This window comes from Hippopotamus amphibius, chromosome 4, assembly GCF_030028045.1.
Source record: "Hippopotamus amphibius kiboko isolate mHipAmp2 chromosome 4, mHipAmp2.hap2, whole genome shotgun sequence".
NCBI lineage: Eukaryota > Metazoa > Chordata > Mammalia > Artiodactyla > Hippopotamidae > Hippopotamus > Hippopotamus amphibius.
This window is the reverse complement of record NC_080189.1, coordinates 52919678-53052189: the sequence shown is the minus strand read 5'-3', so window position 1 is coordinate 53052189 and position 132512 is coordinate 52919678. Positions and strand designations below refer to the sequence as shown.

Sequence of the window (132512 nt, the reverse complement as noted above, 5' to 3'; positions counted from 1 at the left end):
TTGAATGTGAAAGGACCCAATCAAGACATTCACCTGAAATGAAGGTGAACTTTTCCATGGAACTAGCTGCTTGCCGTGGCTTCTCTTGTTGTGGAGCACGGGCTCTAGACACGCGGGCTTCAGTAGTTGCAGCTCTCAGGCTGCAGAGCACAGGCTTAGTAGTTGTGGCACACGGGCTTAGTTGCTCCACAGCATGTGGGATCTCCCTGGAACAGGGAGCGAACCCATGTCTCCTGCATTGGCAGGCGGATTCTTAACCACTGCACTATAGGGAAGTCCCGAAAATCCTCTTATAAGTTTATAGTCGGCCCTCTGTATCCACAGTTCCTCCACATCTGGGGATTCAACCAACCCAGAATCAGGAGTACTGTAGTAGGTACTTATTGAAAAAAATCTCAGTATCAGTGGATCCACACAGTTCAAACCCATGTTGTTTAAGGGTCAACTGTACTTAGATTTTTTTTTTTCCTTAGTAGGTACAAGTAGTCAAGTTTCTTCCTTAAGGAAATCTGAAGAGGACGATATGGCTTTCTTTGAAAGACGATACCAGGAAAGGGTAAGTCTGTAGGGAAATCTGCTTAAGCATTTAATCATTTACTTATAACAAAGACACTGTAGAACAATTATATATGGATTGTGGATCATTGTTAAAAATAATTTATGAAGTCTTTACTTATAGTTAGTGTTAGGCCTTGAGGCTTATTTAGAACAATTCAGAGAGAAACAGGACTAATGAATATGATATATAGTATACTGGTTAATTTATGGAGGTTGTAAAGATTGACTAAATATATACATAAAATTGTCAATAATAAACATCAACCGTGAGCAGATTTGTAAATTATATGTATGTCGAATTTTTAATGTATAGTATTTCTTCTCTTAGTGGCTTCTAGATATAAGCAGACTCAAGTTAGAATTACCCAGTAGCCTTTAAGAAGCAGAACACTAAACATAAACATATTTTAACAATTTCCAGGGCTCCACAGCTACAGTGTTGATGTGTTCCCCTGCTTTCAGTAATGATCATTTTCATCAGTTCACCACCACACCATAAACTCCTTGGGCATAACTATGGTATATTTTATTATCTGAATTTTCCTCAGAACGAAGTACAGTGCTTTATACATAATATATTTTCAATAAATATTTATGGAAAATTGAAGAGATAAATATTGATATTTGCTTTCACACATATCATCTACTTACACATGTGATGTGTTTCATGTCAGTGTTCACATCTGAAAGTTTTGTTTTGTTTTTTTTTTTATTGCCAGGTGAGAGGATGCTGGCTTGAGGAGGCATGGGGATTGTATCCAGCCATATGGTACATTCCCCAAAGTGCTTTCCTTATGATTATTTTATAGTTACTTTGTGGGAGTTCATTATCTCTCTGACTAGGTAGTAAGTGCCATGAAAGTAAAGACACTCATCACTTTTTGTTGTATTCTCTATAGCTCTTAAACAAGAGCTTGTTGACTAACTGAAGGTGTGGAAAAAGGAGACCATTAAATAAATTCACCATCCAGGAGCAGAGGAAGTGAATAAGGGGCAGAGAGATTAGCATGTCTTTCCTAATGAAGAATATTGAAGTAAAGGGGGAAGAGTCCTGGATGTGACTTAAGGCAGAGCTAGAATAGGACTTTCTACAGTGATTTGGGTATGATTTAAGGCAGAACTAGAAAACTGAGCTGTCTGCATGATAAATATTGTCTGTGCTATAGCCATTCATTATATGTAGCTATATATGTCTAAAATTAAATACAGTAAAATTTATTTCCTCAGTCACACTAGCCACATCTCAGGGGCTCAGTAGTCATATGTGGTTAGTGGCTACCTTATTGGGCAGTGCAGAAAGTTCTTTTGGAAAGCTCTGATCTAAGAGAAAGAGGTGGTGGTAGACTCTCAGGGGGAAGGATAAAGTGGTTAGAGGGAGCAAGGAAGAGGCTATTTTTTACAGCATCATCAAGGATAGAATTTTAATCAAATCAATCTGTGTTCTTGGAACACACATTCACAGCTGAACTTTAGTTTTTCCTCGTAGGCTTATGAGGGACAGGGTAGTAGAACTCCTTCCTGCCCTCCTCCAAGAGCTTGGGTAGTGTTAACTGCCTTGAAAACATGCTAATGGTATTTACTTGTGGCAAGGTAAGGGGGGTGGTTCTTATCTGTAAATATTTTAGGAGATATACCTGGCCCATCCAGACTGCTTATTATAAATAGACCTAGAATTTACAGATTTATGGGATGTAGTTTATAACTCTCCAGCCTGTGTGATTTATGGATTTATGAGCTACAGCTTATAAACTCTCCAGCCTATGTGATGAATGGAGTATAAAAACTAAGAAACTCAAACCTAAACAACTTACTCTGAGCTGACATGTACCGTACACATTGTTAGTACATCTTTTACTCCAAAAAACTAAGACAAGCACCATTGAGGGAAAAAGGATGAGTCAGAAGCTGAATCTGATGGGTTCAGGGCCCCTTTACAAAGCAGTGCTACATCTGAATCTAGTTTTGCTAGTATCCTTTGCTAATCATGCGGGGAAGAATCTAAGATTAGTGTGAGATGGTTTTGATAATTAAAGCCTTTGTGGTCACATAGTTTACTATTTTTACATATTATTGAGGAGTTGCTTCTTAGCTTCTTTTAAATATCAGGTCAAATTATATTCTTCAGATGTGGATGACCTTTAGTCTCTTTTCCCCAAGAAAGGACAATTTTATTAAGGAAACAATTATTAAAGGCCAGCTAGGTACAAGGCACTGTGTTAATGCCAGGAAATTAAAAAAAAAAAAGCAGGAGCAAGAAGAGGTACTTTTGCTGTTCGGACACTATATTAGGTGGATATATTTGCTAAGTAGTATTTGAAATGAGGAAACACTGCTTTGGCTTTTGTTTGTTTGTTTAGCATTTTTGATCTTTTTTGATGTTACTACAAATCTAATACCTGGCCCTAAATTAGAGGGGTAACTGGACTCGCATTTACTGAGTACTTATTAAGTACCTAGATCTTTTATATATATGATCTTATTTACACCTTTAGAACAACCTTATTACATAGTACCTATTACTATGACCTTTTCCACAAACGACAAAACTGTTGGTTAAATAACTTGCTTCAGATGGTTGATAAATAGTAGAGGTAGGATTCAGGTACTCTTCTGTCTGACTCCATGGCCTATAATCTTTGCCTTAGAACAGTATCCTTTGGGGGGTCCTTCAGATGGCCTGTTAACTGGTACAGTGTACAAGAGTGATGCGAGTGTATGATTTTTTTTAATTAATTAATTTTTAAAGAACTTTTATTGAGATATAATTGACATACAATAAACTGCATATATTCAAAGTGTACAATTGGATTTTTTTTATTAGTATTATGTATATGGCAATCCCAATCTCCCAATTCATCCCACCCTAACCCCCCCTCCCAATCTCCCAATCAACTCAAAGAGGAGAGAGAGAGGGAAAAAAATGGGGAAGAGATAGGGGTGGGATTCATTCAGTTTTACTATTGGGAAGTTATTATTTGCAATTTGATGAGCTTTGGTAGACTGGTTTTAGCAGGTCCCTTCTGGGTTTGGTATTATTCCTGTCACATTAGAAAGTAAGAGGCCCTTCCTCCACCCACCATAGCCCATATTTTCTCTCCACCCCTGGGAATTGTGAGTGTGAGTGGCAGCGTGAGGAAGGTGGGGTTTGTGTTCTCCGGAGTCTTTTTTTTTTTTTTCCTGTAGAAAGGGTTTATATGTTTCTAAAAGGTTAGAAGGCTTCTGCTTAGGGTATGCAAGCTTCTTCTTTGCTTCAGTTGCAATGGAGAAGGACAACCTTTAGGAAAGTAACTGTTGAAATGTAGAAATCAGAATTACAGGAAACTATCCTTTAAGCAGTGTCTGTTCCAGAGATAATACAACTGGATTAGATGTATCCTGTAACCCTGTAGGGAATATGCATAGTCTGGATGTAAGGTTAGGCATTTAAGCTTTGCTTTTTTTTTCCCCTAAACTTTAGTGGCAGTTAAAATTAGTCGTTTTTCCAAAGCAATATTCATTATATGTTATTTTTGTTAAAATGCTTTGGTAAAGTTTAAATCAAACCATACTTGATTATAGTTTTAACTAAAAAATTTTATCATTCTTTGACCATGTGTGAGACACACACGCACACAGACACACAGATGGAGATAGATAGAGCCCTTGACAAGACCGCTTTCTGTAGGGTTCTTGGTTTTGTGCTCATTCTGTGAGTCTTGTGTTCAGTCAGCACCCCTCAGATCTCTCCCATGTGCTGGGCTGTGGGTGTGTGTGTGTGCGTATGTGTGTGTATAAGTGAGATTCTGCCTCTTCTCCCTTCCTCTGGCCCACTCTCTCTCTGTTTCAAGGCATTGCTGAAGTCTGCCCTGGCTCTGAGAGAAGAGAGGAAAAAAAGGAGGGAGATGAGTTGGGAGCTTGCATACCCCAAGAAACCATATTTTTAAAATGCAGTTAGGTCCCTTCAATAATCAGATTGTGGCTTCAGTATTTAACAGCTTAATAACTGATAAATAACTGTGTAAAATGGCTGTGATAAATAAGATATGAACCCAAATGAGGTATGTGCAACCTTTTTTTCTTTAGCATGTTTTACAAACATGTATTATTGATATGTTTATATCAGTAAATATTTTAAATTTTCAGATAAAAATGGAAAAGGCTGCTAAGCAGAAAGGAAAAGCACTATTGCCATCAACTACGAAACCTTCATGAAGACTACTGGGGAAATTAAAACCAGCATCCAAATGTGTCTTTTGTGTGTTAATTATTTAAATATAATAATAGTTTATTTTTCCTCAAATTATTTACTTCTTTTTCTGTGTAAAAATGTCTTTTTGAATATTTCCTCAATTTATTTAAATAAGTGAAAATACCTTATGTTACTTTTGTCAAAATTCATGATTTATTACTTTATATAAACTTTTTTATCTCTCCTAACAAATGAAGTTATTTGCATGTTAGTCAAAACCTTAAAGTACAGTAAATATTTTTAGTTTATAATAATTTAATTTTTTCAGGCTATTTAAAAAATTAAAGATGCTATTGAGGGTTTTGAACAATTATTTCATTCAAAAATAAATTAAAATCCTTAATTTTTTTATTTTTCAAACTTTGTAATGTTGATTTATGTTTTAAAATAAACTGTATTTTAAAATTATATAATCATTTTCTAGAAGTATCTAACGATTTTTAAGTTGTTAACTCTGCATTGTTTACAACTATATTGATGCCTCCTGTGTGCCACTTCAAATTCTCTTGGTCCACCTCTAACTCCATTTGATGGCAGTTTGTCTTGGGACCATGCCATTACTCTCTTGCTGTCTTCTCTAAAGATCCTCTGCCACTGGCTCAGGATGCCCACTGGAACCCCTCTGCAGCATACATGTGTAAAATATATGGGTGGGTTAATGACCTTGGGAGCAAACTTGACTAATGGGAGGTGGGAGCCAATAGATAAATAGTCCCCCTTCCTTCTGCTGGGAAGACAGTTATGAGATACCTTTCATAAGCTTTCTCAGAAAATACTGTAGGATTGAGCACTAGTCACGCATAGCAATGGTCAACCTCATAATATATCCTTACGTTACCTTTCTCTTTTTCCCTTTTCCACTCTCTGACCCTTCCCTCTGATTCCCTCAGATCACTTTCCAAATATACTTACCTGCATTTGAACATCTGTCTTAGGCTTTGCTTTTGAGTGAGGGGTAAACACAGGCTATGATGGGTATCAGGAATGGCCTTAGAGAGCAAACCCTCAGGATGGGATTCTGTGACTGCAATATTCATTGGATGGATGACAATAAAGACCCCATAGCTGGTGATAAGTGGGGTAGTGATAACTGCTGGCATGTAGATGCTTCACAGTTACTGTAGTTGATTTGCGTGAATAGCAGGTAGAAAGTGAAGTGTTAGGTTATATAGTAGCAGTGACATTACCGTGGAATGAGACTCATGGAAATTATAAAGATGGAGGTGTTGTTTAGCTATTGTTAACTGCTGTGGAATCCTTGAAAAAAGAAAATGGCGTAGGTTCATGTTAGCTACTTTTAAGGCATGCTGTGAAAACCAGATTGCCTCAATAGCACTTTTTAAGGAAAATCTCATCTCATGTGGATGTTGGCTGTCTGTGCTGACATTCCAGCTCACATTTGACAGTAAAGGTGGCAGGCTGCAAAGGAAACTGAAGGCACAGCCTTGATCATTTCCTCCACCAAAGTTAGCATGCCTACAGGAAAGACTGGAACCGTGAAACACGCAATGGGGACATTTGTGTTGGTGAGCCTGAGAAATCTTGAACCTTCAGGTCTTCTTGAAACTTTGAGCTGGCTGAAGCAGTCTTCTCCACATTGCTAGAGGAGAGCAGCCTGCACTTGCCTGGAAATCCTGCAAAGACTATTTGAGGCACTTGCATTGCAAGATAATACTTGTTCTCCTCAAGACCCATTCCTGCTACATCTCATTAACTCTAAACTAATAACTAGATTCAGATCTCAGAATACTCTTAGAGCAGATATACAGTCCTTCCCATAGGAGGATAGGTTACAGTCTGAATGAACTGCAGGTTCTGGACTAAATGTATTGGAACCTGGGAACCTGGGAAACATGTCTGGGAGTAGATATTGAGGGTCTTGGATCTGGGGGTGGATTATAAGGCTTGACAGGAGAAAGTGACATGGTAGCACTTACTCATGACTCAGGCTTTAATGTCCTGGGCAAGGGTATCTGGAGTTGGTCCTAACACATTGCTAGGATGGCATATGGAAGATATGGTAGAAATGTCAGAAGTTATTTGGCACAGTAGTGAAGAAGGGATCAGAAAGCTCAGGGAAATAGCAATGTTAGAATGGATTTGTTTGAAACTGGAGAAACTACCACTTGATTATTTTCTTTGGGAAAACTGAGATGAAGCTCCTAAGGCAATAAAAAATGTAATGGTGAAGAATATACTGGCAACTTTGAGAAGCCTGGCAGTGGCTAACCTCTACAGGCTAGAATTGATGGTAGAAGATGCTGCCATGATACTGGGCTCCTTTATATCAGTGTAGATGATGGGATGCAGACATGTCAAAGGCCAGGTTGTGGAACTTCACTGTTAGAGGCCCAATGGACATAATTAATAGATACCAAGGCATGGATCTGTGAAGAAGGTTAAGATCATGATGTTCTAAAGGTCAAGATGAAAGGACAGCTGATTAGGATGTTATTTGACTTGTATAACCATGGTTCCTTATTGAGTTTCTGGATCTAAGGCAGTTCAGGTCTAGAGCCCATTGATGGAAGGGAAAGCCCAGATCCCTTTGAGGAAGGATTCTCAAGTATATATGATAAATATCCCCTTGATGCTTCCCCAAAGGATCAGTCATTTAACGTCATTTACCAGGGTAACTATGCAGTGGAGAAAGTGGGATACTAAGAGTTTTAAACCAAGGACTGTTGGACAGGGTCTGAGCTGATATGGATGCCAAAGGACCCCAAACACCATTATGGTCCTCTGGTTTTATGGAAGCCCACTGATAAATGAAGTCTTGGCCAAAGTCCATCTCAGTGGGTACAATGGGTCTAGCTCCACTCTTTGTTTATTCCTAAAGTCCTTAAATATATATAATTCGGATAGATAAACTTAGAAGCTGATAGTTCTTGCTTCTTGCCCTAGATGCTTCTCAGGTGCTGCAGGCTTATGTCAGAGTTAATGACCTAAGGACCTCCCTTTACCAATGGGTTATGCAGATATAAAGTCAGTAGGGATATAGAAGACCTCAACAACTATTAACCAACTTGACCTAAATGACATTTATAGAACACTCAGCGAAATAACAGCAGAATACAGTAGTCTCCGCTTATCCATGGGTATATTCCAAGACCCCTAGTGGATACTTGAAACCATAAGTGGTACCAAACCCTATAAATATTATGTTTTTTCTATGCATACACACCTATGATAAAATTTAATGTATAAATTAGGCACAGTAAGATTAACAATAACAGTTAATAAAATAGAACAATTATAACAATATACTGTAAAAAAATCATGTGATAAAAATTATCTTGTACTGTAATTCTTTTTGTACTGTACTCATTCTTTTTGTGATGATGTGAGATGATACAATGGCTACATGATGAGATGAAGTGAGTTGAATGGCATAAGCATTGTGGTGTAATATTGAACTACTATTGACAGTCTAAAGATATGTCAGAAGGAAGATCATCTGCTTTGGGTGATCCTGGGTCGACAAGGCATGATGACGTCAGTGGTTGGATGCTAGGAGAAGACACTGTCAGTGACTGGGGATCTGGGGCAGGATGGAGCAGGGCAGTGTAAGATTTAATCATGCTTACTCAGAAGGGTGCACAATTTAATACTTATAATTTTTTATTTTTGGTGTTTTCCATTTAATATTTTCAAACCCTAGTTGACCATGGGTAACTGAAACTGTGGAAAGTGAAACCATGGATAAGGGGGAACTACTGTACACATTTTTTTTTTTAAATGCACATTGAACATTTACTAAGATTGACTATATCCTAGAGTGTAAAACAAGTCTAAATACTTTAAAAGTGATTCAGATCATAAATTATGTCCTCTGACCACAATGGAATTAAATTAGAAATTAATAACAAAGATGTCCCAATATCTGGGACATCTCCAAATATTTGAAAGTTATATAACATTTATCTAAATAATCCATGGATCAAAAAAAAATCAGAAGAGAAATCAAAGTATTTTAATGGAATGAGAATGAAAACATAATATGTGTGTGATTCAGCTAAAGCAGTACTTAGAGGGACATTTATAGTGCCAAATGCCTAAACCAGGAAATAATATTTCAAATCAGTGATGTCAGCTTTCACCTTAAGGAACTAGAGAAAGAAGAGAAAATTAAAATTAAATAGGAAAAAGAAAATAATAAAGATCAGAACGGAAATAGAAATAGAAAACAGAAAAGTAACAGAGAAAATAAATAAAACCAAAGCAGGGTATTTTTTTTAAGACAAAATTGATAAACTTCTATCTAGCTAAATTGATCAGTAAAAGAGAGAGAGCGAGCACACAATTCACCAATGTTAGGAACAAGAGTGGTGACATCACTATAGATTCTACAGATATTAAGAGGATAATAACGGACTGTTATAAACAACTTTATGCCAATGAATTTGACAGCTTGGATGAAATGGATAAATTCCTTGAGAGACACAAACTATGAAGCTCATTCAGTAATAAATAGATAATAGATGATTAGTCCTATATCGATTATATTCTGATTAGCCTGTATATCAATTAAAGAAACTGAATTTGTAGTTAATGATGTTCCCACAAAGAAGATTCCAGGCTCAGATGGCTACACTGTGAATTTTCCCGAATATTGAAGGAACAAAGATTACAATTCTATATAGACTTTTCCAGAAAATTGAAGTTAGGAATTCTTTACAACTCATTCCATGTGGCCAGTATTGCTCTGATATTAAAACCAGACAAAGACATTACGAGAAAGGAAAATTTCAGACCAATATCCCTCTTGAACATAGATGCAAAAGTTCTTAACGTTTTAGCAAATCTAATATAAGAATACATAAAAAGGATAATACATCATGATCAACTGGGTTTTTACCCAAGGGATGCAAGACTGGTGTAACATTTAAAATTTAGCCAATATAATTCATCACATTAACAAACTAAAAAAGAACCACATGATCATCACCACAGATGTAGAAGTATTTGATAAAACTGAACACACATTCATGACAAAAATTCTCAGCGAACTAAGAAGGCAACTTCTTCAATCTGATAAAGGGTATCTACTAAAACCCCACAGCTAGTATCAATGGAATAGTAGTTAATGTCGTGAAAAACGCTGCAGCACAATACGGAGATCTGACACTAGGGTTGGACGGAGAAATCTTGTAAAGCTACTAATCTAAAAACCACATTTTCATTTACCAAAGTCATTTAAGAATGCCGGGATTCTTCTAACTGGGCTATTTAAAAACTGTAATTAGCAAAGTACAAATTAGGAAAAGCCACAAAACCCACGCCACTATCTTCTGTCATGATTTGAAGCCTCGTTAAAGGAAGCAGCCATTAGCCCGCAGGTGCTGGGGAATACCCGCCATAAATCTCGCTAGCGCAGCCTCTCTGTGCCGCCCTCCAGGTGCGTGGCCTCAGCCAGCACGCCCCGCCCTGGGCCCCTAGGCCTTGGTGGTCACGTGAGCGAGGCAGCGGCGGGCGCCAAGCCAGGATGTTGGCGCAGCGACGAGCGCGCAAGCGCAGTGTGGAGCCCGAGTGGCCGAGGTGCGTTAGGTAAGTCTCTGCATGTGCGCGACGGTGGGCTGACGGCGGGCTGACGGCGAGGCGCGGTGGGGGTGGCGGTGGCGGTGGCGGGGTGGAGGGCTGCGGGCCGGCATGTGGGGCCCGGGGCACCTTTCTGGAACTTCTGTGGCGGAAAGTGCGAGGTCAGTAGTAGTCCTTTTGGTAAGTTCGATGGTGGCTGCTTCAGGGACCGTATTTTTGCCCCCGGTTGTCTTTAGGTCTACAAATATTGGCGCGGCCTGTTTCCTGGCCATCTTGGTTTCCGAGCCGCCAGCCCCTTCTGAGGGTGATAGGCACTCCAGTTGCTGATTTGTGGTGCCAGGAGGCGACCCCGGCCTGCAAATAACTGGGGCCTGCAGGCCTGCTGTGGGGTGGAATTCTCTCTTCTCGCAAATTATGTGCCATTTAAACTTCGAGATCCCCCCTAAAATAGGTGTTAAGGAGCGACCTGGACCCCTTGTTTCAGATTCTCCATGTGAATTGGAAGTGCCATTTGGTAATCCAGGTTTGCAGTTATATAACCATTGCGGAAAAGTTTTTTTGATTCTTTTAAGAGTAGGATTTAAACATTATTCTAGGAGTGGCTTTTTAGATTGTGTGGTATGATTTCCAAAGTAGACATTTTCATTTTACTATGTTGAAGCCCCTGTCTTCCAGCGAAATACAGTGTCCCTGAACGAATTCCAACTTGGTTTTATAACTTTTTGCTCAATTTAAAAATTACTTTTGGCCAGTATTTGAGGAAGAATACTTCGTTTCAAAATGTGTTGATGCTACTTAGTGTATAGGAAAACAACATTTTTCAGTTCTAACAAAAATAAGAATATAGTTTAAAAATTCTTGATGACACTGCCTCCCCCTACCCTCCACCCTCCAATAGAGTTAACTTCTTTTCCCATAGTTGGGAGTGTGTTTGGAGCTTTGGTGTAGTGATGTTCTTAGTTAACTCTTAAAGTTCTTTAAAAAAAATCAATTTTCCATTTCTTTCAAAAAAACTAACATTTATGCATGTAAAGTGCAATATTCTAGTGTTTTAAGGATAAAATTATAAATTAGTAGACATTGATCTTGAAACATTTTGCAGTTGGGAAACCAAATTTTTTGATGAAAATTATTTTTGAAGGTATGGGCAAAATTTGATTCATTTTGCAGTTTTTAAATGCAGGGTATCTTCAAAAGCAGAAACAACTATGCCTTTTAAATAAAATGTATATGTTTATTTAAAAATTAAATACAACTCGAGCATTTGTTTTATATATATTGGTAGTGTTTGTTTTTGCTTAAATTGTGTAAGTCCTACTCTTGTTTGGGGAGGGCATCAATTATTTTAAAAGAATATACACATTGTTCTGAAGTATTTATGTAACTGATCAAAGTGCATGAATTATACACTTCAGTGTAATTTGTAAAGTTTGGCTAAAGAGAAAATTTCAAAGATAGAAACTGCATATGATGAAATTGCAAAATACAGTATACTCAAAACAAATAATTATTGAAGAAAATATCTTTGAGGTTGTTTTTAATAGAGTTTGAATTTTGATAACTTTATTTAGGACAAAACGTACTTGGAGGAATTTGGACATTATATGGTTTAGTCTTTATTCACTGTTATGAACAGATTAATAGAACCTAATTCAAAGTATTGAATTGTTTTAGTTTTTCAGGAATTGTCGAAATGGATGAAGACATGCATCACAATAAAGGTACTGACATTAAAAATTATTTTTGGATGTAAGAGCTAGATGATCTTGATTAATTTCTAATTTTCTTTGCATTGTGATTTGGTTTTAGTTGAAGATGTGGTTGGAAGTCATGTGGAAGATGCAGTAACATTTTGGGCACAGGTAAATAGTAGCCTGGTTGATTTCCTCTCCCACCCCTTCCTCCACCAATCCAGGTCTTCCCTAACAAAAACAAAAATAAAAACCTGTAATGTATGTATATCATTGTTATTCTCAATGCTTAATTTTTAATGAACATTATTTAACACAGGGCACTATTAGAAGACAGAAGGCTACAGCAGGAACTTAATACCAGAATTATGAGTAGTATGCTTTTAATACACTGAGTTAAAAAAGAAAACAGCAAAATTGTAATTGTGGTTTTAGAATTACACTCAATTTAACACCAACAATCTAGGCTGCATAAATTTCTGAAAATGCTGAAAAATTGTTGTATTTGTGAAATTACAGCCCCATCTAGAGGTCTCTGATAAGATAGTTTCTTAAGTGATACTAAGTTTTAAAATTTCAGTCGTTTTTTTTCTATTGGTTTAATTTTGAATTTGAGATACAATATTTTTCTTATTATATAATTGGAAGTACTAATGTAACATTTATAATTTTACATTGTCAGGCTTCAAAACAGATAAGTTTACTCAGTTTTAAATACAAAGCACAGCACCAAAGTGCTTATGTTCCAGAATTTAAAAGGTGAATCCCTCTAATGTACACAATTACTCACTAATTTTTAATTTTGTGAACTACATGATATGGGAGGAAAGGGAATAACATTTCTCTGTACTTCTACAGCCTGAGAACTCCTTTTTGTGGGAGCAGAGTGAACTGGCAATGTGGGAAATAGGATTTATGAGAAGAACAGTTATAGAAGAAATACGATTAACTCAGGATTCTTAAATTTATATAAGAAACGTAGTTTAGAAGGGTTATATTCATTGAAAACTTTTGGCAAATTTGTATCTGCTTATGAACATATTTTCTGAAGGGTGCCCACAGTATTCTGGTTTGATGCCCATTGTCTCTGCATTAATAGCACCTGTGTCTCTCTCAGCAGTGTCCTAGGTTGGATGATAAATGGTATTTTTAAGCTCATTATGTAGGAACAACCTATGTTATCTTAAGATTTTTTAGACCAGCACTGTCTGGTAGAAATATAATGTGAGCCATATAAGTAATTTAAAACTTAGCAGGAATGTAAGAAAGTAAAAAGAAACAGGCAAAATCAATTTTAATGAATATGTTTTATGTAACTCAGCATATCCAAAATATCATTTCAAAATATAATCAACACAAATATGTTAAGGAGATATTTTATTTTCCTTTTTTATCAAATTAAGTTTTCAAAATCCAGTGTATATTTTAGACTTACAGCACAACTCAAATCAGACTAGCAATATTTCAAGTAAGAATTGGCTATTGTATTTGTCAGTGCAGCTCTAGGCTTTAATTTTTATTGACCTTTATGTAAAGCTGTTGCTTGAATTTGGAACTATGATTTAAACCAGGAGTCAGCAAACTTTTTCTGTGAAATATTAGATAGTAAATACTTTAAGCTTTGTGGGCCATATAGTCTCTTTTGCAACTGTTCAGCTCTGCAAATGCTGCCGCTGTAGTGCAGAGGCAGCCATAGACAATACATAACTAAATAGGTATAGCTGTGATCTATTAAAATTTTGTTTACAAAAACAGGTAGCAGAGCCCATAATTTGCCAACCTCTGATTTCAACCATGAAGTTGAGGCCCCTGTAAAAATTTAAATTAAACACATTTCAAAAAGTGAGGAAAAATGTCTTAATTGGATGAAAAGATTGAGTTAAAACTACTAAAGCATTCATATGAGTGAAATGATTTTTCTTTGGAGAAGTAAATTGTTGTGCACATGTGCGAATTCATACCGAAGACAGGCCCTGTGTGTGCCCCTGAGACAGTTATTAAAAGATGTTTGCTCAGTCGGCTGACCTGCAATCTCACATTAACACATGGTAAGGCCAAAGACAACCAGTGAGAAAAAGAGAGAGAAGACCCTTTTCAACCTTGGGAAGCATCTTCCAGGAGCGTGGTTGGGAATAAATATGCCCCTCCTTTGTATATTTATTCTAGGAAAGAATTTTAAAAATGAATATACATCTAAGGGACATCTTTTGATGTTTGATTAAGTTTTGATATTTTGATAAAGTAGTAAAAATTAAAGAAAAAAACTTTAGTAAGATGACATTACTAAGATGCTCTATCTTGCTCTGTAATCTCATTTCAGAAGTACAGTATTTTTGTAAAGTGTGGTCCCAACAGGAGGACATTTCATGAATTTCACATCAAAAGACAGTTCTTTATACAATGTGTTAAAAATGGGAGGATTTCTTTTCACATTCTTATAAATATGAAACTCGCCTGTTGGTTACAGTTTTAATTTTGTATTTTTCAAGTGTGCATTTTGTACACTTTGTGGGGATAGGCTTAGTATGTGTGGTTTTCTGGGTGTTGATAATTTTGCAGTAGGTTTTCTTTAGAAGACTGGGTAGTTACATGCACGCTTCAACTGTATTTTTTAAAAAATATTTATTATTTATTTTCATTTTTTTGGCTATGTTGAGTCCTTGTTGCGCACCGGCTTTCTCTAGTTGCGGCGGGGGGAGGGGGTGCTACTCATTTTGGTGGCTCCTCATTGCTAAGCACGGGCTCTAGGCTCGTGGACTTAAGTAGTTGTGCTACATGGGCTCAGTAGTTGCAGCTCGCGGGCTCTAGAGCACAGGCTCAGTAGTTATGGCACAGGAGCTTAGTTGCTTGTGGCATGTGGGTTCGTCCCAGACCAGGGATCAAACCCACATCCCCTGCGTTGGCAGGCGGATTCTCAATCACTGTACCACCAGGGAAGTCCCAAGAGTATTTTATGTTTAAAAAAAAGTTACTTAGGCTTTGTTTGCTATCTTAATTTTGGTTATATTGTTTGATGTTTTGTATAATTGTATTGTATAGCTGTATTGAATCATATAATATCAAATGTTAGAAGTGATTTAATAGTGTTAATCAATTTAAACCCAGTTTAGTCACTCTTTTTTTCCTGAAAAATGATGATATTCAGTGTAATTGCTTTGCCTGTTCAGTTACAGAAAGTGGTGCTCAGTTGTAGAATGTATTGTTAGCTTTTAACACCTGATATGTACATCCTGTGTAACAGAAATGGCAACAATAAAATAGTAATCCTGTAGAAAGAATATGGCAGAAACCTCTGTTTTTTACCACTGTGGATTTCTGCCATTTAAGCCACTTACATGAGAACTCTTCAGAATTTTTGGTAGCCCTAGTGTGAGGAGTGGTAGTTGAAGGAATCTTTTAAGTATTTGACCTTTGGAAAAAAGAGCTTCCGTTTATGCTAGTCCATATACCTACACAATCTAATTATGTAAAACATCTTGGTGTGTTTTGAACTTGGTGTATTTCATTCCAGGAATTTATTTACAAAGGCTGCTTCAAGTGTGTTTTGGGGTCAGTTTAAATTCACTTCCAGTTTTTACTGTACATCGATACTGATATTCTTCATGATGTTTGAACTGCTCTTTCAGAGTTTATTTTCAGTTATTAGAGATAATCATGTTGAATATGTTATTGAATGTTATTGATATTTTTTTCATTTTATTTTATTTTTTAAATTATTTTTTGGAGGTACACCAAGTTCAATCATCTGTTTTTATACACATATCCCCGTATTCCCTCCCTCCCTTGACTCCCCCCCACCCTTCCTGTCCCAGTCCTCTAAGGCTTCATCCATCCTTGAGTTGAACTCCCTTTGTTATACAGCAACTTCCCACTGGCTATCTATTTTACAGTTGGTAGTATACATATGTCTATGCTACTCTCTCACTTCATCTCAGCTTCCCCTTCACCCCCCGCCCCCCCCAAACCTTGAGTTCTCCAGTCCATTCTCTGCATCTGCGTCCATGTTCTTGTCTTGTCACTGAGTTGATATATTTTTAAAGAACGTATATATTTAGCAGTTTACTTTGAAATAACTTCAGACTTAACGTTGTAAAATTACTTTCCTTATACCCTTCACCTAGCTTTCCTTGTTGCTAACATTTTACATAACCAAAGTACAATGGTCAAAGTCAGGAAATTAACATTGTTATGGTGCTATTAACTCTTAATTACAGCCCTTATTCAGATTCTACCAGTTCCCCCCCTCCCACCTTTTTTTGTTTCTATTCCAGGATCTAATTCAGGATCCCACATTATATTCAGTTGTCATGTATCCTTAGTCTCTTCCAACCTTTGGTAGATCCTTTATTTATACTTATTTTTCATGATTTTGACATTTTTAATGAGTTCTGGTCAGTTTGTATCTGTTTGTGATTTCTCATAAATAGATTAGCAGTAATACTGCAGAAGTGATGTGTACTGAAAGTATGTCATATTGGGGATTTATGATGTTGATATATTTCATTATTGATGATGTTAACCTTGATCCACTTGGTTAAGGTGGTGACTGCTGGGTTTCTTAACCATGAAGTTACTGCTTTTCCTTTTGTAAGTAATGTTTTAGAGATGCATTGAGACTGTCTGATATTGTTTCTCTTAAACTTTTTACCCACAAGTCTTGTATTTATTGCTATGGCCTTTGCCTAATAATTGTTTTCTATTTTCCTCATTCCTTCTACATTTATTAATTAGAATTCCTCTTTAAGGAAGAGCTGTCTCCTCTCCACCATTTATTTATTTATTCAATTATTTATGTTAATATAAATCCATGGGTATTTACTCCATGGATTTTAATCCCATACTATCATTTATTTTGTTGTTTAAATTGTTCCAGCTTTGGCCAATAAGAGATTGTTCACATTAGCTACTGTATCCTTTAAAATACACCCATTCTTTTTTTGAATATTTCTTTACTTTCTGGCATCACCAGATGTTCCAGGATCATCTTCTATTTACCTGTCCTAGCTCTGGATTCAACTACTCTCCAAAGAACTCTTGTTCCTTTTATTGGAGAACGGTGTTTAGAAATGGAGATCTGGATACTAGATGTGCTTATTGCTAATTCAGTGTCATTGCTTCTAGCCCCTCTCAGTGGACAGAACTAGGAAATACATATATATTTTATAAGTATAATATATAAACATAAATATATATAACACATATACTCACCTATATCTCTGTATGTCTCTTTCATATATGCATATATTCACATACAAACATCTATATACACATACATGCACACACATATATGTGTGTTTGTGTATATGTATGTATGTATACATATACATGAGTTCATACTGATACTTTCCATTTGAAATCTAACACTGGAGATTCATTCTAGCCTTCCTTGCTTTTTTGTAATTTCTTTCTCCCTGCTTTCATTATCTGCAGCATGTTTACTTACTTGTTCAGTCCTAGTATGCACCTAAAGTAGTTTCAAAACTGTTAACCCATACCCCTGTGAGAAATAAATTTACTAACTAGATTACAGTATTTATGTACAGAGGAACTTAAACATTTTGAAATTGTTTTTAAATCTGTTTCCTTTACACAACAATAAATATGTGAGAAGACCGATGTCATTTGACCAAAATATGGTATCTATTTTGAGCAATTAGATCTAAAGTAAAATCCAATGACAATTGTTTAAAGTTACTTCTTCATATAATATTAATTACATTTGGTATCTTAGTTTGAATTCCAAGTAGTTTGAACTCATTGGGAGGTAGAAATTTTCTATAGCCTAGTTCCATTTCTTATAAAGAAATCATTTGAATTATGAAAAAATAATGACATAAGAATTGATTTAATTTCTAATGCTCCAAAACCTTTTAAGTATTGTGTATAGTAGAACCCTCATTTGCATAACACTGTCAAATAATATTTTACTGAATCTTATTCTATATCTGTTCTTCCTTCTAGAGTATCAGTAGAAACAAGGATATCATGAAGATTGGTTATTCACTGTCTGAACTCTGTCCCCATGCCAATTCAATTTTTGGGCGTCTTGATCCAAAGAAGGTGAGCCATATTCTTGGATATAATTATTCTTTGTTTCCTATTAGCTTTCCTGTGTCTTAGATTTTATAGTTTTGGAATTTTTGGTAATTTGAAAGGAAGAGGCAAGTTTTTAGAATTTGTGTAAACTATAGTTATAATAAATTTATTTTTTCAAAAAGACTTATGAACTGTCTGCTGTGTACCAGGAACTGTGTTAAGCACTGAGTATACAATGATGAACAAAATAGAATCCTTGCCCTTGACACTGATTCACAAAAATTTGTAAGAGATGTATTTATGGAGAACAGCTGGACAATACATACATGTACATATATTTTAAATTGACATATAACTCACAGTGACGTGTGTATCTCTTTAATTCATTTCTTGATGAATTTTTCATATATCTGCATCTGTGTGATCACCACCTCCATCAAGATACAATTCTGTTGCCCTAGAAAATTCCCTCAGGCCCCTTCTCAGTCAGTTCTTGGTCAGTAGTCCCCTAACAGAGGTGGTTATTTTTTTGAGTTCTATCACTACAGGTTCATTTGCTTGTTCTTAAATTATACTATATGTACTCTTTTGTATATGTCTGGCTTCTTTTTTTCAACATAATTTCTGAGATTTATCCATATTATTGTGTGTATCCATATTATTGTGTGTTTGCTCTTTGTCAAGCTGGGCAGTATTTCTCTGTATAAATATACCAAAATTTATCTGTTCTCCTTTGATGGGCGTTTGCATTTTGTAGTTTTGGGCTACTGTGAATGAAACTGCTATGAAATCCTTATACAAGCTTTCTAATGGATATTTTAACTTACTTCTTTTGTGTATATACCTCGAAGTAAAATTGCCAAGTTGTAGGGTAGGCATGTTTCGCTTTAGTAGGTACTCCCAATCAGTTTGGCAGAAGTAATGAACCAGTTTGCATCCTTACCGGCCAAGTATGAGAGTTTCAGTTTCTCTGTGACAATGTCCTTTGCATTGTCAGTCTTTTAATTTTAGCCATTTTGGTGGGTATGTTTTGTTATTTGTTTATTTTTTATTTTTTTGGCTGTGTTGGGTCTTCCCTTTCTGCACATGGGCTCTCTCTAGTTGCAGCCAGTGGGGGCCACTCTTTGTTGTGGTGTGTGGGCCTCTCATGGCGGTGGCATCTCCCGTCTCAGAGCACAGGCTCTAGGCGTGCGGGCCCCTTAGCAGTTGTGGTGCACAGGCCTAGTTGCTCCACAGCATGTGGGATCCTCCTGGACCAGGGCTCAGATCCATGTCCCCTGCATTGGCAGGTGGATTCCCCACCACTGTGCCAAATAAGTTCCGTTGTTTGTGATTTTAATTTCATTTTCCTGATGAATACTGAGCTTAAGCATGCTTTTCAAGTTTTATTAGCCATTTGGGTATTCTCTTTTGTGAAGTACCTATTTAGATCTTTTCCCAGTTTTCAAGGTGGTTTGTCTCTGTTGACTTGTAGGAAGTTATATACAGTTGGCCCACCATATCCATGGGTTTCACATTCACGATTCATCCAAGTGCAGATCAAAAACTTTCCAAAAAATTTTTAGGAAGTTCCAAAAAGCAAAACTTGAATTTGCCATGTACTGGCAACTATTTACATAGCATTTGCATTGTATTTACAACTATTTACATAGTATTTACATTGTATTTAGTATTACAAGTAATCTAGAGATGATTTAAATTTTATGAAAGGATGTGTGTAAGTTATATGCAAATACTGTGCCATTTTATATAATGGACTTCAGTATCTGAGGGGGTCCTGGGACCAATCCCCTGTGGATACCAAAGGACAACTGCCTGTGTTCTTTATATATTCTGGATATGAGTCCTTTGTCTTATATGTGTGTTGCCAGTGTCTTCTAGTCTGTGCCTTCCCTATTTGAAATCTATTAATTTTTTCTTTTTTGATTTATGCTTTCTGTTTCCTATAAGACTTCTTTACTTATCCCAAGGTCATCACTATATTCTCCAATTCTGTTTTCCCCCAGAAGTTTTTGCCTTTTGCATTTAGGACTATGGTTTACCTGCAGTAAATTTTTGGTTATGATATGAAGTAGAGGTTACATTTAATTTTTTTCCATATGGATATCCAGTTATGTCAGCACCATTAATTGAACTAATAATCCTTTCTTTGTTGAATTGTCTTGGAATCTTTGCTTTAAATCAGATGACTATATGTGAGTGTTAACCATCTTTTCCAAAATAGTAAATGCCTGTAGTCTTGGATGTATCAATTTCTCCGCCAAGAATTTACCTTTGGACATTTAAGTACAGGAATTACTCAGAGATGTTTGTACAAAAATATTCACTGTACCGTTATTTGTAATAGGCAGAAGTGGAGATTAAATATCCTTTAATATGTCAATATTACAGTAGTAATAATAATAATGATAGCTAGAATTTGAATCTTACCCTTTGTGACAGAGGCAATGTCATAAGCCCTTTGCTACTAACTTATTTAATCCTCATAACAACCCTGTGAGGCAGATGTTATTATTTTATACTCTTTATTTTGGAAATTGAGATACAGCTAGGATACCTTTATGAAAGTCTACAGCTAGTTAATGGTGGATTAAATACTTAAACTCACAGAGCCCACCTTCTTAACTGTTACTCTGTATTGGAATAATGATTGAATTGGGGTAGTTCCTTATTTTGGAATACTAAGTAATCGTTTTGGGGGCTGATAGCTAGGGTAAGATAAGCACAGAATTTAAGGAGGCACTTTTGCAAGTGCAGGGTTGATACCTCAGAGTGAATTCCCCTTTAAATTTTGTGCCCTGGGTACCTTGCTTGCCTCACCCAGCTCCAAGCCCTGGTTATTTAAATGAGGGAGCTAGAGCTCTGAATTTTGATATGGAATTAGGTGCAAAATAGTATATTTAAAATGAGCCCATTTATGTAAATAAAAAAGCATAAACGTAGTGTACATGTGAAATTAGTGTAAGTGTAAAATTATTTTCAGGAGGTGCATGTTGAAGAGTGTTGGGAAGGAGGTACTCTTTACCTCTTTGGGTATACTTTGATTTTCTTTTAATAATGTACTTTTATTTAGTTTTATTTAAAAATAATTTAAAACCCCAATGACATATATAAAAAAGGTATAAAAAGAAATTCAGAAGGAAGGAAGGATTGTAGCTTGGAGCTGAGCATCAGAATGGATAAGGTAATGCAATTTGTAAAGATTTCAGTTTTTTTTTTAAACGTCCTTGTAGTGTATAACTGTGTTTAATAGTGTTATAAATTAGGACATATCCATTTTTCCTCTGTTGAATGCAAAATAAATTACTTGCTTTACAAAAAATTCAACCTGTTTTTCAGTAGTAGGCTTCCATTATAAATGACTACTTAAAAAAAAAAAAGACTGGCTACCTCTGATTATCTGTGAGTGGGTTATGCTGTGTAAATTTTCTTTAGTGATTGAGGAGTTCTCTTCCTCTTACCATATAGGCAGGACATGGGGTGTGAATTGTGGAGTCATGAGGGAAGATGGGGACTAGGCACAATGGGAGTGACTAGTTCTGACTGTGCTCTCAAGGCAAACTGTATGGGATAGATTTGTATTTATGATGGTGGTTGTGATTATTCACACTAATAGAATCAATAACTTTAGATTGGTTGGGTTTGAGCTGTATTCCTACAGGTATCCCCACCCCTACCTAGACTGGGTTACAGTGATACACCATTTCTGTCACTCTTCTTATATGGAATTGTTAATTATATTGGTATATATTACAAAATCTTAACTAACAGTAATGTGACCATTTGCAAGGTTTGAAATTGGATAGGACGGTTGATTATCAGGTATTTCTGCTACTAAATCAGTTTGCTTGCTGAAAAATGAAGTAAGATGGTTGGGAGATGGTACAATGCCGTTTGTGCTCTCTCTTGCCCTTCAGTTGTTGAGTGTTAGCTGAGGGAACCAGAGTTAAGAGCTAATTGAACACACCTGTCCTTTGTAGCATTTGCTTTCTTAGCTATCCATTTGTGTGTCTAAGTGGATTTGTACTTTGTTGCTTTGGGGAGTTGAGGATTTTTACATTTAACCCTCTGCATTCCTTTTGCTTTAAAATCTGTGAATTTGTCCTAGTTCAGAGTGATTTTAGTTTGTTTAAACTTAAGTTAAAACTTAAACTAGTTTAAGTGGATATACTTAAAATTAATTTTATACTCTGTCAGGTAAAGCCATGCTCCTCAACCTTTTTTTCATTATGCCCTTCTAAAGCATTTTTCCGCCTAATTGGTGTCCTCTCTGAGAGACATTTTAACATCGCAGATACACTGTATACCTATTTATGTTGTCAGGTAAGGTTGAACTTCCGAGGACTGTAAACCACTGTAATCTAAGACTCTCCTCTATGTTTCAAGAGCCAGTTTTTACTCCCTTGGGAATAATATTTCTCCCACTGAGAATGTATGATTTAAAGTGGTTATCAACCTGGGTGACTTTGTATCTCCCACTCCCACCCCCAGGAGACATTTGGCAATGTGTAGAGACATTTTTGGTTGTCACAACTGGAGGGAGTGCTATTGGCAACTTGTAGGTAGAGGCCAGGGGTATGCTGCTAAACATCCTACAACACATAGGACAGAGGACGGCCCATCTCCCCGCCAAAGAATTATCCTGTCTCAAATGTCAGTAGTGCTGAGGTTGAGACACTGACTTAAAGTGTGTAAATTTTTCTCTTTGTTCTTTTATTAAACATAATTAAATTAAAACAATTTAAAATAAAGGAAGGTTCAGTATTTAGGATATTACCTTATGTAATTTATTTACTTATAATAACACTGAAGTCCTCTATATAAAGTAAAAGGTATAAGAATCTTTCATGGCTGGTTGGACGTAGGGATCCTACCATGGTTGAGAATGTCTTGTGGCGTGAACTTGGCATGTTTGTGTTTTAAAAGCAATTAATTATGCCAGTTGTGTCTTCAGACATCAAAACAGCATGATTTTAAGTCTTTGATGCCTGGGCCTTTTTTTTTAGTTTTCTGGTTTTATGTCTTTTGTCTTCTCTGTCCTTTTTTTTTGGAGAGGCAGAATAACATAATGGACTCTGAAGTCAGTTGCCTGAATTTGAATCCTGGTTCTGCTGCTTATTAGCTTATGACTTTGGGCATATAATGGTGAAAACAAAGTACCTGCCTCATACGGTTGTTCTGAGAATAAAATAAGTTATTATATATGAAGTGCTTATTGATGTATAGTAAGTACTTAATAAATGCTAATTATTCTGACCTACTTAGCATTAAGTTCATTAAAATGCCAAATAATTTTACTTTCTCTCTTTGTAGATTTATGGAGGATTATTTTCTGAAGATAAATGTTGGTACAGATGCAAAGTACTGAAAATCATCAGTGATGAAAAGGCAAGAACTAGTATTCAATTCTTTTTGCTCTGAGGAATATTTATTTTGGTTCCAAAATTTGATGCTTATTTATCCCTTCATTGCTTATTCATAATAGTAATAAAATATGGTTGAACTTATAAATTGATTAAAACATACATTTTCCCCCCCTAGAGAACACAAAAGAAATGAATTGCTTAAAAAAATCCAGGTCAGATTCAGGAATATTATTTTGATTTTAAGTTGTATAATCACCCCCGATTATCCAAGAATAGATTACATAATTTGTGGATTATTTTTGGTGACCAGTTGGTTCTTTGTACTTCAGTTCTTAATAATTGTGTTTGATTCTTGCTGAGTAACTTGAAAGTTCATTCTATTAAGATGGAGTAGGAAAAGAACACCTGGTTGATCCTGAAGTTACGTTTATCTTTTACTTAGCCGAATACTTAATAATGAAGATTGGCTTGCCGCTTTCTCATGCCTTGGTTAAATGTGATGAATTTTCTTTGCATTTTGCTATTTTGTTTTTTACATTGTGAAATTGTGGGAGATTTTTAAGGGAATTTGTGGAGATAGAATTCTGAATAGCTGTTTGGTGGCAAGTGCACATTACAGGCTGTGTAAAAGCATCTCTATAGGGTTTCTTTTACTGTTTTTTTCTGTCTGCTTTCTTGGTCTTAAAATATTTTATAATATATATTTTGTAAATATTGTTCTTGGTGTAATAAGAAGGTAAGATGAAACACTTTGAGTAATGTTCCAAATATCTTTTTAAAAAATCTTGTGATTTATTACTGTCATGGGTGATGGTTTATCTTGGGGAAGTAGTCCTTTTTCCCACAGTTTGACAACTGGAGATAATATTTTGTGTTTGCTTTTGGTTTGGCTTTAACTTTTTTAAATTAAAGGGCAAGATGGCTTTTGACCTTGTAATAAACTATTTTTCTTTTTTACCTTTTACACAGATATAGAGCTAGAGGTAAGGGTGAATCTGATTCATTTCCAGGGTCTAATAATAGTTGGAGTAGATTTAAGTTTATCAAAGAAAGTTTCATAACTTTGCCTTTCTTTTCAGATTTTATTGTTTCCAACTTGAATTTGAGAATGTTGATTGATTTTAACATTTGAGATAAGAGAGTCGTAAGTTTCATAGATTTATGTTCATTTAAATACCATTGTTTAAAAAAAATCAAAATGAAAAATGGTACTGTTGGAAATAGTACTGTTTGGTACTGGTTGAACTAGTACCGAGTATAGAAATCCCTGGGATCTCGTGGAATGTGGATTTTCTATATTTTGAGAATATTGCTGGAACTCTCATTTCTGAATGCATTTTGTCGGTTTCAGGTGAAATGCTATCATGATTTACAGGTAATTAACAGAAAGCAAATGGGTGGTTTCTTTGAAGATATTTAAGTTCTGTATTAGCATTTCTCTCATTTTTTTCCAGTGTCTGGTGAGATATATTGACTATGGAAATACTGAAATTCTAAATCGATCTGATATAGTTGAGATTCCTTTGAATCTGCAATTTTCTAGTGTTGCCAAAAAGTATAGACTTTGGGGACTACAGATTCCTTCTGGCCAAGAAGTTACTCAGTTTGATCAGGTGAGTCACAGATTTTAAGTATTTTTGTTACTGGAAGTAAAACTATATGCTTGAAACACAATACAGCTGTGGTTAAAATCCATTAATTTTCTTTAATATAAAGCTTGTATAAATTAATGAAAAATGAAATTATAGAATAATTCACAACCAATTATATAATAATATATTTGTGCTCATCTTTGCTAGGTAAGCATTCTTGATCAGATAAGACTGATATGGTATATATGTGTATGCATATACATACACATACAGACACACGTACACATGTACAAGGGTGAGTCAAAAATTATCCACACTCTGGTTATATTAAAACTTTTCTAAATTCTACAGCCAGAGTGTGGGTAATTTTTGACTCACCTTCGTAATAAATGTAAATAGTTTCTTCTGATGTGAAAGCTTCAAGGAATAGTCTCTTCTATGATGGAGAGAATGGTGAATCTAATTATTCTGTTGTCTTTTGCTTTTGAGAAAGTATTTATTAAATAAAAGCGCTCTTTAATCTAGCCCTGGCCATAAATATCACAAATTTAAAATTAGTGGCGTTGTAAATTAATTAGATTTTATCATTTTGGCAGAGGCTCATACTGTTCTATATAGTAATTGGCAGTGATGTTCTGCTAATCTAGATTCCAGTTTGTATTTGTTTCCATTAAATTTGGGGTTAGCAACATAATTCTGAAAGACCTCTGATAAATTCAAGGTTAGGGAACCTTGAACTGAGGGAATATCACATTGAAAGCAATCAGATTTGTTTTGTATATTTAGCAGCTCAAATGACTTATTTGAAAATAATTTAATCAGTACTAGAAGGAGCAGTAAAATTGGAAAATCTTCTCTCCATCTCCTTTTCTTATTTTTAGAATCTTTTAGGTCGTTGAGTGTAGTTTTGTCTGCACTATAGTTACTTATAAGAAATGTTTCTGTACTTAGGTTCTCATAGACTAAAGCATAGATATTATTGTAAAATTACACCCTAAATTTTCAGTTTAAAATCTAAAATTTATACTTTTTTTTAATATAAATGTTTTGACCAAAGTAGAGGCTTGTTTTGAATTTTTTGCATGCCTAAAGCCTTGGAATCTTAAATTTACAGACCTTAAGAGTTCATCTGCTCTCACCTTATTGTTTTGCAAATAAAGAAATTGGGTCTATAACAATTAAATGATGTATTTAAAGTCATAAAGCTAATTAGGGCTGAACTAGGGCTAGAACTCAAGTCCATTGCTGTTCTCATAGTAAGATAATACAAAATATGTGTAGATTGAAACAAACGTGAATCAAAGAAAATGTCATTTTTAAAAGTTATTTTTGGAACTGAAGAAATAAACTTCAGTTATTGAGAATGTTTTACATGCTTCATAGATTCTTAATAGATGGTAATAAGCAAACTGAATGTTTTCTGGAAAAAAATAGTTATTCTTGAGTGCCTCTGCTTAGAAAGTCCATGTTTAGCTATAAATTCTCAGCTCAAGGCTCAAATGTAATTTCTTATAAGAAGTCTTTGTTGATACCCATCATTCATTCTCCTGCAGCTGTTTTAGTCATTGTATAGGCATGTAGAGGTATAATTGTTTCCTCCTCATACAAGATGGTGAGCTTGGTGGAGACAAGACTGTCTTGGTAGAGACAAGTATTTTATTCATTTTTCTATGTGTAATCTCCCTGCTCCTGCCTGTTAGGTGTTAGATGAGCATCCAGTGTATCTAGCATTTGAATGGATGAATGGATAAGTAGGGATTCAGTTAAAAAAAAAAAAAAGACACTTCCAGAGGGTGTCCTGGGCATTGAAATACCTTCAACACATTTTTATTTGTTATTTTATTTTTAAATTTATTTATTTATTGGCTGCATTGGGTCTTTGTTGCTGCACACGGGCTTTCTCTAGTTGAGGTGAGTGGGGGCTACTCTTCGTTGCGGTGCGTGGGCTTCTCAGTGCAGTGGCTTCTTTTGTTGTGGAGCACAGGCTCTAGGCACAGGGGCTTCAGTAGTTGTGGCACATGGGCTCAATAGTTATGGCACATGGGCTCAATAGTTATGGCACATGGGCTCAATAGTTATGGCACATGGGCTCAATAGTTATGGCACATGGGCTTAGTTGCTCCGTGGCATGTGGAATCTTCCTGGAGCAGGGATCAAACCCATGTTCCCTGCATTGGCAGGCAGATTCTTAACCACTGCACCACCTAGGAAGTCCTTCAGCACATTTTTAAACCAACACTGTCACACCCATGCTGTAGCACAGTTGAAACTGAAACTCAGAATGGTGGTTATAAATTGCTGAAGATCAAAGAAAATTAACTTATGTCCTAAATGCCTTTCTTACTTTGAAAATTTTTATGTGGAATCAGGGAATGAGAGCTAGAGATTGGAATATGGGTTTAACAGTTTAAATGTCTTTTAACCTATTTTTTCTAATATATCCAGACAAGCTTGGGTAGACTAAGAAAGCAAGTGATGCTTGCTTATTTCTGAATAAAGCTTTTTGTTGGAATTTAGAACTCAGATTTTATTCCAAATTCATGGTTCTGTCTGTGATTATATATGATTCAGAGAGAATGTGGTTGAACAATTTTGTACTAATTGTGATTAGTGAACATGACTAAAAAGAATTTGACTTCAGAGAGAAGTCTTAAAAATCATATATCTGTGTAAAAATTTCTAAGTGAGCAGTATACCTTTAGTACATTCAGCTTTATGGAATTGGAACTTTTGTAAAAAAGTAGATTTATTTCCACTTAAATTCATATGTTGCCCAAAGACAGAGCTATTTGAAGTGTTAAGTATTAAGAATTTTGTGTATTGCAGCAATAATTTTCAGACACTGTACTTCCATTAAGATTGGTTAGGGGTGGAAGTTATACTTGAATTTTAGATAGACTTTCAGCATTAAGGGTTGAAATTAAAGATTTTTGTATGAAAGAGGTTAACTAAAAGTTGTATTCTGATTGATCAAAATCTTAGTTATATTTCACTGAATTATATTTTGAATTTGTTAACTTTGCCTGCTTGATCTTATTTTTTGGTGATGCATCCTGGACCATCTTTGCTTTCTATATTGGTGTTCGTGGTGAATTCAGATATCTCAATATGTGTGTATTTAAAATTTTTATGATCTGAAAAATTTATTAAATCTGTGTTTTTGGTAATTTAAAATACTTTGTCATTTTGGCTTGTGGATTGAAAACATTGTTTCTTTTTTCTTTTTGGTAGTGATGGTTGGTGATCCTTGAGCCTATGTAGTTTGAATCTCCTATACCCTTTCAGGTGCATTCTTCTAGGCTCAGGAGTTCTTAACCTGGGCTTAGAATATATCATGGTGAAATAATTTTCTTTGTAGTTCTCATTATGTTTATTTTATGCATTTTAAAACATTTTTCTGAGAATTACAAAGCGTTCCCCAGATCAATAGAGGAGCCCATGGCATGGAAAAAAGTTAACTCCCACACAGATCTTACTTCTACCCACCATACTATCATATAGTTAAAAAGGAAATAGTTACTCCCTATCAATATTATTTAGTTTCTTGTACTTTGAAAATTTTCTTTTGCTTTCTTTTATTTTTAATATGACTAGCTTGTATTTTCTAGTTTTTAATTTGTTCTCTATGCTCTTGTCTAGTTTTTAATTTGTTGTTTATATTCTTGTTGCCTGGATTATTATTGGTGTGATTACCTATTTGGTTTTCTTTATTTGCATAAGCTGTATTGTTTGTCATATTTACCTAGTGGGAATACAGCTAAAAATAAAGCTTCTCCCTGTAAGAGAGATACGGCCCATGAGATTAATTACATCAGGTCCCTTTTCCAAGGAAGATATTTTTGTCTCAACTTTATACTTTATATGTTCTGAGAAATGATTCATTTTTTCTATAGAATGAAAGTTAGGTAAGGAACTTAAAGAAATTTGGGAAGAGAGGAATAATTATCAAATTAGGTCATATCAAAGTAATTTTAGGAGTTCAGATTTCTGGAAATGTAAACAAGTTCTTATTAAAGTTAAATGTCAAGATATCTTCCAATTCTACATATGTTTTAGGTGTATCTTTGCTTAGTGCCGTGGATCAATAATCAATAATAAAATGTTATTAAGTACCTATTGACTCATATGTCTTCTCATATGCCAGTTGTACAGGTATTGCTCCCTTGGAGAAAATTCTATTTAAGAGAGTGTTAATTAGGAATTTCTAACACCTTATATTTAATAATTGCAGTTTGTTGATTTTTTAAAAAATTGTTGATGTTTTATGCTTTGAGTTTCTGTTTTCTGCTTCTGCCCTTGTCTTGCTTTGAAACAAGAGTACCTGATTAGGCCTTTAAAATGATTTTTAAAGTTTTGTTGAATTTGAGCATTCTTTCTAGATACCAAAATTCATTTTTATGTGCTGTAGCTCCTCAGGACACCATTATATTTAGTTAAGGCCAAAATGTCAACAGAATCTGCTTGGTTTAAAAAAATTATTCTAGGGTATTTAATTGGTACATATTCAAAAATGTATAAATATGGCTGCCTGTTACCGGTCTTAGCTCTGCTACTGGAAAGGGTTTTAGCAAGTATATAATTGGCATATAGTCATGCACATGCAGAGGTATATTTGTATTTAGCCAACAACAACGTAAGACCACTTTTATAGAGATTTCAGAATGATGAAGTGTGATTGTTGGAAAAACTAGATAGAAACAGAGTAAGTGGAGAAAAACATGTTGGTGTAGCTGGTTTATGTCATCTTTTTTTTTTTTTTGGTCTCTCTTAGGGCAGAACCTTTTTGGGGAGTTTGATTTTTGAAAAGGAAATAAAAATGAGAATTAAAGCAACCTATCAAGATGGAACAGTTATTGCTCAGGCTGAGTATGGCAGCGTGGATATAGGGGAAGAGGTGGCTAAGAAAGGATTTGCAGAAAAATGCAAACTCACTTCCAGCACTAAAACCTGTGAGGAGAAAACATCGGATCCTGGTCAGCTTGTCCTCAGGAACCTCAAAAACCCCATTCCTTTGTGGGGACATAGATCAAACCAGTCAAGCTTCAGTAGGCCAAAGGGCCGCTTAAGTGGGAGGCTGTCTCTTGACTTGAAGAATGAATATGGTGCAGGAGATCATGTGACATTCCCAAAGTAAGACTGTGGTGGGATTTTGAGTCTTAGCTAATTCCTGACTTATGGTATAAGCCCTTGTCATAGTAGAAGTCAAGACATGTTTTTGGAGTCCTCAACTATGTCAGTGATTTTGAGGGATAATAGTGATTATTTCTATTTTTCTCAAACAGGTATTCCTCTCCTCTTTAGCAGGAATATTTTAAATAAAAGCCATTTTGAAAGAAAAATCATTCCTGAATTGTTTGAAGTTCACATACCAACTTTTCATTCCAAGCCTTTTGAATACATTTATCAAAAATAAAAATCTACCCCTAAATCTAAATGATTCAGGCAAGAGCCAGAATTTCAGATAAACTTTGAAGTTTTTCTTATGGCTGTAAGAATATTTTAGTGAGTTTTAGGAAATTGTCTTTCCTTTTTAACAAAAGAGAGGCTCTTTGTTCTTCCTGTGAAAATTTACTGTGATAGAATTTATTAGAAAAAATGTTCACGTTTTAGATAATTTTGAATTATAAACTTGAAGCAAAAAGCCAGATTTGATGCTTAAAAGTACCAGATCATTCTTATACTTCTATATCATGATCCAGGCCACAATGCCATGTCTTGGGTAATATGGTTGTTTTTTGGGACCTTATCAGTGCTCTAGGAAGTAAACTGTCAAATAGAGTGGGGATGATGGGGAGGAGGGATTAGAAGAAACTGATAATAGAAATGCTTTTTACTGTATTTGCTGGAGTTGATATTGCTATGAAGAAGTTGGAACGTGTATTCTTTGAGATTTGGAGGCATTGTTTTTGAAGTATGACTTCAGGTGTATAATCCAGTTTGCATTACAATATTTTTTGATGTTGAACCAGGCAAAGGCTTTAGGTTAGTTTCCAAAATTAACTTTAAGATATATTATGGTATAAAAAGTCCAAGATAATTTTAGGTTTTGATCTCTGTAACAGTTATATAATTTGGTTTTTAAAATGAGTGAATTTGTTTTTAATAGGGAAAATGTGGCTGTTGCTGACTTTAATTTAGGGTCTAATGTCAGCCTGGCAAAAATTAAGCAGGACCAGAAACTGATTGAAGAAAATGAAAAGCTTAAAACAGAGAAGGAGGTTCTTCTTGAAAGGTATAAGGCATTAGAATTGAAACTAGAACACACTGCCCAGGAGCTGCAGGTATGATATGTTCAACGGCTTAAGGTAAAGAATGACCAACTGGGAAATCTGTATATTCATTTGCTCTTACTTGTTTAATTTTCTGTCTCCTTTCCTTCCCTTCCCTTCCCTTCCTCTCCCCACTTTTTATTCTCTCTTTCTTTCTTTATATTTGTTTATAGATTAAATTTTTTCTTACGCTACAAATAATCATTTTTGGATTTCATCGGATGTTTGAAAGATTAATAATTTCTAATTTACATTTCCTTTTATGTTCTTTAAAAATTTTTAACTATGGAAATGTTCAGACATTTTAAAAAGAGAGAATTGAATAATTAATACTTAAGTATCCATCACCTAGTTTTTACAATTACTAAATAAATGGGCAGTCTTTTAAAAAATCTGTACCTCCTGAGTAATTTAAAAACAAATCCCATTCATAATATTTTAATGTATATGCTTTTGTATGTACTTCTAATAGAAAAGGACTTCAAAATAGACATAACCATAGTATTATTGTATTTAAAAATTAACAATAATTCCTTAATATTATTTAATATCCAGTCAGTGTTCAGATTTCCCATATTGTCCCATGAATGTCTTTTACGGTTGGTTTCTTCTAATCAGAATTCCATTTAGGCCCATACGTTGCATTTTGTTTGATAAATCTCTTAAATTGCTTAAACTACATCCTTATATTGCTTAACAAGCTCCTGTATCTCCATGTATTTCCTTTTATGGTAATTAGGTCTCAAAGTTTGCTCAGATTCGGGGCAGTTTTTTTCCCCCCAAGAATACTGTGTGGTTTTCAAATGTGTAGCTTTTTCTGATATTAAATATATTATCTCAACACTATTTTCCAATTCTCTAACACCAACTGGATGTGCTGCCGTTCATTTTTGATGCTAAATACCAGGAGTTATCTCAGACTCCACAAGGTGAGGATTCAGTCTCTCAAGACAGCCCGCCTCTGGCACCAGCCACAAATCAGATCTGAGGCTACCCACACTTCTGTCTGGCTGACTATAAATTTGAGGATTCCTATGACCTCCCCCTCCCCACCCCCTGCCCTCAATTCAGGGATTCACTAAAACAGCTCACAGTACTCAGGAAAGTGCTATACTTGCGGTTACAGTTTTATTATAAAGGTTATAACTCAGGAACAGCCAAATAAAAGGAAGAGATGCATAGGGGAAGTTAATGGGGGTGGAGATGGGATAAGGGGTAGGGGGAGTCTCTGGGCCTGCCCCTTTCCCAGCACTTGAATTTGTTCATCAGTCTGGAAGCTCCCCCAAATCTCATCATTCTGAGGTTTTTTTTTTTCTTTTTTTTTAAATCAAGGTTGTATTACATAGGCCTGGTTAAGTCATTGACCATTGGTAATTGAACTCAGTCTCCAGCCCTTAAATTCATATGTGACATTCTTCAGGGAACTCTGCCTCATAAATCCATAAATCTTGGGTTTTATCTATTATAACTAATCCTTTAGCCAGGAACCTCTTGCTAAGGGCATTTCAGAGATAAGGTCTCTTCCTCTTAGAAAACAGTCTGTGTGTTTTTTTTTTTTTTTTTTAAGAGGTCTAGTTGACAAGAAGATTAGTCTAGTCACCTGCCTTTTATTTTCTCTGTGGGTGTCCTGGTCCCCTTCTGTGAAGAGAGTGAATGAATTATAGGCTATCTGCTTTACCTATTGAAGATATAAAGCCTTTCCTTCAACCCCAGAAAGTTCCTGGTATCTCTTTCTGGCCTATCTTCTCTTCCTTCGGCTCAGGGCAACCACTCTTCTGATTTATATAACCATAGTTCATTTTCCTGGTCCTGTACTTCATATAAATGGAATAATTCTCTGATATGTATTCTATTATGTTTGGCTTTATTCACTTAAAGCATAATGTCTGTGAGATTTATTGAGGTTGTATTTATCAGTAGTTTGTTCTTTTTTATTGCAAAGTAGTATTCCATTCTATCAATATACCACTGTTTATTTACGCATTCTCCTGTTCATGGGCATTTAGGTTGTTTTCAGTTTGGGGCCATTATGAATAAAATTACTGTGAATATTCTTCTACGAGTCTTTTTGTGGATATATGGATTCATGTATTTTGGATTATATTCTTTCTTCAGACGTATCTAGTCTACTGATAAGCCCATCAAAAGCATTTTTCATTTCTGTCTACAGTGTTTTTGATCTCTGGCATTTTTGTTTGTTTCTTCCCTAGAATTTCTATCTCTCTGCTTACATTGTCTGTATGTTCTTTCATGGTGTCTACTTTATCTGTTAGAGCCCTTAGCATATTTATCATACCATGTTTTAAATTTCTGGTCTCATTACTGAATTTGGTGCTGATGTTTGTGTTGTTTCTTCCAGCTATGTTTTTGTCTTTTAACATCTTACAATTTTTTTTCTTTGATAGCTAGACGAGATGTGTTTGGTAAAAGGAACTACTGTAAATAGGACTTTAGCAATGTGATGATTAGGTGTGGGGGAAGGACAAGCATTTTATAGTCCTAAAAAACTAAGAAGGTCTTTTAGTGAGCTTGTGCCTCTGGACTGTGAATTTTACACATGCATCTGGTTCTCCCCCACTTCCTTTAGAAAGGACAGGATGGCTAGAGTGGGCTGGATTTGAGTATTTCCCTTCCCCCAGGAGAGTTAGGCTCGGATAAAATACTAGCAGGTTAGCTCTGTTTAAATAGTTTCCCCTGAGGGCAGATCTGAGGACAGAATGTTCTAGCATATTTCAAAATGGTTCCTTTCCCCCTCCCCATGCTGGAAGCTTGAAGGTATTTACTGTGAGAAACTGGTAGAGATCCAGGAAGTAAAATTCACAAAAATGTGGGTGATTCTGAGGATGGGGTCCCCCTGGTGTTTTTAACTTTCAGTAGTTCATACTGAGCCTCTAGTAATAGGTCAGTTACAGTTGAGGTTTCCCTATTCCAGACTTCTTCCCTGGAGGGTGGAAGGGTGGGTTGCTGCTCCAGAAAGTTTTGATTTTACTTTATTAGCCTGTCTTGTCTCTCCAATTCTGCCTTGTGACCTTACCTCTCTGACGAATCTAAGAAGAATTGTTGATTTTTCAGATTGTTCAACTTTTTACTTGTTAGAATGGGCTAGTGACTTTTCTTCTTACATACTTGACTGGAGACTGGAAGTCCTTAATGTTTTTCAAAGAACTAATTTTTAGTTCTTTTGATTTTTTTTCTTTATTATTTGTCTCTGTTCTACTTTATTGATTTCATTACTTGTTATTATTTCCTTCTACTTTAATTTGTTCTTCTAGCTTCTTTAGATGGAAATTCATATCATTTTATTTTTTATTCGTATCATTGTTTTTAATCTTTTGTTTTTTTATAATATTTAAAGATTTACCTTAAAGTATCACTTTACTTGCAGTCCACAAGTTTTGATATGTTGTTTTTATTATTCAATTAAACATTTAAAAACTGTGATTTTTTTTAATAGTGAGCTATTTAGAAGTGTGTTGTCTAATTTCCACATATTTGGAGATTTTTCCTCAATGTATTTTTATTACTGATATTTAATTTTCTTGAATTAGAGAGCATATTCAGTATGGTTTTAGTCCTTTTACATTTATTGATATTTGTTTTATTACCCAGCATTGTTATTTGTCTCTGGAAATGTTCTGTATGCTTTTAAAAATTAGGTGTATTGTACACTTGTGTGGTGCAGTGTTTTATAAATATTAGGTCGAATTGGTTGATAGTGTTTTTTAAGATTTTTGTGTCGTGACTAATTTTCTGTTCACTTGTTCCTTCAGTTACAGAGAGAAGAGTGTTAAAATCTCCAGATATTATTGTGGTTTTGTGTATTTCTTCCTTTTGTTCTGTCAGCTTTTACTCCGTGGTTTTGGAGCTATGTTATTAGGTACATTCACATTTATGAGGGTGAGTCAAAAATCATCCACACTCTGGCTGTAGAATTTATTTTAATTAACTTGTAGAAAAGACAAATACATCATTTTTCAACATAATCTCCTTGCTTTTCAATACACTTTGTCCATCTGTCAACAAGCTTTCATATTCCCTCACTAAAAAATGTTCTAGGCTGAGCTGCGAGCCATGAATGCACCACTGTCTTCACTTCTTCATCAGAAGTGAATCTTCATCCTCATAGGGCTGCTTTCAGGGGACCAAACAGGTGAAAATCGGATGGAGTGAGATCAGAACCATAAGGAGGATGCTTTAACACCTAAAGTGAAGTAATGCACAACAGACTTAGATTTTGAAAAGTTTGTGTGAGATGAGTACCGAAACAACTAATGGAAGAGCACAAACAGAAGCATTTGGATATCTGCAAACAGAATTTGGACCGATACTCTTAAGGAAGGTGAAAGTTTCTTAAAGAGAAGCATTAGTGGTGATGAGACATGGATTCATCACAATAAGCCTGAGAGTAAATGGCAGAGTATGGAATGGAAACATCCTCAGTTGCCAACCAAGAGAAAGTTTAAAAGTCAGCCATCAGCTGGAAAACTGATGCTTATAGTTTTCTGAGATTCTCAAGGGCTAGTATTGGAACATTATCAGGGAAAAGGTTCAACAGTTAACAGTGCTCATTACAGTGAGATGCTTATTGAAGAGCTGAAACCTAAACTTCGGATTAAATGCAGGGGACTGCTATCCAAGGGTATTGTGATCTTGCATGACAGTGCACGTCTGCACACTTCTGCCCACACTGTGGACACTGCAGAAACTTTGTTTTGAGGTGTTAAAACATCCTCCCTATAGTCCTGATCTTGCTTCATTGGACTTCCACCTGTTTGGTCCCCTGAAAGCAGCCCTATGAGGATGAAGATTCACTTCTGATGAAGAAGTGAAGACAGTGGTGCATTCATGGCTCGCAGCTCAGCCTAGAACAGTTTTTAGTGAGGGAATATGAAAGCTTGTTGACAGATGGACAAAGTGTATTGAAAAGCAAGGAGATTATGTTGAAAAATGATGTATTTGTCTTTTCTACAAGTTAATTAAAATAAATTCTACAGCCAGAGTGCGGATAATTTTTGACTCACCCTCATAGAATTGTTGTGTCTTCTTGATGAATTAATTAATTTGTCTTTATAAAATATCCCTGTTTATTGCTGGGAATGCTCCCTGTACTGAAGTCCACATTGCCTGATATTAATATAGCAATGTTTACCTGGTATATATTTTCCATCTTTTAATTTTTATCTGTCCCTTTATATCTAATAAGTGTTTCTTATAAGCAGCATGTGATTGAGTCTAAGCTGTTTTCATCCAGGTTGATAATTTCACATCTTTTAATTGGAATGTAGCTAATTTTCATTTAATGTAATTATGAATGTGGTTGGGTTTAAGTTTGCCATCTTTGCTATTTGTTTTATTTGTTTGTCGTAAAAACCATACTAATTCTTTGTCATCTGATCTCCAGTTTTTTTTTTTTTTTTACAAGTGGGTTAGTAATAAGCTTAAGACAGTAGAGAAATAATCTAAGATGACAGTTCTTTTACATATAAATGATTTCTTTAGTATTTTATATTCTCATCCACATGTATTTCATTAGCAATTTGTACTAAAAATTTGCTTTTATGGAGTCTTTGTAAAGCATTAAACACATTTTCGTAGCTTCAACAGCTTATTTTCCCACTTCAGTTTCTTAGATATATGTAATTTTTGGAGTAATTATCATAGCAGTTACAGTGGATTTAAACAGATTTAAGAACAAACATAAATGCTTCTTCATGGTCATCCTACTCAGCATATGGGAGCAGAAGGGCATGAGCATTCCCAAATGTAATTTACTATTAATCAACATTAAGTATACACGGGCTCTCTCTTTTTATTTAACTGAAAGATTGGAGAGAATGTGCCCACCAGAGAGCATGCTGTTTAAATACTGAGTAAAAGTTCTGTTTAACTATATAATATCTGGTTTGTAGTATAATTAGAATAAAATTGCTAGGTCTTTATCCATATTACTGCGCTATACATTATTTTGAATAATTATGTTAGACATATTTTTAAGGTACCACTCAGAATCAAGGAGTTTAATCTGGCTTGAATCAAGGAAATGATGTTTTTGATTCTTTTATAATGCAGAATGACATCAGACTTCATCAGAAAACAAATTTTAATTGATTATCATTTGGTTTCTAAGTGGATCATTTATTTTTCTTTTTTAAATCTAAGAATTAAGATACATAATATGTGAAATTTTGTTTTTATTTGGCTTCTTATTAGGATGAAATATAAGAGTGTCTCATCTACGTGAGGGCAGAGGACTGGAATAGATTGTCTTTTTCAAATCCCAGCTATTAGGAAAATCAGTGTTTGTTATCCTGTCACCTAACATTTTTCAGTCTTTAAAATTTTAATTATGCCTAAAAATCATTTAAATAACAGTAGAAATACAATTTCCTATTTGGATCTGCCTAAGGTGTGTGTGTTCTTTGCTTCAGCAAGAGAAAGCAACTATCATGGATTTGACTAAACGTTTAGAAAGAACTCTGAAGACTCGTGTAGGTACCAGAATGAAAAATCTGGCAGCTAAGGTTGAACTATTGAAAGAAATTAGGTAGGTAAAAGCATATTTTTGAGAAGGATAGTTTAAAACAAATGGTAATTAGTTGATGCTTTGTTTTGGGTGCCTGCCATTTTTGCTTTGAAACTTAATCTTTGCATTTTTATTACTTGAAGGAGGGAAACTAAAAATAGTTACTCCTGAAACAAATTTTATAGTGTTTTTGTTAGTGTTTTGTTACCACTGTGTGGCATGATAGTGTCCTAAAGTCATCCATGAGAATGAAGTTAAAAAGTCAACACATGTGAAACAGTGTTTAGTTACCCATTTAACCAAAGTAATAATTAAAGACTTCAAGTTTATATAGTTATAAAAAGCCTTAGCTACAAAATATAGAATATTTGTTTATCTAGACAGATTACATTAAAGGTAAAGAAAATTTTGTTTATAATTTCTCTTTAAGACCAGACCAATAATCTAAGAAAACTTCATTGTTTGAACAGAGAGAAAAACCAGTTTGATTTTGTTCTAGCTCACTTTTGATATTAAAACTCATTTACTGAATTAAATTCATTCCCATCTTAGCCAGTTCTGAACACACATAAAATTCCTTTCCAAAGATTCCTTTTTTTTTTCTTCCCCACAAACCTACAACTTTGTATATCCAGTTTAGTTTGTCCCTTGTTCTCTTTTCCACTTAGAAATAACCAGCTTTAGGACAGAATCACTTTCTATTCCCTTAACAAAGTGCATTTTCATTTCTCATACCTTTTCTTTGAAATTTCCTTATATACAAAGATGTTTTCTTTATTAATTTTAGTAGTTTTGAGGCAGGAGAGAGACAGGTCCCTGGGGCAAATGGTTGGAGTTCGTTCCCTGTGGATCGATACTCCAAGATGAAAATGACAATTGAGAGAGGAGGCTGGGCCCTGGCCAAATAGAAGGGAAGAGACCACATATTCCTCATTCTCAAAGTCAGGAGACCTGCCTGACTACACATGTGCAAAAAGACTCCTTGGAAGTCAAAAGGGGAGTGATGCCAAGTGCCCAAACCTACCCATAGGCGTCTTTGGTAGAATCCATTCTGGCTAAGAGGTGTGCATACACACATGGGAAAATCCTGAGCTATACCAAATACGGACTTTGAACCAGGCAAATCAAAAGGATTGGCCAAAGGAAACATGGAAGAAATGCCCATATAAGTGATTTAAACTGCCACGAGGGTACGACTCTCTCTGAGCCTACCCAAGTGTCTATCCACAGGTACTGTGCTCATTTTTCTCCTAATAAATACTTTACTTGTTTCACTAAAAAAACAGTCAACACAACTTCTCAATGGTAGTTTGATGGGAAACTACCATGCCCCCTTGTTTTGCTTGGGGTTATTTTCAGTCCTATACTGAAACTATAGATTTCAGTAATCCAAATTACTTAATTACACTCTGTCTGTAGAAAGAAATAAGTAGTCTTCATAGAGTTAGAAGAAAAGTGATCTTCATGGAGTCAGAAGGAAAGAAGAAATTGGTTAGCAAGTTTTGTGCAGAGTTTATTCAGCATATTTCAGACTCTATATGTGAATTATGTAGGTATTTTACTTTATAGAGGATTACTTTATTGTTGGTTAGGGATAATTTTTCACCCTTTTCTGGAATGTGGAAAAAATAGTCCTCAAAACAACCTAGTTCTCTTTTTGTATTATGCATGCAACTTAAACCAGTAATTCATTTTCTCGTGTACTTTGAGACACTAAGAAGATGCTGCCCTGAATTAATCCTGCACAGTTGTCTTTTGTCAGGTGGAAATTCATATTCTCCAGTATAAATCCATCAATTGGCATCTGGTTTATAAGTTTCTAAATAGTTTGAGTAATTTGATCTCTCTAGAGCTTAATCAACTTTTAATACACAACCAAAAATTCAAGTGGCTATACTTGCAAAGCTGTGAGATAGACTTTGGACCGAAACAGTTTGATATGTTTTAACCCATATTTGAGTAAATAATCTGCTGTTAGCATGGTGGCAGTCTAGTTGGAAGCTAGAAAAGAGAAAATGATGGGCCTTGTTGGTTTTGCTATTTGGCCTTTCTGATTGCTTTGTTTTTTTTAATTTTTTTTGTAAAACTGAAAATGCTGGTGTTATATAAGGTACAAAGACTATGTGCCTGTCATCTTGGTAAGCAAGTTGCCTTAAGTATGAAATTTTAAAGAAGTATTTATAAATCTAATTAGGTATCTTTTAAATTCTTCAGACTTTTGAAGTTGTCTTTTTATACAAAGGTTTTTAAAAATTTTTTTAAATTTTTTTCTCAATCAAATATTTTTTAATTAAAAGTTTGTATCAAAGTTATTTATGATTTTATATGGTTTTAAAAAGTACCTCTTCATAGCCAGTGTTTAAATAGTAACTTTAGACCATTACTATTTAAGTATAATTTTTTTCTTACACCACCTTAAAAATTTCTTAAATCTCTTCCTTTTTGCTGTTTTTTTAAAATAGACGTGTCAATATCAATGTTCGTTTTGGAAATGACCTTTCAGATGCTATACAAGTGTTGGAGGAAGACTGCTTTACTATTCCAGCTTCTTTGAATGAATTAGAGATAATTTGGGCAGAATATAGTCTGGCTCAGGAGAAGATTCAAACTTGTCAGAATGTGGTAGGTCAGAAGTTTTTCTCTGTGATGATTTTTATCTGTTGAACATAAAGAGATAATATCTTTTAAGAAAGCAGGACTGTAATGATACCTTATATGAAATCTTTAACTTTTACAGTATCTTCATGTTAATAATTTTATTTCTTTTGTTGACTTGTAAGAAAGGTAGAATAGATAGGTAGTGATTGTGGAAAACGTATTAACAAAATCTTTCCCCTTTTGCGTGAGAATTTACCTCTCTCTGTTCCCTTGGTAATTTGATAAAATGATATCTCAGTCACTTTACTGGCAACATTGTGTAGGTAAAAGTAAAACCCCAGCTTGGTAAATTGTATCTGGATTGGGAGGAACTGTAAACTACAGATACTTGTAACTGGGCATACCCTTTGAGGGACACTGGAAGCTATATCAATGAGAGATGGTGGCTTTTGAGGGGCATGAGGCTTGTAAGTCAGGGTGGCTCCCACAACTGCTAATGTAAATCTTATCTTCTGGTCTGAGTGGCGTGTTTTATGCTGCAGCATAGGACTCTGTCTTAACTATTAAATGCTATCTAAGCCATCCATTTTTGAGAGGTGGTTATTTGTGGGTAGGAGAAGGATATGAAGAATGGAATATTTCATGTGACTTATTCATTAGTGTAGGTAAAAGTATATTTATTTCTTCTTGGAATTTTCTTTAGTTTATTACTGAGTCTGAATGGAACTCCTTGTTTTTCATATAAAGATATTTGGTACAACAATCATAGCTTTTCATAGTACCTGTGAGCCCTATACTTGTGTTGGGAGTTGTCCCATTTTAAGTATTGGTGGTTTCTGCCTATGGGGATTGTACCCTGAAAGTCTTATTCCCTGTTCATACCTAGGTTGGCCAGTTGGCAGCCTAACTGGCTGTGAGTGAGAAAAGTAAACAGGATAACTAGGCCTTTGAAAATGTCAGGAATGTTTAATTTGGATAAGGGATTCGATCTGGGTTATTTTGCATATTAGACCTTTACTGGTTACTTCTGATTTTGGAAGGAAAAAGTGACAGAAGAAATAATTTTTGAATTTCTTGGAAGCACAGGCAATGTTATAGGTACTTTATAAACTTTTTCTTACACTAACTTTTTAAAATGGGCATTTTTGCCCATCAGCAGATGAATGGGTAAAGAAGATGTGGCACATATATACAATGGAATATTACCTAACCATAAAAAGGAATGAAATTGAGCTATATGTAATGAGGTGGATAGATCTAGAGACTGTCTTACAGAGTGACGTAAGGCAGAAAGAGAAAAACAAATACCATATGCTAACTCATATATATGAAATCTAAAAAAATGGTACTGGTGAACCCAGTGACAGGTTAAGAATAAAGATGCAGATGCAGAGAATGGACTGGAGGACACAGGGTTGGGGGGGGCAATGGTGAAGGGGAAGCTGGGACGAAATGAGAGAGTAGCATAGACATAGATACACTACCAACTGTAAAATAGATAGCTAGTGGGAAGTTGCTGTATAACAAAGGGAGATCAACTTGATGATGGCCTTAGAGGGCCAGGACAGGGAGGGTGGGAGGGAGTTGCGGGAGGGAGGGGATGTGGGGATATATGTATAAATACAGCTGGTTCACTTTGGTGTACCTCAAAAACTGGTACAAGAGTGTAAAGCAATTATATTCCAATAAAGAGCTTAAAAAATAAAAATAAAATAAAATAAACTCCAAAAAAATAAATAAATAAAATAAAATGGGCATTTTTGCTCCTCAGGAAACTGAGGCCCACAGAGTTTAAGGAAGTTGCTTAAGATTACATAGTTCTAAATGTTAATATGAAATTTGAACCCAGGTATGAATGCAAAGTGTATTCTAGCTCCATTTAAACCATACCACCAGCATTAAAATACTTCATAATGTATTTTCATGTAGTAAGATGAAAAGAACTGCTTTTTAATTTTTATTTTTTTTTGTTTAAGCATAGGAAAGTGATGCAGGACAGAGAGGGAGAGGGCTTAATATATCTCTACGACTTGGTATTCTAGTAGAACAAATGTGAATTTTTTTGAAGCAGTTTTTCTGCTACTGCTGATGTTTCAGGGTTTACTTTTAGTCTTTATTGCCCTAAAGTTGATTTGACAGACTGAAGAGTAGATTATTGAATAAATACAGTCATAATTGTCTCTCAGATAAAGTTGTCATTTTATTTCCCTTCTTGTACTTAATTTGGGTCTTAGTAGGGGTATTTTCATTTATATATTTTGCACAGGTCCTTAACGTGATTGCCATGTGTACTTTTGATGAAAGATTCTTTTCTTTTGTCTTTATAATTAGTTATGTAGCGGTCTCGTTGAGCTTACACAAAAAAGAATGTTCTGTCGTTCAGGATTTTAAGTGTATGTGCCAGACACTGTTACAGGTAGTAGAGTCACAAATTTGCTGAAGACATGGTCCTATCCCTCTATCTTCCTTGGGTATGGGACGGATACATAAATAGGTAGTTTTAATATAGTTTGGAAAGTACTGTAGTACTTTCTAAAGTACTAAGCAATGCATAGTGTTCTTGGATATCTTTCATATCTATTTCCAAACATAGTCTCTTGGGTGAATTGGGGGTTTTATCATGGTGGATATTAACTGAAGTTTGAAAGATAAGTAGATGAAGGAATTGAGGGTGGGATGGGAGTAGGAAGGAGACAGTGTGTAGTTAGTCATAGACAATTATAAACTTTTCTTAAGAAAAACAAAAATTTCATTGTAGAAATAATGGGAAAAATGAAGATTAAGAGCAGAATTGTTGAAATTAAATCTTAGGGGAGGAAAGCTTTTTGTCAGTTTGGTGATCTAAAAGAGACAGGTGTTTGTCTGAAATGTTACTATGTTTGGAGAATGTAATGTTAAATTTTACTAATTTTAAGAGATTGGTTTTTTTCATATAGGTCAGTGTGTAAAAAAAAACACCTGATATATTAATGATGGTTATTCTTTTTTTTCCTTTTTCCAGAATGAAGGGAACATTTTGATTGCCAAAAGAAATGAAGTACAACAGAAGCTCTACATGGCAGTAGAAGTTTTTATTCTGGAAGTTGATGAGTTACCTCTTAATAAACGCTTGAAAACATTGCAGGTTGGAATTTTAAAAGATACATTAAAATATGTTTATCATTTGAGATGTGAAATTAGCATTTACCTTTAGATTTCAGATAGTACTGATGGCTGCAAAAGTTTTTCTTTGATGAATCCTAGTTTCTTTTTAATGATGTTAAAAAATTTTATATTGATATATTTAATATGTTTACATATGTATTTGTATTTATCCTGAAAGCAAGGTAAAGTGGTCAGGCATGTCAGGCTTGCTAGAGTGGCATTCAATGGGAAAACAGGGACAGGAGCAGTAGCAGGCAGGTGAGTCCTTGTTACCCATTGCATTCTAGCAGGAAATCTAGTAAAGCTGTATGTCAGAGTTAGGGAGAGGGACCCTGATCCTTGAGTTACAGGGCTTTTAAGATCTGTCATAGGGGATAGAGTACAGTAGCTGTATGATATTATGGAACCTTGTCTCCAGGCCTATCCTGCCAGCTCAGAAATGACTAATTTGGAGTGAATGAACGTGACAGTGTTGTCATTCCACCTATTAACATGGTCTTTCTACTTATTCAAATCTTTTCTCATGTTTTTTAATGATGTTTAAAATTTTTCTCTATAAGGCCTCATGCATTTTCTTCATTTAACTCCAAGACATTTATACTTTTGATTGCTTTTGTGAATGTTTTCTCACTTTCCATTTCCTAGTTATCTTTGAAGGTGTAGAGGGATACTATTGATTTTTATATATTGATGTATCTTTGGCAACTCTTCTGAACTCTCTTTTAGTTTTTGTCAGTTGGTATTCCTTGAGCTTTCTGTGTGGTCATATCGTTTGAACACAGTAACCCTCTTCTACTCCTTCTACCTTTTATGTATCTGAATTTTTACTGCTTTTGTCAGTATCTTTAATACCAAGTTGAATAGTAGCTGCCTTGTTTTGTACTGTAGGGAATAAGCTTGCTGGATAATTGGAGAAAAGGATATTCAGGGCCATCTGGGCATTGTCTTTTTTTGTCCATCTAGATGAAGGTGTAGTTTTCATGTTACTGTGTATGATTCAGGAGCCAGTGGAGCCCTGGTTTGAAACATTTTCTTAAATGGAATGGCATAAATGGTATAGGTTATTCCAGAATGGTGAAGTAAACTTTGCATGTAAAAGAATAATGATGTAAGACTTACCTGTCTGCAAGGCAGCTTCTGCTTTACCCTGTAAAGGTTTATTTCTTCTCATTAACTGTTAGAAAGCGGAGGTAAAGGATCGGCAAACAAGATGATCTTTAAAGCTCTTTTCTTTTTAAAGTTTAATCTTAAAAGAATTTTTGCTAAATCTGGTTTGTCTCCCTTTCTACTATTCACCTTGGTCACCAGTTTATTCTTTTTTTTTTTTTTTAATTGGAATGTAGTTGATCTACAGTATGTGTGTTACTTTAGGGTGTACCACAAAGTGAATCAATTATACATATATATATCCACTCTTTTTTAGATTCTTTTCCCATATAGGCCATTATAGAGTATTGATAGAATTCCCTGTACTATACAGTAGGTCCTTATTAGTTATCTATTTTATATATAGTAGTGTGTATATGTCAATTCCAATCTCCCAATTTATCCCTTCCCCTCTTCTTACCCACTGGTTAACCATGTTTATTTTCCACATCTGTAGCTCTGTTTTTGTTTTGTAGATAAGTTCATTTGTACCCTTTTTTTAGATTCCACATATAAGCAATATCATACAGTATTTGTCTTTGTCTGACTTACTTCACTCAGTATGACAATCTCTAGGTCCATCCATGTTGTTGCAGTTAGCATTATTTCATTCTTTTTTTATGGCTGAGTAATATTCCATTGTATATATGTACCACATCTTCTTTATCCATTCCTCTGTTGATGGACATTTAGGTTGCTTCCATGTCCTGGCTATTGTAAATAGTGCTGCAGTGAACATTAGGGTGCATGTATCTTTTTGAATTATGGTTTTCTCTAGAACTACATGTAAATGAATGAAATTAGAACAACTCCCTAACACCATACACAAAAGTAAACTCAAAACGGATTAAAGACCTAAATGTAAGGCTGGATACTATAAAACTCTTAGAGGAAAACATAGGCAGAACACTTTCTGACATAAATTGCAGCAAGATCTTTTTTGATCCACCTCCTAGAGTAATAAAAATAAAAACAAACATAAACAAATGGGACCTAATTAAATTTAAAAACTTTTGCACAGCAAAGTGGAAACAAAATGAAAAGACAACCTACAGAATGGGAGAAAATATTTGCAAATAAAGCAACCGACAAGGAATTAATCTCCAAAATAAACAAATGGCTCATGCAGCTCAATATCAAAAAAAAAAAAAAAAACCCAGTCAAAAAATGGGTGGAAGATCTGAATAGACATTTCTCCACAGAAGACATACAGATGGCTAAAAAGCACATGAAAAGATGCTCAACATCACTAATTATTAGAGAAATGCAAATCAAAACTACAATGAGGTATCACCTCACACTGGTCAGAATGGCCATCATCAAAAAGTCTACAAATATGAAATGCTGGGGAGGGTGGGAGAAAAGGGAACACTCCTACACTCTTGGTGGGAATGTAAATTGGTGCAGCCATTATAGAGAACAGTATGGAGGTTCCTTTAGTTTTTATAAACTAAAAATAGAGCTGCCATATGATCCAGCAATCCTACTCATGGGCACCAGATTATTCTTTAATCTTCTCTTTATTGTGATGAAAAATAGTTTGATTTTTATTTATATTCTTTAAGAAAATACTTAAGAAATATGACTTATACTTTGATAATGAATGTCAAAGAGGTGAAACATCATGATTTTGCTTTCCTCAGCATTTACTGAGACTTTTTTTGTGGCCTACAATACTTGGTTAATTTTTGTGACTGTTCCTTACAAGTTCAAAAAGAATCTGCTAGGTTTTCTTTGTGTGCAGTTTCTGACCTATAGCTATTATTTTATCCCATTTGTCTTTTTGGTTAATATTTGCTTTATATATATTTTCTTTTTTTTTCTTCCCTTTATTTTAAATGTCTCTCTTAGACAGCATACTAATGGATCATTTTTAAAAAGAATCCAGTGTATAAATCTGCCTTTTGATGGGTAACTTAACTGATTTATATATTTATAATTACTGTTTTATTAGAACCTATTTCTGTGATTATTTTTGTGTTTATGTTTATCATAGTTTCTTTTTTTCCCTCCTTTTCTACCTTCTACTCCTGATATCTTAGAACATTTTCACTTGCCCCTTGTGTGTCTGTTTGTCTGTATCTCCCTCCCACAAATCAAACAACCACAATTGTTATCTAGAATTTTACGCTCAGATTCTTACAGATATTGTATATGATATAGCAGGTAACAAACTTTAGAATCATTTTCTCACTCTTATTTCATAAGTTATTGGATATCTTTTGGTTTACTCTGTATTGGAGTACTTTCTCTGAGAGTACTTTCAAAGAGGGCTTTGAGTGGTTGACTTTGTGAGGTATTAAATGTCTCAGGATATTGTAGTTAAACAATTTAAATATTTAAACAATTGCTTACATTTAAGCTCTTTAAGTAGTTGTTTAGTGAGCTATAAAATATTAGGTCCAAAGGCCATTTTCTCTTTAGACCTTTGACAATAATAATCCATTGTTTTCTTATTTCCATAGTTGTTGATGAGAGTCTCATTCTTCTGTTATCTTTTTTCCTCCTGGAGCTTTAACATTTTCTCTTGACTTATTTCCTAAATTGCACTGAAACATATTTAAGTTTAGATTTAATCTGAGTCGGTTCAGTTTGAGGTTTTTTCTTTGATGCTAGGAAATATTTGACAATTATTGCTTAAAATATGGTCGTCTCCCCCACCCCCTTGCTCCCTCCTACCTCATTTACTTTTTCTTTCATTCCCAGACTTCTGTTAGATGGATGTTTAAACTTCTGTTCTTTATGTATTTTAATGGTTTATTCATTTTTTTCCTATCTTTTTGTTCCTTTCTGTATCTTTTTGGAAGGATCCTTGACTTAACCACCTAGTCACTGATTGGTTCTTTTGCTATATTTCTTCTGCCACTTAACCAATCCATTGTGTTCTTTATTTCAAAGGTTATTTCTTTCATACTTAATAATTTCAGTTATTATTTATAACTACTTGGTTTTGCTTTATGTTTCCAATTTTCTTTTTTTGAGAATATTTGTTATGCTTATTTTGAGTTCTTACTATTATCTGGGCCACTGATTTTGCTTCCTTTTTATGAGGTGGCTTAGTTTGTTATATTTCTTTCAGAGTGCTTGTATTATTCACACATTTCATCGTCCCCTGTACTTCCCCTCAGGACTTCATATTCTCTTAAATAATTATAAGCTGTGTTAGTGTGATGTTGTGTATATACGTGATAGTATGGTAGAAGGACCTAGGGAGGGATGAAAACTTGGGCCATGACTTCAGAGACTTTAGATGGGGTTTAGGGAATAGGATGGGGTTGTTTCTCAGAGCTTCTAGGATTGTAGTCTGGACTCCACTACTTCCTATTGGCTTTTCTTCAAGATCAGGGGTCCCCAGCCCCTGGGTCACGGACTGGTACTGGTCTGCAGCCTGTTAGGAAGTGGGTCACACAGCAGGAGGTGAGTGGTGGGCAAGTGAGCAAAGCTTCACCTGCTGCTCCTCATCGCTCCCCATCACTTGCATTACCACCTGAACCACCCCCATCCCCCCCCCCCACACACACACACTGGTCTGTGGATAAATTGTCTTCCACGAAACCAGTCCCTGATACTGAAAAGATTGGGGACTGCTGTTCTAGATGATCTTACTCTTCAGAGGACCTCCCAGTCCTCTACCTCAGCCATTGCCCTTTTCTAGGGGCTGCCACCCTTGGGTGTAAATGCTACCAGGTATGCAGGGGGAAAGGGAAGAAAAGAGAATGCTTGGCCAACTCTTCCATACTGGTTATCATTTTTGCCTCATCTAGGTTTCTATACTGTACTTGTATATACCCATTGCCTCCTGCTTGTGCTGCTGCTTTCCTGCCCAGTGTGAGGGAGAAAGAAGGGCATATGAAGAAAGTTCTTTTCCCACGGGTTATTCTCTGTTGTGGTACAGGCCATCTCCCCCTTGCAGTGACCGTATTCACTCAGTGAGTGCTAAGCACCAGGCATCCTCTCTCTTTCCAAGGGTTTCTCAGTTAAAAATTTCTGGGATCTATTAAGTTTTTGTCTTGTTTCTGTGACATTTCTAGAGTCTGATTCCTAAATAGCCATCAAGCTCTTTTGTCTCTTCTACTCCTTTCTAAAAATGCTTTTAAGTGCGTATGCGCGCGCACGCGCGCGCACACACACACACACACACGCACACATATATGTATATGCTTAATGTCTTTCCTTAATTGGAATTATTTGTATATTTTGTTGTGTTTATTTTTACTTAGCAAGAGCTTTTAGAAACTTCCATGTCAGGACAAAACAGTAGTGATTCTTATGTAAAGTCAGAAAAAAGAGGATAATTTCTATTTAATTTAAAACCTAAGAATATAAGGCCTTCTATTTATAACCTTAATTCACTTAATGAACTTTTACTGTTGCAGTCCAAATAAATCATCTTCTTGGTAGTTTTATGCTTTTATGTCTAATTATTCTAAGTTTTATTTATAAAATGCTTAAAGATAGGGATTCAACGTACTATTCTGTCTCTCAGATTCTAATATGGTGCTTGAATCCTAATATAAAATTAATAAACTTCAATAAACAGAAGTATCTCTCTGCAGGATTTGTCAGCCTCTTTAGAAGCAGTATATGGACAGGCCACAGAAAGGACAAACTCTGAAGAAATACTGAAGAAATTTTATGACTGGAAGTGTAATAAAAGAGAGGAATTCACCAGTGTTAGAAGTGAAACAGAGGTTTCTCTACAACATCTTGTAACATGGTTTCAGAGTACCTTAGAGGTAACAAGCGCTGTTGTCTGGTGGTGTCATAGCATAAACCAGGAAATATGTTATTATTCAGTTTTCCACATATAGTTTACTTTTTTCTGTGGGGGAGAGAGATAAAAAAAGAGAAAAAATATTAAGGAGAATATGAATGAGAATGCTGGGATGGAAGAGGGAGGAATTTAAATATTTATATTCTCTGTTTAGGACATATATGAAAACAACTTCAATCAAGTTACAGGTGTAAGATAATATCAGTGGAGTTTATTACAAGTGTAGTGTATATTTTATAGCTGTAGTGTAGAGATAAGGGTATGTGCTTTAGAGCTCTCTTTAGTACAGCTCTCTTTTAGTAGAGTTTTGCTCTTTTTGTTTTCTTTTTTAACAAGACGTGTTTTAACATTTGTTGGCTAACTTGTCATGATTAAAATGTTGTTTGGCAGTGTGGTCTTAAATATCTTAAAGATACCCAAAATAAATGGGAAATATTAGTCTCAGTTGATATTAGACATTATAAAAGATGTCTTGTATGTCTTTTTGTTTTTGTTTATTTAGTTCTTAATTATTATTGTGAAAACACCATGTAATTTTCTGGAAGGCTTGGAGGCATATGGTTTTGTATGATGTACTCAGAACCCTAATTAAATTTTGGCCTAACTTTGTTATTGATTCTCTGTTCTTCTGTCTTCTTTACAACCTCCTGAGCAAGGGCAAAGACACCTATGGTCTCATTTATCTCTCTGTGTAAATGGTTTCCAAATATGCATTTCTAGCTTTGTTTTGGAAAAAAAAAATCTTTAATCTCCAGCTAATTGTAGAACTCTTCCTATTTGGTACTTTCTTATGGATACATTAATGTAACTAAGCTATTTCTGTGTCTTTTGCTATTCATCATACTTGTCTCTCTTTAGGTTATAATTATCTATTATCCTTTTCTTTCATTTCCGTTGCTTTTTTCCAAATCTAGACCTCCATAATCACAAATCTGAACCTCTGAAAGCAGAGTGACTGCTTATGACCTTTATGTTCTGGATTACAATTTGAGCCCCCATTTTTATTCTATTTAACACCTTGTTATAAAGTCTGTTTCCTGATAGAAAGTATCTTAGTTTTCCTAATGAGATGGAAACTATCAGGGTTTAGTTTTTAACTTTTACTCTTCAGATGCCTTAACGCTAGTGGGTCATCAAGTACCAGGCATAATCATGCCCCTTCCTTATATAAAGGCTGATATTGTCTGCCCACTACATGTCAGATTTAAACTTGCTACCTGAGCAATCAAGGTTCTTTACCAGGTTTTAGTCCGACTGCCTCTTCTACTATTCCCCCAAAACAGCTTGGTCTTGTCCCTGTTTTTTCTCATACTTTTTCTCTGTATTGTCCTCTCATTTCTCTTAACTGCTAATTACCTCAACAAAAATCTGTGTTTTCTTTAGGCATATGAGGTGTGTATACCTTTCTTTTCTGGTGCATAAGTTTTATGACGGTAGTACTTTATATCTCTTGTGTTTATTTCCCCCTCGTTGCCCAATACAGAGATTAATGCTCTGCTCCAGGTTAATGACACAATACTAATTGAGATAATTAAGTGAGATACTTCATGTTTTTATTTTTGCAAATGAGGCCTTTGATCTGTCTGTGGAAGAATCACTGACTTCTGAAGACACAATTGGTAGTATTGATGAAATCCTAGAGAAGACTGAGTCAGGTGTCTGCAAAGAGCTGGAGATATCTCTGATTGTGAGTAATGATATTCTTTATTATTGCTTCCTTTGAAACAAAGTATTTACTCTTACTAGCTAGAGAGTGTGAAGACTGGTCTTAGCTTTCCTTGTAAAGGCCTACTTGAAATAATAATACTGTCAAGTACTAATACAAACACAACGCTGAGCCTTATTCTTCCACAGGGTGGTATTTTGATTTTAGTAGGATATTTCACATTAAAAAAAAAAAATCTAATGTTTAATTCCAGGAAAACAACTCTCAATCTGAGCATATCAGCTTTCTGTAGAACTTGATTTTTAAATCCATCATACCTAATGACTATAAGATGACTTATCTTTTTTTTTTTTTTTTGAGAGTTTGTGAAAACTTGAAATAAAATCTGAGAGAGCTCTTGGAAGTGGATACACAAGTTTGATTTGTACCTCCCTTTCCCTTCTGTGCCTATTCTTTTTTTTTTTCAAGTTCAATCATCTGTTTTTATACACATATCCCCGTATTCCCTCCCTCCATCGACTCCCCCCCCACCTCGAGTACCCCCCCACCCTCCCCGTCCCAGTCCTCTAAGGCATCTTCCATCCTCGGGTTGAACTCCCTTTGTTATATAACAACTTCCCACTGGCTATCTGTTTTACAGTTGGTAGTATATGTACGTCTGTGCTACTCTCTCGCTTCCTCTCAGCTTCCCCTTCACCCCCCGCCCCCCATGTATCTATTCTTTTGTGCTGTGTAAAGTTAAAAATTAGTGTATTTTGTAATGTTAATATTAGTCACTGGAACTCTTAACCAGTTTTTCAGGCTGCTTACCAAAGTCTCATTGATTATGTTCTTTATTTTGCTTGTTTCTCTTTACCTTTTGTGATTTTATAAAGACTGACATTAAAAAATATGCATTACTGTATTTCCCTATTTTCAAGTTGTCCTTATTTAGATGGTTTTGTCAGACTTGATTTTAGAAGTGGTTGTTAACAGATATCTAAAAATAAAGTGTTGAAGTTCTATGTATTATTTAGTTCTTATATTTAGCATAGTAGTATCCCTGATTTCCTTTAACTCTCTACTTCAGACAGCTTTAATAGTGTTATGGGAATAAAATTTCCCATGTGAACATCTTTGATATCGATCTCTCCTTTCCCTGGAAAAAGATCTATGTTTTAGGAATATTTTGAAGTAGATATAGAAATTTGTTAAATCTGTCATTTTAAAGTGTATCCATTGTTATTGAAGGTTTTAACTATTTTGTACTCCTCTGTGTATAATTCTATGTGTGTGGTTTCATTTAGGAGCAAGATGATTCAGACAAGGAGATCATTTTAAATACATATAGTCAAGTACTACAAAAGATCCGTTCAGAGGAAGGGCTGATTGCCACAGTACAATCCAAGTACAAGGACAGTGTTGAGGTTGGATTATGCTTTATATTATTGGCTTTATATAGTGATGCTTTGAAATTTTTAATATTTAAACTTTTCTCAAGTAGTTTAATACCCAATGTGTAGATAAAGTATTTACTATTGCTAGAAAAACACTATAGCCATTGTTAGCTGGTATATGATTAAATTCATCCTATAGTGGAAATGCCGATTTCACTGATATAAATATATTGAGATTTTTTATTGTCTTAAATCTTTGCTTTTCTTATGTCCTTTAAAACATAACTTTTATCATTTTCTTTCTGCCTATACAAGTTTAGAGTAGAAAATTTTCTATATACAGAAAGATAAGAAGAAATAAAAATTTTGATTATAATCCTTTTAGCTTAGTCCACTTAGTCCCCTGTCCCCAGTGCTAATTTCAGAGTATTTCCCTTTTGAATGGTAACTTATGTGTATGTATGAAGTGTATGCATTGCATCATTTTGTAAACTGTTTTGAAAATGTTTCCTTCATTTAATAGTATATGGTGAACATTTTCCCCTGTGATTAATAATTCTTGTATGCTGTCATTTTGAGTGACTAAAACATCATTTCTCGCATAGATGTACAATGTTATTTAACCTTTCATCTGTTAGATGTTAAGGTTACTTCCTTTTTTTTAAAAAACCATAAATAACACTGTACATAATCTTTGTACATAATTTTGTGTGTATATTTCCTCATAGTCCTAAAAGTTAATTACTAAGTCAAAAGGAATGAACATTCTTAAAACTTGAAACGTATTGTCAAACTACTTTTGAGAAAGGTAATTTCAATTTATATCCTCACTAGAAATTCAATTTGCATTTTCTTTAGCAAAATGTATCTCACTGTACATCTAAGCTTGAAATATTTTTTACCTTTGCTTCTTTGATTGCTAGAATAATATTCTTCTAAATAAATATGTGGATAATTGAGAAATCAGTGGGTAGAATTGTCTTGTTGAAAATTGTAGAGTTTCTTATTTCAGTCTGAACTCAGTAAATACTAGTTGAATCTTAATAGAGAATGAGTGGTCAGAAAGCAATCATTCAATAAATATTGTTGTCTCTGTGTTGAAAATATAACAACTCTTTCTCTCACTTAGTTTAAGAAACAGATTATTGAATGTTTAAATAAGACCCCCAATGTGGATCACTTGCTGTCCATTAAAAAGACACTGAAAAGCTTAAAGGCTCGACTGAGATGGAAATTGGTTGAAAAGAATAATTTGGAAGAAGTAAGGAAACAACTGATTCTTACTGAACTCTCTGTGTACTTCATTTTATTTATTCATAGAAGTAATGCATAAATATACTTTAAAAATATTCACATTTTGTTTTATATATTTTATCTTTTTTCCCTCTGGGTTAATAAAATTACTATATTCATAGGGTAAACATTTTCTCATGTCATGAAATTTTTTTAAAAACATTTTACATGGTTGCCTTGGTTATTAGTAAAATAAGCATTTTTGAATAATTAAAAAAACTTTTGGACTGTTATAATAATGTCTATTAAAAACAAGCCTGCTGCATGCTGTGAGGTGACAGGGTGCTCCCCCAAAGGTAGAATTTTGTCATAAAAATCAGGATGTCTTTTGTTAGCTCTCTTTTTAATGGCTGGACATACTATTTTTTGCAAATAGTTTAAGTTGTTTTCATATTATAATAGAACTGAAAGAATTAGGACACTTTAAACTGGACTAAACCTCCTTCTTGAGGCTTGAAACTGTGAATAAACTGGCATTCTTTGTTCCCTTGAACAAAGAATTTCCTTGTCAAAAGGATTTATATTACATCTTAAGCATTTAAGCATGGAGTGAAACTAATTTAATAGCTTAAGATTTTTCTAGTTTTATCCTACTCTGGGCTGTGGGGAATGGGGTCTTTTTTAGTTTTAATTTTTTAACTTTTATAGCAACATATCTAACTTTAAAAATATGTACCTTTTAAGGAGGCTTATTTATTTGAGTTTTATGGAGTCTTTGTGAGTCCTACATTGTTTTTCTTCTAGTAGACATGCCACATGTTTACTGATTTTTTAAAAAATCAAATTTTACATAGAAAAAGGTTTTCTACAGCAAATTAATTCCTTTTTGTAGGTTTTGGAAAAGTCAGGGTTAGAATAAACTAATAAATATTAATTCGACGAGTGTTATGAGAGACTGTTATGTGCTAGGTATAGAAGAATACATAGAAATCACACAGAGTGGTTTGCTGTAGAAATTGCATCAGTTCTTACTAGGAAAACTTGTTTTAAGTCTGCTTTTATAAGCCTGTAAGGTCACTTTTTTCTTTTTGATTGAAGTCTGATGACCATGATGGATCTGAGATTGAGAAAATAAAACAAGAAATAACTCAATTGCGGAATAGTGTCTTTCAGGAAATTTATCATGAGCAGGAGGAATATGTAAGTATTTGATTCTTTGAAATTTTGAGTTAGTTTTTACTCTAAAAATTGAATTCAAATATCCATTTTTATGGACTATAATCAAAAGGCTAGAGATTATATTGGCATAGTTAAGTTGGTATAGTAATGTTTATGTGAGTTTAGAAATTAATTTCTGATGACAAAATAATTCATAACCATTGTACTACATGTGAAAATTACAGAAAAGTATAAAGAAGAAAATTTGTAACTTTCTCACTCAGTGGTAACAGTTGTATAATCATATTTGACTTTTGACTTAACTTCCTTTTAGTCTTATTTCTGCTTGTTTTTCCAAGATTTGAGATGTACACAGTTTTGCATACTGCTTTTCTGTTTAACAGAAAGCCTAAAGATTTTTTCCTTTATTAAAATCTATATGAATGTTATTTTAGCTTAAAACTGCAGTGAAAACATTAATAGGGCACCATAATTTGGTTGAAGAATATAGCAAAATAAAGCTATTGGGTTGGGGGAAAGTCTGCCACTAATGTTTGTGACTTTGGAAGAGTCAGTCAGCATATTTTGTCTTTAAAATGGAAAGAATATTGTACTTTATGTTTCAAGGATGTTATGGGAAAGAAGTAAGATAAGAAACAGTGCTCTGAAAAAAAAATACTATGAAAATAATAGTCATTTTAAGTGTTATGCATTATTTAGCAAACTTATCTGACTATGTACTTCATTATTCACCTTATGAACCTTGGATAAAATAGCTGTCTCCCAGGAACTTGATAAGTATCTAGAAGTTTTACTGAATAAACATGTGATAAGTAACTTTTCTAAGGATTCTCAATTTATACATTTGCGTCAAAGTAGCTTTTGTAGAGCTACATGTCTGTTTTTTCTTTCAAGGCTTTTATGATTTTTTTCTTCCTAAAATGAAATAGCAGTTATGTTAAAATGTTACTGTGTTCTTCATATTTTGAGAAATTGATAATTTTATGATTCAAATAGGTTTTTCATCATGGTTTTTCATTTTAGCTTGGAAGTATGAACTTTGACCTTAGGCAAGATTTTGTGCCTGTGTATATGTATACTAAGCTTAAAATTGGTAATTAAGTTTTTATTCTGTCAGATGATAATTTAGATCCAAATGACTCTTGGTTTTCATTTAATGTTTCTTGTAGTGGAAGGCAAAATCACTGAATATATATTTTATGAGGCTATATATATTATTAGGTTATATATCGTGTTAGATATACAGAAAGGGAGATACCAACATGTCACAATTGATCTATAATAAAAAAAAGCTATTTTTTAAATTTAGGAGAAGCTGTATAGCTTGGTACAGAAATGGTTCCCTGAGCTTCCTCTACTTCATCCTGAAATAGGATTACTTAAGTACATGGTAAGCTTTGTTTCCCCTGAGAATTACTACTCTGCAGAGAGTGTAGAAAAGTGATGACATTAAAATTATGTGTCAGTGTTAAATTTATAATATCCTTACTGTATAAAAATGTTCCTGGTGAATGGTTTTTAGGTATTGCTAGAACTTTTCTCAAGACTGTCTAATATTTGCATACTATAATTTTAATTTTTATGTTAATTTGCATGTTTTTTTTCATTTTGTTTTCTCTTTTCCTTATACCCACTCAATACATTGCATGGCGCTTACTTGAATTACAGGTGTTTATTTTTTGAAGTGATGAAGCAGTTTCAGCTGTTGTTCCAAGAGTTAGACTAAAAACAGGACACTGATAGTCATGAGAAATTTAAACAGAATTTATCTTTTAAGTTAAAGCAGGTGGGTTTCAAAGCCTGAGAGATCAGTGTGTTAGAAGGACTCTGTGGAGCAGGATTGGTAAACTTTTGGCTCTCAGAGCAGAATCTGTTAGCCCTGTGTTTTATATTGTCTGCTAGGAATGAGGGACTAGATGAGATGTTTATTCTTTAAGATTGTCATTAAATCCATGATAATGGCTTAAATATAGTACATAAAAGAATGTTCACATAGACTTGTGAACTCATACATATGTAAGATTAATAAGTCCCGTAAATTGTTAAAGCAATTACTGTATAATCTTTTCAGAATAAACTTTACAATAATTTGGGATTTTCCTTGTAATTATTTAACTCCTGCTTAGTGACTATCTCTTGTAGGATGGGTGAGTGAATATGTGGTGATGTAGAGGACTTGAAAATTAATTTAAAAAATATGCTAATCTGTTTTATTGTGGAAGATTATAAAAGGTTTGAATCGTGACTTATGGATGCCTTTAATTATTTTAAGATGTTTTCCTGTGATGTATCCTTAGGAAACCCCTGTAGGTTGATTATATATTGTGGATTACTTAAATATGCTGACAACATTTAAAAAAAAACAAACCAGAAAATAATTTCACAACCCCTCTTACTAACACTATATCACAGTAAAACTCAGCTTGATTTAAAATGTTGATAGTCATGTTTTAGTGCAAAAAATTATTCCTTTTAAAAAGTAGCAGAAATGTCTAGTTAGAATTAAATTATTTAAAAGCTGTTTCCACTTTTGAGGATTCCACTTCAAACAGAGGCAGGGGTGTTAGAGTTCCATAGTAGTCATAATTTTTAGACTTCTCATTCCCATTCTACAATCTTCTGTTTATTTGTTATCATTTTAATATTTTTTAGGAAACACATAAAGTTTTCCAAGTAAACATCAGGGTTCCTTGGAAGCATGTCTGATTCATCCCAGTCATCTTCAGCATCTGTTAGAGAGCTGTAGCAATGATTAAATGTATGGTCATTACATTTTGGGTGGCAGTTCAAGAGCCAGGAAATAGAAAAAATATGAAACTTTAAATATTTTTATGTATTGGGGTCTCCAGCAGGGTTGATGTCCAGTCCATCTAATGGTATATAACTAATTTCATCGAGTATTTAAAAGTGCTGGGATTGTTTGGATTCTTCAACTGTAATAAAAACTTGTGCCTAGAACTCTGGTGGTCTTCTAACAATGAGCTTGGAAAGGGATCTTCTTGATGCTGAACCCATGAAGGAACTTAGCAGCAAGCGTCCTTTACTGTCTTCTGAGGTTAATGGGCAGATAATTCTTTTAAAGGTAAGTTTAAGTTCTTTGGACTTGTGGGAGATTCAGAAGTATAAACGGGAGTGATGGTGGTGCTTTCAGGAAAGTAAAGACCCACTCCTTACTTTCTAAATTATATGAATTGACTGTTATGATGATTATGCTTCCAGTATGGTTGCCGGAACTTATTTTGAATTTAAAGTTTCCCTCATTTCCCTAAATAATGTATGTCTATAACAGGATATACTTGCTTTCCTTTTTTCTGGTGAACTTATCTTACAACATTCTAGCCAAGAGCCTTTTAAAATTCTTATTTTTCTTACATCTCTCTTTGAAATCTCAACTGTTTTGCCAAAACAGTGTTCTATTCTTTGATTTCTTCTCTTCATTGACCTAGAGAACTGTTAATCATGATAGTAGGATGATTACTTTGGCTTTAATGAGTACATAATGTAGAATGTATATTAAGCTACTGGTAGAATTGTTCTTTTCTTTCTAAATTACATCATTTAAAGCAGATAGGAAAAGTACTTATACAATTAAAAAATAAACTTAGATATATTTTAATTTGTATAAAAATCTAATTTGTTGGAATGATATATAATTAGAGTGAGATTTTTAATCTTGTAATTACCAATGTGTCTTTTTTTTGGTACAAGGGCTATTCTGTGGATGTTGACACAGAAGCCAGGGTAATTGAGAGAGCAGCTGCCTATCACAGAGCTTGGAGAGAAGCTAAAGAAGAGTCTGGGTTGCTGCCGTTGATATTCCTATTTTTCTGTAAGGTAAAGTTTTTATGCTAATCTCTTGCATAAAACATTTTATTTAAAATATGTTTTAGTTCCAAGCTTTAGAGAAGTAATTAATTCCTTTTAATTTTTTAAAAATTGAAGTATATAGTTGGTTTACAATATTGTGTTAGTTTCAGGTGTACAGTGTAGTGATTCAGTATTTTTGCAGATTGTATTCCTTTACAAGATAATGAGTATGATTCCCTGTGCTACACAACAAATCCTTGTTGCTTATCTATTTTATATATAATAGTTTGTATTTGTTATTCCCCTACCCCTAATTTGTCCTTCCTACTTTCCCTCTCCCCTTTGGTAACCACAAGTTTGTCTTCTGTGTCTGTGAGTCTGTTTCTGTTTTGTATATACATTCATTTGTATTATTTCATAGATTATACATATAAGTGATTTCATATAGTATTTGTCTTTCTCTGACTTTTTTCACTAAGTATAATATACTCTATCCATGTTGCTGCAAATGGCAGTATTTCATTCTTTTAAACGGCTGATATCCCATTGTATGTCTATACCACATCTTCTTAATCCAGTCATCTGTTAATGGACTTTTGGTTTGCTTCCATGTCTTGGCTATTGTAAATAGTACTGTTACGAACATTGGGGTGCATGTATCTTTTAGTATAAGGTTTTTTGTTTTTTCCAGTATATACTAGGAGTGGAATTGCTGGATCATATGGTGGTTCTATTTTTAGTTTTTTAAGGAACCTCCATATTGCTTTCCATTGTGGCTACATCAGTTTACATTCCTACCAACAGTGTGAGGGCTCCCTTTTCTTCACATCTTCTCCAAAATTTGTTATTTGTAGATTTTTTAAAAATTTATTTGTTGGCTGTGTAGTGTCTTCATTGCCGCCCATGGGCTTTCTCTAGTTGCGGAGAGCGGCAAGTGGGGGCTACTCTTCATTGTGGTGCACAGGCTTCTCATTGCAGTGGCTTCGCTTGGTTGTGGAGCACGGACTCCAGGCACTCAGGCTTCAGTAGTTGCAGCACATGGGCTCAATAGTTGTGGCTCATGGGCTCTAGAGTGCAGCAGGCTCAACAGTTGTGGCACATGGGCTTAGTTGCTCTGTGGCATGTGGTATCTTCCTGGGGCAGGACTCCAACCTATGTCCCCTGCGTTGACAGGTGGATTCTTAACCACTGCACTACCTAGGAAGTCCCTATTTGTAGATTTTTTGATGATAGCTGTTTTAACAGGTATGAGGTGATATCTCATTGTGATTTTGATTTGCATGTCTCTAATAACTAGTGATACTGAACATCTTTTCATGTACCTCTTAGCCATGTGTATGTCTTCTTTGGAAAAGTATCTATTCAAGTCTTCTGCCCATTTTTTGATTGTTTGGTTCTTTTGATATTGAGTTGTATAAGCTGCTTATATATTTTGGATATTAACCTCTTATTACTCATGTCATTTGCGAATATTTTCTCCCATTCTGTAAGTTGTCTTCATTTTGTTGATAGTTTCCTTTGCTGTGAAAAAGCTTTTAAGTTTAATTAGATAGTCTTTTCAGCAAGTGGTGCTGGGCATGTAAGATGAAATTAGAGCATTCCCTCATACCATATATAAAAATAAACTCAACAGAGTTTAAAGACCTAAATGTAAGACATGAAACCATAGAACTCCTAGAAGAGAACATAAAAGAAACACTCTTTGACATAAATCGAAGCAGTATTTTCTTGTATCAGTCTCCCAAGGTAAAAGAAATAAAAGCAAAAATAAACAAACAGGTCCTAATTGAACTTAAAAGCTTTTGCACAGCACAGAAGCAATTCTTTCTGGAAAAGTTGTTTTGTACAATCATTGTGTACTAAAAATATATTGAAGAATTTTTCACTTAGATTCTCTTTCTTTGTTTTACTTCTCAGTCTGATCCTATGGCTTATCTGATGGTCCCATACTATCCTAGGGCAAACCTGAGTGCTATTCAGTCCAGCATGCCTCTAACTTTAGAAGTAAGTAAAAAGCATTATTTCCATGGATGTATTAAATGAGAAAAAAAAAACACCTAAAGTTTGTTGAGAATATACTACATACTTTATACAGTGTACAATTTTGATTCATATTATTCTATTTAATTGTCACAGCAGCCCTCTGAGAGAGTTATCCCATTTATATACATATTAGAAAAATGAGGCTCACAGAAATTAAAGTGACTTGCACAGGGTGCCTTATCCAGAGGCTGAGTTGGAACTTGGAGTTGGGTCTTTTTGGCACCAAAGCCTATCCTTATAACTATTAAGCTGTGTTGTATGTAAATTGTGTAGTATAACACTTGGTATTATAAGTCTTAAGCAAACAGTAGCTTTAATTTCTGTTGTAAATTTGAATTAGTAATAACAGTAAAGGATGCCCATTTTCTTCCTACCCAGCAACACTATTTCAGTCTCTTTTTCTTTTCTGGATGCTTTATGCTCATTTTTTGTAATACAAGTCTTCTTAGAGATTGTAGTCTCTAAGTCATATATGTATATATGATATTACCAGTTATATAATTAGGACTTCTGGCCGTTAATTCTTTCTCTATGTTGTATTCTTTTTAAAGGTTAATTTGGAGGAAGCTTTGTCACTAAAAGTCTTTTAATTAGAGAAAAGTTTTAGCTATTAAAATGATTTGTCTACTTCCTGACTTGTTTTGTGTGTACTTATTTGTAGGAAGCTTTAAAGGTCATGAAAGGTGTTGCCCAGGGCCTGCATACATTGCACAAGGCTGACATAATTCATGGATCACTTCATCAGAACAATGTATTTGCTTTAAACCGTCAACATGGAATTGTTGGAGATTTTGACTTTACCAAATCTGTGGTAAAATAAAGTAGTTTTATAAATAAGTTCTAGACTTCATTTAGTATTATTAGGCAGTAGTTAAGCACTTTTACATTGTCTGGTAATTTATTATGAGATCTTTGCCTTCAGTTAAGGTGTGTCATGTAAGCAATTATCTGTTATCAACTAGGTGCTGGAACAAGAGTTTCTAAAGTTGTGCATTATATTTTTTAACCATAAGTCTTAGGAGCAAGCTGAAGTCACTGTCAGTGGTGATAACAACATTAGCATTAATTATTTTATCATCAAGAAACATTTAATTGCTGGAAGTACACAAGGAAAACTAGGTGGCCATCTCCTGTTTCCCTGTCTACTGGTGCTTTCCCCCTCAATAGATTAAATTTAGATATACATACTTTGCTATTTTTCAAGTAATGGGCATTTTTAGAAACTTGGCAACGTTGGACTTTTCCATGTAATTCGAGTGCTAGTTTGATGACATTGGCTGTTAATTTGGTGTTATACTACCTCAGAAGAGGCAGTTGTAGGAATAACAAACAGACAATTAAAGAGCATATGTGATCTTTTTTTTTCTTTTTGATAGAATGGGCAGTTTCAAAATATACACAATCATGAGGGAGTTAGTGTATATTTTGTTATTTTAACAAATTCTTATATAACTTGTATAATAATTTAATAAAAATTATTTAACAAATTAAAGTTATTTAATAAATAATTAAAATAATTAACAAATTATTTTAACAAATTAATTAAATTTTAAATTTAATAAAACATGTAGCTTTATTGAAATATAATTCACATACCATAATGTGTACAATTCAGTACTAATTTTAATGTCGTCACAAAGTTCTGTATCAATCACCACTGTTTAATTCCAGAACATTTTTATCACCCTCAAAAAGAAGCCCCACAAAGAAGACATACAGATGGCCAGCAAACACATGAAAAGATGCTCAACATCACTAATCATCAGAGAAATGCAAGTCAAAGCCACAATGAGCTATCACCTCACACCGATCAGAATGGCCATCATCAAAAAATCTAGAAACAACAAATGTTGGAGAGGGTGTGGAGAAAAGGGAACTCTCCTGCACTGTTGGTGAGAATGTAAGTTGGTACAGCCACTATGGAAAACAATTTGGAGGTTCCTTAAAAAACTACAAATAGAACTACCATATAATCCAGTAATCCCACTACTGGGCATATACCCAAAGAAAACCATCATCCCAAAAGAAACATGTACCATAATGTTTATTGCAGCACTATTTACAATAGCCAGGACATGGAAGCAACCGAAATGCCCATCAACAAATGAATGGATACAGAAGATGTGGCATATGTATACAATGGAATATTACTCAGCTCTAAAAAGGGATGAGATGGAGCTATATGTAATGAGGTGGATAGACCTAGAGTCTGTCATACAGAGTGAAGTAAGCCAGAAAGAGAAAAACAAATACTGTATGCTAACGCATATTTATGGAATCTAAAAAAAAAATGGTACTGATGAACCCTGTGATAGGGCAAGAATAAGGATGCAGTTGCAGAGAATGGACTGGAGGACACGAGGCTGGGGGGGGCGGGGGGTGAAGGGGAAGCTGGGACTAAGTGAGAGAGTAGCATAGACATATATATACTACCAAATGTAGAATAGATAGCTAGTGGGAAGTTGCTGTATAACAAAGGGAGATCAACTCGATGGTGGATGATGCCTTAGAGGGCCAGGACGGGGAGGGTGGGGGGGAGTCGAGGGAGGGAGGGAGGGAATACAGGGATATATGTATAAATACAGTTGATTGACTTTGGTGTACCTCAAAAACTGGTACAAGAGTGTAAAGCAATTATATTCCAAAAAAAAAAGAAACCCCATACTGATTTGCAGTCACTCCCCCTTTCTTTCTCTGCTCAGCCTCTTGGAAACCACTAATCCATTTTCTGTCCCTATGAATTTGCCTGTTCTGGACATTTCCTATAAATTGAATCATATGTGACCTTTAGTGATTGACTTATTTCACTCTGCATAATGTTTTCGAGGTTCATCCATGTTATAGCATGTGTCTGAACTTCATTCCTTTTTAAAAATGTCCAAATCATATTCTGTTGTATGGATATATACCATATTTTGTTTTTACATTCATCAATTTGTGGGCATTTGGGTTTCCACTTTTTGATTATTATGAATAATGTTGCTGTGAACATCATTATACAAGTTTTTGTGTGGAGATATGTTTTATTGGGAATGGAATTGTTGGGCTATATGGTAGCTGTTCTGTGTTTCACTTTTTAAGGAACAAAACTATTTTCCAAAGTGGCTGCACTGTTTTACATTCTCATCAGTGATGTATGAGGATTCCAATTTCTCAACATCTTTTCCAATATTTTATTGTCTGAGGAGTTCTCTTTGACTAGTAAAATTCATAATTTTTTTAAGAGATTTTTTTATGTGGACCATTTTTAAAAAGTCATTATTGAATTTGTTACAGTTATTGTTTCTGTTTTATGTTTTGGTTTTTTGGCCACGAGGCATGTGGAATCTTAGTTCCCTGACCAGGGATCAAACCCACACCTCTTGCATTGGATGGCAAAATCTTAACCACTGGAACGCGAGGGAAGTCCCCATAATGCTTTATATATTGTTCATCTGCAAGTCATAGGATAATGTCACCTGTCTGTATACAGTTTCAGTGGTTTTCATATGGTACCTCAAAAAGATGAGAAAATAAAAATGTAAAACTATAGTGAAATCCTGAATTATAGAGGATTTATAAAAGTAGATTTGCTGAAATGTGTATTTTATATTTATTTATTTGAAAATTGGGGTAGCATCTTAAGAAAAATAACTAAACTGAGTTTTAAAAAGTTCTCAGTTCTTAGGGATCCCAGTTAGTTTACCTTTTGAGCATGCCATTTGCACAACTATAGATATGATTTCAAGGTATTCTTCCTGTTTTATACTGATTTATCGGCTGTTATTATCCAGTAAAACATTGTTTTTAATCTCTATTTAAAATTATTTACTTAGAAATATTGATTAAACTCACTTTTTGCTCCATTTTTCACCCTACTCTCAGATTGAAGTACTAACCAAGAAGAGTAATTTGAAAAGTAGTCTAGTCAAGAGCATTGCTTTTCAGGCTTTACACTTGTTAAAATGCAATTTTTAGAAATTGAGGTAAAATTAGTAAATGACATTATGTGTTTCAGGTATACATAGAATGCAGATTTTTATTCAGAATTTCTGGGATGGAGATTTGTATTTCTAACAAGCTCCCAGGTGATACTGTATCTGCTGGTCTTTGGACCACAGTCTGAGAAGCAAGGATAATGATGGTAGTGATATGTACTAGGTAATTATTGTGCTGATCACCTTTAACTTTACAGTAACTCTGTAAAGTAGTTACAAATTAATTAATTTCCTTTTTACAAATTAATCAATTTAGGCTGAAAGTGGTTAAAACCCAAGATCACATAGCAAATAAATGGCAGAGTGGGATTTGCAGTCAAGGTTTATCTGAATCCTGGGTTCATGTACTTGTTATTCATCATCCTTTGACACACTGGAAATGGTATACTTAGAAAATGGTCGGTAAGGAAGTACTTTGTAGACTTGTGGTTTTTAAAAGTTATTTAGAATTTTCATAATTAGAAAATAGCACTGCCTCTTGCCCTTATGAAATGTATTTTTTTAAAAAAGAGTACCAAATTCTTAAAGAATCACTGGTTCTTAATTTTTAATCTGCTGGAGTCTACAGTGTGAAATGTAACCATGGTCTCACTGTTAATTTCATGAGACTGATTTTAAGAACAATTTATAATAGTGGGAATTAGGTAAAAATATTTGAAAGCAAGAGAGAATAAAATATTTCAAATGAATATTGTGTTAATTACATACAGATTACTTCACAGAAAGCCGCCTCAAGTGTGTTGCCTTTAAAATATTTAACTTAACTGTTTTTATAGAGTCAGCGAGCCTCAGTGAACATGATGGTTGGTGACTTGAGTTTGCTGTCACCTGAATTGAAAATGGGAAAACCTGTTTCTCCAAGTTCTGACTTATATGCTTATGGCTGTCTTTTATTGTGGGTAGGTTACTTTTTAAATTTAAACAGATCAAACATTTATTTATATCTATTTCAGTATAGAGAGTGATGATTTGAAGTGGCTTTCCTCAGTATATTATTCTGAATAAAAAATAGTGGTAGATTTTTAGTAGAAAAAAATTTCTTCCCAGCTGTTTTTAAAATTTTGTCATAAACTGTTGCTATACAGTTGATCTTTGAACAACATGGATTTGAACTGTGTGGGTCCACTTAAGCGCAGTTTCATTTTCAGTAGTAAATACTGTAGTACTATGTCATCCGTGGTTGCGTGGATACAGAGGAACCATGATATGGAGGGCCAACTGTGAATTATATATAGGTTTTCAACTGTGCCAAGCATCAGTACCTCTAACCTCCATGTTGTTCGAGAGTCAGTTGTACTTCTTATCACCTGTTGTGTACTTTCTAAAAATTGGCTTGATGTATGTTTTACATATCATGCTATTGTCTTAGTTTTATTGAAGTCAAGATTAACATTGAAGATGGTTTTGTCCTGTATTAATCTGGAAGTAATTCATGCATATATGGAAAATAAATATTAAATGATATTAAGTGAGCCTTGAGTAAGTATTCCTGCTTTGAGTATAAACCAGATAGCTATTTCTAATCCATGGTTTAAACCCATTCTTCCTGTGAAATATGAGGGGTTAAGTGTTAACAAGGAAAGGATGTCTGTTCTCACTTCTTTTGTTTAACATCATACTAGAGATTCTAGCCCAGGGGTCAGGAAAGTTTTCTATAAACAGCCGGATGGTAAATACTCCAGGCTTTGTGGGACATATGGTTTCTGCTGCTTTAGCGTGAAATCAGCTATAGACAGTACATAAATAAATTAGTGTCTCTGTTGCAGTAAAACTTTATTTATAGATATTGAAATTTGAATTTCATGTAATTTTCATTTGTCATGAAATAGTATTCTTTGATTTTCTTTTAAACATTTAAAAATGTGGAAACCATTCTTGGCTTGCAGTGGGATGGATTTGGCATGCAGGCTGTAGTTTGCTAATCCTGGTTCTAGCCAGTCAGATAACAAAAAGAAATAAAAGGCATACAGTTTGAAAATGAAGAAGTAAAGCTGTCTTTGTTTGAGGATGACATGATTAGTTATGTAGAAAATCTTTGTGAATGTTATGTACATAAGTGCTACTAAAACTAATAAGTTTAGCAAGGTTGCAGGATACAAAGTCAGTATAATAGTTGTGTTTCTGTGTACTGGGAAATTGAAATTAGAAAGTTATTTACAGAAGTATAAAAAACATGGAATTTTTAGAGATAAATTTGACAAAAGATTTGCAAGATCTGTACACTGAAAACTACAAAAATATTGTTGAGAGAAATTAAAGAGGGTGTAAATAAATGGAGTGATGCGCCATGCTCATGGACTGGAAGAATCAGTATTATATGGATGTGAGCGCTTCTCAAATTGGTCTATAACTTTGATACAATTTCAACAAAACTGCTCCTAGGCTTTTTTTTTTTTGACAGTAATTGACTATCAGATTCTATAGTTTATATGAAAATACGTGGGATCTGGGATAGCTAAAACAATTTTGAAAAAGAATACAAGTGAAAGACATTAACTGATTTTAAGCCAATAAAATTACAGTAAATCCAGACAGTGTGATATTCCTGTAAAATTAGACATAAAAATCAATGGAAGAGAATAGGGACAGTAGAAATAGACCCACTCATATATGGTCAATTGATTTTTGACAAAAGTGCCAGAACAATTCTGTGAGGGAAAGGATAGTCTTCAACAAATGGTATTTTAACAATTGGATATCTGTACATAAAAAATAAACTTTGACTCATTCCTTGCACAATGTATAAAAATTAACTCTAAATATATATTAGACCTAAATGTAAATAAAGCCTAAGTGTTTAAAAGTCAGGAATAAAACATAGGAGAAAATCTTATTGACTTTGAGTTTGGCAAAGATTTCTTGTAACAAGACACAAAAAACATCAAGTATAAATAAAAAAATAACTTGGATTTCATTAAAATTCAAAATTTTGCTCTTCACAAGACACTATTACAAAAATGAAAGGCAAGTCATACACGAACTGGGAGAAAATATTTGCAAAATATATATCTGACAAAAGACTTGTATCCAGCTTACAAAGAACTCTTACAACTCAGTAATAGCTCAAAAATGGGCAAAATATTTAAATAGGCACTTAACCAAATAAAATGTCCAGATGGTAAATGAACATGTGAAAAGATACTCTCAATATCATTAGTCATTAGAGAAATGCAAGTTAAAAGCAAAATGATATAATACCACACACCCACTATAATGTCTAAAATTAAAAATACTGACCATACCAAGTGTTGGCTAAGATGTATAGCAAACAGAACTCTCATATGTTGTGGAGGGGAATGTAAATGGAACAACCACTTTGGAAAACAATTTGGCAGTTGTTAAAAGGTTAAACATACCTCTTATATGACCCAGCTGTTTTACTCCTGGGAATTTAGCTAAGAGAAGTGAAAGTGTATGTCAACACAAAGACTTGTACACAAATATTCAAAGACATTTTATTTGTAATAGCCCAAGACTGGGAACAACCCAAATGTCTATAAACAGATGAATGGATTAAACAGTCTATCTATCTATTGGAATACTACTCAGCAATAAAAAGGAATGAAATATTAATACAGGCATGCCTTGTTTTATTGTGCTTTGCTTTATTGCAGTTTACATGTATTGCATTTTTTATATATTGAAGATTTGTGGCAGCCTTGCATTGTCAGATGATGGTTAGAATTTTTTAGCAATAAAGTATTTTTAAATTAAGGTATGCACATTGTTTTTTAGACATAATGGTATTGCACACTTAATAGGTTACAGTATAGTGTAAACAACTTTTATGTCACGGGAAACCAAAAAAAAATTGTGTGACTTGCTTTATTGAAGTATTCATTTTATTGCAGTGGTCTGGAACTGAGTCCTCAATGTCTCGGAGGTATGCCTTTACACTCAGTAATGTGGAGGAATCTCAAAATAATTTTGCAAAGCTAAAAAGCCAAAAGAAAGAAAGTACATATTTTATGGTTTTATAGAATTCTAAAAAATGCAAACTTATCTATGGTGATAGGAAGGAGATTGTCAGTGCTGTGGGGTTTGAGGGTAGAGGGGAAGAAAGGGATAGATTACAAGGGGCATAAGGAAGTTTTGGCGTGATCACCATGTTCACCAGATTGATTGAGGTGATGATTTTGTAGGGGTATATATGCATATATCAAAATATTGATAATCATATACTTTAAACGCATGTAGTTTGTTGTACATCGATTATACCTTAATAAAGCTGTTATAGGAAGAGTATTTATAACTATCAAGTGGTAATCAGTGGGAATCCCATTCACTAATTAATTACTCATAAGTTTTAGTCTTATGCTGGCATATGTATTTAAAGTTGTCTGGCTTCATAGAACCATCATAGCCATGGAGATGATTATTGTACTGGCATCTTTTTATCACTGCTTTAGTAATCTTTTTATTCTTTACATGAGAAGGATGAAAGTAAATGTCTCAAATGTTCTTATGTTCCTGAGAGCGATCATAAATTATCACTTAAATATGGTAATAGCAGTCTTTATTCCACAAATTTCCTTTCTTCATTAACTGGTAGTAAAGAACTTTATGAGTAAGGACACTGTTGTTTTGAATTCCTGCTCTTCTCTAATGTTGACTAAGTTCTTTTAAAACTTTTATTTTTAAATTATCATGTAGTACAGTTGATTGGTTTTTGGTGTTCAGTCCTATGAATTTTAACGTATGTGTAGATATGTATACCCATCACCACAGTTAGGATACAGAACAGTTCCATAATTCTAAAAAAAAAAAAAAAAAAAAATTCCTGTGTGCTATCCCTTTGTAGTCATACCCTTTCCCTAACCCTTAACCCTTGGCAACTGCTGGTCTTTATCACTACAATTTTGTCTTTTTAAGAATGTCATATAAATGTTACCTTATGGTGTGTAACCTTTGAAACTAACTACTTCAGTCCGCATAATGCCTTTGAAATTCATCCAAGTTGTTTAGTGTATCAATAATTCATTCCATTTTTGTGGCTGCGTACCACTGTATTATATGGATGTACCAACTTTGTTTATCTGTTCACCTGTTGAAGGACATTTGGGTTGTTTCCAGTTTTTGGCTATTACAAATAAGGCTAGGAACATTTGTGTATAGGTTTTTGTGTGAACATGTTTTTACTTCCCTAGAATAAATAGGAGGGAGATTATTGAGTAGATTGTAGTTGTATGTATAACTTTATAAGGTGCTACCAAACTGTTTTTCATAGTGGCTGTACCATTTTGCTTTCTCAGAACCAGCACTATATGAGAGTTTCAGATGCTCTGCATAGTTGTTAATAAGTCATATTGCCATTGTTTTCTGTTTTAGCCATTCTCTTTGGTCTGTAGTAGTGTCTTGTGGTTTTAATTTAAATTTCTCTAATGGATAATGAGCATCTCTTTATTTGATGATTATTTGTCTTGCATATATCCTCTGTGGTGAAGTGTCTGTTCAAGTCTTTTGCCCATTTAAAAATTGGGTTTCTTACTATTGAGTTGCGAGCATTTAAAAACATATTCTAGATATAAATCCCTTGTCAGATGTTATTTACATATTTTTCCTAGTTTATAGTTGGTCTTTTCATTTTCCTGACAGTGTCTTCTGAAGAGAAAATGTTTTAATTTTGATGAAGTTCAATTTATTTTTGTTTTCCTTCCATGGATAATGTTTTTGTAGTTAGGAAGTGTTTGCCTAACCCCAGGTCATAAAGATTTTCTCTTATAATATCTTCTAAAAGCTTTACAGTTATATGCTTTACGTTTAGATCTAAGATCTATTTTGATATAATTTTTGTGTAAGGAATGAGGTTTATGTCAAGGTCCACTTTTTTTTTGCATATGGATGTCCAGTTACTAAAAAGACTGTGATTCTCTACTGAATTTCTTTTGCACTTTCATAAAATCAGTTGGTAATACTTGTGTGAGTCTGTTTCAGGACTCTTGATCATGTTCCATTGACCTATATATATCTGTCTGCTTACCAGTACTACACGATCTTGATTACTGTATTTTTATAGCAAATCTTAAAATTGTGTGTTTAGTAAAACAGTTTTTTCAAGTTGTTTTAGCAATTCAGATATCTTTGCCTTTCCATACACATTTTATAAACAGCTTGTCTGTATATACAGAAATGCTCTGTGGTTTTGATTTTGATTGGAACTGCATTAAATCTGTAGATCAAGTTGGGGAGAATTGACGTTTTGAATAATTGACATCTTTACTAGGTTAAATCTTTTAATCCATGAATCTGTTAAATTTAGATCTTCTTTTATTTGTTTCATCAGCATTTTGTTATTTTTGAGCTTATAGAACCTATACATGTTATTAGATTTTATACCTATTTCATTTTTTTCTAAGCTGTTGTGATATCTTAAAAAACTGTTTTCTAGTTGTTAAAGTTCTTTTTTTTCAAAACAACTATTTTATTGATAAGAAAGTTAGTTTAGTACCAAAGGTTACAGATATTTTGATCTTCCTCAAAAAGGTAGGCAAGTTACAATAGAAACATATAGTATAAAATAAATAGAAGGTCAAAGAGTCAAGACCCAAGGGCTATGCTTCAGAAGACAATATTCAGGGTTAAACTGGGGTCATTAGCAAAGAATCTTATTTCCAGAGCCATGGATAGATTACTGTCACATTATGGCTTTTAAAAGTTTTGGAATTAGCAAAAATAAAAGTAACAGCTTATTTGATATTAAAACAGTGCACTACTAACTAGATGTTTTGGAGCGTATCATAAGATATTTTGGTTTAGAATCACTTTTTTTACGGGACCCAGATTAAATGACAGAAAGATTCTGAAGACTGCCTTCACCTACAGAAAATTCTAGTGTTTGAGTGTTGGTGACATTTCCACCTCCAGCAATAAATCATGTCTTTTAACTGGTACAGTTGGAAGGTAGTCTTAAGGTTCTTCTGTATTTTTTCAGGTTATAATGAAATTCTTAAAGGTATTTCTAGAAGCCAGTTTTAAAAATTAGAGCAGTTCTGATGTGATATTGAAAAAAAATGGTGTTTGTGTGTAGGTGTTACTGTGAGGAAGATGAATAATTTTAAAATAAAGAGAAGTAAATAGTTATTTTCTTTTATTCAGGTGACACTTTTTTAGCATGGCCTTCTCTAAAATGCAATGTTTTCCCTGCTTTAGTTTTCTCTTAACATACTATACATGTCTTTTATTTATCTTTATTATTGTCTGCTTCTACCATTAGAGTGTAATCTCCTTTCAGGCAGCCTGTCTGTCTTGTTTGCTACCATATCCTATGCCTAGAAGTGTGTCTGGTGTAGAGCTGTCACTGGAATATTAATTGAATGAAAGCATCCCTTTATGATATCAAAATGAATGTTTAAATTTTGGTCACAATTATGTGCTGAAGTGTTAGGCTTTTTTTTTTTTTTTTTTTTTTAAATAAAATGTGCCATGTTTCCTTGGCGCATTCATCTAATGATCTCTTCACCATGGCCCCTTATACATTTCTTCGGAACCTTGTTTGAAGTTTTTCTTTTTATTCCGACTCCAAAGATATTCCTAGAAGATGTTAGTGGTCATATTGATCCCCCATTGAACAACTTAGTTTTGCATTTGTTGGACCTCCTTAACAATTTGAGACCCATACCTTCATGCAGTTTGTTACCTCCAAAACCAGGATTTTGTGATTCCCTATAATTTTTCTTTTACAAAAGTAAAGAATCTAATCCAGTATATTTTTATCTGGTCAGGACTTACTGTCCTCTCATTTTACTATAACTGCTCTTAAATCTCCAGTATGTTTTGTCCCCTGTCTCCCCTCTCCCCCAAGTCTATCAGCAACCTCCTAGTTTCTTTTCCTTTATTCTTCAGCTTTGGACCCAATCATAGACTTCCATGTATTCCTTTTGACTCCTATTCTTCTGTTTAGCCTCTTTACACAAACCCCATTTCTAGATATGTTTTGCGGTCTGCTCTATATGCTTTAAAAAATATTTTTTCTATTTTAAAGCTTTTATTTCTATGTGAGAATAACTTTTATAAAAGACACATATATTTGATTTTTCTCCAGAGTATGACCAAACATTATATTTATTAATTTAAGGACATTATTATGTCTATTTATAACATGGTGATAACATCTTCCCTTGCTGGGAGCACATAGTGCATGTTTGGAACGTAGTTAATAAGTGCTTTATGAACTTTATCTTATTGCATCGTGTGATGGAGCAGATCATTATCCCAGTTGTAGACATGAGGCATGTGAAGGTCAAAGAAGGACATCATTTTTTAAGTAATGTCCCATCTCAGAATTTCAGTGTCTTGAGGTTCTGTACAAGACCACCTTCTGCATTCACATCACATACTGAACCTTGAAGGTGCAGGCTTCCCTGAAGCCAGTGATGAACAATTGCTGAAGGGGCTCAGGCTTTGGAAATCAGTTATTAATAAATGTCATTGCTGCTATGTCATTGACTACTATGAAGTCCCTTACATTTTACAGTGCCTTGTCTTCTGTGAGCTGTTTGGTGAGAAGCCCTCCTTTTAGAAAGTCTTACATGGATGTGAATAAAACTTCTGTTTAGAGTTCAGGTGTACTTTTTATACATTATGCTTCATTTTGATGTGTAATCCCCAACTGAGAGACAAAGGGAAAAATAATATTCCATATCTTGTCATTCCTTTAGACCCAGCTAATGTGACCTGTGATGAGTGCCTCTCACAAAAATTCCAGTTAAGTCTCAAGAGAAGGAAAATGGGTGGCAGCCCACTAAAATCTGGAAATGATTCTAACATCATAGTTAAGCAGACTGAGTGGAATGGATCTCATTATTACAGAGTTGGATATAGGAGGATTAAGAGTTCCAGGCTGGATGGAGCCACTAACATCTCTAATATCCTCCTCTAATTTCAGGGGTTTGTGGACCTGCTCAGAGAGGCAAACAAAACTCATTATTGTTTTCTTGTTGGATCCATGTGCAGAGAACTTGGAGTTCACTTCTTAAAGTATGGTATTAGGATTATCTATAACATTTACCCATATTTTTACTCTTTTCAGTTCTTTTTTCATTCCTGATGTTTAAGTATTTCTTCTTTTATCATTTCCTTTCTATTTTAAGAACTTCCTTTAGACATTCTTTTAAGGTAAGTCTGCTGGTGACAAATTCTTAGTTTTCCTTCATCTGAGAATATCTTAATTGCACCCTCATTTCTGAAGGATATTTTTTGCTGGGTACAGAATTCTGGGCTTATAATTCTTTTCTTTCAGTGCTTAAAAAATGCTGTGCCACTTTCTTTGGACCTTCATGGTTTCTCACGAGAAATCCCCTGTCATTTGAATCATTATTCCTCTTATAAATAATGCGATGTTTCTCTGCATCTGTTTTTAAGACTTTTCTTTGGCATTAGTTTTCTGAAGTTTGATTATGATGTGTCTTAGCACAGATTCCTTTGCATTTACTCTTTAGGGTTTGCTCAGCTTCTTCAGTTTGTTTATGTTTTTCAGCAAATTTATGAAATTTGGTTCAGCTGTTATTCATATGTTTTGTTAGTCCTTTATTCTTTCTCCTTTTTTCTGAGACTCTGCTGATACAAATTTTGCATCTTTTGTTATTGTCCCACAGATTGCTGAAGCTCTGTTCATTTTCTTTCTGTTGTTCAAATTGGATGTTTTCTGTTTTTCTGTTTTGAGTTCCATCACTGCTTTCCTCTGTCATTCATCCTGCTATTGAGCCAATCCAGTGAGTTTTTTATTTCTGTTGTTCTGCTGTTGTTTTTCAGTTCTAAAATTTCCATTTGGTTTTCTCTATATCTTCTGTATTCTTTGCTGAGACTTTGTTTCTTTTTCTTTCATGTATGTTTCTAATTGATCTCTGAGCATTGTTATGATGGCTCCTTTAAAATCCTTGTCAGATAATCCTTGCATCTGTGTCATCCTAATGTCTTATGTTGATTGTCTTTTTGTCATTTACAATTTTGTTGGTTTTTAGTTTGACGTGATTTTTGATTGTAGCCTGAACATTTGGGGTATTATGTTCCGAGACTCAGCATCCTATTTAATCTTCATTTTTTTGCAGTTACCCTGTTTAGGTGTAGTGTACAGTTTCAAATGAGTTTAGATCTTCAGCTCCCCATTGCACTCTGCTGATACCACTTCAGCAAAATGGAATGCTGATTTGCACTGCTTTTTTCTTCTCTCGTCCCTGATGGCTGGGAATGGAAATTCATCTCTCTTTTGAGTCCTGTTGACACTGGGGAGCAGGAGTAGCAAAGTGTTAAAACTGTTACTGCTTTACCACTACCTTATTCCACCTCTTTGTACCGTGTTGCTGCCAGGTGAGGGTTTAAGCTTCATTTCCCACTGGGTCCTGCTGACACTTGGGGAGTGGAGAGGGCAAAATAGAGGGCTGGCTAACACTGCCTCACATTGCTTTTTCTGCTTTATTGCTGCTGCGTAGGTGTAGAAGATAGCTCTCCACTGGGTCCCATTGATAGTACCCCTTTGGGTAGGTTGCCAACTAGTGCCATCGTATACACCCTTGTTCTGCCTCTTTGTTGGTGGGTAGGGCTGGGAGTTCAGCTCCTCACTGAGCCCTACTGACAGTTTTTCCTTTGGTATTTGGCTGAAATAGAGGCTGTTACCAAAAAGCTTTTCTGTTCTATTAGACTACCGTATTCCCAGTCCTTTGGCTAGATGGACCAGGCTTTTCTTGAGGCTTTTTTGGTCTGTGGCTCTTGCCATTTCTGGGTTGCAGGCTTCTCTAGCATCAGTGTGGGATATAGAAGAGTCAAAAATAAAACCCAGGGAATTCACCATTGTGCATTTCTTAAGTCCCAAGGTTCCTAGCCACTTCACTTTCTTCTTTCCATTTTACTTTTTATTTACACTTTTCAGAGTCTTCTTAGGTTTGTTGGTTGTATTTATTCAGATTTTATTTTAGGAGATAAGACTGGTATGGAATGGGACCCCCTTAATACCTTGGGAACTAATGCTTTTGCGGAATGTCACCACCACATCAGTCTCACTTCTCTTAGGTCCTCAGTGCTTTCTTCCAGTGCTTTCACCTGCCCACAGCCAGTTCATTCTCATATTTCCCTCAACGATTACTTTAAATCTTTTACTGCTTTCCTCAAGCCTCTACCTAAATCTTACCCCATTCTTTTGAGTAGACCTTGCCGCCCTTTTTTTTTCTTTTTTTTGAGATCATGGTATGTGCTACCCATAAAATTTCAGTGCTTCTGTCTACAAACTGGTCATCTCTTTACTGGGTCTTCTGTCTTCTCTCTCAGAGAATTAAAGTGCTCCTTCTCCAGTGCAAGCCATCTGCATGTGACCTTGACCCCAGTTTCTCTCCTATTCTAGTACCTCTCTTTTACCATTCTTCTATCTTCACTGTATCTTTAGTCTATTTCTTTTCTTTTTATTCTTCACCTTTTCTTCAGCCTAAAAATATGGTTAAGTCTAATTTACCAGAAAAAAAATCCACAGTTATTACTTTTCCCATTGTTTTCTATGATACAGCAACTTCTAAGTTCTTCTACCTTTGTGACTGGGCATTTCTTTTAATCCTCTTTAGTACATATGTTAAATGTTAGTGATCCCAGAGATTTAGCCCACATCCTACTAAAGCAGCCCTTCCTTAGGTGTTCTTATTTAGAACCAGTTCTCAAAGCTTCTGGCACCACCCATTTGTTGTGGTTCTCACATTTATGAGAGTAATCTAGTCCTCTTGCCAGAGTTTCAGCCTTGTGTGAATATGGCTTCCTTCTGGCTAACTTTAGCTTAATTTATTAAATACCTTATCTTGTTCCAAAAAGGATATAAGGCAGTTCACAGGGGTACTTGAAAACAGAGCAAGACATTATAAATTGAAGATGAGAAGAAGGAAAAAAAGGATGTGGACATAAAGTAGAATCATGAATGGGAGTGCTACAAAATGCACACCTCAAAAACCTATACAATACTTGTGTTGCCATTCCTTCTTTCTGTATTCATAGCAGGCACTGAAGAGTGACCATAGTGATGTTCATTGAGCTCTTGACCTCAAAACAGCACCTGTAAGAAATAGTACTGACCAATCAGAGTTGGTATTTAAAAACAAGCCTGTTTCCCATTCCCATGAATACATTTTCTATGAATGAGTCACTAGGATAGCTGTTATCTTTCTTTCAGCCATTATAAATAAGAAAGGAAACGTAATCTGTTATAAAAATCATTATCCCTAAGGTAAAAGCAAGTCAGTTAAGAAAAGCATAGCTATTGCCTTAATTGTTGTTGTGGAAAGTTTTACATATTGAAAGCAAAATAATAAATAATGAAACCCCTTATTTTCAGCCAGATGCAACTATTGTCAACATTTAATTATAGCTGTTCTTGGTAATAAGACTAGGGACGCTCATAAAGACCGCATTTACATTGTTAACTATATGTTCCAAGTTACCTGAAATTTAAAAAATGAGAGTAGATAACACTTAGGCAGTGTTTGCCATACATCAGTTACTTTTTAAGTATTTAACCACTTTAATTCTTACAGTAGCCTTATAAGTGAGGAACCTGAGTCAAAGAGAAATGAGATCATTTGTCCAGAATACCTGTGGCTGGTAAGAAGTGGAACCAGGATTCAAACCCAGCCAGTCTGCCTTACAGGATGCTCACTCTTTACCACTATACCATTTCTCCCAGTCTTTACCCCAACAGTCTCTTCTAGCCACCTGAGCCAACAACCTTGTAGTCTTTTTTTTGACTCTTCCTTCTCCCTCTTCTCCTCCTTCTAGTTGGTTACCAGTCTTGCCATTTTACAAATTCTCAGATTTATAGCTGTTAAAATATTGTGCTAGTTCTGTATCTCTTCTCTAACTGGCTTGTCATAAGAGGTTTATTGAAAGATAAATGTGGTAGAAGATAAGGCTTCTTAGAAGATAAACGTTTTAACTTGTAATCTCCAGTTTTCTTTACTTTGATGCAGGATAGGACATACTCTTGAGGACTCTGTTAGTCAGGGTTCAATCATGAAAACAAGCCATGGTCTGTGTATTCCAGTTATAAAGTGTTTTGATACAGAAATGTAAAGCTTTCACATACATTGGGAGGTGTGGGGTAACAAAGGGTAGGGAATCAGTAATCTGTTTCAGCCTGTAACACTTGAAGCAGATTGTTAAGAGTTTGTCTGAAAGTTGCTGGGAAAATAAAGAATCTGTAAGAACCTTGTATATACCATTGCATCCTGTTCCATATATGTTTTAATTTCCTTTGAGAGTTTCTCCTTGACCCATGAATTATTTAGAATTGTGATGTTTAATTTCCATATGTTCAGAGATTTTGTTATATTTCTGTATTGATTTTGAATTTGATTTAATTATCATCAGAAAGCATATTCTGTATATCATCCTTGTGCATTTGTTGAGGTTTGTTTTATTGTTAGAATATGGTCTATGTTGGTGAATGTTCCATGAGATCTCGAAAAAAATGTGTATTCTGCTATTTTGGGGTGGAGTTTTCTATGTATATGAATTAGACACCGTTGGCTAATCGGGTTCTTTGTATCTTTATCCTTAACTGATTTTCTGTCTAGTACATTTATTGGTTGCTGAGAGAGAGGGCTGCTGAAGTCTCCTCCTATAATTGTGAATTTTTCTGTTCCTCTTTTCAGCTCTATCATTTTTTTCTTCTTGTATCTTAAGGCCTTATGGTTTAGTGTGTACGTATTTGAATTATGTCTTCCTGGTGTATTGGTCCTTTTTATTATTATGTAATGTCCCTCTTTGTACTTATTTTCTTTACTCTGACATCTACTTTATCTGATATTAATACAGCCATTCCTGTATTTGTATGTATGTTTGTATGTATGTATTTATTTTTTATTGAAGTATAATTGACTTACAATATTATGTTGGTTTCGGGTGTATAATATAGTGATTCAATATTTTCATACCTTACAAGATGATTATCATAAGACTGATTACTGTCACCATACAAAGTTATTACATACTCTTGAATATGTTTCCTGTGCTGTACATTACATCCCTGTGACTTATTTATTGTATAACTGGAAGTGTATACCTCTTAATCTCTCTCACCTGTTTCATTCATTCCCTCACACCCTCTTCCCTCTGGCAGCCACTCGTTTGTTCTCTGTATTTATGAATCTGTTTCTTTTTTATGTTTGTTTATTTTATTTTTTTATATTCCTCGTATAAGTGAAATCGTATATTAATTTGTCTTTCTCTGTCTGACTTATTTCACTTAGCATAATACCTTCTAGGTCCATTCATGTTGTTGCAAATGGTAAGATTTCATTCTTTTATTTATGGCTGAGTAGTATCCCATTGTAAAATAAATACACACACCACATCTTCTTTATCCATTCATCTATTGATGGACTCTTAGGTTGCTTCCATATCTTGGCTTTTGTAAATAATGCTGCAGTGAACATGGGGGTGTATATATCTTTTCTAATTAGTGGTTTTGTGTCATTTGAGTAAATATCCAGAAGTAGAATACATGGGTCATATGGAAGTTCTCTTCCTGATGTTTTGAGGACTCTCCATACTGTTTTACATAGTGGCTGCACTAATTTACAGTTCCATCAATAGTGTACAAGGGTTCCTTTTTCTCCACATCCTCTCCAACACTTGTTCTTTCTTGTCTTTTTGATAATAGCCATTTTCATGGATGTGAGGTGATGTCTGATTGCAGTTTTGATTTACATATACCTGATGATTAGTAATGTTGCACATCTTTTCATATATCTGTTGGCTATCTGGATATCTTCTTTGGAAAAATGTCTCTTCAGATTTTCTGCCCATTTTAAAATTGGGTTTTGGTTTTTTCATGTTGAATTGTATGAGTTCTTTGTATGTTTTGAATATTAACCCCTTATCGGATATATCCTTTGCAGATATCTTCTCCCACTCAGCAGGTAGCCTTTTTGTTTTGTTGATAGTTTTTTTTGTTGTGCAAAAGCTTTTTGTTTTGATGTAGTCTCATTTTATTTTTGCATCTGTTTCTCTTGCTTGAGGAGATATATCCAAATAAAATACTGCTAAGACCGATGTCAGAGAGTATACTGCCTGTGTTTTCTTCTAGGATTTTTATGGTTTCAGGTTTTACATTTAAGTTTTTAATCCATTTTGAGTTTATTTTTGTATATGGTGTGAGAGAGTAGTCCAGTTTAATTCTCTTGCATGTATCTATACAGTTTTCCCAACACCATTTATTGAAGAGGCTGTCTTTCCCTATTGTATGTCCTTGCTTCCTTTGTTGTAGATTAATTGACCACATAAGTGTGGGGTTTATTTCTGGAGTCTCTATTCTGTTCTGTTGATCTCTGTATCTGGTTTTGTGCCAGTACCATACTGTTTTGATTACTGTAGGTTTGTAGTATAGTGTGAAATCAGAGAGCATGATACCTCCAGTTTTCTTCTTCCATCTCGAAACTTTTGGCTCTTTGGGGTATTTTGTGTTTCCATACAAATTTTAGAATTATTTATATTCTAGTTCTGTGGAAAACATCATTGTTATTTTGATAGAGTTTGCACTGAATCTGTAGATTGCCTTGGATAGTATGCTCATTTCAACAATATTAATCCTCCCAATCTCCCAATATGAAGTCTCTTTCATATTTCTTATAAAGTAGGTTTAGTGGTGCCTGGACCCTTTTAGCTTTTGCTTGTCTATAAAACTTTATCTCTTCTTTAAGTCTGTATAATAGCTTTGCTGGGTAAAGTATTCTTGGTTGTAGGTGTCTTTTTTTCCTTTCATCAGCTTGAATATATTATGCCACTACCTTCTGTCCTGTGAAGTTTCTGCTGAAAAGTCAACTGATAGTCTTACAGGAGTTCCTTGGTATATAACTAGTTACTTTTTTCTTGCTACTTTTAAGATTCTTTATCTTTAATTTTTTCCATTTTAATTATAATGTGTTTTGCTGTGAACCTCTTTGGGTTCAGCTTGTTTGGAACTCTCTGTGCTTCCTGACTTAAGTGTGTTTCCTTCCGCAGGTTAGGGAAGTTTTCAGCTATTATTTCTTCAGATAAGTTCTCTACCCCTTTCTCTATTCTCCTTTGGGACTCCTATTATGCAAATGTTAGTGCGTTTGACATTGTCTTAAAGGTCTGTTAACTTGTCCTCATTAAAAAAATTTTTGTTTTCTTCAGCTTGAGTGATTTCCACTACTCTGATCTATTCCTCTGTATCATCTAATCTACTGTTAATTCCTTCTGATGTAGTCTTTATTTCAGTTATTGTATTCCTCAGCTTTGTTTGGTTTCTACTTATATTTTCTAACACTTCGTTAGAAAATTCCAACTTCTCACTGTGTTCATCCATTCTTTTCCCAAGTTCTTTGAGCACCTTTGTAATCATTGCCTTGAACTCTTTATTGGGTAGATTGCTTATCTCTGCTTTTCTTAGTTCTTCTTCTCGGGTTTGGTCTTGTTCCTTTGTTTAGAACATATTCTTCTCTCTCCATTTTGCCTAATTCTCTGTGTTTACTTCTGTGTGTTAGGTTGGTTGATTACATTTCCTGATCTTGAAAAAGTGGTTTTATATTGGAAATGCTCTTTGGGGCCCAGTAGCATACTCCCTAAAGCCCTATGCTTTAGGGAAACCCCCTGTGTAGTCTACCTGGGCAGTTTTGCTATGGTGGAGCAGACTGCTGTGGTGGTGCTGGTAGGTGGTACTAGCCACTGGAGCAGTTGTCTACCGGATAGCAAGTGGGGCTAGGTTTTGGCCTGGCTGGTTGTGCATCTTGGGAGGTCCTGAGACTAGTAGAGGCCCACTGATGGGCAGGGCAAGGTCTCAAGGCGGCTGGCTGCATGGCCTGGGAATCTTGGGGCTGACTCTCTCACTGGTAGGCAGGTAAGCTCTTGGCACTAATAGGCTAGAGAGAGGACTCCAGATGGCACCTACCAGCACCAGTATGCTTGTGGTTGAGCAGGCTCCCCAAAATGACTTCCACAAGCATCTGTGTCCCAGGGTGAGTCTTAGTTGCCTCCTGCCTCCTTCTCAGGAGGCTCACCAAGAGGCTTCTCAAGAGTCTCACCAAGAGGCTTCTCGAGATCAGCAAGTGAGTCTGACCTAGACTTCTTTCAGGTTACTGCCTCTGGGCTGGAACTCAGAGTGTGGAGATTTTGTGCATGCCCTTTAAAAGCAGAGTCTCTGTTTCCTGCAGTTCTCCAGCTCTCCCATGCACAAGCCCCACTGGCCTTAAAAGCCAGGTATTCTGGGGGCTTGTCTTTCCAGTGCAGAATCCCCAGATTGGGGAGCGCATTGTGCAGCTTGGACCTTTTGTTTCTTGGGGAGAACCTCTGAAATTGTGATTGTCCTCCCATTTGTGGGTCACCTACCTGGGGGGTGTGGGTCTTGATTATACCGCATCTCTGCCCTCCCATCTGTTTCACTGTGGTTCCTTCCTTTACCTTTAGTTGTGGAAAATCGTTTCTGCTTGTCTTCAGGTTGTTCTCATAGATAGTTGCTCTGTAAATAGTTGTAATGTTGGTATACACATGGGAGAGATAAGCTCAGGGTCTTCCTACTCTGTCATCTTGGCCACACCCTCGTTCATTAAATTAATGTTTTCATGGTATTTTTTTTTTACCATCCATTTACTTTAAAACTATGTTGTTCAATTTGAAGTCAGTTTCTTGTAAATACAGTTGTACACGTGGTATTTTGTGTTTTTTAATTCACTCTGCTAGTCTTTGCTTTCTAATTAAGGTATTTGTACTATTTACATAGAAGGTGATTATTGATGTTAGGGTTAAGTCTACCATTTTTTATTTGTTTTCTTTGTTTCTCTTGTATTTTTGTTCATTTCTTTCTTTTTTCTTGCTTTCCTTTGTGTTACTTGAATATTTTTAAGGAGTCCATCTTGATTTATTTATGGTGACTTTTTAGTGTATTGCCTTCTATAGGTTTTGTAATGGTTGGTCTGGGTATTACAGTATACATGTGTGTCTTACCATATTCTATTGGTATGAGTGTTTTAACAGTTTGAATGAAGTGTAGAAGGCTTCTATTTAGGTTTCTTTGCCCTCCAACTTTTAGATATTGTCTTGAGCATCAGATAATGTCATAACTTCTGTTTCAATCATCTTATATGATTTAGGAAACTCATCATGGGAAGGATAGTCTTTGGTATTTATTCATGTTTCTGTTCTTTACATGGTTATTTTTTCATTTCTGATGCTCCAACACTCCTTTTTTAAACAATTTACTTTTTATTTAAAGTACTTCCTTTAGCCATTCTTTAAGAATTTGTCTCCTAGTGACAGATTCTTTTAGTTTTCCTTCAACTGGAAACATCTTGATTTCACCTTCATTCCTGATGAATAATTTCACTGGATATAGAATTTGTGGTTGAAAGTTCTTTTCTTTTATCAGTTGAAAAATGTGCCACTTCCTTATCATTTCCATGGTTTCACATGAGAAATCCTCTGTTATTCAAATTGGTATTACCCTATAGGTGTTTTGATTCTCTTTGGTTACACTCAAGATTATTTCTTTGTTTTTAGTTTTCAGAAGTTTCATTAATTTTATTTGAGTTTACCCTATTTGAGTCACTCTCTTTTTTTGAAAACTGAGTATTTTATATTAAAGATTTTTTATTGTGATACTGTGATTGTAGCAAAATAAGACTTTATCTTTTTTTTTAATGGGAGAAGGTCATAAGACACCTTTTCACTATGTTAGTCCAGTCCTGGGATCTCTCACCAGTTTACCTTCCTCTTTTGACCTGTCAGAGCTCTCCTTTGGTTATATTTTTTGTTATTTCCAACCCTTATAGTTGTACTCAGTGGTGAGGAGCAGGAAGAGATTAGAAATGCCTCTGTTCATTTTTTAATTATAATGTATGGAACTTATTTGGATCTGGATTTAAATAAATGATATAAAAGTAATTTATTATATTTATGAGAGGATTAAAAACTTGAAAACTTGATATTTTATTTTAATTAATTTTTAGTGTGATATTGTGATTGTGTCAAAATAAGACTTGATCTTTTAGAAATATGTACTAAAATCTTTACAAATAAAATCACAAGATATATAGAATTTGCCTCAAAAATAACGTAAATGGGCTTGTACATAGGGCAAGAGTGGTCATTGGTTGATGGTTGTCAGGGCTGAGTAAGGAATATGTGGATTCAGAATATCTTTGTGTGTGTAAGAAATTCTCCATATTTAATAATTTATAAAATTTTAACAGGTGTTTCTTGAACACAGGCTAGGTATTAGGGAGGAAGGAAACTTGCCTAATAAATTTTCTTTGTCTTTAATGTATGAATATCAGTGAAACCAACACATTGTAAGCTACTACATTTTAATATGTTTGCTTGTAAGCTGAGGAAGTATTAAAAATGCTTATAGTGTGTGCATCAACTTTGATTGATGTGTTAGGAACCCCAGGGACTATTTGGTAGTTGTTATCATGTTTTTTTAACCTGTAAGAACTAACATGCTTTCTGTGAGATCTTCTCTTCTCTCTAGAATCTAAAAAGTTCCAGATTTGCCTCTGCTATAGGATCGGTATTTTGGTACATTGGGAATTTATTCATTCTCATTCTCTTTAACAGCTTTCTGTTCAAAATCAGGAATTTGAGACCAGTGAGGATGGAATCCCGAAGGTGGATCAGTTTCATTTGGTATGTGACCTTTTTGTCATTTACTGGTTAGAAACCTGTGATAATATAGGTGTGTAGCAGTAATATAAACTCAAATATTTGACTGAAGGTGTCCTTTAATTTTTGTAAGAATACAAAATAACGTTCACAGTAAAGAAGTATTGAAAAACTTTCAGTACCCTACTTACACCATTGCCAGAAAATTATTGCTAGAGAATACTGCTGGATTGTATATTTGTCACACAAATTATGTATATAATCTGTATAATAATTAAGGAAAAACAGTCTTTGGTATATCTTCAAAGAGCATGTATTAAAATTAGTTTTACTACTTTTTGTAAGTACCTGGCTGTATCTTTTCTTTGCCATACATCTGTGTCATTCATGTTACTTTAATATATACATATATATGTATATGTATGCAGCCAACATAAAGTGATATGAATAACATATCTATTCTATATCAGGAATTGAACTAGGTGCTTCTTTTTAGGATTGTAGCATTGAAGAAGTTAAAAATTTAGAAATGTGAACAAGTAAACAACCAATATCTAAATATAGAATATTAAGAAAGTACTTTCGAGGAAGCTAATCTTTAGTTTGACAGAAAAAGGGGAAGGGAAGAGGCTGTTCAGAAATGCCACCAAATAATTATTTGAAGTGAATCTTCCAGATTGAATTAGGATTTTACAAGATTTAGAATGAGGTGATGGACATTTCAGGTAAAGACAGTAGCCTGAACTAAGACATGAAAATATTAAAATCTTTTGAAATAGAATGGTCCCCAGTGTGATTAGATATTAAGGGTTTAAATATGGCAGTAAACAAGTCTATAAAAGTATAATGATCAGGCTGTAAAAGTTCTCTTGCCATTTTTTTAAAAGAAAATATTTATGTTTTACAACTGCTTTTATGGCTTTATTTTTTTATATTAATTTTATTTATTTATTTATTATTTTTGGGGGGTACACCAAGTTCAATCATCTGTTTTTTTTTTATTTTTTTATTTTTTATTTATTTATTTATTTATTATTTTCTGGGGGGCACACCAAGTTCAATCATCTGTTTTTATACACATATCCCCGTATTCCCTCCCTCTCTTGACTCCCCCCCACCCTCCCTCAAGTCCCCCCCACCCTCCCTGTCCCAGTCCTCTAAGGCATCTTCCATCCTCGAGTTGAACTCCTTTTGTTATACAACAACTTCCCACTGGCTATCTGTTTTACAGTTGGTAGTATATATATGTCTGTGCTACTCTCTCGCTTCATCTCAGCTTCCCCTTCATCCCCCGTCCCCTCCCATACCTCGAGTTCTCCAGTCCATTCCCTGCACCTGCGTCCTTGTTCTTGTCACTGAGTTCATCAGTACCATTTTTAGATTCTGTATATGTGAGTTAGCATACAATATTTGTCTTTCTCTTTCTGACTTACTTCACTCTGTATGACAAGACTCTAGGTCTATCCACCTCATGACGTATAGCTCCATCTCATCCCTTTTTATAGCTGAGTAATATTCCATTGTATATATATGCCACATCTTCTTTATCCATTCATTTGTTGATGGGCATTTCGGTTGCTTCCATGTCCTGGCTATTGTAAATAGTGCTGCAGTAAACATTATGGTACCTGTTTCTTTTGGGATGATGGTTTTCTTTGGGTATATGCCCAGGAGTGGGATTACTGGATTATATGGTAGTTCTATTTGTAGTTTTTTAAGGAACCTCCAAATTGTTTTCCATAGTGGCTGTACCAACTTACATTCTCACCAACAGTGCAGGAGAGTTCCCTTTTCTCCACACCCTCTCCAACATTTGTGGTTTCCAGATTTTGTGATGATGGCCATTCTGACTGGTGTGGGGTGATACCTCATTGTGGCTTTGACTTGCATTTCTCTGATGATGAGTGATGTTGAGCATCTTTTCATGTGTTTGTTGGCCATCTGTATGTCTTCTTTGGAGAAGTGTCTATTTAGGTCTTCCGTCTATTTGTGGATTGGGTTCTTTGCTTTTTTGGTATGAAGCTGCCTGAGCTGCTTGTATATTTTGGAGGTTAATCCTTTGTCCGTTGTTTCATAGGCAACTATTTTTTCCCATTCTGAGGGTTGCCTTCTAGTCTTGTTTATTATGGCTTTATTTTCTTAAGAGCAGTTTTAGGTTCACCGCAAAAGTAAGAAGGTAGAGATTTCCCATATATCTCCTTCTCCCACATATGCAGTTATCCATTATCAACATCCCCTACCAAAATTATACATTTGTTGCAGCTGATACCTACAATGACACATCATTATTACCTCAAGTCCATAGTTTACATTAGAGTTTACTCTTGTACAGTCTTATGGGTTTGAACACATGTATGATGCCATGTATCTACCATTATAATACCACACAGAATATTTTCACTGCGCTAAAAATCCTCTGTGTTCTACCTGTTCATCTCTACTTTCTCCAAACACTTGGAGACTGATCTTTTTCTTGTTTCCATTGTTTTGCCTTTTCCAGAATGTCTTATAGTTGAAATTGTACAATATGTAGTCTCTTCACATTGGCTTTTTTCCACTTAATAATATGCACGTAAGATTCCTTCATGTCTTTTCATGGCTTGATAGCTAATTTCTTTTTAGCCTTGATCCATTGTCTGGATGTACCACAGTCTATCCCTTCACCAACTGAAGGACAACTTGATTGTTTCCAGGTTTGGCAATTATGAATAAAGCTACAGTGAACATCCATGAGCAGGTTTTTGTGTGGACATAGGTTTTTGTTTCCTTGGGTCAGTACCAATGAGTGCAGTTGCTGGATTGGATGGTAATAGTGTATTTAAATTGCATGGTTTTTAAAGAAACTGCTGAACTGTCTTCTAAGTAGCTATACCAGTTTTGATTGCCAGGAGCAATGGATGAGAGTTCTTGTTGCTCCATAGCCTTACTAGCATTCGGTCAGTTATTTTGGATTGTGGCCATTCTTATAGATGTGTACTAGTATCTCATTGTTTGAATTTACTTTTCCCTGACGACATGTGATGTGGAGCATCTTTTCATATGCTTGTTTGCCATCTGTATATCTCCTTGGTGAGGTATTTGGCAAGGTTTTTGGCCCATTTTTAATCATGTTTTCTTACTGTTGAGTTTTAAGAGTTCTTCGTGTATTTTGTATAAGTCTTTTATCAGATATATCTTTTGCAAATAATTTCTCACAATCTGTAGTTGTCTTCTTATTTTCCTGAACTTGTCTTTTGAAGAACAGAAATTTTTAATTTTAATGAAGTCCAGTTTATTTTTTCTTTTCATGGAATGTGCTTTTGGTGTTGTATCTAGAAAATCATTGCCAAACCAAGGTTCGTCTAGATTTTCTCCTATATTTTCTAGGAGTTTTATAGTTTCGCATTTGACATTTAGGTCTATGATCCTTTTTGAGTTAATTTTTATGACAGATATAAGGTATGTGTCTAGATTCATTTTTTTGCATGTGAATGTCCAGTTATTCCAGCATCATTTGTTGAAAAGACTATCTTCATTGTATTGCCCTTTCCCCTTTGTCCAAGATCAGTTGTCTGTATTTGTGTGGGTCTGTTTTGTTCCGTTGATCTATTTCTTTTTTCTTTTACTAATACCACAGTCTTGATTAGTGTAGCTTTATAGTGAGTTTTGAAGTTGGGTAGTATCAGTCCCTTAACTTTGTTCTTTTCCTTTAATATTATATCGGCTATTCTGGGTCTTTTGTCTCTCAACATAAACTTCAGAGTCAGTTTGTTGATATCCACAAAATAACTTGCTGGGATTTTGATTGAGATTGCATTGAATCTGTAGATGAAGTTGGGAAGAATTGATATCTTGATGATATATATTTTTTTATCCATGAGCATGGAATATCTCTCCATTTATTTAGTTCTTTAATTTCTTTCATTGAAGTTATGTAATTTTTCCTCAGACAGATCCTGTACATATTTTGTTAGATTTATACTCAAGTATTTAATTTTTAGGGGTATGAATGTAAATGGTATTTGTTTTTAAATTCAAATTCTACTTGTTCATTGCTGGTATATAGGAAAGTGATTAACTTTTGTATATTAACCTTATAGTCTACAAATTTTCTATAATCACTTAACTACTTCTAGAAGTTTTTTATCTGATGTTTTCATATTTTCTACATAGACAGTCATGTCATCTATGAATAAAGAGTTTTATTTCTTCTTTTCAGCTGACATGATCTCATGTTGTTTTGATTGTTTGAACTGCAGTGAAGGAACATAGTTTTGTTTAACTCTATACGGTCTCAACGTATTTGACCAAGAAAATTTTGTTTCATAGTACCTACTATTATCCCATGAAATTAATTTTTAAACACATGTGAGGAATGATTGTTAAGGAATTTTGCCCCACTTCTTGGGCAGCAGTAAAAAACATTGGAGACAACCTTTCAGGAAATTATGAAACTGTTCTTTACACTTACTGGCCATCTCTGTGGAATGGAATAACAAAGAAGGTTGATAATATTTTATATTTTTGAAAAGCCTATGATACAAAGTTTCTGCCATTAGAAAAATAACACTTCACCCAAAGTGAAAACTTGAACTCCTGTTCTTTCAGGTTTGATAGGAAAATCACCCTGTAACAAATTATCCAGAAATTTAGTAATTTAGCACACATTTATCGTCTTAAAAGTTTGTGAATCAGGATCTGAGTGCAGCTTATTTGGATCCTCTTCTTCATGTTCTTTCACAGGCTGCAATCAAGTTGTTGGGTGGGCTGTAGTCATCTTAAAGCTCGACTGAGGAAGGATCTGCTTCCAAGTTCACATAGTTGTTGGCAGAATTAGTTTCTTTCTAGTTGTGGACCAGGGGTTGACATTTGACATTTAGGTGTATGATCCTTTTTGAGTTAATTTTGCCATATTTCCATATTTGACATTTGACATTTAGGTCTATGATCCTTTTTGAGTTAATTTTGCCATATTTCCAAAATGCATAAGCAGAGAAAGCAATAGAAAAGAGTCTGTTAGTTAGGCAGAAGTCACGGTTTTTCATAACCAACTCATGGATGTGATATCCATCACTTTTTCTCTTTGTTAGAGGCATTTCACTAAGACTCAAAGGGATGGGATAACAATACCATGGATACCAGGAAGTAGGGATCACTGGAGGACGTCTTAGAAGTCTGCCTACCACAGGTTGTAATCCGTCAGCTGTATGCTACACACTGTGCTAGGTGTATGTATAAGAAAGATGAATGAACACAGGAAGTCTCTGTTTAATATAGGTAGCTATGTGTGGACATTAAATTAGAAGAATACTTGGCTTGTGTAGTATTTGCTTCTACTATCTGAGGCAACCATTAGTGCTGGCAACCGTGTTGTCTTTACTACATTTTGTGATCACACATAGTTATCAAACAAATGAGGGAACTCTTGTCTGGATGTTGTAGGGGCTGTATCACAAATGGAGAGAAATCATGGAATAATGCAATGAAAGAGGTATTAGAGGATAATTAATTAACTTGTCCCCAGCCCCTTGGGAGAATTTCTTCAATAATATCCCCAACAGATGGCCTTCATTCTCTGCTTAAATACCTTTAAGTTTGGAGTAACCCCATTTCACTATTGTACAATTCTTATGTTTATTACAAGGTTAGTTCCTTCAAATAGTTGTTCCTTCACATAACATGTATCATGCAAAATTCAAAAGTTACATGAGGAAGCACGTGCTGTGAAAAATCTCTCTTATCAGTATGTCTGTCAGGTATCCAAGGCCCTTCCCTAGAAACACATGTTATTGCTAGTTTCTTGTGAATCTTTCTATAAAAAAGTCTGTGTATGTATCCTTTTAAAAAAAGATTGTTTCATTAAGTTTCTAAAAAATTTATATTTGGTCTGTAAGCTCAACAAAGCAGGACTTTGTGTTATGCCTCATTGTATCCCCAGTGTCTGTAGCAGTGCTTGACACATAGTAGGACCTCAGTAAATATTTTTGAATGAATGAATCTTGCTTTATTTTACTTTTTTGGTAAGTGTTCTTCATCTGCTATTTCTTAGACGTGCCATTTCCCTCCATTTCCTGTTTATATTTTTAATCCTCAGATTAATTTGTGTATATGATATGATGTAAGGATCTAATTTTATCTTATTATATGTGGACAGATAGTTGACCCAGCACCATTTATTCAGTAATTAGTCATTTCCCACTGATTAATAATGCCGGCCTGTGCTGTATCAAGTTTCCGTGTATTCATGAATCTATTTAGGGCCTATTCTGTTCTTTGACTTGTTTATTGATCCCTGTGCTGGCACTACACTGTTTTAAATGCTATACCTTTGTAGAGGGCTTTGGCTTTCCTTCCTCGCATTTTTCTTTAACATTGTCTTGGCTATTCTTGTCACTTTATTTTTCCATATGAATTTTGGCACCAACTTGTTAATAAGTCCTCAGAAAAACACTGTTGAGATTTTGAAAGTATGTTGAATTTATAGGTTAATTTGAAGGAGAATTGCTATCTTAATGATACACTATTTTTGTGATTGGGAAAATAATAGCTCTCCATTTGTTTAGGACATTATTATTTTATTTTTTATTGTGCTGTATTGATTGTAAGATAGATTTTATTATTATTACTAATTTTTTTGTTTTAAATAATTTCATAAGTAGTTTTAATTATATTCAAAGGTACATATATGATGTAGCAAAAAATCATTATTTTTTTCACTTTTTTAAAATTGAGGGGCTTCTCTGGTGGCACAGTGGTTAAGAATCCACTTGCCAGTGCAAGGGACATGGGTTCGAGCCCTGGGCCAGGAGGATCCCACATGCCGTGGAGCAATTAAGCTGTGGGCCACAACTACTGAGCCTGCGCTCTAGAGCCTGCAAGCCACAACTGTTGAGTTCATATGCTGCAACTACTGAAGCCCGCACACCTAGAGGCTGTGCTCCACAACAAGAGAGGCCACCACAATGGGAGGCCCATGCACTGCAACGGAGAGTAGCCCCCCACTCACTGCAACTAGAAAAAGCCCATGCGCAGAAGTGAAGACCCAATGCAGCCAATAAATAAATAAATAAATAATAAATATAAAATAAAATTGGGGTATTATTATATTAGCTTCAAACATTCAACATAATGGTTCAATATTTATATACATTGTGAAAATGATTACCATGGTAAGTCTAGTTAACATGTATGTATGACCATAATAGTTACAAAATTTTTGTGTGTGAGTGATGAGAACTTTCAAGGTCTACTCTCCTAGGAACTTTCAAATATAAATACAGTATTATTATATTTTCAGACAAATTATAATCTCTGAAGTTGAGATATTTCTCATAATCGAAGTTTTTTTTATCATGGTTCATAGTTTTGGGAGTATTTTAATTCCTTTGTGTTTTGATGTCTTATGTTAAATGAAATATGGCATGTCTTTCAGTAAAGTTTTATAATGATTTTTAAATAGCTTTATTGAGAAATAACTTAAACTCCTTACAGTTCACTCATTTAAAGTTTACAACTCAGTGACTTTTAGTATATTCATAGATACATGCAAACTATCACCACAGTCGGTTTTAGAACGTTCTCATTACCTCAAAGGGAAATCCCATATTCTTTAATTATGGACACTCTATATCACTATCCAGCAACACCAGCCCTAAATGACCACTAATTTACTTTTTGTCTCTCTAGATATTTTCTATTCTGGGCATACATATGAATGGAATCGTATAGTATATAAACTTTTATGAGTGACTTTTTTAATTTAGCATAATGTTTTCAAGGTTTATTCAAGTTTTATTATGTATCAGTACTTATTCCTTTTATTAGCTAAATAATATTTCATTGTTTGGGTTTACCACATTTATCCTTTCATCTGTTGATGGACATTTGGGTTGTTTCTACCTTTTGGCTATTATGAATAATGGTGCTGTGAACATTGGTATACAAGTTTCTCTGTGGACATATGTTTTCATTTCTCTTGGCTGTATACCTAGGAGTGCAGTTACTGGGTCAAATCGTAACTTATGTTTAGTTGTTTGAGGAACTGCCAGACTCTTTCCCAAAGTGGCTGCAACCACTTTATATTTCCATCAGCAGTGTATCAGGCAAGGTTCTAAGTTTTTGTCCTTCTCAACACTTGTTTTTACCTGACTTTTTGCTTCTAGCCATCCTAAGTGGGTATGAAGTGGTATTTCATTGTAGTTTCAGTTTGCATTTCCCTGCTGACTAGTGATGTTGAGCATCTTTTCATTTCTTTATCGGCCATTTGTATATATGTATTTCTTGGAGAAGTGTCTATTCAGAACCTTTGCTCATTTTAAAATTGGGTTGTCTTTATATTACTGAGTTGTAAGAATTCCTTATATTCTAGATACAAGTCTTTTATTAGGTGTGTGATTTGCAAATATTTTCTCCCATTCTATGGGTTGCATTTTCACTTTATTTATTTATTTATTGGCTGCATTGGGTCTTTGTTGCTGCGTGCGAACTTTCTCTGGTTATGGCGAGCAGGAGCTGCTCTTCATGTGGTGTGCAGGCTTCTCATTGTGGTGGCTTCTTTTGTTGTGGAGCACAGGCTCTAGGCACACAGGCTTCAGAAGTTGTGGCATGTGGGCTCAGTGGTTGTGGCTTGCGAGCTCTAGAGAATAGGCTCAGTAGTTGTGGCACACAGGCTTAGTTGCTCCTTGTCATGTGGGATTCTCCCGGAGCAGGGCTCAAACCTGTGTCCCCTGCTTTGGCAGGCAGGTTCTTAACCACAGCGCCACCAGGGAAGTCCCTCACTTTATTTTTTAATTGAGGTATGTTTGATGTACAGTGTTATATGAATTTTCAGGTATGCAACAGTGATTCACAAGTTTTAAAGGTTATATTCCATGTATAGCTCTTATAAAATATTGGCCATATTTTGTGTGTTGTACAATGTATCCTTATGTATTTTATACATAGTAGTTTGTAACTCTGAGTCTCCTACCCATATCTTGCCCCTCCCCCATCCCCTCTCCCTATTGTTAGCTACTAGTTTATTCTCTGTGTGATTCTGTTTCTTTTTTGTTATATTCACTGATTTGTTTTATTTTTTAGATTCCACATAGAAGTGATATCATAGTGTCTTTCTCTGTCTGACTTATTTCACTTAGCATAATACCCTCCAAGTCCATCCATGTTTTTACAAATGGCAAGATTTCATTATTTTTTATGGCTAAATAATATTCCATTGAATGTGTATACCACATCTTCTTTATCCATTCATATGTTAATGGACACTTACGTTGCTTCCATATATTGGAAATTGTATATAATGCTACTACAAACATTGGGGTGCATTTATCTTTTTGAATTAATGTTTTTTTTTTGTATATATGCACAGAAATGGAATTGCTAAATCATATGGTGGTTCTATTTTTACTTTTTGAGAAACCCCCATACTGTTTTCCACAATGGCTGCACCAATTTACATTCCCACCAGTGGTGTAGGAGAGTTCCCTTTTCTCCACATCCTCGCCAACATTTGTTATTTATGTTCTTTTTGATGATAGCCATTCTGACAGATGTGAGGTGATATCTCATTGTGGTTTTCATTTGCATTACTCTGATGATTAGTGATGTTGAGCATCTTTTCATGTGCCTATAGGCTATCTGTATTTCTTCTTTGGAAAAATGTCCTTTCAGGTCTTCTGCCCATTTTTAAAATGGGTTGTTTGTTTTTTTGATGTTGAGATATATGAGCTATTTATATATTTTGGATAGTAACCCCTTATCAGTCATATCATTTGTAAATATTTTCTCTCATTAAGTAAGTTGTCTTTTTATTTTGTCAATGATTTCCTCTGCTGTGCAAAAGCTTTTATGTTTAATTAGGCCCCATTTATTTATTTTTGCTTTTATTTCCTTTGCTTTAGGAGATAGATCCAAAAAATATATTGCTGCTGGTTTATGTCACAGAATTTTCTGCCTGTGTTTTCCCCTAGGCATTTCATGATTTCAGGTTTTACATTTAGGTCTTTAATCCATTTTGAGATTATTTTTGTATATGGTGTTAGAGAATGTTCTGATTTCATTCTTTTACATATATCTGACCAGTTTTCCTAACACCACTTATTGAAGAGCCTGTCTTTTCTACATTGTATTTTTTTGCTTCCTTTGTATATTAATTAATCATAGGTGCATGGGTTTATTTCTGGGCTCTCTATTCTGTTCCATTGAGCTTTTGTCTTTGTTTTTTTTTGTGTGTCATTACCATGCTGTTTTGATTACTCTAGCTTTGTAGTGTAGTCTGAAGTTAGGGAGTATGATACCTCCAGCTTTGTTCTTTTTTTTGAAGATTGCTTTGGCAATTTGGGTTTTTTTCTGGTTCCACATAAATTTAGGATTATTTGTTCTATTTCTGTGAAAAATGTCATAGGTATTTTAATAGGGATTACATTAAATCTGTAGATTGTTTTGGATATTATGGTCATTTTAACAATATTAATTCTTCCAGTCCAAAAACATGGTCTATCTTTCCACTTCGTTATATTATTTTCAAATTCCTTCACCAGGCTTTATAGTTTTCAAATTATAGGTCTTTCACCTCTTTGGTTAAGTTTATTTCAAGGTATTTCATTCTTTTTGATGTGATTTTAAATGGGATTGTTCTCTTGCTTTATCTTTCTGGTATTTCATTACTCGTGTGTAGAAAATAAACAGATTTCTGTATATCAGTCCAACATTTTTCAACTTCAATGAATTCCCTTATTAGTTCTAATAGTTTTTTGGTGGAGACTTTGGGGTTTTGTATATATAGTATTATGTCTTTTGCAAATAGTGACAATTTTATTTCTTCCCTTTAATTTATATGTCTTTTATTTCTTTTTCTTGTCTGATTACGATGGATAGGACTTCCAATACTATGTTAAACAGAAAAGTGGTGAGAGTGGGCATCCTTGTCTTGTTCATAATTTTAGAAGAAAGGCTTTCAGCTTTTCACCATTGAGTATAATGTTAGCTGTGGATTTGTCATAGATAGGCTTTATTATGTTGAGAAATGTTCACTCTGTATAAACTCTGATGAGAGTTTTTATCCTGAATGGATGTTGAATTTTTCTCAAGTGCTTTATCTGTGTCTGAGATGATTGTGTGATTTTTATGATTTTTAGCCTTCATTTTGTTAATCTGGTGTATCGTAATGATTGATTTGTGAATGTTGAACCATCCTTACATACCTGGAATAAATCCCTCTTGATAATGGTATTTGAACCTTTTTATATATTGTTGGATTTGGTTTGCTAGTATTTTGTTGAGGATGTTTGCACCTCTATTGCAAAAATACAGATATTGGCCTGTAATTTTCTTTTTTGGTAGTGTCTTTATCTGGTTTTGGTATAAAGGCAGTGGTGGCCTTGTAGAATGAATTTGGGAGTGTTCCATCCTCTTCAAGTTTTTGGAATAGTTTGAGAAGGACAGGTATTACCGCTTCTTTGTTTGTTTGGTGGAATTCATTTGTGAAACTGTCTGCTCCTTGAATTTTGTATATGGGGAGTTTTTAAAATTACGGTTTCAGTGTCACTCCTGGTGATTAGTCTCTTCAGATTATCTATTTCTTCCCAACTCAGTCTTGCTAGGTTTTATGTTTCTAGATATTTGTCCATTTCTTCTAGATTGTCCAATTTACTGGCATAAAACTGTTGTAGTATTCTGTTGTTTTTATATCTCTGGGTATTGGTTATTATTTCTCCTCTTTCACTTCTTATTTTGTTTATTTGGGACCTCTCCCTTTTCTTCATGCAGCTGGCTAAGGTTTGTCAATTTTGTTTATGTTTTCAAAAAACCATCCCTTGGTTTCATTGATCTTTTTTGTTTTTATTTTATTTATTTCCTCTCTGATATTTGCTATTTTCTTTCTTCTACTGACTTTGAGCTTCGTTTGTTCTTTTTCTAATTCCTTTAGATTGTAGGTTAGGTTGTTTGTTTCTTGTTACTTGAGGTAGGTCTTAATTGCTATAAATGTCCCTTTTAGCACTGCTTTTGTTACATTCCATAGATTTTGGGAAGTTGTGTTTCCATTTTCATTTCTTTCAAGGTATTTTTTGACTTCCTCTTTGACTCATTGGTGTTTTAGTAGCATGTTGTTTAGTCTCCATATGTTTGTACTTTTCCCATTTTTCCTTCTGTAATTGTTTTCTAGTTTGTTTTGTGATTGGAAGAAATGCTTGATAATAAATTCTGTCCTCTTAAATTTGTTGAGACTTGTTTTGTGGCTTAGCATGTGATCTGTCCTGGAGAATGTTCCATTTGCATTTGAAAAGCATGTGTATTTAGGTGATTTTGAATGGAATGTCCTGGAGATATTTATTAAGTGTAACTGGTCTGTTGTGTGCTGTAAGACCACAGTGGCCTTCTTGGTTTTCTGTCTGGATGATCTGTCTGTCCATTGATGTAAGTGGGGTGTTAAAGTTGCCTAGTATTATTGTATTGTTGTCAGTTTATCCCTTTATACCTGTTAATATTTGCCTTATATGTTTAGGTCCTCCTGTATTGCGTGCATATATGTTAATGAGTGTAATATCCTCTTCTTGTATTTATCCCTATATCATTATATAATGACCTTCTTTGTCTTTTGTTATAGAGTTTGTTTTAAAGTCTATTTTGTCTGATATGAGTCACAACCACCAGTTTTTTATTGTTTCCATTTGCATGAAATATCGTTTTTCCATCCACTTACTGTGTGCTTCTTTAGCTCTGAAGTGAGTTTTTCATAAGGAGTATACAGATGGGCCTGGATTTTTATCCATTCAGCTACCCTGTGTCTTGATTGGAGCATTTAGTCCATTGACATTTCAAATAATTATTAATAGGTATGTTGTTATTGCCATTTTGTTACTTTTTTTCTGGTGATTTTTGTAGTTCTTCTCTGCTTATTTCTTCTCCTTTTATTTTTCCCTTGTGGTTTGATGATTTTCTCTAGGGGTTTGTTTGTGTTTCTTTCTTTCTAGTTTTTGTGTATCTGTTGAAGGTTTTTGATTTGTGGTTACCGTGATGTACATATATGTTGACCTGTAACTATATCTACTTGTTTTAAACTGGTAGTTATTTAAGTTCAAACGGATTCTAAAAGATCTGTGTTTTTACTCCCCTCCCCCACATTTTGTGTGTTTTATGTCCTTTTTTACATCTTTACCCCTTAACTCTTTATTGTGGTTATAGTTGCTTTTAGCATTTTTGTCCTTTCATCTTTGCACTAGCTTATTTAAGTGGTTGATCCCCAGCCTTTACTATATATTTGCCTTTACTAATGGGATATTTTCTTTCTTCATGTTACAAGCTTTTCTTTTCCTTTAGAGAAAATTCTTTAACATTTCTTTTAGAATAGGTTTAGTATTAATGAACTCTTAGCTTTTGTTGTCAAGAAGTTCTTTATCTCTCCTTCAACTCTAAATGATAATCTTTCTGGGTAGAGTATCCTAGGTGCAAGGTTTTTCCCCTTTCATTACTCTGAATATGCTATTGCGTGCTATTCTGGCCTGCGAAATTTCTGTAGAAAAATAAGCTGATAGTCTTAAGGGGATTTCCTTGTATGTGATACTTTGTTTTTCTCTTGCTGCCTTTATTAGTCTCTTTTTTTCTGTCACTTTTGACATTTTAATTATGATACGTCTTGGTGTGTATCTGTTGTGTTCATTTTGTTTGGGACCCTCTGTGTTTCCTGTACCTGGATATCTGTTTCCTTCTTTAGGTTTTGGAAGTATTCAAGCATAATTTCATCAAATACATTTTCAACTCATTTCACTTTCCTTTTTTTTTCTGGGACTCCTGTAATGCAAATGTTGGTATGCTTCATGTTATCTCAAAGATCCCTTAAAAACTATTTCATTCATTATCTCTTAAAGTGTTCCATTCATTATTTAATTTTTTCATTCACTGCCTAGTAGTTTTTGCATCATTTAATGATGATACTCTAGATACTTTATTTTGTTGAATACTGGTGATTTTCTAGTTCTGTTATTGCATCTGTGTTTATTAATTGAATTGTTTTGATAAACTTTGTCTCAACAGTTATTGGTTTACCCTACATTTTAGTTCATTCAGGGAAAGCAGTTTTAAGAAAAATTACTTGGTGTCTTGGCAACCTCTAAAAGGTATCAGTCAAATTTTAAAATTTTGTTTTAAGTGGTATGATTATAATCTTATGAATTTAAACATATTTTAATGTCTCAATTTCTTGAAGTCATTTTAAAAAGTCTGTTTGCTCAAATTCTAATTTTTTGAGAACTCTATTCAAGATGGATCCTGTGACCTTTGTCACGCATTGAATTGTATTTTATAATTTGCTTTTTGCATAAAGTGTCTCTTATTTTCTTGTACATTCTTTGCCCAATAACTGGAATTAGCCATTTCCCCAAGGAACCTGGAATCCTTTTAGTAGGAAATTTAGAGACAAAAATGTGGGTGCAAAGATTGTTCAATGTTATTGGTTTTTTTCAGTAGGAAGTTCTTTTTTTTAATTAGAAAAAGGAAAATGAATACATATTTTGTATCAGTATTTCCAAATCAAATTCAAAATTATAGGCCTTTTACTTAATACAAAATTTCTCTTTCCTTTTATACTAATATTTATTTTTATGATATTAGCAATTATGTAATTGCTTTATCTTGAAATAAATGTGATAGTTTGAAATAACAGTTGTATTATTAGAGATAGTAAGGTTATTGAGTACAATTTAACATTTCTTTGAAGGTCTTTCTTTAGAATGTATCTCACTAGATCCTTATCCCACTAAGATTGTGTAGCCAAAATACTTTTTTTAAAGTCAGTTAAAATAATTTTCTGTGTGATTATGTTATCTGATATATATTTATTTGTTGAATTTTGGTTTTGAAATTTAGAGATTGCTTTTCTTTTTGTTCTTTAGCTGTGTTTTATAATTTTATAATATATTATAATTTGCAAGAGGCAAAACCTTAAGGTAGACATTTTTTGTTTGTAGTTACTTTTGGGAATTGAGAAAACTGTTTTTTCCTAGGAATTATGTAATTTTGTTTATACATTTAGATTTTTGATAAATTTGTAATTATCCTGATATTTGGTGTAAGGAATAGATCTGATTTTATCTTTTTCTTTTGGGTCCATTTGTCTCCATACCTTTTATTAAAAAGTTATCCACTTCCTCCATTAGAAATGTCATATTTCTTATAATAAGATTTTATTTGTACGGGAGTATATCTTTAGTTTTTCTGTTTTGTTCCATTGGTGTGTTTATTCTTATTCCTTTGCCATGTTCCTTTAATTCACAGACTTTATGATATCTTTTGATACTTGGGAGGGCTAATTTCTTCCTTATTGCTACTTTTTATCAGAACTTTCATGTCTGTTCTCACTTATTATTCTTATAAAAGATCTATACAGTTAATTTATCTAGTTCCAAGGGGGAAAAACTGATGGTTATTGGAATCAGGTAAAGCTTATATATTAACTTAAAAATTGACACATTATTGATGAGATCCTTTTTGTCCAAGAACACGATATGATTTTCTACTTGTTCTAAATCTATTTTTGTGGCTTTCAAGAGTGTATGCTAGTTTTTTTTTCATTTAGATTTTGTAATTTTTAGTTAAGTTTATACTTACTAAAGTTACTGTCTTTAAATACGTTTGAAAACATACTCTGTAGGCACTATGGACATTTGCATTCATTCTGTTAGCAAATGTATACTGAATACCTCTATGTCCCTGACACTATGCTTATCGTTGGGGATGAAGTGAGAAACTGATTTCTAGTCTTAGAGTCTAATGAGGGCACTAGCAATAAATAGGTGATTTTTATTTACTGTGAAATGTGCTCTGATTGGAGTCATCACAGGGAGCAAAAAAAAAGCATACTTTGGGAGGTGGAACTAGTGGAAGAGCAACATTATAGTGTTATTTACATATGATAACACAAATGACATTCTTTGCAATTGTGGTACATAATAAATTCTGGCCTCCATAATGATGATGATAATGTTAGTGGTGGTAGAAGTGTTTAAAGAGGAAATCATTTCATAAGTGAAACCAGAAACAGTTGACCAAATAAAGGAGGGTACCTTTCTAGACAGAGGAGCTTCAGTGTAAAATTTTCATAGTGTCAAATTCTGACTAGTGCCCTAAAAAAAGAGGGAAAATTGGAAGTAAAAAAAAAAGTCAGGTTTTTTTTTTAATTTCAGTTAATTTTGATATATTTCAGTTATGATTTTTTTTCCTTCTACATTATTTCCCTGTAATTTGATTCCATCGTTTTAATACTGGATTAGTCTCTTCCCAATAAAAATTAGTTGGTTTTGGTAAAAATTTTTAAAGACCTAAATAGGAAGAATTTATTTTAGCTCTGTATCATTGATTAAAAGTATTTTTGAATTGGATACTCCTTACTTATTACAGGTTTGTCCCTTTGTTCATTTGATTTTATTTTTGTTTTGTAACTTCTCTTTTTCTTGCAGGACGATAATGTCAAATCCCTTCTCTGTAGCTTGATCTGTTGTAGAAGTTCAGTGACTACTGAGCAAGTTTTGAATGCTGAATGTTTCTTGCTGCCAAAGAGGAAGTCAACTGCAAACTCACGAAAAATTGAATACACCCCCAAAAAAGAGAAAGAAGAATTAAAGATGGAGAACTTGGATAAAGATAAGGAAAAGACAAGATATGGTGAAGCCAACTTTGATTGATAGATTAGTATCTTTTGTTGTTGCAGATATTCCTTCTTAAAACTTTGTTTAGTTTGGTTAAATAAACAGAAAAAAAAAATCTGAAAGTGTTCTGGAGCTAGTTGGGTTGTATCTTTGATATTCCAGTTGTGAAAAATAAAAGATGTTTGGCTATACAAGGAAATTGTATACTTCGGAATTTCATTTAACTAGAGTTGTTAGGGAAGGATTTTCTGTCTGTAGTTACTTTTTTTGTTGTTGTTGTTGTTGTTGTGGCACACGGGCTTAGTTGCTCCGTGTTATGTGGGATCTTCCTGGAGCAGGGATCGAACCCGTGTCCCCTGCATTGGCAGGCGGACTCCTAACCACTGCGCCACCTAGGAAGCCCTGTAGTTACTTTTTGAAATTGCATAATCAGACTATGTTACTTGTAATAGAAAAGATTATTAGATTGTTGGATAGGTCCTACACAGATTTTTAGTATGTAGGCCAGCTCGTGATGAAGGGTAATACTTTTGTTTAACAGATGTTAGTTGACATATGCTTTGTACCCAGTCCTGGAAATATAAAGGTAAATTAAACATGGTTCTTACACTTAAAAACACAGAAATCCATTGAGAAAGTTAGAGTTAAACAGATCTTCATAGTGCAATGTAGAATATCTGATGATAGCTTTGGACAGAGCTTTATGTGATTACACAGGAGGGATACTCATCCTGTGGAAAAGGGATGTCATGGAAAGCTTTCTGGAAGAGATACTGCCTTAGTTAAATCTTAAAGGATGAGTAGTAAAGGTGAAGGAGTATCAAGAGTATCTTATTAGCAGAGAAAGCATGATGAAAGCACTGAAGGGAGAAACAGTTTCCTGTGTTTAATAGTCAGGGAGTAGTCATATAGGTAGATGAGAGCTTTATATGAAATAATAAAATGCTCATACTTTATAATTTTATAGGAAATGTGGAGCCATTGAAGAATTTTAAACAGCTTTAGCTCCCTCAAAATCCATCTTATACTTACTACCGGGGTGAGAGGTAGGGAGACTGATCAGAAGGATATTATGATAAAATGGGTGAGCAGTGGTGAAAATAAGATCTTCAGAAGGAGAAATAGTGATGAAACATATGGGTCAAATTTATGAAATAGTTAGGCAGTTCTGTTGGACTTGGTGATTGAAGCATATATAGACTAAAGTAGTATGTTAGAGTCTCTAGATGCCTATTCAAAATCTAGTCTTCCTTTCTTCTTTAGTAGTAGATAACAGTTTTATTTGGGGTGGCAGTGTACATGATTAAAAGACTACATTTACCATTTTCTCCATTAGTTGAGGCTTTTTGACTAAATTTTTGCAAATAAGGCTACTTAAAAGGAGCTGACTTAGCTTAGAGGTGTGCCCTTTCACTTTTACCCCTTTCCTATTGCCTAGAAGCTAACATGGTGGTTAGAATTTAAGCAGTCTCCTTGGATCATGATGTGACCTTGAGGATGAAAGTGGTGAACTAGGATGATGGAGCAGCAAGTTAGAAGGAGCTGATGTTCCTAATAATTCTGGAACCTTTGTACTAGTCTCAAGATTTCATGTTATTTGAGAGAATAAACCCTTATGTTAGAGTGTGGTCCCTATATCAGCAGCGTCAGCATCACCTGGACGCTTATTTGAAATGCAAATTCTTGGCTCCACTTCAGATATTTTAAATGTGAATCTCTGGGGGGTGGAGCCTGGCAATCTGTGTTTTAACAAGCACTGTACTAAAGAGTACCATTGCCACACATTCAAGCTATTGTTCCTTTTTGTGTTTCTTGTTTTACAGTAGAACTTAATTCTAGCTGATTAAGTAATAAAGACACAGCAGTTAGGTTTAAAACAAAGTTGGATAATTTAAAGGAACAAAGAATAGATCACTTTACTTATACTCACTATTTTAAATAAAGAATTAGATCAGCATTTTCCAGATGCATTCTGCTGAACACTAGTCCCTTGGGATGTTCATCACAAAAAGAATTCTGTGATTAGTTGTTTGGGAAATAATGAATGCTAAATCGGAGATTGATCATGCAAATAGAGGGTAAAGTTTCCAAAAAGTTTTCCAGAAAAGAAACCTGCTTAGTTTTATTTAGCCAGCATATGCCAAAATTGACGAGACCCCCTTTTTCACGTAATACCTAGCAACTTCTCTCTTGTGAAACTAGAGTTTCAGATTTTGTGGCATACCAAGTTAGATAGTACTTATTTTTATCTCTTGTTTTAAAATGGCAAATATTAATGTGTTGTGGAAAGAGAGAAATTCATGTGTCTCTTCAATGCCATAGATGTTTCTTTAGATATGTGTATGTATGTGTAAGAGCAACGCAGAGGCAAACAGATGTGTTCACTGCTCTGTGAGCAGTCTGAGAATGATGCAGTATGTAATAAGCTACATACAAGAATAAAATGTATGTCATCACAAGAAGAGGAAGGGAAGAGAAGAATAATGAGGTTGGGGTATAGATGTTTGACTCATTTTAGAGGTGCAATAGGATTCTGCTTATTCAGTACTGGAAAAAGGTATTCCAGATGAAGGAGATTAAGAAAACTCAAAGGGTAGATTTGGGAAAGGGCAAGAATTTGGCTGGAGTATAGGATATTCATGCGGAAGCTGAGAAAAAAGCTTAGAAAAGTATTTTGGGGGCAGATAATGGAGGATCATGAGTTCTATAAGAGAGATGGGACTGTATTATAAATTTATGAGCAGCTGAATCACATAGTCGTGTTTATTTTAAAATAAAATAGCTAACTAGAGAGGATAATTTGGAAAATAACGGAAATAAAAATTCAAGGATGGCATATTTCACTAAAGTAATTGAGGCAAAGAAAACATCTTGTTTTAGATCAAGGTATTGAAAAGTAGAGAATTGAGAGTATAAACTGTTTCTCAAAAGAAATTTATGGGGTGCCTCTGGTCCTTTGATTTTTATAATATCAGTGCTAAGTCATTTCAGTGTATATTTAAATGTCAATATTTGTTAAATTTCTTTTTAGCATCCCTCTTTTAACTCAACAAATGACATGCTTTATCATTTCTTAGTTGTTAGTATAACCATATCTTCTGCCATTAAAACTACACGTGGAAGCAGTTCTGGAATGTAAGGACCTCTGAAAATCTACTGCTCCATAAAAGCAACAAGAACACTGGCAAAAATTGTCAAATCAAGTTTTTCAGAACTCTGGCTTTAACCAGGGACCTGCAACAATTTGAAGAGCTTTTATGGAAGAAAAACAGCTGAATCTTGGTAAGAATTGCAAGCTTTGTAGTGTTTTAATTTGTCCTATTGCCATTTCCTTTCCTCAGCTTTGCAGTAGGCTTATAAACCAACAGCCTCACAATTATGTTAGCTATGAAAAATAATGGCCTAACAGCCCTTGGAATTTGCAGAATGTTTTAAGCTCCTCAGAAAGCCCCATTGCCAGAGAATCGTCACTATTTGGCCTGTCTGGCAGCTCCCTGGAAAAGCCTCATTTGTAGGTCTTGTCATTAACTGATCTAACTCAGAGGTTGCTCAGTAGGAAAACCCTTTTCCCCAGGGCATCTGTTGAAAAAAATCATGACAGTTGTTTAACTGAGGTATCTCCTGAGGTGGCGATAGCTGTTGGTAAAAACGTTTAATAGGAAAACCTGGGAATGATGTTCATAGGGTACATTGAAAAGCTCCAACAAATTCCCAGGGTTCCATAAGGTCATGCACATATTCAGGGCTGTGCATGCCCAGGAAAGACATGCAAGGCCCTAATCTTTCATCTCTGGCTGATCTTGAGGTTCTGGAAACAGGTTCTTGTGAAGGGTAAGGCAGAGTTGTAAACTGCCAGTGTTGAGCTTGTGTCCCAGCGTATAAACAGCCTCTCAGCAGAGGCTGGGAGACTTTCCGGTTCCAGGCATTTAAGGAAGCATCTGTCCAATTATTAGCTGACCACTAAGCTGAGTTGCACATGAAAAGAATACAGACTTCACAGAATTAGTCCAGGAAGGACACTAAGCAAACATCATCATCATCATCACCAATAACAACTAGCAGTAATAAACTCTGTGTTGAGGGTGGGAAATATGATTTTCAAAGTCAGAAATTGCTATGTTTAAGTTTTGAGCAAAAAAAAAAAAAGTGAGACATGAAATAGGAAAGTTATGGTCTATATGCTGGAAAAAGCAACCAATAAAAACTGTTCCAGAGGAAGATAGACATTGGACTTTAAGTTCACAAAGACTATATCAACTATTAAAACATGTTCAAAGGACTAAAGGAAACCATTTTTGAAGAATTAAAGGATAGTGTGAGAATAATGTTTCACCAGAGAATGCCGATAGAAATTATAACAAAGAACCAAATAGAAACTAGGGAGCTCAAAAGTACAACTGGAATAAAAAATTCATAAAAGGGGTTCAACAGCAGATTTGAATTGACAAAAGAAAAGGTCAGTGAACTTAAAGATAGGTCAATTTAGATCATCTAGACTGAGAAACAGAAAAAAGAATGAAGAAAAATGTAGAGACCAAGAGGCTTGTGCGACACCATCAAACATGTGACCAGCATAATGGGAGTCCTGGAACTAGGAGAGAAGAAAAAGGGACAGAAAGAGTATTGAAGAAATAATGGCTGAAAATTTTCCAAATTTGATGAAAAACATAAATCTGCATAATCAAGAAGTTCATCAAATTCCAAGTAGGGTAAACTCAAAGAGACTCACAACTAGACACATCATAATCAAAACTACTGAAAGCTGAAACCAAGGACAGAATCTTGAAAGTAGCAAGAGAGAAATGACTGAGTACAAGGCATCCTCAATAAGAGCAACATCTGATTTTTCATCAGAAATAAATGGAGGCTAGAATTCACAGTTGGATGATACATTTAAAGTACTGAAAGAAGAAAACCTTGTCAAACAAAAATTGTATATCTAGCAAAAATGGAGATATTAAGATTTTGCTTTATGATATTAAGCCACTCTTAGATAAACAGAATTTGTTACTAGAATATCTGCCGTACAAAAACGAAGGGTTCTTTCAGCCTGAAATGAAAGCACACTAGACAATAACTTCAGTTTACACACAAAAATATAAAGAGCACTGGTAAGGGGAAATACATGGGTAAATATAAAACAGTATTAATGTATTTTTGTTTGTAACTTTTCTTTCTGATTTAAAGAAAACTGCATAAAGCATTAATTATAAGACTGTGTTAATGGGCTTATAATGTGGAAAGATGTAATCTTTCTGACAGCACAAAGGATGGGGAGAAAAATGGAGGTAGATTAGGGCAAAGCTTTTGTTTGCTACTGAAATTAAGTTGGTATTAATCCAAACAAGATTGTTTTAAGATTTTAATTGTAATAACCAGTGCAACCATTAAGAAAATCGGAAGTATGGTAGAGGAAACAAAGGAATGGTACACTAGAAGTAGCTAACAATGAAGAAGACAGCAGTGGGAATACAGAGAAAAAAAATATAAGACATACAGAAAATAAACAGTGAAGTGAAAGCAGTAAATCCTGCTATAGTAATTACATTAAGTACAAATGTATTAAATTTTCCAGTCAAAAGATAGAAACTGGAAAAATACATTTTAAAATATGATCAAATTATGTGCTCTCTGTGACAGATGCAATTTTAGTGTCATTACCACAGAGCATTGTTGACACCTGCAGATCAACATGAGGGAGTGAGTGCCTTTCCATTCATATTGGCCCAGCTGACATTTAGATTGAGGACACATGCTGGAAACGATGTTGCCTAGAATATGGAATTCAGCCAGATGGTGTCATTCTTGGCAGGGAAAATCCTAAATTGGAACATATGAATGCATCTTTTGATATCTTTTGTGAGACAAGAGCTGGGCATCCTGTGCCCAGAGCACTCTTCTTGACCTAGAACCAACCGTTATAGATGGGATTCATACAGGCTAGCACCAGTCACTCTCTTACCCAGAGCAGCTTGTTAGCAGAAAGAAGGGTAGTGCGAACAACTATGTCTGAGGTCACTACTCTGGGATCAGAGGTTGTCTACCTTGGACTAGAGAGCATCTGAAAGCTGGCAGAACAGTTTTTGACTTTTGGAAGCTTTGGAGGAAGCATTGAATCAGGATTTACATCTCTCTTAATGGAGTGGTTCATGATAGAATACAGCAGGAAGACTGAATTGAGTTCTCCGTATATTCAGCCCTCAGGATCTTCGCTGCTGTAGAGCCTTATTATAACTCTATTCTTAGAGCACTCAGACTGTAGTTGCATGGTAGACAATGAAGCCATCTGTGACATAAACCATCTTATGCTTGTTGTAGAATGCCTCCTCTTATGTCAGCATTAATAGGCTGCTAGGTCTTCTCTATTATTGTTTGCCTCTGGTTTGAAGGGCCTTTGAATGGGTACCTAATAGAATTCCAGAACAAATTAATATCTTATCTGAGAATATATTTCCCCATGACAACCTTTACCCTCATCATCTCTGCTGACAAAACCTACCAGGAGCAGCTCTCCATGTCAGACATCACTACTGCTTGCTTTGAGTTCTCCAACCAGCTGGTTGTGTGATCCTCAACTTGGGAAGTACATGGCCTGCTACCTGCTATACCAAGGGGATGTTGTTCATAAGGGTGTGGATGCAGCGATTGCAGCCATGAAGTCAAGGAACTCTGTTCAGTTTGTAGATTGGCTTCCAAATGGTTTCAAGGTGGCCATCAACAATCAGTTACCCCATGATGATGCCAGGAGTTAACCTGGCCGAATTGCAGAAGGCTATCTGCATGCTGAGCAACAGCATAGCCGTTGTGAAGGCCTTAACCCTTTTAGACCACCGGTTTGACATCATGTATGCTAAGAGGGCATTTCTACATTGGTATATCAGAAGAGGTGTGGGAGTTCTCAGACAGCAGGGAAGATTTGGCAGCCTTAGAGAAAGATTATAAGTAAGTGGGGTAAAGTTTCTGGTGTAAATATGATTGGTTAAAAAATGAATAAGTTAAAGTGTTATGCTTTCTTTTTAAGACATTATACACTTAGTGGGTAGAGTTTCCTTGATTAGAAAAAAAAATAAATTAGGCAAGATCCTAAGTTTCACATTATATCACATGGCTCAATATTAACAATGAACACATATTTCCTTGTCTGTCAGTAACATTCAGCACTACTATCTGTGAACCTTCTAAGGTTTGGAGTCCTTTGAACTGCTGCATCACTTTGTGTGTATGTGTGTGTGTGTGTGTGTGTGTGTGTGTGTGTGAGAGGGAGAGGGAGAGGAAGAGAATGGAAACCTGGCTTTATCCTTTGCTTTTTAAAGCAAGAGACTATGAAACCCTGTGCAACATTTATACTTGTCCTTTCTTAACACGAGGTAGAAAACCACACGTAGTTTATTAATATCATTTCCATATATATAAAATATATAGTATGTATTACATTGATTAAATAATTAGAATTTTTAAAAAACACCCAATTTAGGTTCAAATATACAAATAGGTTAAGAGTAGAGAGATGGAAAAGATACACCATGCAAATAGTACCGAAAAGAACTGTAGTGCCTACACTAATATCAGACAGAATAGGCTTTGGCAAAAATTATTACTAAAGATAAAAAATATTTTGGAATGAAAAAAGTCAATACATCACAAAGATGTGTGCATAGATACATCTAACAACAGAGTCCCCAAAATATAAAGCAAAACCTGACAATTGAATGGAGCAATAGACAATTCACCAATAACGATTGGAGATTTTATTACCTCAAGTTTAATAGTGGATAGAACAACTAGGCAGAAGATAAACAAATAGAAGAAGTGAACAGCACTATAAATATTTTTAAGAACTTTTATTGAGATATAATTGACATACAATAAACTGCATATATTTAAAGTGTATAATTTGATATTTTTTTCTTATTAATAATGTATATATGGCAATCCCAATCTCCCAATTCATCCCACCCCAGCCGCCCCCCACTTTCCCCCCTTGGTGTCCATATGTTTGTTCTCTACATCTGTGTCTCTATTTCTACCTTGCAAACTGGTTGATCTGTACCATTTTTCTAGATTCCACATATATGTGTTAATATATGATATTTGTTTTTCTCTTTCTGACTTACTTCACTCTGTATGACAATCTCTAGGTCCATCCATATCTCTACAAATGTCCCAATTTTTTTCCTTTTTATGGCTGAGTAATATTCCTTTGTATATATGTATCACATCTTCTTTATCCATTCATCTGTTGATGGACATTTAGGTTGCTTCCATGACCTGGCTATTGTAAACAGTGGTGCAATGAACATTGGGGTCCATGTGTCTTTTAGAATTATGGTTTCCTCTGTGTATATGCCCAGCAGTGGGATTGTTGGGTCATATGGTAGTTCTATTTTTAGTTTTATAAGGAACCTCCATACTGTTCTCCATAGTGGCTGTATCAATTTATATTCCCACCAGCAGTACAAGAGAGTTCCCTTTTCTCCATATACTCTCCAATGTTTATTGTTTGTAGATTTTCTGATGATGCCCATTCTAACCCGTGTGAGTTGATACCTCATTGTAGTTTTGATTTGCATTTCTCTAATAATTAGTGATGTTGAGCAGCTTTTCATGTGCCTCTTGGCCATCTGTATGTCTTCTTTGGAGAAATACCTATTTAGGTCTTCTGCCCATGTTTTGATTGGGTTGTTTGTTTTTTTGATATTGAGCTGGATGAACTGTTTATATATTTGGAGATTAATCCTTTTGTCTGTTGATTCATTTGCAAATATTTTCTCCCATTCTGAGGATTGTCTTTTCATCTTGTTTATAGTTTCCTTTGCTGTGCAAAAACTTTTAAGTTTCATTAGGTCCCATTTGTTTATTCTTGTTTTTATTTCCATTACTCTAGGAGGTGGGTCAGAAATGATCTTGCTGTGATTTATGTCGAAGAGTGTTCTTCCTATGTTTTCCTCTAGGAGTTTTATAGTGTCTGGCCTTACATTTAAGTCTCTAATCCATTTTGAGTTTATTTTTCTTTATGGTGTTAGGGAGTGTTCTAATTTCATTCTTTTCCACGTAGCTATCCAGTTTTCCCAGCACCACTTATTGAAGATGCTGCCTTTTCTCCATTGTATATCCTTGCCTCCTTTGTCATAGATTAGTTGACCATAGTTTATCGTTGGGCTGTCTGTCCTGTTCCATTGATCTATATTTCTGTTTTGGTGCCAGTACCATATTGTCTTGATTACTGTAGCTTTGTAGTATAGCCTGAAGTCAGGGAGTCTGATTCCTCCATCTCCATTTTTTTTCCCCTCAAGATTGCTTTGGCTATTCGGGGCCTTTTGTGTCTCCATACACATTTTAGGATTTTTTTTTGTTTTAGTTCTGTAAAAAATGCCATTGACAATTTAATAGGTATTGCATTGAATCTGTAGATTGCTTTGGGTAGTATAGTCATTTTTACAATGTTGATTCTTCCAATCCAAAAACATAGTATAGCTCTCCATCTGTTTGTGTCTTCTTTGATTTCTTTCATTAGTGTCTTATAGTTTTCTGAGTAGAGGTCTTTTACCTTCTTAGTTAAGTTTATTCCTAGGTATTTTATTCTTTTTGTTGCAATGGTGGCAACACTATAAATTAAAGGCCAACTTTAGACCACTATACCCCAAAAGAGCAGAATGCATGTTCTTCTCAGGTGTGCATGGAACATTCTCCAGGATGGACCATATATGGAATCATAAAACAGGTCTCAAACAGTTTAAAAGGATTTAAAGCATAAGTATGTTTTCTAATCACATTGGAATGAAATTAGAAGTCAGTAACAGAAGGAAATTTAGAAAATTCACAAATATATGGAAATTAAAAAAAAAACACTTGTAAATAACTGATGGATCAAAGAAAGAAATAGCATAAATTAGAAAATACTTTGAGGTGAATGAAAATGAAAACACAATATACCAAAACTTACAGGATGCAGCTAAAGCAGTGTTTAGAGGGAAATCCATAGCTGTAAATGCTTGTATTAAAAAAGAAATAAAAACATCAATCACTAACCTAACCTAACACAATCTTAGTTTCTGTCTAGTTAAGAAACCATAAGATGATGAGCAAACTAAACCCAAAGAAAGAGAAGAAAGAAAATAATGAAGATTAGAACAGAAATAAATGAAATAGCAGAAAAACAATAAAGTTAGTGAGACCAAAAATCAGTTCTTTGAAAACATCAACAAAATTGAGAAAAACTTCAGCTAGATGGACCACGAAAAAAAGACTCCAGTTATTAAAACTAGTTATTAAAGAAGGGACTTCACTACAGACCTTACAGAAGTAAAAAAGATTGTAAGAAAGCACTATGAACAACTATATACCAATAAATAGATAACCCAGATGAAATGAACAAATTCCTAGGAAGATACAAACCTGAAAAACTGACCCAAGAAGAAATAGAAAATCTGAATAGACCTATGAGGAGAAAGAATTAGTAAATTAGAAAATTCTTACCAAGAAAAGCCCAAGCTAAATGACTTAATGGTGAATTCTACCAGACAAAGACATCTCTCTCTCTCTCTCTCTCTCTCTCACACACACACACACACATACACACACACACAAACTATAGATCAATATCTCTTATGAATATAGATGCAAAATTCCTCAACATAATACTAGCAAACCAAATCTAGCAACATTTGAAAGATTACACACCAGGAACAACTTGGATTTATCTCAAGAATGCAAGGCCAGTTTAATATTTAAAAATCAATTGATGTAATAGAATAAAAACAAAATGCTTGTATTTTCTTAATAGATGCAGAAAAAGCATTTGTCAATATTCAATATCCCTTTTATGATAAAAACACTTAAACTAATAATAAGGAATTTACTCAACCTGATAAATAGTATCATTAATAACTCATAGCTTACATCATACTTAATGGTAAAAGACTGGATGATTTCTCCTAAGATAAGGAAAAAGTCAAGGAATCCACTCCTGGTACTTCTTTTTGACATTGTACTATTGGTTTTAGCTAGGACAATTAGACAAGAAAAAGAAATAAAAGGCATCCAGGTTGGAAAGGAAGGTGTAATACTGTTTCTATTTTCAGGTGACTTGATCTTGTCCATAGAAAATCTTAAGAAATCCATTTTAAAACCTTTAGAAGTAATCAGTTCATCATGGTTGCACATACAAGGTCATTACATAAAAATAAATTGCATTTCTAAAGCCTAGAAAATTTTATAACAATTTCATTTACAATATCATAAAGAAAATAAAATAACTAGGAAATTTAACAAAAGAAGTGTAAGACTTGTATACTAAAACTACAGAACATTGATGAAAGTAAAGAAAACCGAAATAAACTCAAATATTAATGGATTGGAAGACTTAATATTCTTAAGTTGGTAATATTCCTTAATTATCTAGAGATTCAACAGTCTCTATCAAAATCTCTGCTTCTGTTTTTACAGAAGTTAACAAACGGATCCTAAAATTCATGTGGAAATGGAATAGACCCAGAACAGCCAAAACAAAACTGAAAAAGGAGAAAAAATAGGAGGAATCACATTCCTAATTTCCAACTTATTATAAAGCAATGATTATCAAGACAGTGTGGGTGCTGGCATAAGGATAGATATTCCTAATCCATGGAATAGGATTGAGAGTTTCTATTAAGTTACAAAATTTTGTGCTTCAAAAGACACTATCAAGAAAGTGAAAAGACCACCCACAAAATGGGAGAGAGATTTTCAAGTCATATATCTGCTAAGGGACTTATAATTAGTGTGAGAACTCTTGACAACTGAATAATAAAAAAAACAAACCAGTTAAAAATGGGCAAAGGCTCTAAACAGGTATTTCTCCTAAGAAGATATACAAATGGCCAATAAGCACATGAGAAAATGTTCAACATCGTTAGTCATTAAGGAAATGCAAATCAAACTACGAGGTATACCACTTCATACCCACTAGGATAGCTAGAGTTAAAAAGTTAGATAATGACAAATGTTGGGGAGGATGAGAATTGAAACTGCTGGTGAAAGTGTACAGAGGTACATTACAGCTGCTTTGGAAAACAGTTTAGTAGTTCCTCAAAAGGCTAAAATTGGAGTTACCATACAACCTGGGAATTCAGCGCCTAGCTAATTACCCATTAATTATGAAAACGTATGTTTACACAGAAAACTTGTTCATGAACAATTATTGAAGCATATTCATAATAGCCAAAAAGTGGAAATAATCCAAATATCCATCTATTGATGAATGGATAAACATAATGTGATACCACTCGTACAATGGAATGTTATTCAGCAACAAAAGGGAATGAGGTATTAATACATGCTACAACATGGACAAACCTTGAAAACATAAGTGAAAAAAAAAACAGTCATAGAAGACTGCATACTGTATGAGTTCATTTATCTGAACATTTTATATCTGAGCATTATGGAATGTCCTAAATAGGTACAGGTGTAAAGACAGAAAGTAGATTAGTAATTGCCTGGGAATGGAAGTAGAGGATAGAGGGTATGACTGCTAATGGGTGTATGATCGTTTTTTTGGTGTGATAGGAATAATCTCTGATTAGATATGGTGTCACAACTCTAAATATACTAAAACCACTGGATTGTTCACTATTTTTAAAGGGTGAATTTTGTGGTATGTGAATTATACCTCAAAAAACTATTATAGGGCTTCCTAGATGGCGCGGTGGTTAAGAATCTGCCTGCCAATGCAGGGAGCACCGGTTCGATCCCTGCTCCAGGAAGATCCCACATGCCGCGGAGCAACTAAGCCCCTGCGCCGCAACTAATGAGCCTGCGCTTTAGAGCCCATGAGCCATAACTGTTGAGCCCACGTGCTGCAACTACTGAAGCCCACGCGCCAGAGCCCATGCTCTGCAACAAGAGAAGCCACAGCAGTGAGGATCCTGCGCACCACAATGAAGAGTAGCCCCCACTCACCGCAACTAAAAAGCAACCCCACGCACAGCAAAAAAAAGACCCAATACAGCCAATAAAATAAATAAATAAATTTATTTTAAAAAAAGCCTTTTCTTTAAAAAAACAAAAAAAAACTATTATATGAGAAAAATACACATATGTGTTTATTCAATAAATATTTGAGTGATTCCCGAATGTCAGTCATCTTATGTTGCTTTCTTCTACTAATCCAACCATGTGTGAATCACCTAGTCTTTCTCCTGGTTTGTGGCTTTCAAGCCTAAATCTGCATAAGAATCATCTGGTTATCTTTTAAAAAATGTAAGTTTCCTGGCTTCCATATCCAGAGATTCTGCTTCATTATATCAGAGATGGGACTTGGGAATCTACATTTATAAAAAGTGCCCATAATTATCTCTGATGCAGCTACTCTGGGAGGACCACATTTTGAAAAAGCACTCTAGGAGCATTTTACCTGCCACATTTTTATTCATTTATTTTCCTAGTTCCTTCTTAAAGGGACCTTTACTCTCTGAGTTGAATGTATATAGATGAAAACAAACAAACAAAAAAATAGAATATCTCATATTTGTGGAGAAATAATGTACCTCCTAGTTCTAAATGGATTGAAGAAATCATGAAGTTTGGGACTGACTGATGAGAATACATAAAAATCAATACAGCGAAAATAACTAAAGGTTGAGAGCTGTCCAGAAAAATTTGCATGAGTTTAGAAGACAATGGGTTAAAAGTTATAACACAAAAAGTGATTATTCAAATTTATAAAAAATTATTGATTCCAGTAGATAAATGCAGAAATAAATATGTAAAAATTTTTTCAAAACTTGAGGAACTGTAAATTGACCTCTGAATAAAAGCAGATTTCATGCTCAGTAAAGCAGCAAAATACTAAAATGGTGAGGTCCTATGATATTAGTTAAATTGGTGCTGGTTTTTATTTATGAAAGCAGTGTGAAGTTGGTAGATAGTAGTTTGATCCTATGTCTCATGAACCATGAAAATGATTCTCTCCTTTGATCCTAATGATATGTCTTAACATTTTGTCTTAGGAACATGATTTAACAGAAATAAAGTTACACACATATAAATGTTCAATTGGAAATTGAATATTCAACAAGTTAATCATTTCATAATTCATTGTACATCAGTATATTAGACTGCTACACAAGCGTAAATTATGAAGGCGCGCACATAATGCTCATACATATTGGAAACAATACCTAAAAATGTGTGAGAAAAATATGGGTGATGAAACATTTAAAAAATTCTTCATTTTTTCCAGCATTTTATTATAAACATTTCCCAACATACTGCAAAGTTTAAAGAATTTTATGGTGACTATTCGTATATCATAACTTAAGGTATACCATTAACATATAGTTATAATTTACTATATAATTACCTACCTTAATCTTCTTATATTTGTTTTTTATTGCATTTAAAATTTCTCCTAGAATATTGAGCAGAGTTGCCTGTGCTATACAGTAGGTCCTTGTTGGTTACCTATCTCAATATTCTATAATAACCTAAATAGGAAGAGAATTTGAAAAATAGAAAACAGTAAATAAATTTAAAAAAATTTCTCCCAACTATCAAGTAATAATATGTCATTTCCTGAGAGATGCTTATGTTCGATTAACAGAGTAACTTAAAATTTCACTGAAAGGTTAGAACTCTTGTAAGTTTGTGTATGGCCACAAGGTGTAGCTCTGGACCTGTTACATCCTGGGATAGGCATATGCAGGGAAGGTTTTAGTAAAGGTAAATTTTAAATGCAGTCAGACTTGTTTTGTTTTTTTCAGTGAGGGTATAGTAAATTTCTCCTCCATTAAGATCTAAAGTAATTTAGGTTATATATTTATTTCATTGTTCAAAATGTCTTTGCCACAATTTCTCTTACCTGGAACTTGACTTTCTTACTCCACAGCATCCAGGTCAGAAGTTTTGGGTTATGCAGCAGATATGTTTGTTACTAGCTATTTGAAATGATAATTTTAAGAAGGTTTAAATTAGTCATGGAAATAGAAATTTTCAGACTTTTTTGTACTGTGAAAACTCATCAAAACTAATTTTTCTTTTAGTGTGATTATTTGATTAGTGTCTGTATTTCTTTAAACATAAACTCTGTAAGGTTTGGGAATTCACCTAGCACAACTGACAAGCATTCAAAAAGTATTAGTTGAATGAATTAAATGTAAAGAATGATCTGAAACTTTTACTGAAGGTTATTTTGTAGGAATTGGTAAATCAGCTCTTTAAGAAGTATGCTTATTCCATTTTAATTTTCTTTTAATGATAAGAGGATTAACTTTAGATATCCTTCATAGTTTAAAAATAGCTCTTAGATGAAAATATTTTTCAGTTTTTAGTTGCAAAAAAGAATATAGTCATTTTTAAAGGAAAGTAGAGCTTAACTTGTTGAAATCCATTTTAACCAAAAATGTTTTTTCTTCTTCCCCTTCAAGGAATCCTCAGTTTCTCTCTACATTAGATGTCATCAACTGTCAATTTGTTTCTTCATACCAGGGAATAAAATCATGGAGGCAAGAATCCTATAGTATGGTCGAGTAAATTAAACTGTCTACTGGAATAAACAGGGGGAGGGTTTTCCAGTGGAAAGGTTTTTTGTTGTTTTTTTGTTTGTTTTAAGGAGAGAATATTTGACAAACTGTCTATGAAACATGGTAGTCTTTTTCATGAAATAAAGCTATTCAGAGTTAAAAGTCTTGGGAAAATTTTAGTTTAAGTAGAGATGTCCTTTTCAAAGTATTTAGCATCATTCTTTTGAATTTGATAGGATGGTAAAAAAATTTTGTCAAGGGAGAAGATAAGAACAAACACTAGAGTTGTTGTTTTTAGACGGACTCTTATTTTATAGAAAGAAGAGAAATACCAGAGAAACAAGACCACAAAATTACCTAGCTAAAGTATTAAATGATTGACAAACTTTTTGTTTTATCCCTGTATACTGATTTTACATGTATTACTTCAACTGTACGTGACAAGGAAGAGTCATTATGTATACATAGCCTGAGGGCTTGGACTTTGAAGGTCTTTACTATCCTTCATTTCCTTGAAAGGTAAGTAATGTCTATATTGCATACCTGTCTCACAAACCCTCTCCCTCCTTTCTCTCCCCTCTCCTCTTTCCCCTCTTTTCTTCTCCCTGCACCTTTTTCTTTTTTTAAACATTACTAGTTCATTTAGAGGAAGATAAATTTCTACTGAAACAAATTGGAAACGTAAAATATTTCTTGAACAACTTCTACTAAGGTACAGACTTGTTATTACCATCATGTTTTTGTAACTGGCCCAAAATATTATACATATTAATATTTTAACATTTATTTGCTTTTCCTTGAACATCATGATTTATTTTTATGTGATATCAGCTCTATTTATGGCAACCAACTGGTAACTGCAAATTACAATTGCTATGACAAACTGTATGAAAAATGCAAGCATAATTTTGGTCATGATTATTGTACTTGCCTGAGTCACAGCTTGCATCATCTCCTGCAATTCTGCTTATGATTCACAAAATTTTATTTCCACTATATCCCTTTCAACCTCACATAAGCATCAGCCATAGCATATAAATATGTGATGACAATTTGCTGAGTAGGAAAACCCAGATAACTTCTTTTGGTTTCTCTAAGAATTTTCAGTCTTTTCTTTAAAGCAAATAATAAACTTTATACCCCATTAAATGATCTTTTATTCCCCGTTTGATAGTGTTTAAAGTCACACATAGAGGTTATTTTAAATTTGATTTTTTACTAGTTAATGACCTTGACAAAATTATGTCATTGTATTTTTACAGGTTGGGAAGGGATGTGGTTTTTTTTAACATGATGGTAACATTCAGAGTAAAAATCTGAGCCACGATAGTCATAGATGACTTTAATGTAATTAATTACATTAGACCCTGATATATAATAGTTGATTTTTTTTTTTTTTTAATTATTATTTTATTTTATTTTTTTGGGGGGTACACCAGGTTCAATCAACTGTTTTTATACACATATCCCCATATTCCCTCCCTTCCTTGACGCCCCCCCCCTCGATTCCCCCCCACCCTCCCTGCCCCAGTCCTCTAAGGCATCTTCCATCCTCGAGTTGGACTCCCTTTGTTATACAACAACTTCCCACTGACTATTTTACAGTTGGTAGTATATATATGTCTGTACTGATTTGATTTGATTTTTTATTTATATTTATATTTATTTATTTGAAACTTTTAGTTTTATTTTTTTTTTAAGATTTTTTATTTATTTATTTATTTATTTTGGCTGCGTTGGGTCTTAGTTGCTGCGCATGGACTTTCCCTAGTTGTGGCAAGCGGGGGCTACTCTTCATTGTGGTGTGTGGGCTTCTCATTGCAGTGGCTTCTCTTGTTGCGGAGCATGGGCTCTAGGTGCGCGGGCTTCAGTAGTTGTGGCACGTGGGCTCAGTAGTTGTGGCTCACAGGCTGTAGAGCACAGGCTCAGTAGTTGTGGCACACAGGCTTAGTTACTCCATGGCATGTGGGATCTTCCCGGCCCAGGGACGGAACCCATGTCCCCTGCATTGGCAGGCAGATTCTTAACCACTGTGCCATTAGGGAAGCCCTAATAGTTGATTTTAAAACATAATTTGGTCATTAGTTTAATCTACTGCTTTCAATTCTCCCCTTCTTTTGTGTTAAAAATTTCTGAAGTCTAGAAATATTTCGTTTATTTCATATTTTGTTTCATAATTAAAGGCTATGGAGCACCTCCATGTTCATAGCAGAACTATTCACAATAGCCAAGACATGGAAACAACTTAAATGTCCAGTGACAGATGAATGGATAAAGAAGATGTGGTACATATATACAATGGAGTACTACTCAGCCATTAAAAAGAAAGAAATAATGCCATTAGCAGTGACATGGATGGAATTAGAGATTATCATACTAAGTGAAGTAAGTCAGAAAGACAAATAGCATATGATATCACTTATATGTGGAATTTAAAATATGACACAAATGAACCTATCTATAAAACAGAATCAGACTCACAGACATAGAGAACTGATTTGTGGTTGCCAAGGGAAAGGAGGAGTGGAGGAGGGATGGACTGGGAGTTTGGGTTTAGCAGATGCAAACTATTACATATAGAATGGATAAACAAGGTACTACTGTATAGTACAGGGAACTATATTCAATATCTTGAGATTAAACCATAATGGAAAAGAATATAAAAAAGAATGTATATATATGTATAGCTGAGTCACTTTGCTATACAGCAGAAATTAACGCAACATTGTAAATCAACCATACTTAAAAAAAATCAAAAAAAGAACATCTTTATAAAAAGATATGCTTATAGTCAATTATAATAGAATATAAGTGTACACTCATATTTTTATGGAAAAAGATGTATGGATGCATAAAAGCAGGTTTGGAACACTACACACTAAAATGTAAACAATGAAAAAGAAAGAATAATTCCAAAGAAAATATGACAGTTATATAGAATAGACATACATAAAAGTAACAGAAAAAAAAAGGCTATGTAGAATTAATTAGCACAGTGCAGAAGTTAGGGTGGATGGATGCTAGGGATTTTGTCTACGTTATCTTGTTTAATCTTCACAACAACCCCATAAAGTACAAATATTATTCCTATTTTATAGAAAAAGAAGGAAAATGAGGCATGAGTGACTCGGTTTTGGCAAGGATCACATTTATCATCATTGAAATTATATGTGGGACACAAGGAGAGATGCTGAAGACAGTAAGAGGTATGAGTCTTTGTTTTAGAAACCTTCATTATGGTCGAGACAAGGCATGTCTGCGGAGAAAATGAGATAATCTTTTGCTAAGTGCTGTTAATCCTAAAGTGGTGTCTCCCACAAAAGTAAATCAGTCTTGGGGTCAGCGAACCTACCTAAAACTCTGTCTTTAGTAGAGGAGTCCAAAGTGAACTCCACTATTTTTACATCTTTTTTTATTGCCATTACCTTCTTGAGAGAGTTAAAATGTATTTCTCCTGATTATTTTCTTGAAGTGACATTTGGAAGGATAGCTTCTGTACAGGAAATAAAATGTTCTTACCTTAGGTATCAAGTCATACAGTATTTGACCACTCCGGTAAATCAGAAGCTTGTTATTTTCAGATGTAAAGATAATTTTCTTGAATGGCTGGCAGAAAGATTCACTATGCAGGTAAAGAAATAAATATTAATTTCTGTGTATGTTTAATTTTTTTAATCAAAATGTACTATCATAGTAGATATCCCTTTAATAGAAACAGTTTGTAATTAAAGCTCATTTTCCAGGCTAAAGTTATTGCCAGGGACCATTTACGTAGAACAAATAAGTAACCGTAATATGGAATTCGAAATTATCAGTTCTGGTTTGAGTAAGAGATTAAAGTGAGTTTATTCTCATACCAATTTGAGGGGAATATTTCTCAATTTGAGGGCAAACAAACACAGTAGGTATGCTGTATAGTTTTTGCTTTCCTTTGTTATTATCAGTTTGAGAGAAAGGGAAAAAAAGGCATTACATGTGGAGAGATTATAAGGAAGTGTTGTAATCAGTGTTCCAAAACTTTTTATGTTTGTTACGCACTTTTGAAGAGTAGAAATTCTGGCATTTTATGTAAGAAATTTAGAAGATGGATTTTTTTTTTTCTTAAAAAGTTTTAGGAAATAGAAAATGCATTTCACAGTTATTGTATTCTTCACTGTTACTGTTTGACACTATTGATTTTTTTGTCTACGTTCTCCTCCATGCACAGAGGCTTTCAGTTCTTACATGTTCTAGCCAATAACAATTTTTTTTTTTTGGAACTGACCAGATGCTCCATCACATCTCTTATTACTAATTTATAGTAAGTTGTATCTTCTCTGTGCTAATCTCTCACATAATGTATAAGTTTAATACAAATTATTGTAACAGTATATATCCTTATATTTTTACTTGTAGCAAAAGTAAATTTTATATGTATACTAGTTCACTTGTGAAGGGCTTGTGGTATGCTAATGAGCTGTGGCCTATATTATAATAAGCCTACACAGCACAGGGTGAAGAGACCAACTGGTGCTGAGACAAAAAGCAACTGACTTTTAGGAATTAAGAAACTTGGAACCTTTGAAGACCATGGCACCTAGGAAGTTGAAAATCAAGTTCTGGGTAGAACTTTTGACAGTGTTAGGATTCTGGCTGAATTGACAAAGCAAATTTTGGTTATTTATATATTGCTTTTTAAAAGTTAAGAAATGTAAGGTATTAAGTCATGCTTTATACTTTTTTGTTACTTCTTAAAAGTTATATTTTTTCCTGTTTATTTTTTACTACCACATGTATACACACATTGGAAAACCCAGAAAAGTTGAAATAAAAGGAAATAAAATGCCGCATTTCAATCACTTAAAAAGTAACTATCCACATTTTAGTGTTCTCTGTGCAGTTTTTCTCCATGCACAGACTTTTTAAAAAATCTGTTATTATATATATCTTAACTGGCTGTCTTGCTTTCTGCTGTCAAGTTGATACCTTGTTACTGCTCTCATCAGTGGTATTTCTGATGCTGTTTTTCTTAAGTGGAATGTTGAAACAGAAACATGGTGTCAAGGTAATACTGTAATGCCTTTGGGCAAAGACTCGGTCAGATCTTTGTTCTGGGCTCTACATAGCAGGAAATGTAGGCAGTCAGCAACAAATCAGCAATTCCGTTATCTGAGTTGATTAAAGAATGTTATTGGAAATCAGCAATTTCGTTATCTGAGTTGATTAAAGAATGTTATTGGAAATCAGCAATTCCGTTATCTGAGTTGATTAAAGAATGTTATTGGAAATATTCTGAATCCATCAGATTCCTGGAAGAAATAAAATATTATATTTGAAAAAAATCTGTTATTATAATACTGTATATATAATTATCTTTTTTCCTGGTTAAAATTATACCATAACTACCTTTTCATATTATTATATCGTCTTCACAAACTAATTTTTAAAAATGGCTTTAAAGTATTCTTTGAAGTGAGTATGTCCTAGGTCCTGAATATTGTTCATTTAGTTCACTCTGGAAGGTAGGAAGAGATAACAGGGTGAAGGTAGGTGGACTGGACTTAAAAGCTGTAGCAGAAGTCTGGATTCTGAACTGTTAAGTTGATGATTAAACTTATCCAAATTAGAAGCAACTTAAAGATCAAAGTTCAGGACAAGATTAGCAAAAACTATAATGCTACTCTACTGCTCCACTGCAGATTTTTAGTAGATCTTGGCATTCTTTCCCATGAACCCAGGTACTCTTGCCATTGCAGGTTAGGGTATTTAAGAAATTCAATTTTTAGATAAAAACTCAGGATCTGAAATTAGAGGTTGCAATAACCAGATCTAATTTGTCAAAAAGAAGATACAAAGATCTAGAACTCAGAAGTGGAGAGAGCCACATAGCATCAGAAATCAGAACACAGGAATTTGAACTAGGTGTAAAGATGATTTTCCTACTGACTCTCTTGTACTAAATGTATTGATAAATGTATTTTTTCTAAATGTTCTCAAGAAGTCTCTGCGTTGTGATACAATTTAAAGGGAAATGGTAAGGTTATATTAGGATAGTGATTCTAAATTTTTTCTAAATTTTCTGTAGTATGAATATATTTAGTTATAATTAAAATAATTTATAAGTATTATTCAAAGAAGTTAAAGAATATCACTTATATTGAATTCTAAAACAAAATTCCATAGTATATAATAAGTGTTTTAAATGCATATATCTGAATTAGCACTAGATTTAGGCTCACAGGAATTGGGTTTTAGGCCAACCTATACCATTACTATGTATGATTCTAACTCCACTTCTGATGTATGTTTTTTTCCCCACCCACCAAGCAATTCTCAGACACCAGCTAGGTGTCGTGTAATTCAACTCAATTCTGACACTATAGTTGACTGAAAAAAAAATGCACAACGAGACTTCCCTGGCAGTCCAGTGGTTAAGACTCTGCTTCTGTTGCAGAGGGCAGGGTTCAATCCCTGGCTGGGGAGTAAGGATCCCACATGTCGAGCAGTGTGACCAATAAATAAATAAATAAATAAATAAATAAATTTTAAAAAGCTCTTAAAAAAGATGAAAAAATACATAACTTAAAAGTTGAGAATTATGTTTTATTTGGCAAACAAAACTGAGAACCTAAGCCTTGGAAGATAGCCTCTCAGATAGCTCTGAGGGACTACTCTGAGAGGTAAGAAAGGAACCAGAATAGATAGGAGTTTTGCAATAAAAACGAGGGATTCGGAACATCGAAAGATTCCTGTTAAATAAAGAAAACTAGATGTCTCAATTTATTGAATTTAGCATACTTTTCTATTTATGGGAAGATGCTAGAGTCTGGGCTTATTGAAATCATCCCTTTGATATGCTATATAGGGCCAGCATCCTGCTTTTCTCCAACTTGAATCCCCTCAGGGTGTACGGTTGTACAGTTGGGAGTGGCTGCAATGGCTCCTGGCTTGATGGCTGCAACATCCTTTGTTTACTGATATGGCAGGCAACATTTTTCATCTATACTGTTTACATGGAGATAGTGTCAGATTCCACAGGTTAATGGCTCAGTCCCACAAGACAGCTTCCACTGCAGATGCCAATTAATTGCAAGTCCAGGTTGTCACCTATGCTTCTGACTGACTGGCTGTAAATCAGAGGTACCCATGACCCCTCTTTGGGTTTGAGTAATTTGCTAGAGTGGCTCACAGAACTCAGGAAACCAGTTTACTTGCTATATTACTAGTTTATTATAAAAGCATATAAGCCAGGAACAGTCAGATGGAAGAGATTCATAGGGCAAGATGTATGTGAAATGGCCACAGGGCTTCCATGTTCTCTCTACTCTCCCTGTATCTTCACATGTTCACCAACCCAGAAGATCTCTGAACCCAGTCCTTTTAGGTTTTTACAGAGGCTGTGTTACATAGGCACAATTGATTAAATCACTGGCCATTGACTACCCGTCAATTCAACCTCCTGCCCCTCTTCCATCCTGGGCGGTCAGCAGGATGGAATTGAAAGTTCTGACCTTCTAATCTCACAGTTTGTTCCCTGGTTTTCCAAAAGTCACCTCATTAACGTAAACTCAGGTGTTGGTGAAAGAGGTTTATTATGATATCAAAGCACCTTTATGGCTCTTATCACTTACGAAATTCCAAGGGTTTTAGGAGTTCTGTGTCAGAAATGGGGACAAAGATGAACCATATATATTTCTTATTATAAGTGACAGTATTACACTATGGAAGTCACATTTTCTATCTGGGTTTCCACTTCCTTACCTATAAAATTGGAATAAAATAGTATCTACCTTTCACGCCAATTGAAGGGATTATGATAATGTCTTTGAAAGTTCTTGGTAATGTGCTACACAAATGTAAATTACATTGGAATTGTATGTAAGTTCTTTCAAGTTTTGGCAAGTATTTAAAAATACGAAGTAAGAGAAAAGAGAGTCTTTTCAGCAAGTGGTGTTGGGAAAGCTGGATAGCCACATGTAAATCAATGAACTTAGAACACTCCCTCACACCATACACAAAAATAAACTTGAAATGGCTTAAAGACTTACATATAAGGCATGATACCATAAAACTCCTAGAAGAGAACATAGGCAAAATGTTCTCTGACATAGATTGTAGCAGTGCTTTCTCAGGTTAATCTCCCAAGGCAATAGAAATAAAAGCAAAAATAAACAAATAGGACCTAATTGAACGTATAAGCTTTTGCACAGCAAAGGAAACTATTACAAATTGAATAGACAGCCTGTAGAATGGCAGGAAATATTTGCAAGTGATGTGACTGACAATGGCTTAATTCCCAAAGTATACAAACAGTTCATACAACTCAATAACAAAAAACCAAACCAAACCAAAACAAAAAACCAAACAACCCCATCAAAAAATGGGCGGAAGACCTAAATAGACATTTCTCCAAAGAAGACATCCAGGTGACCTCACACCAGGCACAATGGCCATTGTTAAAAAGTCTACAAACAATAAATGCTGGAGAGGGTGTGGAAAAATGGGAACCCTCCTACAATGTTGGTAGGGATGTAAATTGGTGCAGCCACTATGGAGAACAATATGGAAATTTTTAAAATAAAAATAAGAGTATACTGATATTAAAATGTCCTTTTTTAAACATTAAATGCAAATGGTGTAAACATTTCTATTCAAAGGCAGAAATTATCAGACCTGTGAAATCCAACTATATGCTGTTTACAGGAAATGCACTTTAAATATGAAGACATAGATGTATTAGAAAGTTAAAGGATGGAAAAAGACATACTATACAAATCCTAGTCAAAGGAAAACTAGATTGAATATTTTAATATAAAACAGTATATTTCAGAATGAGGAATATTGCAAGGGATAAAAAAAATTATGTAATGATAAAAGAGTTTATTCACCAAGGGGAACAATTCTAAATGTGTAAGCACCTAATAGCAGAATTTCAAAAAACACAAAGAAAAACCAGATCAAACCAAAAAAAATAGATACATCCACAATGGTATGAAATTAGAAATCAATTATAGTGGCTTCCCTGGTGGCACAGTGGTTAAGAATCTGCTTGCCAATGCAGGGGACATGGGTTCAAGCCCTGGTCTGGGAAGATCCCACATGCCGTGGAGCAACTAAACCCATGGGCCACGACTACTGAGCCTGTGCTTTAGAGCTCATGAGCCACAACTATTGAGCCCATGTGCTGCAACTGCTGAAGCCCTCAAACCTGGAGCCCCTGCTCCGCAACAAGAGAAACCACACAGTAAGAAGCCTGCACACTGCAATGAAGAGTAGCCCCTGCTTTCCACAACTACAGAAAGCCCGTGTGCAGCAATGAAGACCCAATGTAGCCAATAAATAAAAAATAGAAATATATATAAATAAATTTAAAAAAATCAATTATAAGAATAAAAGTGGAAAATTCACAAGTATATGGAGATTAAATAATATTCCATTAAATGGTTCAAAGAAGAAATAAAAAGAAATTAAAAATATCTGGAGACAAATGAAAATGAAAATACAACATACAAAAACTTACGTGATGTAGCAAAAGCGGTTCTGAGAGCAAAGTTCCTAGTGATGAAACCTACTTTAGGAAACAAGAAAGATTTAAAATAAACAATCCAACTTTACAGCTCAAAGAACTAGAAAAAGAACAAAGCCCAAAATTAGAAAAAAGGAAATAACAAACATCAGAGTGGAAATAAAAAGAGACTAAAAAGGCAATTGAAAAGATCAATGAAACTAAAAGATTTTTTTGAAAAGGTAAACAATCTAAAGAATTTAAAGAATTTAAATTACAATCATACAGAATATATTTTCTGACCATGATGAAATAGAATTAGGATTAAAAAATATGCAAATATCTGGAAAATTCCCTAAATGTTGAGAAATTAATACATTTCCAAATAATCCATATATCAAGGAAGAAATCACAAAGGAAATTAGCTGGATTAAAGACCTACATGTAAGGCCAGACACTATAAAACTCCTAGAGGAAAACATAGGCAGAACACTCTATGACATACATCAAAGCAAGATCTTTTTTGACCCACCTCCTAGAATCATGGAAATAAAATCAAGAATAAACAAATGGAACCTCATGAAACTTAAAAGTTTTGCACAGTGAAAGAAACCATAAACAAGACAAGAAGACAGCCCTCAGAATGGGAAAAAATAGTTGCCTATGAAACAATGGACAAAGGATTAACCTCCAAAATATACAAGCAGCTCATGAAGCTTAATACCAAAAAAGCAAAGAGCCCAATCCACAAATGGACAGAAGACCTAAATAAACATTTCTCCAAAGAAGACATACAGATGGCCAACAAACACATGAAAAGATGCTCAACATCACTCATCATCAGAGAAATGCAAGTCAAAGCCACAATGAGGTATCACCTCACACTGATCAGAATGGCCATCATCACAAAACCTGGAAACCACAAATGTTGGAGAGGGTGTGGAGAAAAGGGAACTCTCCTGCGCTGTTGGTGGGAATGTAAGTTGGTACAGCCACTATGGAAAACAGTTTGGAGGTTCCTTAAAAAACTACAAATAGAACTACCATATGATTCAGTAATCCCACTCCTGGGCATAGACCCAGAGAAAACCATAATCCCAAAAGAAACATGTACCATAATGTTCATTGCAGCACTATTTACAATAGCCAGGACATGGAAACAACCGAAATGCCCATCAACAGATGAATGGATAAAGAAGATGTGGCATATATATACAATGGAATATTACTCAGCTCTAAAAAGGGATGAGATGGAGCTATATGTAATGAGGTGGATAGACCTAGAGTCTGTCATACAGAGTAAAGTAAGTCAGAAAGAGAAAGACAAATATTGTATGCTAACTCACATATACGGAATCTAAAAATGGTACTGATGAACTCAGTGACAAGAACAAGGACGTAGATGCAGAGAATGGACTGGAGAACTCGAGGTATGGGAGGGGGCAGGGGGTGAAGAGGAAGCTGAGATGAAGCGTGAGAGTAGCACAGACATATATATACTACCAACTGTAAAACAGATAGCCAGTGAGAAGTTGTTGTATAACAAAGAGAGTTTAACTCGAGGATGGAAGATACCTTAGAGGACTGGGACGGGGAGGGTGGGGGGGGACTCGAGGGAGGGTGGGGGGGGACTCGAGGGAGGGTGGGGGGGGACTCGAGGGAGGGAGGGAATACGGGGATATGTGTATAAAAACAGATGATTGAACTTGGTGTACCCCCCAAAAAATAATAAATAAATAAATAAAATTAAAAACAAAACAAGACAAAAAACAAAGGAAATTAGCAAGTATTTTAAACTGAATGAAAAGGAAAACATAACATCAAAATTTGCAGGATGCAGCTAAAGCAGTGTTCACAGGGAAATTACAGATTTAAATGCTTATATTAGATAGGAGCCTCTAAAACAGTGATCTTAAGTTTCTACTTTAAGAGACTATAAAAAGAAAAATAACCCCAAAGGAAGTGGAAGGAAGGATATAATAAGGAGTGGAAATCAGTGAAATGGAATCAGTAAAAACTACAGCTCAATAACCCTCCAGAACATAGATTCAGAAATCTTTAACAAAATATTAGCAAATCAAATCTAGCAATATGTAAAAAGGATAATGTATTATGGCCAAGTAGGGATTATCACGGGAACTCTGGATTCCTTTAACATTTGACAACCTGTCAATATAATTATCCATATTAATTGATTCAAAAGGGAAAATCATATGATCATCAGTAGATGCAGAAAAAGAAAAATCTCTTGCCCCAATTCTACGTTCATTCATGATAACAACTCTCAGCATACGAGGAATAGAAATGAACTTCTTCAACCAGATTAAGGGCATTGTGAGCAATATTCTTAAAGATGAGAGACTGAATATTTTGTCACTGAGATTGGTAACAAGGCAAGAATGTTTACTTTCACCACCTTTATTTTACTTTCCACTGGAGGTTCTGTCCAGTGCAGTAAGACAAGAAAAATATATATACACAGTGTAAAAGAAGTAAAATTGTTGTTAATTAGAGACAACACAATTGTCTCTGTAAAAAAATGTCATGGAATCTATAAAACAAGATACTAAAAGTAATGTGAGTTTAAGGAAACCTGTGTCAATTGCATTTTTTTCTATACCATCAACAAAGTGTAAAAAATAGTTAAAATACCAATATAAGAATAAATGTAACAAAACGTGGGAGACCTGTTGGAGAAAAAATTTAAAAATTTACTGAAAGATGTTAAAAGACCTAAATTAATGGAGAGATATATACTATTAATAGATAGAAAAGTTTAATATTTTAAAGATATCAACTCTCCCCAAATAAAGTTATAGATTTGCATCACTCCAATTAAAATCATAATAAATTTTTGTGTGTACATGTGTATAACTTGACAAACATTCTGAAATTTATATTGAAGAAAGAAGAGTCACAGGTAGCTAACAAAGTTCTGGCAAAAAAAAAAAAAAAGAAAAATTAGGAGGAGAGTCTTGTCTTACCAGATATCAGGACATATTATAAATCAATTCAGTGGCTATCAGCATGTGGATAGATGTATTGGCCAATAGAAGAGACTAGAGCTCAGAAGCAGACCCATGAAAGCTTGCAACTTTGATAAAAGAAAAATAGTGTTTGAAATTGGTGAATGAAGGGAGGGGGGTGCCTTTTAATAAGTAGAACTGGAAAAATTACTGAGCCATAAGGGAAAAAAAAAGAAATTTAATCTCTATCTCACATCACACATAAAAATGAACTCCAGATGTACTAAGAACTTAAAAATAAGTTATAAAGCTTTAAAACTCTTTGTAGAAAATATATGGGGAAGCTTTTAGAACTGATATATGGAATGATTTACTAAATAAGGTACAAAAAATGCCATTAAGGATTAGATTGATGGATGTGATTACATGGAAAAAATGTAAAACCTTTGTATATCAAAAACCATCTTATATAGTGTTTTTCTCTAATATTAATGGAAAATTTTTCATTTTTATACAGTCTTGGAACAGATAGAACTCATTATATTTCACAATTTATGTAGCTGAGTTAGTATACTTTTGACAGTTCCATCATGTTTTTTATACAGAATTTTCCCTTCTCATGAGAAATTGGGGATATCCATTTATGGGCATAACTAAAGGGTGTGTGTAACATATCTCTGGATTATAGGTAGCTCAGAGATGAACATGAGGAATGGGTGTCAGAGAGCTAAGGCCCTCCAGGACAGATGGCTCCAGATTTTCCTACTTCTGTAAAAAAGGAGTCATACTCTGATATTTCCTATGGGGTTTAAAGAAGGGGCATTGGAGCAGAAGTGGGTGAAAAAACTGACATATATGGAGAGGCTTTTTAATATATATTGCTATTAAACTCACACAATGACCTAGTAACATAATATAATAATCCTTATTTTACAAATGAAGGAATAAAACTCAGAAAAGTCATTTCCTGTGGCCACATAAATGATAAAGCAGTTTCAACACAAAAACTTAGTGATAAGAAAAAATATTGCCCTCTGAGGTTGAAGTTTAAGTTAAAAATATGCTGGACTAGAGTAGGGACAGGGTGGCTCTCAGGTCTGGAATAAGTGACTATCATTTGATTGGCTGTTATAATCTCTCTTGAGACCAGATGTACAAAACAGAAAGGTGCTTAATCAGCCAGTATGGAGAGAATGCTGTCTGGTTAGCTGACATAGAAGATAGCTGGCCTCACAAGGGTCACACTACTCCCTGTGTGTAGCTAGTGAGCTTTTTTCCTTAATTTCTCCATTCTCCATGCTGCTTCCCTCTGTCTATGTGGTCTTATATATTCAAAATCCACCTTAAAAGATTTATAAGGCATCTCCCTACCCCATATCATCACATTTTCTCCCACAATCTGTGTTGTAATACTACTTTGAATTGCAAAACGGACATCTGTGAAGTAGGAAATTATCAGTCTTTTCCAGACTCTGGCTCTTAGAGAGCTAAGATATATTTCATAATTGATTTTTGATGGTGATAACTTTACAAAGATTGAGGGTGTAAGGCAACTCATAATGCCAAACTCCATCTTATGAGTAGTCCATGTTCTGAATTCTTGTTCACCCACAAACCACTCTTTTTAAGATGATCTTTCTCCCTGTCCCTGTCCCTCTCTCTCTTTATCTATCTCTGTCTCTCCTGAAGACTAGTGGAAAGCTGATAAAATTGGAACAGAATATCCATTATGGAGGAAACATTTACACATTTAAAAGACAATATTTAAAAGCAACAACAACAATATCACCATGTGGAATATTTTGTTTTCTGACCCTTTGAAAATTACATTACTCAAGAGGTTTTAGTAGCCTGGTTATGGCAAACTGAAATATGAAGCTAAAAATGTAAAGCATATTGGAGGAAAAAAAGTTGAATGTGTAGAAGGAAAGTATCACTGCTTCTTTTAAACACTTTCCCTTTTTATCCCCAATATGTAATTATGAAAAACTCAACTGTACAGTAAAGTTGAATTTTGCAGTAAACACCAATATACCCAACTCTAAATTCTACTATTGACGTTACCATATTTGCTTTACCTATCCATTCCTCTAATCCATTTTATTTTTTGATGCACTTCAAAGTAATTGTTTAAAAATACTTTTGCTGTTATTTCATAGAAGGAACTAGAAAATTTGGTCTACTATGCTAAATATTTTCTCTTTATTCCTTCCGATCTACTCTCCACTCTTCCACTCCTTGCTCTGTGCCATGGAAGTTGACCACGTCAGTGGGCTTCCCTAACCTCAACCTCTATTTAGTCACCTAACTGTCCACAGTTTGCCCCTTCTGTTTTGTCACTTGCACACACACGTGCTCTTACATGTGTGTTTTTATAAATACATCTTTTTTTTTAACCATTTGAGATTAAGTTGCGTGTATTTTGGTCCTTTTATCCCTAAAAACATTGTTGTGTGTTTCCCTTACAGTACAAAAGTTTGTCCTCTCTCACAAAGCAGTCTGAACAATAGTTTGGAGCTGGCATGGCAGTTCAGTGGTGTCTCAAACTCCTCTCTTGCTGCTTAGCCATCTCTAGATTAAGCACGTTCTTATACACATTCAAAGATGGCTCACTACCCCTGTGTCCACATCTGAGCAAGAAGGAAAAGAGGAAAGGGTGTATCCTTTCCTTTTAAGAGGATGTTTTAGACACTATACACATAACCTCTAGATACGTGACATACCAGCTGCAAAGGAGAGTGAAATTGTGTTCTTTATCTGATAGTGATGATGAGTCCAGCTGAAACAGAGTATTACGTTAATGAGAGAAGGAGGAAGAAATTAGTATAGGAGGTTAACAGTATTTCCTACATGATGGTAAACAGTAGTATAACATCTTTTGATGAGGATGGCATATAAGAATGACTTCTATCCAAAGAGATCGGATATATGTGATAATTACAAAATGGTGTTAAGACTGAGCATGAGACCAACTCCCTTCTCTCACCCTCTTACATTGTTGAATAACATGGGGCCTCCATATATAATGGTAATGGAGAATGGTAATATCTTCATGGGTAGCCAAGAAGGGAGTTAAGAAGGTAGTAGTCATGAGTACCACTCTCCCCCACAAAAAAAACTTTACGGAGGAGACTTAAAAATTGTGGTCATAATTAAAATAATAGCCACAAGAAAATGAAATCAATGATGCAAATTGTAAAATGTAAGTCATGGCACACCTACCAGAATGGTTACAAGACAAAAGAGACAACAGCAAGTGTTGGCAAAGATGTGGAGAAACGGGAACCCTTATACATTGCTGGTAGAAATGTAAAATGGTGCAGCCACCTTGGAAAACAGTCTGGCAGTTCCTAAAATGTTTCAACTTAGAGTTACCATATGACCCAGTCTAAGTTACCCAAGAGCAATAAAAATGCACATCTACACAAAAAGTTGTACAGAATGTTCATATCAACATTTTCCATGCTAGCTTAAGAGCAGAAGAACCCAAATTTTCATCAACTAATGAATAGATAAATAAGATGTAGTATTTCCACTATATAATGGAACATAATTTGGTAAATTTTTAATAAAAATAAATGAAGTAATAATACATGCTACAATATGACTAACCTT

The 132512-nt window shown here is 34.5% G+C and overlaps 2 protein-coding genes across 4 annotated transcripts in view; both read left to right on the top strand.

Moving 5' to 3' along the window:
• Positions 1-5085, top strand: part of FAM221A (family with sequence similarity 221 member A) — a 19040-nt gene extending 13955 nt beyond the window's left edge. The window contains exons 6-7 of one of the 2 annotated variants that reach the window (XM_057730239.1): positions 474-556; positions 4681-5085. In XM_057730239.1, coding sequence (XP_057586222.1) covers positions 474-556; positions 4681-4749 — 152 coding nt within the window. In that variant the 3' untranslated portion in view covers positions 4750-5085. Of the gene's footprint in view, positions 1-473; positions 557-4680 lie in introns of those variants that run through there. The other variant, XR_009053028.1, reaches the window with a different exon arrangement.
• Positions 5086-12002: 6917 nt separating this feature from the next.
• Positions 12003-100983, top strand: STK31 (serine/threonine kinase 31). 2 transcript variants are annotated; one of them, XM_057733061.1, is made up of 23 exons: positions 12003-12045; positions 12134-12186; positions 17977-18075; positions 23365-23439; positions 24872-25030; positions 29781-30139; positions 31116-31290; positions 37707-37822; positions 40264-40423; positions 43401-43523; positions 49246-49425; positions 51034-51150; positions 52416-52535; positions 53635-53766; positions 54837-54938; positions 56227-56307; positions 57874-57999; positions 58626-58751; positions 60642-60728; positions 61429-61578; positions 65521-65643; positions 84287-84355; positions 100759-100983. In XM_057733061.1, exons 1-23 carry the CDS (start codon positions 12018-12020, stop codon positions 100981-100983), a joined length of 2985 nt encoding a protein of 994 aa, XP_057589044.1. In that variant the 5' UTR covers positions 12003-12017. The 2 variants fall into 2 exon arrangements, with proteins under 2 accessions (XP_057589044.1, XP_057589045.1); XM_057733062.1 differs by lacking the exon at positions 84287-84355 and having other exon boundaries at positions 12006-12045.
• Positions 100984-132512: the final 31529 nt, after the last annotated feature.

What these genes read in the sequence shown, in the direction of transcription:
- STK31 (XM_057733061.1), top strand. Translation starts at nt 12,018, where the DNA reads ATGGATGAAGACATGCATCACAATAAAG. An exon ending in AGACATGCATCACAATAAAG is followed by an intron (nt 12,046 to 12,133) that starts GTACTGACATTA and finishes ATTTGGTTTTAG; the next exon opens with TTGAAGATGTGGTTGGAAGT. An exon ending in ATGGCTGTCTTTTATTGTGG is followed by an intron (nt 65,644 to 84,286) that starts GTAGGTTACTTT and finishes TCTCTTTAACAG; the next exon opens with CTTTCTGTTCAAAATCAGGA.